Source organism: Microcebus murinus, chromosome 14, assembly GCF_040939455.1.
Source record: "Microcebus murinus isolate Inina chromosome 14, M.murinus_Inina_mat1.0, whole genome shotgun sequence".
NCBI classification, from domain to species: domain Eukaryota; kingdom Metazoa; phylum Chordata; class Mammalia; order Primates; family Cheirogaleidae; genus Microcebus; species Microcebus murinus.
The window spans coordinates 77,849,730-77,971,625 of record NC_134117.1 but is presented as its reverse complement, the minus strand read 5'-3'; the positions used below and the strand labels follow the sequence as shown (position 1 = coordinate 77,971,625).

Here is a 121,896-nt window from a genome sequence, read left to right as displayed (position 1 = left end):
CTCGCTGGGAGCACCACGGGCGGGGAGGGCGCCAACACCCCTCACCAGCGGGGGAGGGGCACTCCCCGCACAGGCCAAAGCACAGCCGCGCTTTGTTCCCGCCTCCACCTCCGGTCGGTCGCTGTGCAGACGCTCCGTGAATGGCACTGTTGTGGTGTTTTAAGAAGATTCTACAAATAGCACTAACTTAGAATGGGCCTCAGAGCCAGGCTTAGAATGCGGCAACCCGAGGGCCCGCCAGCCAGGAGCACCAGCCAGGACAGGGGGGCCTCGCAGGGGAGGCAGGGCAGGATGTCGGGTGACCCTGGCCTCTTCCGGGGCTCGGCGACCTCATTTCCCCCAGACCAGCCAGGCCCTCCCAGCACGGCCCCATCCATCAGTGGCTTCCCGGCATTTATTGGGACGGAGCAGCTCCCCGGCCTCTCTGAATAAAGGAGGGGACCTGTGACACCCTGCCTGCTGCTCCGGGTGATTTCCAGGCTCTGAAGATGTCCTTCTGGTCATGGGGGAGGGGCAAAAGAAGGAACGATGTCCCTAGGCTTTCATCAGAAGTCGCTTTATTAGGTAGCCAGAGAAGCTGCACAGGCCCCAGTCCTGGCAGTCAAGGATTAACTGGACTCTTCCCAGGAGGGTGCAGCCTGCAGACTTGGAGGATGGCTGAGGGAAGAGAAAAGAACACGGATTTTGGAGTTAGCGAAGGCTGGGCTCAAACACAGCTCCAGCAGGACGTCTGGGCGGGGCAGCCATGTGCCTCTCAGAACCTGACACCCTCATCCTGCAGCCAGGGCGCCACGCCCTCGTGGGGACGCGCAGAGAGAGCAGGGGCACAGGAAGCGCTCGGCGCGCGTGGCCTCCCTTCCTCCCCAGTGAAAGGCCGTCGGTTTAAGGCACGAGAGCGTTCCCCCCCCAGAACGTTCCTGAAGCACGGCGGAGAAACATGGCAGGCGTCGAAGGGGCCCCTCCTGAACCCGCAAACATCAGGGCTGCGGAGTTGCAAAGCCTGGCAGGCGGTGGAGACGGCCGGCCGGCAGCAGCGAGGGGCAGAGGTGAGTCTCAGAGCCCTCTGTCCCACTGGGCACTTGGGAGGCGCCTGAAGCCAACAGAAGAAAGATCAGTGAAGAAAGAGGTGAGCCAGGGCCACGGCCATGGGGCTGAGCGTGCCGTGCAGCGCCGGGCGGCTCGGCAGGTTGGCCGCCACCTGCTCAGCCCCCAACCCGCCCCTCCCCCGAACAACTCTCGTGGCACTGCCCTGCCCCGCCCTTCCGTGGTCGGGAGACAGGAGGCCGCCGGTGAGTGGCCCAGCGCTGCTCTCTGCGCAAGCTCGCACTCAACTCGCGTGGGCCCGGCCAGCTGAAGTCAGGGCCTTGCTCAGAGCCCAGGGCAAGGGGTCCCCAGACTCGGGGGCTGCAGGTGAAGGCTCAGCCAGGCCACTGACATGCTGTGTGGTCTTAAGCAAGTCATTTCCTCTCTTTGGGCTTTTAAAAAACTCATCTGGAAAACGCTAAGACTGGGCAAGGCGGTCCCCGAGCACTGCCCAGCCCCCGCCTCCGAGGCTGTGTGTCGTTTCATGCATCTAAAAGCAGCCATGGTGCCTCACTGGTGGGAGTGAAGTCTGGGTGGCGGGCGCCCTCACTAGTGGGAGTGAAGTCTGGGTGGTGGGCGCCCTCCGGAGCCCTCCTGGGAGCTCGGCACTGGAAGAGCGCCTGTTTGTTCCTCGAAGTGGACTGGGGCATGGTAGGGAGTGGCCTGCTGGCGGGCAGTGGACTCTGGGCATGGCAGCCGAGACTTCGCTAAGTTAGAAGGTGCTGGTGTCAACAGAGGACCTCAGTCACCCTGGCTTTCTGGGGAAGACAGTGTTTGGTATCAGTGGACACTCCTCACACTCAAGCCCTCTCCTCCGTGCCCGCAGGACATCACGGCAGCCCCGAGAGGCGCTGCTCGCCCCGCCAGCATGAGACCTGGGCCCGGGGAGCCCAGGCGCAGGCCCAGAGGGACAGGAGGTCAAAGTGGCTGAGTCAGGACTTGAGCCGAGGCTGGCCTGACTCCAAGTACATTCACGCTGTCCCTGATTCTGCACCCTCAGCTCACAGGGAGCTAGTCCAGTGCTCCGTCCAGATGAGCCGTGTGCCCTGGGAGGGTGCCCCAGGTCTCTAGGGCTGACTCTCCTCATCAGCAAATAGAGGAAGTGCAAGTGACCTCATCTCAAAGGTCTCTCCTTGCTCCGAGGTTCAGGAGCCCTCTGCCCCCAGAAGTCGTGTTGCAGACTGGGTGCTGTTCGAACCCTCACCAAGGGCTCTGCAGGGCCCGTCAGGATGGAAGTGGGCCATGAGCCCCTCCCGGGTCCCCGGTGGCCCTGCAGAACCAGGTATAGACACTCCAGGTGCTAGCGAGTAGGGAGGCCTGAGGAGCCCAGGAAATCTGGGGCAGAGACGGCTTACTGACTGGCACCTATGTATTTCAGCCTTTTTCGAACCTCCTTGTTGTCCGGGTGAGCACGTGTACGGTGGCCACGGCTGCAGTGCTGCCGGGCAGGAAGGGATCTGAGCCTTGCCCCGGGGTGGGGCCTCCCTGGGAAGGTCTGAGGAGGTGGACCCCATGTGCACCTTGTGCTCTACACTTGCAGAGACAGTCCCACACGGCAGTGGCCATGTGACATCACTGATGGCGACTTGCTCAAGTTATAAAAGACTGAGTGGGACCCAGGGTGGGGGCACCTACTCCTGTAGGCCTGGCGTGTCGGGATGAGCGCTGGGTTGAAACCCCCCCACTCCCGGGCGGCTGCTGTGGGTGGGGCTCTGGGGCTGTCTACGAGGGGCTGAAACGCAGCACCCCCTTACTCTTCGGTCTGAGCAGCAGCCTCAGCAGACCTGGGTGTGGCGGGGAGGCAGGGAGGAGGCTGCGCCAGGGACAGGCTGCACCCCCAGCCTCAGGAGGAACTGGAGCAGGGGCAGGCCCCATGCATGACTGATTCTCGGAGAGGAACCGGCCTGCAGAAGCCACAAAGGAGAAGTCTGTGTCAGACCTGTGACGCCTTCCAAACTGGATGTGACCAGAGGCTGTCCCAGTCGCTCTGATTCCAGTTTCAGCAGTTACAGGCGCATGCTGCTTTTCTTATCACACTTCGGTGCTGTCGGTTTCTATCTGCCAAAGTGCCCCCTGCCTTTGAGCTGCGTAGCATTCAACCAAAACCAACACAGAGGAGCAGGGGAGGGTGGGGCTCTGGTGCCAGACAGCCAGGTGGGGCTCCAGCTCTGAGTGGCTTTGGGCAGGAAACTCTGCACCTCAATTTCCTCATCTCTAGAACAGGACTAATAACAGAATCTATGTGAGGGTTACTGTGAGGATTATGTGAACTCACATATATATACATATAAATGCTTAGGACAGGGCTTGACACATAGTAAGTGCTTATGAGTTATAAATGCTTTCATTTCAGCAAAACAACACTGGTCTCATCATGTTTTAAGGTCTTACCCTAAGCCCCAAGCCAAATAATAATTTCCATTTGGGGGCATTTTCTGTGTGCCAGCACACAGCCTTACATACAGAGGCCAATTTAATTCTTCCCTGAACGCAACCTAGTGAGGTTGCTGGCATCCAATTTACAGAGGCATCTCTCTTTGGCTCAGAGAATTAACCTGTCCCCAAGGCTGACAAACAAGTAGGTGGTAAAGCCAGAATTCAGAACCAGGGCTGCCCAACTCCAAGCTTCAGGAACTTTCCACATCTCACACTGCCTCCTTGAGACCAAGCCCTCAGGTATCTTAACCCACCTCCAAGTCACCACTTAGCATCTAGGCAAAGATAAATAAGGGAGACAAACCACACCCAGGGAAGCTCTGAGTACTTGCTCACATACCTTCATAAAAATTAGTTTCTGAAAATATCCCATCCTTAGAGCACTGTCACAATTTGACTCGCTTTGCCACTTCCTGAAAAAAGCCACTTTTATAGATCATTGTCATTATTTGACCTGACTCTGAGCTTGCGCTGCAGGAAAAGCCCTGTCTCCAGGGCATTGGTCAAAAACAGTCAGCAGCACGGCTTCGGCATCTGCCTAAAGCTCGGACACCAACTGGGCAAACAAGACACGGCCAAAGCAACAAGGAAGATTTGGGAAAGGAGATATCCACTGGGCGCTTTGAAAACCTCTGACATTCATGAGATCTAGAAGGTCACAGACATGGGCAGGGCTGTGCCCGTGTGCAGGAAGACCTGAGAGGCTGCAGTCTCATCTCTGGCTGACTTAGGGAAGGCTAAAGCAGAGTCACAAACTACCTACGCACTGGACATGTGCCCCAACACACACCACACACTCTCGGCAAAGGGTAGAAGACTTGTTGGCTTAAGGCATTTAAGAGTATCTCTGATAAATCATTAGCTGGCCACTAAATTAACAAGAAGAGACTTTGGTAGCCGCATACTATGGAGAACACAGATTTTATATATTCAGTTCAGGAAATTCACTAAACAAACAGCTACAACAACCACCTGGGGAGGGAAGGTAAATCTGATTTGCAGAGTTACACACATTACAGAGTGCAGAGTTTGCCACGTTACATTATCTTCAATGTCCAGTTTGCAACAAAAGATTACAAGACACCCCCCCCAAAGAAAGTATAGCCCATACACAGAAAAAAAGTAATCAGTAGAAACTGTCCTTGAGACAGGTATCATACTTATTAGAGATTTCAAATCAGCTACTGTAATTATGTTCAAAGAACTAAAGGAAAACATTTCTAAAGAATTAAAGGTAAGTATGACAATGATGTCTTACTAATTAGACAATGTCAATAAAGAAATAGAAATTATAAAAACAACCAAATACAAATTCTGTAGTTTAAAAGTACAATAACGGAAATGAATAACTCAGTATAGGGGTTCAAGAGCAGATTTGAGTTAACAGAAGAAAATAATCAAGAAACTTGAGGACAGGTTAATTGAGGATGTCCAATCTGAGGTGCAGAAAAAAAAATAATGAAAAATGAACAGAACCTCAGTTACTGATGGGACACCATCAAGCGCACCAACATACACATAATGGGTGTCCTAGAAAGACGGGAAGAAAAAGAGGTGGGAAGAATATTGACAAAAATGATGTGAAAACTTCCCAAATTTGCTGAAAAGCATTATCCAAGAATCTCAACTCCAAATATGATAACCTCAACACAGATTCACACCTAGACATATCATAGTCAAGTTGTCCAAAGACCAAGAATCTTGAAAGAAGCAAAGAAAATGACTCACCATATATAAGGGCTCTCAATGAAATTAACAGTTGGCTTCTTATTGGAAACCATGGAATCCAGAGAGCAGCAGAATGACATTTTCAAAATACTGACAGGAACAAAAAGACTATCAATCAAGAATCCTATTTCCAGCAAAATCATCCTTTAAACAAAGGAAAACACGTTCCCATTTAAACAAAAACTAATAGTATTTGGTTCTCTGTTCTAGCAGATCTGTCTTACAAGAAATCCTAAAAGGAGTCCCTTAGGTGACATAAAAGGACATTAGATGTTCACTGAAATCTATGTTAAGAAATAACACTTATACAGCTAAATATAAAAGACAGTGTAAGGCCGGGCGCTGTGGCTCACGCCTGTAATCCTAGCTCTTGGGAGGCCGAGGCGGGCGGATTGCTCAAGGTCAGGAGTTCAAAACCAGCCTGAGCAAGAGCGAGACCCCGTCTCTACTATAAATAGAAAGAAATTAATTGGCCAATTGATATATATATAAAAAATTAGCCGGGCATGGTGGCGCAAGCCTGTAGTCCCAGCTACCCGGGAGGCTGAGGCAGAAGGATCACTCGAGCCCAGGAGTTTGAGGTTGCTGTGAGCTAGGCTGACGCCACGGCACTCACTCTAGCCTGGGCAACAAAGCGAGACTCTGTCTAAAAAAAAAAAGACAGTGTAGATGTATTTTGCAGCTCTTTTCTTCTATTTTAAAAATAACTGTATAAACTAATACTTGTAAAACTGTGAAAAGGCATAAAGATGTAATTAGATATATAGAAAACAAATAGCAAAATGTCTAACATAAATCAACCTTATCAGTAATTATACTAAGATAAATGGATTAAGTTCTACAATAAAAAGGCAAAGACTGACCAATCGACTTTTAAAATAGTCAAACTATTACCATCTACAAAAGACACATGTAAATTAAAAAATGCAAGTAGGTTGAAAGTGAAATGATGGAAAAGAATACACTATGAAAAAAATACCTAAAAGAGAGCTAGGGTGGCTACACAAATAACAAACACAACAGACTTTATTTTCTATTTCAAAATATTAAGGTGGTATAAATGTTTTTGTTACATGGATATCCTGTATAATGCTTAAGTCAGGGTTTTTGGTATGCTAGTCACCAGAATGGTATTCATTGTACCTGACAGGTAAGTATTTTAGCCCTTACCTCTTCTCCAATTCTTCTTTCTTGGTTTCCAATGTCCTTTATATCTCTTTGTGCCTGTGTATACATCATTTAGCTCCAATTTATTAGTGAGAACATATACTGTTTGGTTTTCCAATCCTGAGATAACTGTACTTAGGATAATAGTTTCCAGCTCCATCCAAGTTGCTGCAAATGACATTACTTTATTCCTTTTTGTGGCTGAGTAGTACTCCACAAGACACACGCACATGCATGCAAAAACACAAACACAAACACACACACACACACCACATTTTCTTTATCCACTTGTGAACTGATGGGCACTTAAGTTGATTCCATATCTTTGCAATTGTGCTGCAATAAACATTTGAGCACAGATGTCTTTTTGATAAAATGACTTATTTTACTTAGGGTAGAAACCCAGCAGTGGGATTGCTGGATTAAGTGGTAGGTCTACATTTATTTCTTTGAAGAATTTCCATAGAGGTTGTACTAATTTTCAGTCTTATCAACGGTGTATAAACAGCATTCCTTTCTCTTTGCATCCGTGCCAGCATCTATTGTTTTTAACTTTTTAATAATGGCCATTCTGATACAGGTAAGATAGTAGTATCTTATTGTAATTTTGCATTTCCCTGATGATTAGTGATGTTGAACATCTTTTCATATGTTTCTTGGCCATTTGTCTATCTTCTTTTGAAAAACATCTGTTCATACCATTCGCAAAAGCTACAAAGAAAATAAAATACCTAGGAATATACTTAATCAAGGAGGTAAAAATCTCTACAAGGAGAACTACAAAACACTGATGAAAGAAATCACAGAGGACACAAACAAATGGAAAAATATCTTTTGATCATGGATTGGCAGAATCAACACCAATAAAATGTCCATAGTGCCCCAAATAGTTTACAAATTCAATGTAATCCCCATCAAAATACCAACATCATATTTCACAGATTTAGAAAAAAATAATCATAAGCTTCATTTGGAACCAAAAAAAAGAGCCTGAATAGCCAAAGCACCTTTAAGTAAAAAGAACAAATCTAGAGACATTGCATTACCTGACTTCAAGTTATACTACAAGGCTATAGTAACCAGAACGGCATAGTATTGGTATAAAGGTAAAGACATAGATGGATGGAAAAGACTAGAGAAGCCAGAAATAAAACCATATAGCTATGGCCAACTGATTTTGACAAAGCAGACAAAAACATACACTGGGGAAAGGATGCCCTATTCAATAAATGGTGCTGGAAAAATTGGATAGCCACATGCAGAAGAATGACACCCATCTCTTGCCATATACAAAAATTAATTCATGATAGATACAATATTTAAATATAAAGCATGAAATCATAATAATTGTAGACGGAAATGTAGGAAAACTCTTCAAGATATTGCATAGGCAAAGAATTTATGATTAAGACCCCAAAGGCAAATGTAGCAACCACAAAAATAAATAAATGGGACTTAAATTAAAAAACTTCTGCATAGCAAAGGAAATAATCAACAGAGTAAATAGACAATCTATAGAATGAGAGAAAATATTTGCAAACTATACATCTCACAAAGAATCTATAAAGAACTCAAACAAATCAGCAAGAAAAAAACAAACAACCCCATCAAAAAGTGGGCAAAAGACACAAATGGGAGTTTTTCAAAATAGATTTCAAAACAAAAAGGTTACTGGAAATAAGCAAGATGAACATTTTATAATGATAAAAGGGTAGATCCAGAAGGAAGATAAAACAATTATAAACATATAGGTCCCTAAGAACAGAGCCCCATAATTCATGATGTAAAAATGGACAGGATTAAAGAAAGATTCAATAATCTTTGGAGAGTTCAATACTTCATTTTCAATAATAGAAATAGGCAGAATGTCAATAAGGAAACAGAAGATTTGAACAAAACAAGGAATCAAGTAGACCTAACATACATCTATAGAATGCTCCAGCCAACAATAACATGGTAAACTTTCTTCTTAAGTACACATGGACTGTATTCCAGAATAGACCAATACTAAATCATACAGCAGGCCTTAAAATCTTTAAAAATTTTTAATGATTAAAACAAAGTATGAGATTGTGTTCACTCACTAATGAGGAATGAAATTAGAAATCAATTTATAAAAGAGGAAATTTGGGAAATTCACAAATATGTAGAAACTAGTCAACTCACTCCTAACTACCCAAAGATGCCAGGAGCAATGAATGGCAAGCACTTGTAGTTCCAGCTGCTTGAGAAGCTGAGGGAGGAGGATGGCTTGAGCCCAGAAGTTTGAGGATATAGTTCCTTATGACTATGTCTGTGAATAACCACTGCCCTCCAGCCTGGGCAACACAGTAAGACCCTATCTCTAACTAACTAAATAAATAAATATCCAAAGAATAAGTCACAACAGAAAATTTGGAAACATTTTGAGATAGGCCAGGCATGGTGGCTCACGTCTGTAATCCTAGCACTCTGGGAGGCCAGGGCAGGAGGACTGTTTGAGCTCAGGAGTTCGGGACCAGCCTGAGCGAGAGTGAGACCCTGTCTCTACTAAAAATAGAAAGAAATTAGCCAGACAACTAAAAATATATAGAAAAAATTAGGCCAGATGGTAGAGCATGCCTGTAGTCCCAACTCCTCAGGAGGCTGAGGCAGGAGGATTGCTTGAGCCCAGGAGTTTGAGGTTGCTGTGAGCCAGGCTGACGCCATGCCACTCTAGCCCGGGCAACAGAGTGAAACTGTCTCAAAACAAAACAAAACAAAACAAAAAACACTCTGAGATAAATGAAAATGAAAATACAATATACTAAAACGTATGGAATGCAGTAAAAGTATGCTTAGAGGAATCTTTATGGTTATAAATGCCTATTTTATAAAAGAATAAAGATCCCAAATTAATAACCTAACTTAACACTTTAAGAAACCAGACAAAGAACATACCAAATACAACTTAAACAGATGGAAGGAAATAAGATTAAAGTAGAAATAAATAAAATAAAGAATAGAAAAATAGAGAAAATCAGCAAAAAAGCTGATTCTTTGAAAAGATCACCAAATTTGACAAATTTAGTTAGACTAAACAAGATAAAAAAGAATATTCAAATTATTAAAATCAGGAATGAAAGAGGGAACATCACTACCAATCTTACAGAATAAAAATGATTATAAGGGAATGATATGTCAACAAATTAGATGACTTAGATGAAACAAATTCCTAGAAAGACACAAACTACCAAAACCAACTCTAAACTATCAAACATTTAAAGAAGAATTAATACCAAATGTTCAATCTTCCAAAAGACAAGAGTGAACAGTTCCCAATGCCTCCTATGCAGCCAGTATTCCTCTGATATCAAAAGCAAAGACATAGAAAGAAAACCAATACCCCTTATAATACAGACACAAAAGTCTTCAAGAAAACTAGCAAAATACAATCCAAATCAACTGATGAATACATAAATAAAATGTGGTATATTCGTGCTATGGAATACTATTCAGCCACAAAAAGGAATAAAGTAGTCATATATCGATGAACTTATGCTAAGCGAAAGAAGTCAATCACAAAACTACAATATATGTATCAATACGATATGCGAATGGTTTAGTGGTTGCCTGAGGCAGTACAAGTGGGGTGGGGAGGCTGTCTCAGGAATGGGAAGTGACTGCTAATGGACATGGGGTTTCTTTTTGAGGTAATGAAAATGCTCCAAAATTAGATTTTGGTGATGGTTGCATAACTCTGTGAATACATTAAAAAATGCTGAATTGTATGAATTCTATGGTATATGAAATATATCTCAATACAGCTGTTTAGAAAAAGAGTCCAGTGATAGGTGTTTGAGGGAAGAGCCCAGGAAAAGACACAATTCAAACAAGATGTGCAATAACTACATAGCCAGGTGGGGTTTGGGGGATAAGGGGACTATTTTAGGGGTTCACTTTATTTGGATGCTCTGTGTTTTGGTCCCAGGATTCCTGAAGGAGTGTCCCTACAGGGGCACAGACTGACAGGATGAGACAACACACCTAGGCGTTTCCTTCTGCACTCTCAGGAGCTCAGAACTCTGAACTCCCTGAGAGACTTGAGGCCCAGATGGCCAAGATCAGGGACTCTGAGCTTCCGCAGGACTGGCTCCTCTCTGAGGCCATGAGTGCCCCCCAGTCCTGGGGCCGGCCGTGTGGACCGTGGCTATGTGCTATTAAAGAGACCTGCTCATAAACTTGGCCAAAGGGGGCTGCTGCCCCGTGCTTGCTCCCTCACTCCCCTCCCCCAAGCTGGACAACGGCTAAGTCATCTCCAGGCAGGTAGGAGAAAGCTCGGGACTGCTGCTAGGGGCACAGGGCAGTCCTGAGTCTCCTCAGAGCATCATCCGAGGTTCCCACTGCCAGAGGCCTCAGAGACCTCCAGTCTTGCCTGTTTGCTTCTTTCTAGATAAAGAAACTGAGGTTCCAAGTGTAAACCCAGCTAGTAAGGGGTGGAGCTGGGACTCTGGCTGGGCTTTCTGACCACTCGTGAGGTCAGCACGCTTGTCCCCATACCCAGGTGGGAATGCAGGGGCTCAGGGAGGTGAGGCTGACCTGGCTAGGAAAAGAAACCAGTTCTCTGCCTGGTGCTGGTTCCCTTTTTGAAAAAACCCACAGGGCTGCTGCCCAGGACCCTAGAGCGGGGCAGAGGTAACGAAGAGGGCGCTTCTCAGAAACTGAGCGGGATGCGGAGGGCTGAGGGCTGCGCCCGAGCCCAATCCCTGAGCAGCGCAGAGGGCTGAGTCTACTGCTTTCAAAGCTGAGTCGCCCCGAGGGCGGCACACTGCCTGGCCCTTGGCGGCACCCAGCAAGACACAGAGCCTGCCCTTGTCTTCAGGGCGCTTCTGGCTCCCTTGGCGAGAGAGCAGATCTTGCAAAATGGTGACACGTGTATTTGTGCATTGTGGTAAGTGTTTTAAAGGAAAAATGTGAGATGGAGAGTGGGCAAATAACAGGGGCCAGAGAAGGCCTCTCAGGAAATAGTGACACTGAGGCCCAGACAAACACTGGGGTCCCCAGGTCAAGAGCAGGGGCAAGGCAACTTCTGGCAGAGAGAACTGAGGGACACAAAAGCAGTGGGATATAAGAGGAGGATGGGGACATGGGGAGCTGGGGCCACGCTGGGCCCCAACAGTGAATGGGACGCTGAGAGACGACTGTAAATGCCACTGGGGCCACCGGGCATTTGCAAGCAGGGAGCAGTGAGAGCAGCAGATGCCCTGCCCAGGCCACTCTGACTGCTGGAGGGCTCGGAGGACTCGGGGGCGTTGGTGTGTGCCGGTCCCCGGGGGCAGGAGCAAAGCAGGAGTGGCCAGGCAGGGGCAGCTGCTCGCTGGCCTGAGGGGGACAGCTCCCTGAACGCCTCAGCCCTGGACACGGCTGCGTGCCTGGAAAGCCTTCCTTATTTTTCTCATGGGCTGCTGCCGCCTCCCATAAGACCCAGTCGGCCACCGCCTGGTCCGGGCATTCCCTGATCCCTCGGGCTGGGTGCTCAAGGCTCAGGCTGCATTCTTCTCAGCCTGCAACAGCATGTCTGCTACCTGGGTCTCAGGCAGGCCATGGGCACGGTGGGAGCAGATTCTCTTTGTGCCCAGTTCCCGGCACGAGGCCTGCCGTGGACTGGGTGTCCAACACACGACTGTGAGATAAACAGGTAGAAGCCTGTATGGCAGCTGCCTACCAGCAATCTTGATGGCGTTGTGAAAAATGGAACCTTCTCAAGAAGGTGGGCTCAGAGGTTATGCAGGATTTTATACAGCAGAACCAGTCCTGACAGCCATGCCTCCCTATGCCCCCCCCCCAGCACGGGGACGGGCACCTCTGCCTGCCCGTCCTGCACTGGCCCTGCAGCAGCGTTCCTGCCCGGCCATGGCCTCTGCGGCCTGGCTGCTGGGTGCCCAGTGGGCCCATGCCCAGCAGAACCTACACTTTGTCCATCAGCAAAGGGACACGGGTCCACAGGAATCCATCCCCAGTGCACACTGTTGGGGCACAGTGACACTCCCAGAGGGCTGGACTCTCCTGATGGGCTGCCACCAGGATCCAGTGGGTGTCAGGTGACACCGACAGGCTGAGCCTGGCCAACAGGTGGGCACAATGGTCTCCCCATCTCTGCGCACATTCTACTCCCCTGCCAGTGTTCACAGAGCGCAGATTCTGTGCTGCTGTGGTGCCAGATCACAAAGGTGACAAGATAATGACCAGCCAGTGGCAGCAGACACAGACCAACCACCGTGCAGGGGAGAATGAAATGAACTGGGCCTGAGGGCCGGGACCTCAGAGATGGCTCCAGGCACAGGCCACGTGCCTGGGGCTTGACCGCCCCGGGTCCTGGCCGAAAGGCACCTTGAGAGGGCCTGGTGAAGGCAGAGGTCTGGGCTGTGTACAGGGGAGACTGGGAGGGTGCTGGGGAACATGATACAGCCGGGCTAAGACGCTAGGCCTCTTCCGTGGGCAACACGGGGCCAGGGTGGGGTTGAGGAGGGACCCAGTGTGACTGGAGCCATGGACGGGATGCTGGCTTGGGCAGGGGAGTAGAGGGGCGCAGATGATCTCAGGATGGCCTGTCAGGAAGCAGTGCAGTCCTGGGGCAGGGCCACGGGTGTGTCAGCCTTTGTGGAAAATGAAGAGCAGGGCAGGGCAGAGTCCCGGTGCCCGAGAAAAGGGGCAGTGGGGCGTAGACTCCAGCGGGAGGGCTGGCCTGGCGTCTGGGCTGGCAGGCTGGGGATGAGGGCAATGCGCGGGCCGGGCCGTTTTCTTAGAGGCAATCAGACTACCGGGCCCTGGGGAGCTGGTTCAGTAGCTGACAGAGGTCACAGCAAAAAGGGGGTGGGGGAGGGTCCCAGAGGCAGGAGAAGGGCTGGGGGCGGACGGAAGGGGGCAGGCTCTGGGCCACTCCGCGCTGGGTGGAGGGAGGAACAAAGGTCCGGGCTCATGGAGCAGAGGGGGCAGAGACTGGTCTTGTGGTGGTTTCAGGTTTTTCCTTTCCTGATGAGGAACTCAGCAAGTCTGCGAGCTGACAGGAGGAGGGGACAGAATGTAGGACGCTGGGCAGGGAAGGGGGCCTGCCAGTGGGCAAGACCCTGGAAGGCTGCAGAGGGCTGCTGCGGAGACCAGCAGGAAGGTGCGGGCAAAGGGCGGGGGCATCTGGGGAGCGGCACGGCGGCCGAGAGCACGTGCACGCGGTGGTGTGCGAAGGGCTCGGCCGCCAGTGCTCTCTCTCCCTCACTCCCTCTCCGCCTTGAACAGAGCTGGGCTCCAGTGCCACCTTCCTCCTCCACGTCTCGCCCATGGGCAACGTGCACAGTTGGGGAAAATACAATTTGCCCACAAAGGAAGAGATCCACCCACCACAGAAGCATCTGGAACATGCCCCAGGTACAATGAAGCCAGACTGCTGCCCTCAGAGTTCAGATCAAGTTCCTTAGCTCTGCTCCCCTGATCCTTCCCTACAAATCAGCTCCTGCTCGCCTGCCTTCCAGCTTCTTGGGGAGCACCTGGGACCAGGATTGCTCTGTCTGCAACAGTCTGCCTTGCACTGATAGTAAGTGTGACTAACATCACAGCGTCTCACGCCCCCTCGCTGAGAAGAGCCTGCAGCAATTCCCCAGGCCCTGTGCCCACCTCCAGCTCTGCGGCCACCAGGAGAGTGGGGCTCCCAGGCACCGGCCCAGGCTCTAGGTTTCAAAGGCATGATGATGACATGTCCTGACGTGGTTCTGGCACTTGATGTATTGCTGCTGTTCTGAGATTACAGATGATATGAGCCTTTCTACTTCCTCAAGCACGCTTTTACACAGAAACAACAAGCTCAAGTATTCTGCTGTAAAAGTTTGATTCAGAAACATCCAAGAATGAAATCAATAAGAACAGCTGTTGCCTTAGCAGTTGCCTTAATTGAAATGCTATCAATGACTAATGGACTCTCTTTGGACCTTTTCTAAAAACAAATACACACATTTCTAGGCTAGAGATGCAGGTATCTCCTTAGGCAGCTGCAACGGCTAAACACACACACAGCCCTTGGGAACGGACATCCTGTGCTTCTGCTATGACAACTGAATGAGTTTAATGTCCAAAGCAGCATTTCTCAAAATGTGTCCGAAAATCTGTGTGTCCTGAGACGCTCCATGAAGTGCAGGTTGCCTGGGAGAGACTGTGCCTACAATCGCCCCGACCTGGCGAGGAACCGCTGCACCGGTGTGACAAAGGCTCTGAGAAGGCTTGCAGCGAAAAGCTTTCAAGCTTTAATAACTCTTGATGTCTAAGGTTATTTGACCAAAGAACAACTCCCCTGTTTATTGTAGAACTCATGAACAATGGTCCAGACTGTGCGCCACCCAACCTAACCAGCCACATGGGTTCAAATTTGTTAAATGAGTCCACTGCACTTAAACATTTGCAAATTTTACATTAAAAAACCAAACATCTGTCTTGCTTGTACCACAGACTCTCCAGCTGCACGGGTTCTCTCCTCCCCACCTGGCAGTGGCTGGCAGCCCGCTCTGGCACCGCCCCCTCTCACCCCAGACGTGGCCAGCTTTGTTAATTTCCATGAGCTGCAGAACCTTGCACACACTTCAGACTTGTTCCCCGCTCCCAAGCTGCGGTGGCCAGCTGTCCTATGGGATGGGTGGGAGGGCAGGGGCAAGTTGGGGAACATTCCCAGACCAGGCTGTTCCTCACCTGGATCGGCATAGCCAGCAGCTGGCCCTGGGGGGCCCCAGCCCCAGAAGACAAAGCTAGCAGGAGATACCTCTGGCTCCCTTCTGGGGCTGCTTATTGAGTACATATCCTCTCTTAGCAAGGCCTTGCAAATCCACACTGGCTTCTGGAACACAGGCTCCATCTCCTGCCTCGCTGACTGAGAAGGGGTCAGGAAAGACCCAAGCTGCTCACCCATGTGAATTCCCTCCTGCGCTGGGAGCACAGAAGACCCTGCTCTGAATGCTACTGGTGCTCTAGCTACTGTAACGGTGAAGACCCCGCACATGGCCCGCAGCCCCACTCTCCAAGCATGAGGGCCCACACGCAGAATTCTTTTCTCCTTTCTTAAAATTCAAATGCTAAGAAAACTTACTCTGGGGCAATGAGAACCTTGCAGCTACAGTATTCACATTTCACACTTGGTCTTGGCTGCAGTGGCTCAACAGGTACTATATATATGGCCAGATTAACTGGGCTCTATTTGCCCTTGAACTCTATACATCCTGTCTAAATGTAGGGTCCAGTTTAGGTTTTTCATATTTAATTATTATACATGTTATTATAAGCTACCTTAAACCCTTTGTGAAACCAACCTGCACACTTAGGGCATCACTTGTCACCTGGCCAAGAGCACTGCAGGCTGCGACACATTCACACCTTCTCTTTACCTGGATCCACAATACTATCTGGAGGGACAGGCTCTGCTGTGCATTCTGGGGGGCCTGCCTGACCTCAGGCCTCAAAAGCAAGGTTTCCCAGACTCACAGGATCACTCAGTCACTTGGGGGAGCTTCTCAAACACAGTTTAGCATGGCCTGCCCCACAGCTATCCAGCAGGTCAGGGGGCGCCCAGGAATCTGCTTTTTAATAAGCAAGGAAGGTGGATGTTAGGGCCACGTGAGTTCGGCGAGCGCTGCAGTAAAGGGACGCACCTCTGTTCCCCTCCACCTACATGGGCCATTTCAGTCAATCAAGGGTTAAGTCGTGCGGGCCACTGCCGGAGAGGCCGGACCTCAGGCGGCCGCCGCTGTCCCAAGCATGTTTCTTGGCTTCGGGCCCTCTCCAAGCCTGCTGCATTCCACAAGCAGCTCCGCTCGCAGGTTCCGCCGCGACTTTCGGAAAACTCTGAGTCAGGGCCGCTCTGTCCAAGTCTGTGACAGGCGGGCCAGAATGAATGGTCCCTCTCCGGGCGGTTAAGCCGCAGAGGCGGCGCCGGCACCGGCCGAGCTCGCTCGGACAAAACCTGCGGGCAGGTTCGGGACGCCGGGCGCCCTCCGCCCCGCGCGGACTTGGCGGACCCTCAGCCCGCGCCGCAGTCCACTCCTGGCCCTGGGGCGAACCCTCCCTGGGTCTCCCTCCTCCCGCCGCGGGGGCGGGCCCCAACCGCAGCCAGGCTCCGCGGAGCGAGAGCAACCCCTGGACGCGCCCCAGCCCCGCGATGGGAAGACGCCCCTCCAAAGTTAGAAGACTGTGGGGCGCAGCAGCCACACCTGAGCCCTCTCTGAAGCCGGAGCGGGCCTGGGGTCCTGGAAAACCAGCGCAGGTCCCCGGGCGGGAGCGCAGCCCTCCGCGGCAGCCGGCGGGAGCGGGGAGCGGGGAGCGGGGCTCGGGAGCCCGGCGCACGTGCGCCCGAGAGTTACCTTTGGGCGCTCGCAGGTGTCCCCTCCAGTCCTTGCAGCAGCACAGTCCCATGGCAGCCGCCGCCGCCGCTCGGCTCCGCTGCGCCTGCTGCCGGCACGCGCGGCCGCCGAGGTCCGGCGCGGGGCAGTGCCCGCCGGCCCGGGTGCGCGGGGCCGCCCGCCGCGCCCTCAGCCTCGCGCTCCGCCGCCGGGCGCCGCGGCCTCGGGCAGACCCTGCTAATCAATGGGAGAACGCGCAGATCGCGCCGCAGCCCGCTTTTATCTCCGCGCGGGCGGCCCGCGCCGGCCCCCCGCCCGCGCCCGCGCCCGCGCCCGCGCCCGCCCCGCGGCCCGTTACTCTCGGGCGCCGCGGCCGCCAGGGGGCGCTGCGGGGCCGCCCGCGCGGACGGGAAGAGGCGCCTCGCCGCGCCAGGCGGCGCCCCTCCTCCGGCGCCCTCGGAGCAGCGCCTCGTGGGCGACTGGGGCGGGTCCCAGGGGCCACTGGCTCTCAAGTTTCCCGGCTCGTCTGAGCCAGCAGTAGCAGGAAAGGGGGTGTTTGCCCAGGCCACCCCAAACCTGGCCGGCCTACCCACGGACTGCGTGGCTTTGAGTAAATCACCTCCCCTCCGAGACATGAGGGCCGTCGTATTGGTTCAGATGTCACTTAGCACAAATTGAAGTTGTGGTGGAATTAAGTTAAACTCTCTGCTCAGTTCCCCATCTATTTAACAGAGAGAATAATAGAAACTGCTTCATTGGGTCATTGTGGCGATTAAATGAGTTGATACATACAAGGACCCTAGAACCAAGTGGCGCGAACTCTCATCATCATCAAGTGTTGGTGAGGATTGGGCAAATGGCACTTTTACCCTGAGATTGTGTTTTGTGCAATCACTTTGGAAGGTAACATGGGAGCTGCTTATTAAAACTAAAAATGCTAATACCCTGGGAGCAAGCAACCCCTCTCTCAGCATGCACCCCACAGGAATGCTGATCCACGTGCCCAGGGAAAACTATACAGAGCTATTCATTGCAGCCTTGCTTGTAACTTCAAAAAACTGGAACCACCAAAGTGTTCATCAGTAAAAGGATTACCAAATACAGTGGCATTTTCATAAAATGGAACACAATACAAAAGAAGGGAGCTAGGGCTCAATGTTGTAAGATTTATGGATTCGTAGCTCTTATGTGAAACACACACCCACACCCACAAAAATATTACTGCAGTGCTCACTGTATGCCAGGCTCTGTTCTAGGCACTTGGATCTGCAAAATACCTGGGAGAAAAACAGGAAACCAAGGATGGTTCCCTGTGGAGACAGGGTGCCTGACAAGAATGAAGTCAAGTGGGTGTCAAGAGCCTTTTTTTTTTTTTTACAGTGGTGTCATTTTGCAAGTACATGCATATTTATGTCTTATTGTATAATTAAAGTAAATAAACAAGTAACAGAAATTGTATTTTTAAGTGTCTGGCACAGAGTGAGGTTCTTAAAGCAAAGTTCTTTCTCACCCCTCCAATTCCAAGGAGCTGTTCCTGACCCTGAAGCAGGGCTGTGGTCAACCGCTGGTGGCCTTGGCTTGACCAAGATTTTCTCCCTTCCTCCCCGCCCCCATCCCATCTTCGGAGGACAAAGGTGGTCCCAGAGTCCCAGGGGAGGCTGGGGAAAGCCAGGCTAGAAGGCAGAGGCTGCCTGAGGCTGCCAGAGACACGGAGCAGAAGAGTTAAACAGTGGCGGTTTGGGGGGTGGTGACTTAGAGCAGGGAAGAGGTTTTCCCAGGAGTTAAGTCTTCATTCAAAGGAGAGATTAACTACAGTGTGCAGATTTCTGCCTCCCTCCTCCTCCTTTAGCTCCTCTGAAAGACCAGAGTGAGGCTTTAGGGAGAGAGGAGGGTTGTCCTGCACTAGATCCAGAAAGAAAGATGTTTTCACTTCCTGACATATAAGCAGGGTTATGAAGAGAGAGGGACTGAGAAAAAGCAGAGAGACCTGACTTCTGGTTGCTGCCAAGTCATTTTAAACAGTGTTAGCACCAGGCAAGATCACTTAGTCACAGCGGGCTTAATGAGGCCCCAGGAATTCCAAGCTAGAGCTCCCTGCATTCAGGGAGCGCATCTGCAGGGAGCGAGCCCCCGTGATTGTCCAACCGCCAAGTTCTACATTTGGAAAGCAAGATTTAAAAGAAAACATCACAGCAGCCATTGTGGGCTGCTTGTTTATCTTACTAAGAGGAAGTAGCAAAGCAGGATAGTTTCAAATGAGCCTATTATAGAGGGTCAACCTCCCCATTGAACCGTTTAAATATATTTTGGGATACTCGATTTTTCAAAGTGGCTTTAAATATCAACTCCCAGGGCACCTCAGCAGACAAATAGGAAGGCAAGAGCTTCGAGTGTCATTCCCTTTGGTTTCATACGCCTTAATTCCTAATTACACATCGTCTTTTTAAGTTTTCTAGTTGTATGTTCTTCCTTAAGGGGGAAGGAAAATAACATTCACTATGTGCTTTTACCATGTGCCAAGCAACTTGCAAAGGTGATTATCTCAATCAACCACAGGACAACCCCATGAGGCAGACACCATTAGATTCAATTTACAGAGGGAGAAACTAAAGTCAAGGGAGGTAAAAACACTTGCCTAAGACCAATAACATGGTAAGTGGCAGAGCCATGATGAATGGGGGGTAGATGGATGGAGGGGTTGATGATTGATAAGTGCATACATAGATGGGTGGGTGGGTGGTTGGATGGGTGGATAGGTAATTAGGTGGATAGATAGTAGATGATTGAATGGTTGACAGATAGATGAATGGATAGCTTTCCCCAGTTAGGCCTAGAGTCATGGCTGCAATTGGCAAAACACACACTGAGCATACAATTTGCCTGAAAAATCAAATTCCCTGAACATAGCTCTGTCCCCCAAATTGATCATGACCCCAAACTAAATTTGAATTGAACCACAATGTCAGAATCATTCAATGCTGCAAAGCTCTAGCTAAGTTCAAGCTTCCTAACTCCAGAAGAGGAACCAGGAAGATGGGGGCCTCTGGGACACCTTCCTGAGTGAGAAGGTTGACCTCCCGCACACTATAGGCACAGGACAGCAGAGCTAGGACAGGTGGTGGGTGTGCAGTGAGCAGCAGTGGGCTTGGATACCAGCTTTGGAGGACAAAGGCTCCATGGGGTGGGGGCTGCCCCTAGCATCCTGAGCTCCACCTCCTGCTGCTTTGTTTTGTGTCTGCAGAGAAGCTCAGCTCGCCGCAGGTGGTGAGGATGCAGCTGTTTCTAGGCTGCTGCTGCTGCTGGGATCCTGGAGCCGGCGCAGCCAGAGCTGCTGGTTCCACATGTGCCCCAGACCTCTCAGGGTTCTCTCAGGAGACTCAGGACTAGGCTTCCGAAGTCCTTCTGCAGGGTCTGGGCCCCCCTGAAATCCAAGGCACCCTCATGGCACCATCACATGGTGTGAGTTCAGCCCTGGGTAGCACTGAGGAAGGGCAGAAAGGGGGACATACCATCTTAGCACAGGTAGCTTAGGGGGGCTATGATGATCATTCACTCATTCCTTCATTCATTTATTCATCCATGTATAAACAATGACTACCAGAACTGAACACCTGACAAAAAGACAGCCCAGGGGTTCTGCTGGGGGCGGGGGGTTGGGAGAGTGCCCTGGGAGCTGTCGGGGCCAGAAAGCCAGTCTGCTGAGGTGGCAGAGAAAGCTCTGCAGTGGGGGGCTCCTTGGGGTGGGACCTGAGACGTGAGGAGGAGTCCACTGCCTTAGGGACAGCACAGAAATGCTCCCCAGGGGCAGCGGAGATACCGCGCTAAGAACCTGGTCTTCATTCTGGGGTAGGGAGGAGCTGCAGCATAGCGTCCAGGGCCAGGGACACGGTGTGGCCTGTGATTCTGACTGGTCAGCCTGGTGGCTGGAGTGCAGCAGGGATGGGAAGCGGGAGATGGGAGCAGGGAGAAAGCTCAGGTGCACGAGGCACAAGCCAGGGCAGGTGGCAGGCGAGAGGAGCTGGAGACAAGGTGAGCAGTGTGCCAGCAGGAGGCCTGGCCAAGCACACCTCCCTGCGCTCCTGCCTTATATAGTCCTCTCCCTCAGGGCTGGGCTGCCCTGTGACCTTCTTTAACTGACAGAAGGTGGCAGAAGTGACTCTAAGCCAGTTCTGGACCTAAGTCCTAAGGAGGCTTGGTAGCTTCTGCATTTGTCTTCATGCCCCACCTTATGAGCAGTGGGACTGTCCCGAGACCACTGCACTGCAAGAAGCCCACCCCCGCGCTGTGGGGGTGCCTTATGGAGAACTGAGGTCCTAGCCAGTAACTGCACTGACCCTGTGAGTGAGGCTGTCCTGGAAGTGGAACCTCCAGGTGATACCATGTGGGGCAGAGGGAGCTGGCCCGGCCACACCATGCCCCCATTGCAGAACAGTGAGCAAATAAAGGAAGGGCGTGTTATCTTCAGTCACTCTACTTTGGGATGGTTTGTTATGCAGTTACGGATAACTGAGACATAGGAAGCATTAGATACTATGACAAACACTGCCTAGCCCAAGGCTAAGAGCTTGACATATGCACACTCACTTAGAATCTGGAGCAACCCTATGCATTTGATGTCATCATTATTTCCACTTTAAAGAGGATGGCACTGAAGCACAGAGAAGTGAAGTAATTTGTACAAGGTCACATAGCTCATTAGTGCCTGAGCTCAGATTGGCACCCAGCCCACCTTGCTTTCCAGCCTGCAATCTTAAGGACGCTATGACAAATATTTTGGAGGGAAAAGGACAGAACATGGTGATGAATTAGATGCCCCATGGGTCTAAGGCACATATAACTGTAGTTGAGACTCAAAAAAAGGCAGCCCCTGTGAAGTGCTGGGTGGGGCCTGGCAGGAAGGCCACATGCGGCTCTGCTCGGCACTCTCAGCTTGTCAGGTAATGTCTGTGTCCCCAGCCTCTGGAGCAGGGAGCTCATTGGAGAAGAGAGTGACGGAGAGCTCATTACAAACCACACCTCATACTGGCACTAGTAACTCACAGGCACTGTCTTGCTTAACTTTCACAACCTCCCTGAACTGAACCAGTGACGCGCCATCATGTCCATTCTAAAGGTGAGACACGGGTACCCGCCAGCTCTCAGGATCGCATGGCTGGCAGGCAGGGTGTAGAGGCTGTGCTTGAATCTGGATGGTCTGAACACCGTGGGCCACCTTCTCAATGACCACCCACTGCCTCTAGCTGTGAGGGTCTACCCTGGGCTGCCTCTCCCTCCCTCCTCCCCTTCTCCCGTCACAGTTCTCACCTGTGTTCCTCCAGCGGAAACCCAGTGCACATCCGCACACAGCCGCACACACGGACGTTCTGGAATTGGAAGGGATTCTGTATATTAACACAACATTCTCATTTTTCAAAATCTGAGGTCCAGAGAAGCTGGATCCAGCCACATCGGGCATTTCTTAAGGGCCTACTATGTGCCAGGCACTGCAAACTTAGTGAGTGACAAGTTGGGGCCATCCCCAGCCAACTCCAGTTTTTGCTCTGAAACAAATAGATCTACAGAAATGATAAGCAAAAGGAGGCCTCTTACACCTCTCAAAATGTTCTGTGCACAGAAGCCAAGTGATCTGCATTTCGATATCTAGCTTGACATTTGGCTAAACATGTTAACTAAGCCCCTCTTCCCTTAGTAGCTCATCAACAGCACTGCAGTTATTCACTTCGCAGACTCTACTGGTATCTTGTGTGTTTTTAAGTTAAGTATATGATTCTGAGGAAGATAGGTATTACTTTTTTCTATTTGAAGCAAGCCCCACATAGCTTTGTGCTAGAAAAAGCTATGGATCCCATAAGGACTGGGAGGCTTTTTCCTTTCTCTTAATGAGACTTAAGTCTCATTTCTCTTTTTCCTTGGGCTTCCAGGAAGCTCAGGGGAAATTTAAAGTTTGGCTTTGGCAAGTATGCAGGTCCTAATGGCCTTCACATATGTGTTTTGTTCTTGATTTTGCTTTGCTACTTTTATTTGCATTTTCTCAGGCTCTCAATTTTATTTTTAACTCTTGTGTTTTCATTATTTTATTCTAAGTATTCTCATTAGAAGCCATTTCAAATCCTTTGTGGAATAATATAGGAGTAAAGCAGAAGTCAATAAATGTTTTCTAAGGGGCAGACAGTAAACATATTCAAGCTTTGCAGGATATATGGTTTCTGTAGCAACTACAGAAACTACTCTGCTGATGTAGTGTGAAATCAACCACAGACAATACATAAAAGAATGGACGTGGCTGTATTCCAATAAAACTTTATGCACAAAAACAGGTGGCAAGCAAGATTTGGCCTTTGGACTGTAGTTTACAGTGTTTTAAAATAATGTTAGAGCATTTGGGAAATAATTTCCTCTTAAGTTGGGAAGTACTTGGCTTAGAAAAAAAGCGAATACATGGGAATTCTGGCCACGATGTCTAGTCTCCACCTCTGGGTGACAGATTGCAGAAAAGCACTGTGGAAGCTGCCTGGGCAGTTTGGCTCGGGAGAGGGGCAGGCAGTGCCCAGGAGGGGTCAGTCCCTGACAGAGCAGGCTGTGAGGTCTGCCAGCAAGAGCGAGCTCCCCGCACACTGGCAGTGCCCACTCCTTGGGGAGGAGGCACTGGGAGCAGAGCTCCAGAGGTGCCCCGCCAGCCAGGTCCCCCAGCTCCGGCCAGTGGCTCTTCAGCCGCAGTGGATGCTGTTCATGGAAGGAATGTGTCTGCAGCTCCAAATTCCCACAGAGAAAGACAAGGGGAATCGTTGGGGAGAAATTCCTGGGCCACATTTTTCTTGCTGTTCATGTGGCCTGAAGCCATTGAACTTGGCCAGACTGCCCAGGGAGGGATTTTACAAAGCCCATTGTCCTTTCCCTGAAGTCTCACCCCCACCCTGCCCCCACCTGCTCTTTCCGCCTTTTTTTCTTTCCTCCCCCAGCCCAGGAGAAGTGCAGCATGGGAAAGAGCAGCGGCCACAGCAACTGCTGAGAGTGCCTGATACAGACAGGGCACTTCCGGGCGCAGCATCAGGGCCTTCCCTGCGCCCAGGGGCGGGCTGTCTCAGTTGCCTGAGCATTTGTCACCTAGTGGCACACAGGCTTCAGTCCTAACAGGAACACACATTAAACACTTACTATATGCCAAGCACTGTTCTGAGATTTCTACTTATGTTAACTCATTAATTCTGGAAGGAACCTTATTACAATCTCCATTTTACAGATGGGGAAACTGAGGCACAGAGTGGTTAAGTGACTTACTGGGCTCCCACAGATAGTAAGTGGAAGAGACAAGATTTGAACAGAGGTGCCTGGCTCCAGGGTGACTCTTAACCTCTTCAGTTTTAGTACGTGTGACCCCTCAGCTCAGTGTTCTATTTGTAGATATCACCCTAATGGTGTGTCTCTTCAGTTACAGCAAAAATTCGTTTTACAAAGCATCTGCAATAGATAGGGCCTGCGCACCCTTTACGGCTCCCAGCACAACTACTCCCCAGGAGATGAGACCCTTTATCATGAACTAGACCAACCTGGTCTGGTCCACTTAGCTGGTAGCATAGTACTGAGGACTAGGGGTTAACTAGTCTCTTTGTGGTTGTCACTTTTGCTGCTGCAGCTGCTGTTGACACTGCAAGGAGGAACCTCAGTTACCAAGTGAGTCTTTGCAATGTGCTAGACCCTAGGCTTGGTGTTTTACCTGCATTACACATCATTGACACACAGCCCCGAGCCTGATGCTAATAACACATTTTACAGATAAGGAAACTGGGCACATTAATCAGGTAATTAATGTACTGCTATAACAACTCCAAAATCGCAGTGGCTTAATCCTATAAAGATTCTTTCTGTGGGTCTCCTGCAGGTCAGTATGAAAAGTGGGGAGGGAGGGGGCTGCTCCACGTGGTCACTCAGGGCCCACACTCCTCCTAGGGCCTCAGTATCCTCCTCTGGGTCCTCGCCACCTGCTGTCAGACGCAGGGAGAGGGAGCAGGAGGATCTCAGGGGATTTTAGGGGCTCGTGCTGCCGGTGGCGGTGGCCGACAGCACACACGGGCACCGTCACTCCTACCCACTTTCTGTTGACCAAGCTTTAGGCACGTGCCCCATCGCACTGCAGAGGGGCTGGGACGCGGGGTCGTCTGCACGGCCATAAGAAAACGGAAAGGGAAAGGCCGCCACGCGGGTTCAGCAGGGCGGGTGAAGCGGGCTCAGCCGGGCCACTTGCAGCCCACGCTCGTGCTTTGCCGCCAAGGCGCGGCGCCGTCTGAACCGAGTTCCAGCCCCGCCGCGTGAACGCCGCTGCGTGCTTCGTCCGGACGGAGAGCGGGCTGCGGGTCCTGAGCCCGGAGGCGCTGGCTGTGGCGCGGGCAGAGGAAGGCGCGGCGTGGGAGCCCGGGGCCTTCCCTCTCTCAGCGGCCGGGCCAGGCAGGTGGAGGGCGGCGGGGCGGGGCGGGGCGGGGCGGGGCGGGCAGGTGGAGGGCGGCGGGGCGGGGCGGGGCGGGGCGGGCCGGTGGAGGGCGGCGGGGCGGGGCGGGGCGGGGCGGGCAGGTGGAGGGCGGCGGGGCGGGGCGGGGCGGGGCGGGGCGGGGCGGGCAGGTGGAGGGCGGCGGGGCGGGGCGGGGCGGGGCGGGCAGGTGGAGGGCCGGCGGGGCGGGGCGGGGCGGGGCGGGCCGGGCCGGGCAGGTGGAGGGCCGGAGGGGCGGGGCGGGGCGGGCAGGTGGAGGGCGGCGGGGCGGGGCGGGGCGGGGCGGGCAGGTGGAGGGCCGGCGGGGCGGGGCGGGGCGGGCCGGGCCGGGCAGGTGTAGGGCCGGAGGGGCGGGGCGGGCCGGGCTGGGCCGGGCAGGTGGAGGGCGGCGGGGCGGGGCGGGGCGGGGCGGGGCGGGCCGGGCCGGGCCGGGCAGGTGGAGGGCCGGAGGGGCGGGGCGGGCCGGGCTGGGCCGGGCAGGTGGAGGGCCGGCGGGGCGGGCGCGCTGCTGCCACCTGGCGGGGACGCGGACGGGCGCAGGCTAATTCCATCCATCCCGAGTCTAGGCAGATCCCATCCTGGCCCGAGTCTGGGCCCATTCTGTCGCCTCCTGATGCCAGGCAGGCAGCCCAGCGGAGCTGGCCTTGGCTGCCTGTCCAAAGCATAGATGCTGGGGTGGCGAAAAGTCCCAGCTGCGGCTCCTCCAGGGTGCTCTGCCTTGTGGGAACCCTCCGCGATCTGCTCTAGCTGGAGGAGGCCGTGCCGGATGAGGCCCCAGGGTGGTGGGCATGGACAGGGCCCTCCCCAGCTGGCCTTGGTGGTGGCAGTGAGATGACAGCTGCATGGAGGTGGGGACAGCACCGGTAGCTGCCTGCAGGGAGGAGAGGGCTGCGAGACTCTCCAGGGCCTCTGGCACAGGACTTCCGTGCTGGGGAGGCCTGCGAGCCTCTTTGCTGCTGTTTCCAGAGGCAAGCTGGCCTCAGATGGCTGTCAGATAGCTCCTGAAGGCCACCACCCCACACCCCTTCTGACTCAGCGCCAGGCTGGCTCTCTCAACCCCAGTGCCTCGGTTTCCTCCTTCCTGCAGCCAGGCCTCAGCCCACCCCTCAGACTTCCTGCATGCCACACCCGAGAAGCACCTTGCAGACCATGCACACCGACCGCGGAGGGGCTCATGAAATCAATTCTTAGGTCTTGACCAGAACGTTTAAAAATGAGATAGAATCACATAGAATGGAACAAGCCAGAGAGGCTCTAGGTAGGAATAGTGCTATTTTGTGAAACCCTTGGTTTGGTGTGCGTCTGGGCCTTGGGGGCCACCTAATGTTTACTTCTCATCAAAAACATCTGAAAACACGATTATTGTATCCTCATTCCTTCCAAACTACATGGGTTCTTTGTGGAAATTAGTCTACACATTTCTCCTCCTCTACCAATTCTCCCAACCAATCGCCCTCTTCCACGGGCACAGTCATTGCCAAACCACTCAAAAATAAAAAATAAAACCAATTACCAAGAACCACAAAAGCTCCTGGTACACACTAATCCCAGGAGTCTGCAGCTTATTAGTCTGGTGTTTGCATATCCAAGAGGGCCACTTAAGTGACCCTTCACAGGACAAAGAAGATCAGCTTCTCTCAATGTAAGACAAAGAAAAGAGAAGAACCCTGGGCCTCTGCATTCCTTCAGGGCAGGCCCGGCAGGCTGGGCTGGTCTGACAGTGCTCTGACACATCTGGTGGATTGTCCCTTGCTTCTCTGACATTCCTTCCACAGTTACTTGTGGAGTGCCACTCTGCACCTGACATGGGAACCGCAGGCGACAGCGGCCTTCTCATCCCAGGCTGTGTGCAAGTGAGGACAGGCGGGGAGGTCTGGCTCTCCCTGATGCTGGGCTTCTCATCTTTCCTGCACTGGGGCCAGGGCAGGTCCGCATGCTTACTGAGCACCTGCTATGTCCCAGGCTCTGCTATATCCTGCAATTCCGGCCAAGGGCTGTCAGAAGTCATTATTGTCATCATCCAGTGAGACTCGAGATGAGCTGGTGCACACAGCCAGGAAGTAGCAGGTCCTCGCCTGGATCTCACAGACTCCTGCGGCTCTGTTCTTCCCACCTGACCACAGGCCTCCAGGTAGCAGCACCTGAAGTCCCAGGGCTGTGCTGCCAAATGACACAGCACGACAGGAGCAGCACACTGCCCGTGTGGAAGTGCAGGGGACTGGCCAGGGCCTAGAGCAGGAACAGAAAGGAGCTTGGGCTTCTGGGTTTCAGACCCTGAGAGTGTGGACTGGATTCCACGGTCAGCGATAGTGGACCCTGCTGCAAAGGGCCAGTGGCCGGGCCACGCCACTCCCCACTCCATGATGGTACGAGTTGCTCGGGCTGCCAGGACAAACCTCCACAAACCAGATGGCTTAAAACAACAGAAACTTATTCCTGCAGGGTTCCGGAGGCCGAAAGCCCAGAATCAAGGCTTCTGCTGGGTCTCGATCCCTCTGAAGGATGCGGGGAGAACCTTTCTTCCCTCTTCCTGCTTCTGGCAGCTTCCGTTGCTCCCCAGCGTTCCTCGGCTGGTCGACGCGTCCCCACCTCTGCCTCCGTCTTCACCTGGCCTTCTCCCTCTGTGTGCATCCACGTGACCTCTCCTCTTTCTTCTTTTGCTTTTTCTTTGTTTTTAGAGATGGGGTCTTTCTCTGTCTCCAGGCTGTCGATCCACCCCCCTCAGCTTCCCAAGTAGCTGGGACTATACCGCACCTGGCTAATTTTTAAAAATTGGTTTTAGATATAGGTTCCTGCTATGTTGTCCAGGCTGGCCTCAAACTCCTGGTCTCAAGTGATCTTCCTGCTCCCTCCTCTCATAAGGACATCAGTCATTGGATTTAGGGCCCACCCTAATCCAGGATGACCTCATTTTAGCTAATTGTATCTGTAAACACCCTATTTCCAAATAAGGTCACAGTCTGAGGTTCCTGGTGGACATGAACTTTTGGGGAACACTATTCAGCCCAGGACAACCACTTCCCTCTCTGTCCAGCCTCTGCCTCCCAAACTGTGTCCACTCCACCTCGGGCAACAGAAGAGCACGGGTGTGTGCTTGGAACCCAGGAAGGCCACCAACCTGCAGAAGGACTTCCAGACCTGGCGTTTTCAGTGATGGTAACTCTAGTTTCTGCCATGCTGGTATTACAGAGTAGAGTGCTTTTTAAAAATGCTGAACTACTAGTATCTTTGTGATATGTTTTCTAAAAATAGGAATCATTTATGCCTGGGGATAACTGAAGTAGAAGTTTGGATCTATTAATAGTAAAGGAAACCTTCTTTAGAAAGTGGCTTTCTGTTGCTCCGTCATCCGTGGGCCTCTGTCGTAACACAAATCCTCATTCTGGTTCAGAGACTTCCTAGACTAGTGGCATTCGAATACAGCAGCCCAGCCGGAAATTGCTCCAGGTGACTCACTGTGGTCTCTACCTACATGTAACCACGTTGTAGGAGATGAAGACAAATTGGAAACTCTCTTTTTGAAATCTTTGAAATAAAACTAGAGTTCATGATCAGTAAAAAAAGGTAGTCCCTGCCAACAACAAAGAAAGGAGTTTTATAAAAAAGAAAATATCATCTAAAGCTGCGGTCCTCAACCCCCGGGCCATGCACTGCAGGTGTGAGGCCTGCTAGGGACCAGGCTGTGGAGCCCCACTGTCGCCCCCCCCCCCAGACCCTGGCTCTGTGTAAAAATTGTCTTCCATGAACCAGTCCCTGGTGCCAAAAAGTTGGCGACCATAGATCTAAAGTATGGGAGATGAAATGGAATTATTTGAAAACAAAAACTCAAAATTTGAAATTTGGCTGGAATCTCTCTCCTCACCATTGCCTCAACCAGTCTAGAGTGAAAAACAGTTATAACAGCCGGAAAAAATGAGCACAAAAATATGCTCACAATTCACATAACACCAGATAATATATTTTCTTTGTGTTCATTATTATTACTTTCAAATAATATTTTTCATGTCATTTTCTAATAATTTGAGAAAGCTGCATTTTTAGTATTTATATTTCAGTTTTATGTTTTACTTATGTTTCTAACATTTACCTATTTTTTATTTGCTATATCTAATGTTTTAGCTGAATTTAAAAATTTTATGTACTCTGAATACCTTTTTATAGAAAATATTGATAATTAACATTGACATTTTAGAAATATAGGGAATAAATACCTGTATTCCTTCATGCTGTTCTGCTCTGCAGCTGCAATTATTGATGCTGTGCTAGTTAGCCATGGCGATAGCTAACTCCGAGCCAGCCAACGTGCTCAGCCCTCTCTGGGGAGCTGCTCTTGCCGTGGCCATTTTCCAGATGAGGAGCCTGAACTTTGAGGGGTTCCATGACTCACTCTGGACCCCAGACCTGGGGGGAGGGTGAGCCAGGATTGAAACACACAGTGTGACTAAGTTCCTCACCCTTTGCCACAACTCCACATGACAAATGACTGGGGGTGTCAAATAATTCAGCCAATACACAATCCCCATCATTTCCTAGCTATCTTCGCTTTGAGTTTTTATGATCCACACCAGGGTTCCCAGACTCAAGTGCCTACTGGATTAGGCAGGTCAGGCGAATGGACAAGGCAGGGTGGAGGGGTCAGGGTTCTGGCCAACTGGACGGCTCTGCCTAAAGCGGGCAGCTCTTACCTGGCTTCTGCCAACAGAGAAAGCAGGCCAACATTTGCTCTAGAGAAATCTATATTTTTTTATAGGTAAAATCTTTTGCTTTTAAAAATATTTCATGAGCCAAAAAATATATGTCCATGGCCAGAACCAGCCTCTGGGGAGTCAGCTGTGGTCTGAAGCTCAGTTTGCAGCCTGAGAACCAGACTCAATTTCTTGTCACTGTTGGCCTCTCCCTGCCATCACGGTTGGCACTCTTCCTGCTTTTGACTGATTGCTCTTCACTGGTTTAATTTATGAGGCGCCTTGGAAGGGCCAAGCACTGGGAGCTCCGAGTGTGGGGCTGGGCAGCCCACTGGTGCTTGCTCTAGAGCACCCTTTCCAGACGGTGATATGCACAGTCACCCGGCGCTGCTGTGACACAGCTTCCGCCTCAGCTACCCGGTGGGCCCTGGAGGCTGCATTTCCCACAGGCTCCCAGGTGGTGCTGATGCCGCTGGCCCACGCGCCACTCCGAGTGGGAAGGACCTGGTGTCTAAGAGAGTTCCTGAGCCGACGCTTTGCGATTAGAGGAGCCTCTGTACTTGGGCTCGGTTTCCCAGAGGTGACCTGGGTCATTCAACCCCCACCTACTAATCCCCTGCCACATTCCTCCCCACATCCTAATTTATCTAGGGATTTAGTCTAGCTGAGATCACTCGTAAAGAATTTTATCTGCATCTTTGTTCTGGGCTGGCACCGGGCAGGCTCCTCCTGCACATCACCCCTTCCTATCCGGCGGCTATCGCTGTGTGAGGACCGCTGGCTGCCTGCCAAGAGCGAGACCCTGCTGAGAGCAAGCCCGAGTCTGGATCCACGCACCTCCCCTCTGCAGGGCAGGATATGTCCTGGGGTCCCTGAAGGCCACGAAGTGCTCCCTGTGCGGGCGGGCTGTGGGGGGGGGCAGGCAGCGCACTGCAGTGGGGACCCTGTCGTGCACGCAGCGAGCGCTTGCTGGGGCATGAGGGTTGCGCTTGCTCAGCCCTTGAGAAGTCAATCCCCCTTGCTGGGTGTCAAGTTTATGAATGGCATGAGGACCTTGATCAGATGTGGGCCGAGCTCATTCATGATTGAGGCTCTGAGGGCCAGGGCATTTGCAGGGAGAGATCAACAAGGAATGTTAGGGGCAGCACCCACAGGATGGAGCCCAGCAGGACAGAGCAGGGAACCGTGTCGTGCATTTAAATCCAGAAGCCCACAGTCAGGGCCGGTTTCGTGGCCTTCAACCAGGGCGGGTGCACAATGCCACCCCACCCTCCCAGGGCCCTGTACTTCAAATGTAATGCCCTGTGTTGCTGTGTTAAAATTCTTAATAATTTTATCTTTAAATTTGTGTTTTGTGAGTGAAGTCAAATAGGCCAGTGGAGCGTGTGCTGAGGGATTCCTGTGAGTGGGTTTTCTCTGCCACCTCCTGCCTCCTGGTTTCCGGGCTGCCACCCCACATCCCCCAGCCCTGCTCGGTGACTGTTGCCACCTTCCCTTCATGCCTGGTGGAGGTCTGGGCACAGACATGACGAGGGCGGGAGGAGGACTGGTGGTGGCTGCAGGTACCCCTAGCGTCTTGGGGAGGGGAGGGTGTCCCTGCAGGGCTGGCAGCACCAGTGCACAGGGTAGATGCCCTGGTGGAGGCGGGTCTGTCGTGCACCCCCAATCCAGGTGCCTAGTGCATTGTAGAGGTTTAATAACCTTAGTGGCCGCCTGTCCACTGCAGGTAGGGGCAGTAGGTTGTGAGAAGAGGAGAGGCCTGGCTGGACTTCATCACCAGGGTGGGCATAGCCCCTGAATCTGGCAGCTGGTGGGAGTGTATGCAGCAACTCTGGGCCCCCGGGTGCCTGTGAAGATCTGCTCTCATACCACGAGTATCCCCGTGCCCAAGGGGATGCACCAGTTAAAGATCAACTACCTTTTCGAGTCTGTCCCCAGGCCCATGCAATCAATGCACAGCCATGCCTGCTTCCGCACCGCAGCCCCTCACATCTGTGTGCATGGCCACTCAGCCCTCAGCGTCCTCTTTCCTCTGCAGTGGAGCAGCTCAGAGCTGCAGGTAAGTGTGGTGGCCTCCAGACTCCTCACTGCCTTGGGGACGGCCCTCCTGAGCACAGTGCCTGGAATCAAGCACAACCTGGGACTGTCACCTTCTGCATTCCAGATGCAGTCGCCCTGAACACAGCCATGGGCTCCCCTGCTGCGGTCGCTCACCCACTTGCTCAGGGCCTGCTTCACAGCTTTTGGGTTCAGTGCAAAGTGAAAATGCCCGTGTTCAAAAAGCAGGAGAATAGTGCCATTAAAGGCACTAAATATGACGAGCTTTCCTTTCTTCTGCATCTCTCCACCTGTAAGAGGGTGGAGCGGAGCAGCATCAGTACTATCCTGAGCTCGTGAGAAATGCAGACTCCCGGACCGCAGCCCCGACCTCGGGAGTCAGGGGCCAGGGTGGGCCAGCAGTCTGAGTCTTCACACCAGCAAGTTTGAGAACCGCTTCTCTAGAGGTATGATTCCTTTTTTTTCATTTTATTTTTAGGCAACAGAACTAAAGAAATTTGAAGTTGCATTTGAAGCTTGTTTGTATATGGCAGATAAAGGAAGAGCTGAAAGGAAAAGAAAGAACTGGGTGGAGGGTGGGTGAGAGGGAAGGGAGGCAGGGGCAGAAACTGCCCTGCCCTCTGTCCTTCCAGGCATCACACCTCACATGACGGGCCCAGCTGTCTGGCCAAGGAGATGGTTTCATTTCCAGCATCAAATGATGAAGATGAGACAGAGAGAACTGAAGCCATTGGTCCACATTCTCTTAATTAGTGAGTGGCAGAGCTCAAATGTGAATCTGGGCCTGTCTGACTGCAAACTCCAGCTCCCTGCCCTCTCCCTGCCCCGCTTTTTTTTCTGATTCCTGCTTCCTCCCCCTCCTTTTGTTTGGGGGCACTATTCCAGGTTATTCTCATCCAGGCCTGTGCTGCCTCAGTGGCACCACCTGACACACGTGGCTGGTGAGCCCTTGAGTGTGACAGGTAGGACTGAGCAACTGAATCATTAATTTAATTTTAATTAATTTACATTTACAGTGAAAAATGGATATTCAATTCCTTTTTTGAAAAACCTTTAAGTATGTCTGGAATAACTTTGGTATGTGAATCTACTTTTCAACCATAAATTTTATAAATGCAGACCAAGGATGACTATAGTTAACAGTAATACATAGTTTCAAACAGCTAGAAGAGGACATTGAATATTCCCAACACAAAGGAATGATCCATGTTTGAGGCGATGGATATGCTAATTACCCTGATCTGAGCACTATACATAGTATGTATCAAAATATCACTATAGGCCAGGCGCGGTGGCTCACGCCTGTCATCCTAGCACTCTGGGAGGCCGAAGTGGAAGGATGGCTCAAAGTCAGGAGTTCAAAACCAGCCTGAGCAAGAGCAAGACCCCGTCTCTCTAAAAATAGAAAGAAATTAATTGGCCAACTAATGTATACGTATAAAATTAGCCGGGCATGGTGGCACGTGCCTATAGTCTCAGCTACTCAGGAGGCTGAGGCAGGCAGGAGGATCGCTTGAGCCCAGGAGTTTGAGGTTGCTGTGAACTAGGCTGATGCCACGGCATTCTAGCCCGGGCAACAGAGTGAGACTCTGTCTCAAAAAAAAAAAATCACTATGTACCCCATAAATATGTACAACTATGTGTCAATTAAAACATTGAAAAATTAAAAAGCTAAAAAAAAGTAAATATAGATCAAGTACTTCCCATGAAAATTTAGTGTCTCCATTGAGTTGTGCTCTGAGTGTAAAATACTCAAAATACTCATTTGGATGTGGAAGAAATAAAGAATGTAAAATAGTTCACTCATGTTTATTTTGATTACATGTTGAAATGATAATATTTTAGATCTAGTAGATTAAATAAAATGCATTATTAAAATTAATTTCATGGGGGGAGGGGATGGGAGTATACATACATAATGAGTGCGATGCCCACCAACTGGGGGATGGACACGCCTGAAGCTCTGACTCAAGGGGGGGAGGGGGCAAGGGCAATATATGTAACCTTAACATTTGTACCCCGATAATATGCTGAGAAAATAAATAAATAAAAATAAAAATAATTAATTTCATCCATTTTGTTTTCTTTTTTTAAAATGTAGCTACTTATTAGAAAATTTAAAATTACAAACGTGGCTTGCATTATATTTCTGTTAAAGGGAGCTGCTCTGGAACATGATTTTGGCCCAAGAAATGAGCTGCAGGCTCCTCCTCCATGGCCTCTCTTTCCAGGGACGCCGGCAGGAGTTTCCCACACCTGGTCCTGTGTCTAGCTGAGAGAAGTGCAGTGAAGCCAGGAGGGCCAGGCAACCGGGGCGCGGAGGCAGCCACTCTCGATTTGCTGACCCTCCCGTGCCGGGGCGGGCAGCGCCTGCGAACTCCGCGCCTGGCTCCATCTCTCTCGTGGCCCATCTTCTGGCGCTCGCGCTCTGCAGGCAAACGCAGCGGGGCCACGTGCGCGGCCGGGTGTGGGCTGGCTGGCACCGGTGTCGAGACGGGCGCTATCAGCGACCCTCCCGCTCAGGCGGCGCTAATGCAATCAGGGATGCTCAGGGCACGTCAGGCACTGGGTATCGGTCTCCTTCGACGGAGTAATCTGTGCATGCTGGCTGCCTTTCAAGGTCAGGCCTCCACGGCAGCAGGCAGCAGTCCCCCATCTGCTCCCAGGCAGGCTGGATAAGGACAGGCAGCTGCAAGCTCAGTGCCCGAGGGTGGCTTCGACCACCTAGTGCAGCCATAAGGCACGCCTGGAACCGCTGTCTCTGGGCACCCTTGGCAGTAGAATGCCTGCTGGTGCCTTTCTACTAGGGCAGGCACTAGAAGGGGAGCCTCCCACCCCTGGTGACACCTGGAGGTCACCAGACCAGTCCTCTTATCATACACATGGGGAAACCGAGACCCAGAGAAGGGCAGAAACCTGATCTGGGTGCTGCAGAGAGCTGGGTCTAGAACCCACGTGCGCAGGCCCCAAGGCGGAGAAGCTGTGAGCTGTCAGGGCTGCAAATGCACAGCAAGAATCAGGGCTCAGCTTTGAGTGGCCTGGCTTCTGCGCTGCCTCCCAGGGGCCCTGCTCCCCTGGGCAGAGTGGTCTTCTCCGTCTACACTCCAGGGTGAGGGTGGAGGACACGGCCCAGACGGTGGTGGAGAAGAGCGTCAGCTCACCCTCCTCATCCCCTCGGCCACGCTACCCCGCGTGTTCTTCCCGACACGTGGTGTGGTTTTAGACACCCTTCCGCCGGCTGAAGACTTTCGGAGACGGAAGTCCAAGCCCCTCTGCGCAGCACCCAGGCCCCTGGGTGGGCTGGGTTCGCCCCCTTCCACTTCAGCCCCCACTCCCTGGGGCTCCCCAACCCCAGGCCTCTCCTGGCCCCTGTGCCTTGCGTGCCCTGGCCCCTCCTGGGACGGCCGCCTCCTCTTGGCCCCTGGGTAATGTCTGCTCATCTGCTAGGCTCAGCCGAGTGCAGCCTCCTCACCCCGCAGGCCGCGCCCCGCTGCTCTGGGCTGGGGCCGGCGCCTCTGTCAGGGCGTCGTCACACGGTGTGGGGACTGTTGCCGTGCAGCGGATAAGCTGTAACTGTTGTAATCCTGACAATCCACAGCCAGAGAGTGCAGGAGGGAACCTGCCATAGGCCAGGCACGTGGCTCCCACCAAATCCTCACCACAACCTACCCAAGGTGACAAATAACCGCACAGGGCCACGGGGCTTTGTCCAAAACCACGCAGGTCCTGAGTGATAAGGCCATGCTTCCATCCAACTCTCCCTGGCGCTGGCTCTGAGCAATGGGTGGTCTGGAAGACCACTGACTCACCTAGACACTAGACGCGGCGGGGACCTCCAGGGCCTGCTGAGAGTGTGCAGAAAAGGCGCAGACAGGGAGACGGTGCCCAGATTCAGCCTCCTGGCCCTCCCCCTGGAACCTTCCTTTCTGCATGTAGACACCAGCCTGCCTTGGCTGCAACTGCCCTGTGTGTGGCACGCCTGGCCACAACTGACCTTGTGACCCTGATTTGCATGGGGCATGGTGCTCGCCTTGCTGGTACCTGGCTCCCAACGCCGGATGGAGCCAAGAACCCAAGACCTCAGTGGCATCTCCACGCACGCCTACTGCCTGCAGGGCGCCCACCATTGTTCAGGGAGTGGGTGGCAGGCCCGAGAGCCTGTGGGAGGGAGGGAGCCTGGGCTTGGTGGGTGAGCAGAGAGCCTGCCAGGCCTGTGAATGGGGCAGCTTCCACCGGAGCCTCGACACCTGGCCTCCAGAAATATGGTCCACCCAGCCTGAAGCAGGCAGGCGCTCCACCATGGGAACCAGACCCAGACTTCAGAGCAGCCGTTATGCCCTCCACCTCTTCCTTCTGCCCCAGGAAACAGAGCACTCTCCTCCTGCTCATTTTTCCCAGGCCCAGGGTAGCCGCTCATGCCTCCATCCATGGCCCTGCACACTGGCCCCTTCCCCCCGCAGGAATGCGCCTGAGCCGCGGTGGCCATGGGCTCAGAGCACCGTTGTTGGCAGGCACCTCGTCCTGGCCCCAGTGTGGCTCTGCTGAAAGGGCCAAGGCCGGTGATGTGATAGCTCTGCAGAGATACGGCTGGGGACAGAGTCTGGAGCAGTGGACATCTGCCAGACACCGGCTGCCTGCCATCTACTCTCCCAAAGGCACCCAAGTGCCTTTAGAGTCTCCTTGCTCCTCCCCCCTGCCCCCCTCCCACCCCAGAAGCCTTGGGAGGGTCGGGCCAGACATAGGTGTGGACAAACCTTTCCTCACCACACCCCTGTTTCCAGGGGGCACTTGGCCCAGACACGTATGCTGAGACTCTGGGCCTCAGGAGAGTGGGTGAGCCACGCTGGGCTGTGGAGTCAGGCGGTTCCACCTCCCAGCGTGGAAAGGCCACCGGCTCGCGGCTCCTGGCCATGCACCTCAGCAGCCCTGCCGCCCGCCTTCCACACAGCTTCCTGCTGACTCTGGGTGGCCCTGTCACTGGAGTTGGCCAGGGCTGGCTTCTGCAACCTGCCCTTGGGGACTCTTGGACCACATGCCCAGGACCAGAGGAGCTGTGATGGCCCAGCCAGTTACTTGTTACCCGCCAGAAAGACTTAGGGCTCAGACTGAATCCTGCAGCCAATGCTTTGCTTCCTCACACTAGGATATGTGAACGCCAGAGGAGGGGTATTGGCAATGCATTACGGAGTTTTATTGGTCACCTATTTGCCTCACCAAACACAAGTGTCTTGTGGGGACTGGCCACCGGGTCTTCGGGCTCTTGGGCCCAGAGTGTCAGAGTAGGCCCTCCACCCCTTGCCTCCTCTGTGCCGGTTTAGAGGCAGGTCTGAACTCGGCCTGAGGCTGATGGCCCGCATTGCCGAGCTCAGGTCTGGGAGGCCCACAGGTTCCAGTCTGCAAGGGACAGGGATCACAGGCAACTGCTTTGGCAAGAGACGAGTCCTAGGTGGGTGGGACCCCTTTGTGGGGGGCAGCCAGGCTTATTGCTGACCAAGAGCCAGCTCCAGCTGCAGCCCCACTGCCCACTAGCCGTGGGACCCCAGAAATGTACTAAGCTTGTCAGAGTCCCAGGTGCCTCCTCCAGGTGTTAAATGGGTAAGTAAAGCTTAGTCCTAGGGTTTGATGAGGATGCATGTGGCATGTTCAGCCACATTCCTTACAAGGAACCCTAGGAGTGTTTAGCCCACTAGCACCCATATACATCTTGGCCAACCACCTCAGGAACTCAACCGATGTGGCATTTATTAGAAAGAAATCATGTCTGAGCCTTATTCTTCTAAGCCAGCAGGGAGTTTAGTCCTAACCACTGCTGGGATAGAGTGAAGACTTTTCTGTAGTCAGGCCTGTGTGGGGCCTGGAAAAGGAGGGTGGGCTATTCGTGGTCCTTTGTGGTCACCTGACATCTTCACTTGCAGTCACCTAGGGCTGGTGGCTCATCAGCTCCCTTGCTTGCTTGGCCACAGAGTGTCTGCCTGAGGCTGGACTCTGGTGCCTGGAGCCAGCTTCCCTGGTGCCACCACATGGCCTATGCCCTGGGATTTGTCACCTTCCTGGGGCATTGCTGTGGATGGGTGACCAGTCTAGGAAATGCCTTTCTCCCCTCTGCTTCATATCGTGATTATCTGGGGTGGGGGTGGGAGCAGGGATTTCTGCTCCCTTGAAGTAAGGGGCCAAAGCTTGGCTTCCCTTCTAACATGGAGGAACAGAAGGGCTTGGAGATCAAAGCACAAATCAACACCATACATCATCCTGCCTTCCTTCTCCTCTTGCAATAGTAATGATTATGTTATTAAGACATTGGTTATAGCTTTGCCTTCCCCCACTAACCCAGACCTCCTCTCACCACCCCCTTTGCAGCCCCCTGCTGTCTGTGCCAGGGGCCGTCTCTCCCCTCAGAACCAACCCAGCCGTCAGTGTTTTAATAAGCCCTCCAGGTGACTCTGAGGCTTGCTAAAGTTTGAGAACCACAGCCCTACCCATCCTGCCGCCACAGAGGGCCACTTTTCACCAAGCTTATTGCCCTGTTGCATTGATGCTTACTTTAAATTCAAGTACCTATTTATCGAGCATCTTGGAGTGAAGGTGTGAAGGACACACATGGCCCCTGTCCTCACAGGGCTGACACGTCGCTGCTTCTGCCCAGATGCTACCCTCTCCCTGCACCCTCCTCTTTACCTGCTGACTCCCACTTTACCTGCAAAGAGCAGACTCTCTGCCACTGCATCCTGGAAGTCTGCACGGTCTCTGAGTGCATTAGCGTCCCTTTCTCTGGTTCACACAGCCGCCTGTCTTTTTACACTGCTTCTAGCACTGCTCATCCTGTGGGCCAATGTCTGCCTTCCCGTCTGTCTCCTTGACCTTGACAATTCCTCAAGGGCAGAAATGTGTCTCTATTATTCTTGGGTAGCCAGCTCACTGAGAAGTTCGGCAGAACTACCCAGTGTTCATCAAATCAGCCTTGCCTTCCTCCTGGGAAGAGCTGGACCACATTTCACGATGCCCTCCTCTTGGGTATGGCCACGTGACTAAGTTCTGGCCAAGGCCTGTGAGATGATGATGCAGCCACTTCCAGGCCTGGACCAGCGTGCCTCCCAGGCTGCCTAGCATGGAAACAACCAGGATGCTCTTGCAAGCCACAGGTTTCAGACAGCAAGGCCACAAGACAGGAAGAAGCCAGGAGACCAACTGCCTGCCAGTAGGAGGCATTCATTTTTGACTTGATATGAAAGACAGATAGGGTCTATTGTGTCAAGATACTGAGAGTTGCAGGTCGTTACAGCAGTTCACTTGTCCTAATACAAATTCTCATTGGAGAATAAACACGAAATGGTTTTATTTTCCCAATAACTGTGCCTACCACTCCCCACCTTCCCTTTGAGCAGCAGCTTGCTTGATTTTGTGCAGGGTTCACTCTTAGTTATCAAATAGTCTCATTTAGGTTTCCAACCCTTAATTCTGCTTCCTCATATCTGGTTCAAAGCTCTTTTTGTGTCCCCTGACCTGTACCGTGGCCCTTGGAGCATGGGGGGGGTGGAGCTGATGGGGCTGCTTCCCCCAGACTCTTCCTTAACCCCAGGCACTGGGGTGGGAAGGAGCAGAGGGAAAAACAAACGTCCCCTTGCTTGCCCAGGCCAGCTGCAGTGTCCTCCCTAGGTGAGGGTGGTGGGTGGGGGTGGGTACTTCCTCCCAACCAGCTCCTCTGGGTGCCAGAAGCACAACTGGGTATTCGTTTGTGAGTTCTGGCCCCAGATCTCAACCAACTGCCTGCTGGTAGCATCTCGCCTCTTTGCCCCGCACCTGAGAACTCCGGCAGTTCTGCAGCGCCATATCCACCTGTCTGCTCCCTGCGTGCGTAGGCCTCTGGGCCTGCAGGGGCTGCACATTCTGTTGCTATAGGGTGCTGATGCTGGGCAGAGGGTGTGTGCCTGGCCCCTCCTCTGCCTGGCAAAACTGCATTTGCCATCTCCCCAGTTTAATTTTCCCTGCCTGGTAACTGTGAACAGCAAATCCTGTGTGTGAGCAATTTTCCAAGCAAGACACAACACGCCAATCACCCCTTCTTTCAGCCTCCCTTAAACCTCCTGGGTGTTCCCGTGCTGCAGGGAGCAGAGCTTCACCTGCGCCCAAAGCAGTAGCTCCCACTTCTTAGTACTCTTCGTACACTGTGGGGGGCGGCAGTGGGCCACAGCCACGGGACAACAGAAGTCCTGCCGGCACTAACACCCCTTATAACACTGCTCTCCCCGCGTCTGCTCTGTGGCTGGACATGCGGGTTCTCAGAAACTGCTGGAATCTGAGGTGCAGCCTGGCTGACCTGCGGGAGGTGCGCAGGACAGCTTGCACCATCAGTCCTGGAATTGGCAGGTCTGTCCACTAGATGGCACTCACAGCATAACTTTTCTCATAGTTTTAATTCTATTTGAGACGTGTCACTTTTTATATGGTTTAAAGAGTGCAAACAGGGCTATGACTTCAATGTATGTAGTTGGTGCTATGCATGCTCATCCTTGGAGTTCTATCACATTCCCAAGAGTTGTCAAGTTTTCCCTCCTCTTGGGGGGGCGGAGGTCCCGGTGCGGATCGAGGGACCCACTGCCCACTGCAGTGTGGCCAGCGCTTGGGCTTCCTTCTCCCACCTTGCCCTGAATTCCCAGCCCGAGGCCTGGCCCCAGGCCTTGGCCGTTAGGGCTTTTCCCACTCCCATTAGCTCACTGTTCCCAGTGCTCAGCACCAAGCCCCTGGGGGACTGTGGAAGCTCTTGGGTGTCCCTAGCTGCAGTGACCCCCACTCCTGCGCAGCCTGCAGCTCGCCTTTGCACATTCCCCCGCCAGAGGCTTGCTCAATGCAAGGGGACACAGTGTGGCCCCCCGGGTGGGTGACACTCCTGCTCCTGCCCCCAGGTTCTTAGCCTAGCCAATAAGCCTCTCACCTTGTCTTGAGCTCAGGAAAAAACGTCCCCAGACTCCTCAAGGACAGAGACCGTGCCATGCTCATCTCTGAGGCCCTCACGGCCAGCTCAAGGCAGGGGCCACACTAGAGGTTTGCTGAGCTGGAAATGAGTAGCTTCCTCGGCCTTCGTGACACTGCACTTTGCTGTGGCTTCAGGTGGGGCTAGTCCAACGTTATTATCATTATCGTTGTCACTCAGTTTTAGCCCCAACAAGGCCTATCGTTGGAGCCTTGGTCAGAGACTGCCGCAACAGAAAGCCCACTGTCCTGGGACCAGGCAGACAGGGGAGGGTCCAGGGTCCCCTGCCTGCCAGCGGACCTACCCTGACCTCCCTGTGCCTGCCATACCTTCCCGGGCCATGCAGCCTCCCGGGTCCCATCTGACCAGGCCGATAGTGACATCCAAAATCAGGAGGCCGTGGAAGGAGGGGAGGGAGTCACCTAGGGCCCTGGGCAGCGTTCTGCTCTGCAGACGGCTCGAGCACTCCCCACAGGCTGACAGGCCCCCACCGCCCGCACCACCCAGCTTTCCCCAGCGGCCTCTGCAGCTGCCGGCCTCCGCCCCAAGGCCTTTGGGGGGCCGTGTACACAGCAGCAGGAGCGCAGTGGAGGGTGGCTCCGGGCACCTGTGTGAATCTGGCGCTCGGCCAGGCCACGGTTACTGAGCTTGGGAGAAAGGGGGTCGGAGTGTTTTGTCCTGTAAGAAGTCCTTGTAGCTGCCCGGCCCGCGTGGGGAGAAGCGCCAGCTTCCGTGGCAGCGCCAGGCGGCCGGCCCGAGTGGGGAGGCCGAGCGCGAGGCTCTGGGGCCTGGCGCCACTCCATCTAGCCGTGTGTCACTGGGCCAGCTGCTTATTCTTCCTAAACCCCTGTGTCTGTTTTTGTAAAATAGGTGTGAAAGTGCCCGCTAGCTTAGAGGGACGTTTTGAGTGTTGTGGGAGCCAGAAGAGTGGTCCACAAAGAGGTTCGTGTTGGGCCTTGGAATCTGTGACTGCGTGACCACATTATGTGGCAGAGGGTCGTCTTCTCCTCCCCTTCCCGCAGAGTCGAGCAAATCCTTGTAAACAGCTCTGCCCCAGACAGTGAGCACACACACAGGTGCGTCCCCTCTGGCTTCTGGGCGCGTGCTCAGTGCCTTGCTGTATTGGTGGTTGGAGGTGTTGACTCCACCCTCAGGTTCTGGCTGTGCCTCCCGCCAACAGGCCCAGCCCCCACTCCCAGATGGGAGGGCCCTGCGGCCTCACTGCCCGCACGTCCTCTCTGTTCATTACAGAGACTACCCCTGTCCCACAGGCGACCCGGCCTCTGTTTCCTACACCGCCCCGGGCTCCCTCTGCTCCCACCTCTAGCGTGCGGTTCCACCACCAAGTGAAACCACAGGCAACTACAGTATGGACAGGGCCCAGGGGACATGCCCCGTCCCGGGCGTGGGTCTGTTCACTCCTGCTCCCAGTGGGCTGCTGCTTGTGGCCTGAGCCTGGGCTGGCCCATCCCCTGTGGACAGCCAACAGCCAGGCCGTTTCTTGGAGTGGTTGGGGTGGCCAAACTGCTCTGCGTCCAGCCATAGCCTCCTGGCTCACAGACCCCAGTGAGGCCCTAGAACACCCGGTGCACGGCTGCCACTCCCCTCGACATGTCTAAATCTAGCTGAGGCCCTTGGTGCCCTTCCCAGAACTGCTCCGCACTCACTGCTCCCGTCATGCTGGTGGCTCCTTCCTCAAGCATCGCGCCAGCCCTGACCCTGCAGGCCTTCTCCGTCTGCGGGGAGCTGGGTCCACGAGCAGGACAGGCCAGAAAGGCCAGTTAACTCCCCAGGGAGCAGCTGTTGGTGGCTGAAGGGTGGGAGTCGCGGGACCCCCACTCCCTGGGCGAGGCCCCTGGGGCCTGTCCTGCACCGGCTCCAGAAGCCCTCCTGGGGACTGACGCCTTCCCCATGGTTCCTGGGAGCACCTTCCGAAGAAACTGCTCAGATCCTCGTCCCAGGCTCTGCTCTCGTGGGGCTCAAACCGCAGAAAACACTGCGGACTGCAGAGCTGGGCCCGCCCAGCGCACAGGGCTCATCTGCAGGCACTTTCCCTTGTAGTGGAGTTCATTAACAACCACGCTGTCAAATGTGAGACTTTAAAACATTGTTTTATAGCTGCTAACATGATAGCACTTCTTTTTTTTTTTTTTTTTTTGAGACAGAGTCTCGCTTTCTTGCCCAGGCTAGAGTGAGTGCCATGGCGTCAGCCTAGCTCACAGCAACCTCAGACTCCTGGGCTCAAGCAATCCTACTGCCTCAGCCTCCCGAGTAGCTGGGACTACAGGCACGAGCCACCATGCCCGGCTGATTTTTATATTATATATATTAGTTGGCCAATTAAATTCTTTCTATTTTTATGGTAGAGACGGGGTCTCGCTCAGGCTGGTTTTGAACTCCTGACCTTGAGCAATCCGCCCGCCTCGGCCTCCCAGAGTGCTAGGATTACAGGCGTGAGCCACCGCGCCCGGCCATGATAGCACTTCTTTAGGCAAAATTATTTCTCTTCCTTCCACCACATTCCAAGTCTCTGTCTGGACTTCATGACAGCCTTGTTCAAGCATGCTGAATCCGTGCTGCATTCTCTCTGGCCTTATTTCCAGGTATTGTGTTTGGACCTTCATGCTAAGATGTCCCCATTAACTGGCTTCTTCCTTTGTGTTCATCGTGAATTTAAAAATCCATATTTTCCTCTCACCCAAAAGCTAAGTGTCCAGATAATTGATTGGATTTTCTAATTTCTTCCCCCACATGCAGCATCCTGTAGATGTGGCCCACAGTTCTGGGCTGTGCTTGGGTGACACAGTGCTGCGGGACCGCCCTTCCCAGGCCAGGGGTGCGGCCACACTCCCACCAGCGCCCCCAGGGCACCCCAGCACAGGGCTGAGAGGTGCTCAGGCCTACCTGGGCTGATCTCAAAGAGGTGCTTCCCTGGGTCCTCAGGGCCAGGAAGAAGTTCAGTCACTTGGGTCCCTTGCAGAGCAATATATCCCTAAAGTGGAGACACACACAGGGAGCATGAGACGGCGGGAAAGGGCCGCTGGCAGGGCCTGGAGAGCAGAGGGTGGCCAGGGCGGGGCCGCGCCCTCCAGGCCATGGCTGGGTGGGCTTGGCCCCAGGAAGGAGTGAATAGGGGACCAGGACCCATGGGTTCCCAGGCAGAGTGGACGGGCGCTGTGGTCTGCACAGGCACTGGGAGGAGCTCTGCCCTCAGGCAGGGCCCACCCTGGAGCAGGGAGGAAGGCGCCGTCACTGGGGCGCAGTTCCAGCGTGCCCATCTGCAGCCTCTCTGGCCAGCAGGGTTCTCAGCTGCAGGGAAGGCTGGCACATTGGGGCTAGGCCCCTAAGGTGACATGGGGCTTTGGGTCCCAGCCTTGCCCTTCCAGGCTGTGTGACCTCGGGTAAACCACTTAATTTCTCTGAACCTCGGTCCCCATGTCTATACAATGGGACAATAACTCACTTCTCGGGGGGCTGAGATGCCGGATTCCTGTTCGGTGAGTCTTCCGCAAGGGGGCGAGGTGCTGCCATAACACCTCGCCCTTGCCTGGCCGCCAAGCCCGGCAGGGCCTCCTTCATCCTCCTGTGTGTTGGTGAGTTTGGCCTCTGCCGAAGCCTTTTCCTGTCCCATTCTGCTCAACTTAGACTGCTTATGGCTTGACTACATAGTTTTGGTTCTCTCCATGGGAAAACCACTGCTCTATCCCTGCAGCCAAAGACCTGGGTCCAAACCTAGATCAGCCACAATAAATCAATTAACCTCTCTGTGCCCCAGTTTCCTTATCTGTGAAACAGGAACAATAACAGCAGTCTGTGGGGCTGTTTTGAGCATTGAATGAATTGGAATTTGGGAAGTTCTTGGAGCAGTGCCTGGCGCACAGTGAGACCCGTGTGTCTGCCGTCACGTGTTTCGGGCCTGTGTGCCCCCTATGCTTGCACTTGCCCGGGGAGGGGCGGCATCGCCTGCTGCATCCAGGCCGCCTCAGCCCCAGCCCAGGCATGTTCCCAGAGTGGTCCTCTCCCCACCCCCACGATGCGGCACACGCCGGCTTTACCAGGCGGCTGCAGCCTTCCACGTGCTGCCGGCGTCTTGCGGCAGGGACGCCCGGAGAGGCCTTTTCTCACTTAAGCAGAGTAAAGGCAGGACGACGCCTCTCCTCTCAGATGCTCGCTTTAGGGAAATCACAGCAATAAACCAGAGGACCAGCTGGTGATCGTTGTGACTGAATGAATGGTTACATTTTTGCTGGGGAACCTGGAGCTACTGGAAGGAGGCCCACAGCCGCGGGATGGGGAAACGCACTTGGTAGAGGGCGTGGGTGAGGTCAGCGCCCGCGAGGGGCTGCGTCTCAGGCACTGCTGTGTCAGTAACCGAGTCTCTGTAAAATTCTCTGTACTTCGCTTTTTATTTTTTTCTGTGCCCCAATATCTGTCATCCATAAAATGGGAATAAAAGTATTGACATTGACATTACTTTCTACTCCAGCTGACTGGAAAACAGTAATAGTTTCTGTTTGCGAAGCTTCTGCTATCTGTATTTCTGGCTCTTTGCCTAAGTTATTGGATTTAATCTAGAGGCCCCAGAGGGTAGGTACTTCTACTTCCATCTCCCCAGACAAGCAGACAGGTCAGAGAGGTGCAGTGACCAGCCCCTGTGACCCACGTTGGCAAAGGGGTGCTGGGATGTCACCCCAGGGGGTGCCCCATTCCTCCCACTTTGCTCTCCTACATTTGTGATAGCAGCCAATGGTGGACTTTGTTTGCAAGAAGCTGCATGGAGAGCCAGGCTGCAACTTTGGGTCCGGTGCTCACCTCACAGGTAAATCCCAGTGCGGTCCCCACCACCGCAGGAGCCCTCGCACTGGCCCCTGGCGCCCACATCCCTCCACCCCCCACGGTCAAAGACGTGGCTCTGGCGCCAGGGGCCGGCGCTGGGGGTGAGGGCAGAGGGCGTGGTAGCAGAAGGAGGATGCGCTCCCACTCCTGGTGTGATGTTGGCTAGGACTTTGATGAAGGGTGGGTATGGAGTCAGCAGGAAGCAGCCAGCTGAAACATCTGGGGCGGGACTCAGCCTTTCGCTTGCCTTGGTATCACCCCAGAGCTTGTTAAAACACAGAGAGCTGGGCCTGGCGTGAAGGGGGTGTTTAACACGGCTCCCTGCAAAATATTAGAGCACCCTGCACTGCAGTATGTGCCAGCCCCTGTCTAGAAACACTGCCCTCCTCCAGGCCATGCAGTCAATAACCTCAAAAGCACGGGGCATAGCACATGAAGCCAGACAATTAGAAAGTGATACATTTGGAATACTTATTGTTTTTACTATAATTTATTTAATTGTAGGTTTTTGTGATTTAATTTCTAATAAAGGAAATATTCCACCAGGATAGCACTAGACCCTACCCTGGAATTTCTGATTCTGTAGGTCTGGGGAAACTAGGAGAATTTGCATTTCTAACCAGTTTTCCAATGTTGCTGGCCTTGGGGGACGCACTTTGAGAACCACTGGTCTGAGGACAAGGAAGCCAGAGGATGGTGCCTTTGTCATGAGCTTACTCAGTGCCTCGGTGTCCTCACCTGGAGAGCAAGGGTGACAATAGCACCTACTTCATGAGGCTGCCATGAGGGTGAACTGATCTGATGTCTGCAGTGGCCTTGGGCAGCCGAGTTTCGGCTGAGATCCTGTGCCGTGGACAGGCAGGTCGCTACTTGCCTCTAGCCCCTGGACAGTGCCCTGGACCACAGGGGTCCTGGCATTCCCCTGAGGAGCCCAAAGTGAGTGTTAACTCCTTTCTTTAGTGCCAGGTCTGGGCTTGAATGTTTGCCCTTGGGAAGGGACCAGGCACGCAGTTTGCACCTAAAACTGCACTGTTTGCAGATGGGCACCTGGGCACAGGAAGAGAGTGTGCAAACGCCAGGCACGTGGCAGGTTCCCACAGAAGTTGGGCCCTTTCCTCCTCCGTGGGTGTCTGAGCTTATGTACATTTGCTCTGTTTGGGGAATTGTTCAGCCTACATATCTAAATTTATCTGGAGAGGTTGCAGCTGACTTAATTTCTCTCTAGCTCCAAGTGATACAGTCCATTGATACAGGTGACTAATGAACAAAGAATGTGCCATCCTGTCTGCGTCTCCACTACAGCTCCCTGCCCTGTCTGTGTGAGGTGCTGCCTCGGGGGCCTGTGGGCAGCGGGTGGAGCCCAGACCACAAACTCTAGAAACTCCTCTGCTCAGAAAGCCAACCTCGGGGAAATGGGTAGGGGATGCCCAGCACAGAAGCCTTGGGAGAGAGTATATTTCCTAGATTAGTGACAATTTAAAGGTTTCTTCAAAATTCATAATTTCTATGGCATATTAAATACAAACTCAGGGAAAACTGAAGCCGGAGGGGAAGTAGCTTAGAGATTAGTAGAGATCAGAACTTGCTGCACATCATTTGTCTACAACTGTCAACTGGGCCCAGGATGTGGAGCAGCTTGCAGGCGCTGGTGAAGATGCCCAGAATCCAGTGCCTGTGTCGCATTCCATACGGCCTGCTGTCTGTTACCGCATCCCACATTGCCCCAAACTTAGTAGCTTAAAACAGCAATGAACACTCATTCTCTCAGAGTTTCTGTAGCTCAGGAATTTGGGAGTGGCTTAGCTGAGTGGTTCTAGCTTGAGCTGTTTTATGAGGTGACAGTCAAGATGCTGGGTGGGGCTGAAGACACCCAGAAACTTGAATGACACCAGAAAATGTGTTTCTGAGATGGCTCGCTCGGTGGAAGCCAGAAAGAAGACTTAAACTTCTAGAGGTGAAAATACAATTTATGAATGAAAACACAGTGGCTGGATTAACAGCAGATTTGAAATTATAGATGAAACATTAGTGATCTTAAAAATATAGCAATAGAAACTATCCAAAATGAGACACAGAAAGAAAATGTGATCTAAAAAAGTGAGCAGAGCATCAGTGACATGTGGGGCAACTTTAAGAATCTAATATATGTGTAACTGGAGTCCCTGAAAAATGGGGAACTGAAAGATATTTGAAGAAGTAACAGCCAAAACTTCTCTAAAATTATGAACACTGTAGACCCACAGGTCCAAGAAGTTCAATGAACCTCACATACAAGACACATGAAGAAAAAGTACATGAAGGCATAGCACAGTCAAATGGCTCAAACCCAATTATGAAAAGAAACCCTTAAAAGTAGCCAGAAGAAGATGATGCAGTACGTACAGAGGAATAAAGACCAGGAGTACAGCAGACTTCTTGTCAGGAACACTGCAAGTGAGAAGTCAGTGGGGCGACATCTGTGAAGCACTGAAAGGAAAAGCTATCAACCCAGTATGTGGAATGCAGTAGAAATAGCCTTCAAAAATGAAGGCCCAATAAAGACCTTTTAAGATATACAAAAGCAGAAAGAATTCATCCCAGCAAAGAATTGTTAGACAATCAGGCAGAAGGAAGATGATACATGGAAATAACGATCTACCCAAAGGAATGAAGATTATTGGAAATGACAACCATACAAATAAACAGATAAGATTTTTCTTATTATTTGTCTATTAAAAATTGACTGTTTACCTGAAAAGGAATATGTTGTGAGCCTTATAAAACATGTAAGAGGCAAGGTGTGTAATAACAGTAGCACAAGTGACAGGCAGGGAGAATGGGGGTATGCTGTTCTAAGTTTCTCATACTTCACATGAGATGCATAATATCTTTGGAAGGCAGACCAAAAAAAGTTAAAGTTGTATACTATAAACCCTAAAGTGACAACTAAAATGACAAAACAAAATGTCAAAGCTGATATGTCATCAAATTAGATGAAATGGAATCCTAAGAAATTTCAATTATTCCAAAGAAGGCAAAAAAAAAAAAAAAAGAGGGTAAAAATGGTAACAGATGGAACAGATAGTACCCAAATAGCAAGATGATGACACATTTAAACTTAACCATGCCAGTGAGCACATTGGGTGAAAATGGTCACACACACCCAATTAAAAGACAGATTAAAAATAATCCATATTGGATTAAGAAAGCAGAAAGTTCACTTTAAGTGTAAAGACAAGTAGAATAAAAGAATGGAAAAAGATATCTCATGCTAACTCTAATCAGCTAACGTTGAAGTGGCTATACTAATAGCAAAGGGTGTTTCAGGCTGAAGAATATTACCAGTGATAAACAAGATAATTTCATAAAAACAAAAGGGTCGATTCATCAAAAAAAATCACAACAATCTTAAAAGTCTAGCCACCTCATAAGAAAGCTTCAAAATACATAAAACCGAAACTGATGGAACTTCAAGGAGACATAGAAAATGTATAATTATAGTAAAAATATTCAATATATCTTTCTCAATAATTGCTACAAGTAGACAAAAAAATCAGTAAGTATCTAGGTGACTTCAGAGAACACCATCAACCTACCAGACCTGATTGCTCAACAGGAGAACACACATTCTTTTCAAATGCACGTGGAATGTTTGTGAAGATGGCCGTAAATAAGTCTCAACAAATATAAGAGAATTCAAACACAACTCATGTTCTCTGAGCCCAACAGAATTAAATCAGACATCAATAATCAAAAGATTTCTGGGAAAATCATCAAATATTTGGAGACTAATTAATGGACTTGTAAATAATTCATGAGTCAAAGAAGAATTCAAAAAGAAAAACTAGAAAGTACTTTAAACTGAATAAAAATGAAAACACATACAAAACTTTGTGAGATGCCACTTAAGGGGTAAATTATAGCATCAAATACCTATATTAGTAAAGACGAAAGTTTTCAAATCAATGATCTCAGCTTCCATACAGAAACTAAATACTGAAGAGCAAATTAAACCTAAAGTAAGTAAAAGAAAGAAAAATAAAGATCAGTGGCTATAAATATAAGATAGAAAAATAATGGAAAAAAACCCAATGAAACAAAAAGCTGTTTTTTTGAGGAGATCAATAAAATTGATCAGCCTTTAGCCAAACTAATAAAAAAAAGTGAGAAAAGAAAATAAATCACAAATATTCAGAATGAAAGAGGTGATGTCATTACAAATTCTTCAGATAGTAAAATCATAATAAGATAATATTAAGAACAACATTATGCTAGTAAATTTGGCAACCTAGATGAAATGGACACAAACTTAAAAGATACAAAACTACACTTAAAAGACAAACTACCAAAAGTCACTCAAGGAAAATAGCCCTGTATCTAGTAACGAAATTGAATTTGTAGCTAAAAGCTTTCCCACAAGGAAATCTTCAGACTTCACTGGTAAAATTTACCAAATATTTTAGGAAGAAGTAATACCAATACTACACACACTCTTCTAGAAAAATTTTAAAAAGAACATACTTTTCAATGCATTTTATGAGGCTAGCATTACCCTATATAAAACTAACCAAAGACATTACAAGAACACTATCGACCAATATTCTTCATGAAGATAGATGCAAAAATTCTCCATAAAATTTTAGCAAATTGAATCCAACAATATGTAAAAAGGAAAATACATAATGGCCAAGGTGGAGCTCATCCCCAAAATGCAACCATGGTTTAATATTTGAAATTTATCAATGTAGTTCGCATATTATTACACTAAAAAGAGAAAGGATATAATCATCTCATAGATTCAGAAAAACCATTTGACAAAATTCAATATGGATTCCTGATAAAAATTCTCAACAAACTAAGGACAGAAGGGGCTTCTTCAACGTGGTAAAGGGCATCTATAAAAACTGAAAGCTAATATCATACATAATGGTGAAAGACTAAAAGCTTTTCCATGAAGACCAGGATAAGGCAATGATGTCTGTTCTCACCACTGCTATTAAACATTGTAATGGAGTCCTAGCTGGTGCAATAAGGCAAGAAAAAGCAATAAAAATTGTCCAGATTGGAAAGAAAGAAGTAAAACTGTAACCACACACAATATAATTGTCTATGTCAAAAATCTGATGAAACCTACCAAAAAAGCTACTAGAAATAATAAATGAATTCAGCAAGGTTACAAGGTATAAGACAAATCCACAGAACTAAACCATATTTCTGTATACTGGCAACAAACAACTGAAAATTGAAAATCAAAACCATTTTTAATTGCATCCAAAAATATGAAATACTTAGGGATAGGTATGACAAAATATGGTCATGACCTGTGCACTGAAATCTACAAATCATTGTAGGGAAAAATGAAAGAATATCTAAATAAATGGGGAGTTACGCTGTGTTCACTGGTGATAAGACTTATTATTGTTAAGATGTTAATCCTCAACCCCAAATTGATCTGCACAATCCCAATCAAAGTCCCTGTAGGCATTTTGCAGAAATTGACCAGCTGAGTCTAAATGTTGTGTAGACATCTAAAGGACCTAGAATAGCCAGACAACTTTGAAACAGAATAACAAAGTTGGAGGTCTAATACTACCTGATTTCAAGATTTATTCTAAAGCTACAGTAATGGGAATAATGGGTTACTAGTAGTGTAGACAAACAGATTATTGAAATAGAACAGAAACAGACCTATACATATATGGATAGCTGTTTTTGACAAAGGTGCAAAGGTGTCAATTCAGGGGAGGAAAGGTAGTGTTTCAACAAATCATGGTGGAATAACTGCATATTTGTGTGCAAAAAAAAAAAAGTGAACCTCAATTCACACCCCACATTACATATAAAGATATACTTGAAATAAGTGAGATATCTAAATGTAAAACCCAAGACCATAAAACTTCTAGTAGAAAACATTTATGACATTGGACTAGGCAAATAATTCTGGGATACAACATGAGAAACATGACTCAAAAAAAAGAACTGATTGATGAATATAACTTATTTAAATCAAAATATACTGCTTTTCAAAAAACATTGTTAAGAGAATGAAAAGACAAACTGTTTACTGGGAGAAAATATTTGAATATCATATAGCTGATAAAGGACTTGTACCCAAAATACATAAAGCACTCTCAAAATTCTATAATAAAGAAACAAACAACTGAATTTAAAAAAATAGGCAAAATATTTTAACAAATATTTACCATAGAAAATATAGGGATGGCAAATAAGGTCATGAAAAGATCCTTAACATCATTTGTCATTAGGGAAATGTAAATTAAAACCACCATGTGATACCACTACCTATCAATTAGGATGGGTGAAAACAAAAACAGAAAAAAACAAACAAAAGAATACGGACATATCAACTGTCAGTGTGGCTGCAGAGGATCGGAATTTTCGTGCACTGCTGGTGGGAATGTAAAATGGTAACTACTTGGGAAAACAGTTTAGCAGTTTCTTAAATATACACCTGGGATATGATCCAGCCATTCCTCTCCTAGGTATTTACCCAAGAGAAATGGAAGCATATGTCTACACAGAGATTTTTATATGGGTGTTCACAGAAGTTTTACTTATAATATCCCAAAACTGAATACAACCCAAATGGCCATCACCAAGTGAATGAATGAACTATACATACAGTGGAATACTACTCAGCAATAAAAATGAATGAACTCTTAATGCTACAACACAGATGCACTTCTAAATAATTCTACCGAGTGAAAGAAGCCAGACAAGCTAGAATACATACTGTATGATCCCGTTTATGTAAATTCTTAGAAATATTAAATTGACCAGTGGGTGCCGGGGCTCAGAGGGCAGTGGCAAAGGGAGTGGGGGATGGGAGGGATTACAAAAGGATACAAGGAAACGTTTGGGTATGTTTATTGTCTCGATTGTAGTGATGGTTTCACAGATGTACAAATACATCAAAACTTATCAAACTACGTGTGTTCAATATGTGTAGTTTATTGTATATCAATTATATCTCAATAAAGAAGTTAGAAAAAATGATACCTGATTCAGTTATCGGAAAAGCTTTTGAGTATCTGTATTAGTCTCCTAACAGACTAGCATAAACTTAGTGGCTCAGAACAACACGTATTTATTTGCTTACTCTTCTGGGGGTCCCAAGTCTGAAATGGGCCTCCCCGGGCTACAGCGAGGGGTTGGGAGGGCTGCGTTCCTTGCGAGGGTGCTGGGAAGGTCTGCTCCCCACTCTGCCCAGCTGCTAGGGGCTCCGGGCCCTTTTCCGACTTCAAAGCCAGCAGCATCGCGTCTTGAAGTTGCCCTGAGTCTGACCTCCTCTTCTGCCTCTTTTTCTACTATAAAGAACTCTTGTAACTATATTGGTTCCACCTGGATAATCCAGGGTAATTTCTTTATGTTAAGGTCACCTGGTTAGCAACCTGATTCCATCTGCAACCTTAACCCTTTGCCATCTAACGTATATAGTCACAGGTTCCAGGGATTAAGGGCCACGATCCTGCCTACTACAGCTGTGGGGCTCCCAACCCCCAGGCTGCGGAGCTCCACCGACCCCTCTAGCCGTTGCCCCCTACGGACAAATTGTCTTCTGCAAAACCTAGGAAGGCGCGGTGCAGAGCAGGAGGTGAGCATACAGGATCTAGGGAAGCTTCACCACAGCACCGCCCATCACACGCCTGGCGCCCAGCCGCCTGCCCCTCGCCCCGCCCCACACCCGCCTGCGGAAAAGTTGTCTCCACGAATTGTCTCCGTGAAACCGGTCCCTGGTGCCAAAATACAAGGTTGGGGACTGCTGTACTACAGTGTATTTGAAACAATTTGGGTATGTGAATCTACTTCAAAGGTAATTTTATGAAACCTAAATACAGATGAAATATTTCTGATGAAAACTTAGTGTTCAAATGGAGATATGCTGTAAGTAGATTCCAAAGACCTAGCATAACAAAAAATGTAAACTATTTCATCAATACTTTTATATTGATTACATATTGAAATGTTAATTTTTGGACATGTTGGGTTAAATAAAATATGATATATTGCTAAAAGACAACTCAATAGAAAAATGGATACTGTGTATTAACAAGAAGAAATACAAATGATCCAGAAACATGTCACAAGACTCTCAGTGTGAAAGGACTGCTAGTGCCCAATATTTGGGACAGCATGCCGAAATGGCCATTCTCAGACATTCCTGATGGAACATAATTTGATATACACTTTTTGAAAGCAATTTTGCAGTGTCTAAAAGAATTTATTATAGAAATAAAATTTCCTTTAATCTGGTATTGAATTCTAAGAATTTGTTCCAAGGAAAAACAAATGCACAAAAATATATGTATAATGATCCTCAATGAGCAACCAGGCTACCGGGTAGCCTGGAAGCCTCAGCTCCGCCCAGGGCAACAAGCGGGATCCACAACAGCAACAGCGACCAGGATCTCTGCTCTCATGCCTCTCTAGCCACACGTCTCACACACAGAACTCACTCAAATCATGAGAAGATAAGCAAGGATTCCATTTGAAATCTGAAATGGTGTGGGACTGTCACGGAGACCTCCCAGGTCAGCCTCAGACAGATGGGGGTTCAACCTTGACATCACTTCCCATTGACAGTAACTGCTGGGACAGGCTCGCTTCCCCCAGCCTCAGTTTCTCTCTCTGTTAGAAGAGGTGGTGGCGTCTTCCTCACAGGTCTCTGAAGTAAGGGGTTCGAGTGAGCAGAGGGCCGGGCGGGGCTGGGCGCAGGGTCCCAGCGTGGCACCCTCCAGAAAGGCAGCAGTGCAGAGGCACCTCCGTGCGACTCGCGTCTGGGGCCCAGGGCCGCCGGGCCTCGACACTCGCCTGTGGGAATCAGGCGGGCCATGGGGTGTCTGGGTGCTGTTGTGATCGTGCGATGTGTTAGCCCGTATGAGTGAAGATATTGACCTTTGTCTTTCTTCCTCGCTGGGCTGTCTGGGCGTGGGTGCGCGTGAGTGTTGTCGTGTTGCGATTTCAAGCCTGTCCTGGCCACTGTGTTGCTTATTGGGTGTTTTCTAGGAGCGTCCTTCTGTCATGATACTGTTTGCTGCTGGTGCCAGAAATACGGGCGGACGTCAGGAGTCCCAGGACGGCGAAGGGCGGGTCCTGCACGGACTGCCACATCAGCCCTGCGGGCCCAGGTGTCTGCCACCCTCCCGCCAGCTGGGTTTGGGGTTCACGATAGTCTGAGGTCTTCACCGTCCGAGGCTGGCTCTCCAGGCAGCCTTCCTTTCTCACCTTGGCTAGGAGACTGTCTGAAGAAGCAACTGTTTTTTTCAGTGCTTCCTACCAGCCGCATGAGAGGCCCTCCACCGGCAGCACCCTGGGCAGCCGCGCCGCGTGGCCACGCCTTGCGCGGGGAAGCCCTGGTGGGGAAGCCCTGCGCGGGGAAGCCCTGCACGGGGAAGCCCTGCACGGGGAAGCCCTGCACGGGGAAGCTCTGGTGGGGAAGCCCTGCGTGGCCAAGCCCTGCGCGGGGGAGCCCTGCGCGGCCGAGCCCTGCGTGGCCGAGCCCTGCGTGGGGGAGCCCTGCGTGGGGGAGCCCTGCGCGGGGGAGCCCTGCGCGGCCGAGCCCTGCGTGGCCGAGCCCTGCGTGGGGGAGCCCTGCGCGGCGTCCCGGCGCTCTGGCTGGGGCCTCAGGTCCACCTCAGGAAGCTGCGGCTCTCTGGCGCCCACGGAACCGAACCGCTCGCATTTTACATGAATAACACAGATCAGAAGTTCAGTGCCAGGCAGGGGCCGCGTCCCCTCTTCCTTATCACGCGGGCCTGTGGCTGGCTCCACTGTCGTCACGCAGAGATTAAAGCAGCAATGGGAGAGTTGGAGACAAATGAGTTCTTGGTTAGGGCACTTTCCCTCTCTGAAGAGTTGAGCCAAATTATTCTTATGCAGCCTCCTCCTTTGCTAATGACTTTGTCCTGGACAGATTCCACGGCGATGCTGCTGCCCCTGGACCCCACATGCACTTGAGTTCCTTCCGGGAGCCTGCAGCCAGCAAAGCCATCCCAGGAATGCCCTGTCTCACTGCTGTGTGCTTGGGCCACACCCGGTCTCTCTAGAAAACTTTTGGCATGTGAGGTGTGCCCCAGGGGTACATGTTTTGCAGAGAGCAGGGCCTTTGGGGTCAGAGCACCGGCTCCCTTCACCTTCCTGCACCTCCCCAGCTGGCCACAGCCCCCAGAGCTGTCACGCCAGAGCCTCCCAGCTCAGGCCCTGAGCCTGCGGAAGTCCAGCTGGGAGCCAGGGCTGAGCCTAGGGCCTGGGGCCTGGGACAGGCTCGCAGCCTGGGGCTGGGGCCGCTGGCGCCCTCAAGAACCGTCAGGTTTCAGAGCTAACAGCCTCTCCCAACCCCCGGCGTGGGCAGGTCCTCTTCCCGAGGTGCTGGTTGCTCTGTAGTCAGTTCCACGGTAAGCCGGGACCCTAAGCTAGAGTCCAGTCCCTGAGTTAGATGCCACGACAAAGTGTGTGCCCCTGACATGCCCTGAGTCGTTCCAGGGAACCACCCCTCAGGCAGCCTCATCTCACTGGATTCCCGAGCCTTGTAGGACGCCCAGGGTTGAGGCTGCACTAGCGGCCCTAACACGGTGGCCTGGGCTCAGCTTCTCTTCCCTCGGTCCTGTCATGCGCGTGGCTGTTCCAGTGCCGAGGACTACCCTCCTGAGACTGCGGCGCCGTCCGCGTCGGGAGGAGTCTGAGTGTGTGCGGGGCGGCGCTCGTGAGCGCCCGTGCCCTGGCCTCGGTGGCAGCCTGGCGTTGGGGTGCTGCTGAGCGGTGCCCTAGGGACCCAGGGGAAGTAACGCTGAAGTGACCCAGGGGACAGAATGTGTGCCCCAGGGACTTCCTGAATCCTCTAGTGCAGGGGTCCCCAAACTATGGTGAGTTGTATAATTATTTTATTATATCTTACACTGTAATAATAATAATAGAAATAAACTGCACAATAAATGTCATGCACTTGCATCATCCCGAAACCATCCCCGCCCCCACCTCGGTGCGTGGAAAAATTGTCTTCCATGCAAACAGTCCCTGGAGGCAAATGCGTGGGGTGGTTGGGCTAGTGTCTATCTTGCCCGGGAGCTGGGAAGAGAGGCAAAGGTGCCTCTCTGTGATTTTGTCACAGATTTTGGACTGGTCGCCAGTCTCCACAGGCTTCTCTTGTGTCTGAGCGTCCTTCACACTTTAGGTTGGGGCCACGAGGCAGGGCTCTGGCCAGTGGGCCTGGGCAAGCGCGAGACGTCCACTTCCAGGCCTGGTCCTTTGAAAACGGCCAGGGGCCTCCAGCTTCCCTCCCCAGCAGGTCAGCCTTGGCGGCCACAGAGGCAGGTGAGGCCGACACCTGACCTGACACCTGACCCAGCGCGGACATTGCCGCAGAGACGCAAACTTTTGTTGCCTTTAGCTGCTGGGATTCAGGGGACATTTAACATTGTTCATTTTACTAATTAGATGTTATTTTGGGAAAATAAATGTTAGATAATTTTGTCCTGAGCAAGTCGCCTGGCCACATGCACAAAGAAGTTATAAAATTGTAGCACTAACTAAATTTTGTATTTCCCTGCTAGTAAAGCTATTTAACTCATAACGATTATTTCCTTGCTCCTTGGATTGGATGCTGGGAAGGAAAAAGCAAGGAGAGGGCAGACTCATCTGGCCGACGGAGGGCTGTCTGCCCTGGGGCTGGGAGCACTGAGACGGCAGGTCTGGCCCGGCCTTGAGTGGTGACAGCCATGTAGCGTCCACTCCCTGCCTGACCTTGGCCACTGCAGTACTGGAAGCATCTCCACGAAGCCTCACTGAGGCCACTATCCAAGAGGGGTTGTGGCCCCACACCCACTCCCAGCGGCGTGTCCAGTCTGTGCAGGGCTTGGCCTGGGCACGTGAGGTGCTGGGAGCATAAAGTGACCCTGCTTCCTCCTCGGCTCTCTGGACCACATGGTAGGCCTCTAGGCCCCCCTGAAATGCCTGGTGCTCCTATGGCGGGGTTAACGGGGAGACTGAGGTAAGCCGATTCCTCTGGCCACCGTGGCATTTGGTTGCTGCGTCAGACACTGCAACCCAGGCGGACGCGTTCAAGGGGCCTGGCCATCAGAGGGCATACACGCTGAGCTTCTCTAGCGGGAATGGCTGCCCTCTTCTTTCCAGGATTTTCTCTGATCCAGGACTCAAGTGGCTGTGGGCACTGATTCCTGCCCACCGTGATGCTCATCCTGCCCTCGGCTCCTTTAGCATGGGGGGCCCTTGGTAGGTGCCGCCCAGCCCCTGCCCACATCACAGGGAGCCCACAGGGACACGGGCCTCTCCACTACCCAGGCCTGCAGCACTGAACCACAGGCTGCCCTTCCATGCCGTCCTCCCTGCCACGTTTTCTGGGGCTGCCTGGTGTTTCCAGCCTTCTTCCTCCAGGATGAACAGACTCCCCAGGGACCCGCTCAACGGGGAGCACTGCTGCTGTCCGGAGTTCTGCCCCGAGCCTCGGAGTACGCCGACTCGGAAGGTGTTTCTGCTCAGAATACAACTGGGGGGCATGAGTCAAGTGGCCCTCATCTGGCTGGAAATCGGTCGATACTGTCTTACTTTCTGGGAGGGCCTGCAACTGGTGCCGTGCTCTGGGGCACACGGTGCCTCTGGGAGAGAGGCCGCTGTGCTGCTTGGCTGAGAACAGGCCAGCCTGAGGAGCACGGCATGACACTTTTCCTGGACCTGCCCTGGCTGTGCCAGGCTGAGCTGCTGGCAAGGGACACCCGCTGCACTTTGCCGAGGAAGGCACGCCTCGTCCCCACCCTCTGCCAAGCCGCGGTCCATTCAGGAAACACGCACGTCGTCCCCCAGCCCTTCCAGGTCGCGCCGTCATGCTGACAAGCTGTCACGCAGCAGGCCACCAGGCATTAAGCAGCCGGAATGCCCAACGGACAATGAAAAGTAAGTCATGCTCCTCTAAACAATGAACAAGATGTTTCCCATCCTGCCTCAGTGTCACTTGATTCATTTTTCTGCCTAGTAATTTGACAAAACTGGTAATGTAACAGTCAGTCTTCCAGCTATTACTGTAAATTAGACGGGTTCAGTTGAAAGCCAGAAGACTGATCTGCCGTGAGTCGAGGCAGCTAGGCGCTGCCAGCCCGCGTCTGTGCCGCCCAGATTAGCAGAGCCGGGACGCTACCACGTCCACGCCGCGGCCAGCGGCGAGGGGAGGAGCACAGGAGTCGTTTGGGGAGGTGAAGACGCATCTCACGGGTGGGGCGCTCTGGGTGCAAAAGGGTCGGGGCACCCAAGACGCTGCCACCTGTGACCTATTTACTCTCGAGGTGTCACCAGGCCTCTTCGGGACTTGATCCCCTTTCTCTCGAGTGACAGAACACTGCCATGCCATCGTTAGTGGCAGCTGCCCCAGGAATGGCTGCCGCAGCCGTTTCAGCCGCCTGCTTTCAGTGCCACTGGGGCGTGGTGTAAGGTGAACTTTAGAGCATGTTTTTGGATGATTACTTCAATCATATATTATTCCTTGACATGCAGAAAAATTGTTTTAATTAAATATTGTTCAAAAACAAGTTGGCCACTGCTGTCAATTTAAATTTAGTAAGTAAATTTCTATTTGGCTTAAAATGACTTGTTTGACTATAATTTTTTTTTTTTTTTTTTTTTTGAGACAGAGTCTCGCTTTTGTTGCCCAGGCTAGAGTGAGTGCCGTGGCGTCAGCCTAGCTCACAGCAACCTCAAACTCCTGGGCTCGAGTGATCCTTCTGCCTCAGCCTCCCAAGTAGCTGGGACTACAGGCATGCGCCACCATGCCCGGCTAATTTTTTATATATATATATATATCAGTTGGCCAATTGATTTCTTTCTATTTATAGTAGAGACGGGGTCTCGCTCTTGCTCAGGCTGGTTTTGAACTCCTGACCTTGAGCAATCCGCCCGCCTCGGCCTCCCAAGAGCTAGGATTACAGGCGTGAGCCACAGCGCCGGGCCTATAATTTTTATTTCGATCTGTTTAGTAGTGGTGAGGCATGGCTCTCAACTAGCTGCCCAAATATAAGGCATCCCTTTTAAAACAACCACAGAATCTCGTATTCGAACCTAAATAAATGATACCCCTGTCTCTTTTTATAAGACTCCAGTGAATAATTGTTGACAAAAGAAGCATTTGGAGTTGTCCACAACAGCATTTTAAACAAGAAAATATTTATTGTTTAATTTTTCTTTTGCAGCACTAATGGAAGCGTGTCAGTCCCTAGTTAACCCATGGTGACTTCCAAGGTGCTGCGGAGGACACTGCAGCAACAGCCGCTGCGTCACCCTGAGGTGGGGGGCGGCGTGACGTGTCAGCCTTCCTTTCCGCGCAGGCGTGCCCCTTCTGCGTGCAGCTAGAGCAGCTGCAACTCGCGGTGGCGAGATCTGTGCTAGCAGTTTGGGAGGCAATTAATTGCTTGTGCTACGGACAGCGATCTGCAGATGGAAAGTAGGAAGGAAGAAGTGAAGTCGGACTCTTCAGAGCTTCTTAGAAGGTCAAGGGCAGGCCCAGTTGGAGAGGCCGTCTGCAAGGGCCTCACGGCACCAAGGTCTGTGTCCCTCAGCTCTCTTGTCACCAACTGTGTCTCCTCAGAAGCCCAGCAGTGGAGCCAGGGTGCTTTTTACACTGCCCTTGCCAAGATTGCTTTTCCCCAGGTGATTATTCAGTTGTTCCTCCTATGGACAAGAGTCCTCCCGGCTGCCCTCCCTGTTCATGCCACGCTGACGACACGATGCCTTGAGGAGCCGTTGCTCTCCAGGTGTGACCTGGTCTGATCACACAAGAGCTCAGCAGGGCTTTGCCTCCCTTATTCTCATTCCTGTGCATCCCAGGAAAGTCACTTAACATCTCTGTGCCTCTGTTTCCTTATCTGAAAAGTGCTGCTAACGCTCCTTCCTATGCTGGTTTCATCATCTATTGCTGCCCAACGAAATGCCGGAACCTAGTGCTTACAAAGCAGTGACCTGTCATTCCACGTGACTCTGTGGCAGGACCCAGTGGGCAGCGCAGTCTGGAGTCACTCACACAGCTGCACTCAGCTGGCAGCTGGGCTGAGCTAGAAGGTCCAGAGGGCCTAACTCATCTGTCTGGGCCACGTGTCTCCCCGCCCGGGGCTCCTCACGCCAGGGCTGGCCGAGGCACTCCCACAGCCCGCCAGCACTTTCCAGAGCACGAGCAGAAACTGCTGCCTCGGGGCCAAACCTAAGAAGTGACTGCACAGCATCACTTCTGTTGCATTCTATTGCTGAATAGTCACGAAGACAGCTCAGATTCAAGAGGGAGGGAAATAGACTTCACTTGTTGTTGGGAGAAGGGGCATTTGTGTAGGGAAGGGAGGAATGGGTGGTGGCCATCGGTGGAGATTATCTGCCCCTTATCTTGCAGGGTTGTTGTGAGAATTAAAGCAAGTTATTAATAATACATGCAAAGCACTTAGCACAGAGCTGGCTTAGTGCACATGTAAGAGTCAGCTTTTACTTCGATCCAAGCTGTCAATCACACCATGAAGGAAGGCAGAGCGAGGTCAGAGCCATTCTGCTACCCCTAGACTTCTCTGATCAAGTTGGATGACTTGCTAAACCTTCACTGGGTACAGTTCCACCCAGGGGAGAGGGCCACCACCTGCATGTTTAACCTTACTCTCATGGTAGTCCTATAAGGTAGGTGTGAAGGGGAAATTGAGGCTCAGGAGTGAAATATCTTCTCTGGTTACTAGCTAATAAGCAGTGAAGCCCAAGTCCACCTGGGATCTGTCAAATGACTTGCTGAAGTTCAGACTCCAGGTGTTCGTGTCAGGCTCCCCACCCCCTGGTCTGGTCTCTGATCAAGAGAGGCAACGAGGACGGCCCACAGGGCTGGTCGCAGGCAGCCCCACGCGTTGGGTGACCTTTGCTTTCTCACTCTGCAACCTGCTCTTACATTTCATGTTGGAAGCCTTCTCACGCTTCTCGGAGGTCTTCTACTTCAGAGCCCAGAAGAACTTCTAAGGATTATAGGAATCTCATCTCTGAGTGTCCAGGCAGCACTGACTACACTCCAACCTCAACAACGCCCACTTGTCCAGTGCTTAATGCGGCCGGAGCCCCAGAGCACCACAGCAAAAGCTGGAGCAAGAGTGCTTCGATGATCTGCCCAAATCTACAGCTAGTAGGAGGTATAAATGAGACGCAAACCCAAATATTCTAGTTGAAAGCAAAAGTATTATTTTTTTCCCATTATAGTATGTAAGCTGCCAGTCCACCCTTCTCAGCCTCACTTTCTCCACCGTACAATGGAAATTAACTGTGCTTGTCCTTGTGGAGTTGCTATGAGGCGCAAAAAATCATGAATGTTTATTCAACAAGTGTTTATTGAGCTTCTCCTATGTGTCAGGACACTGTGACACAGAGGTGAACAAAGCAGACAAAATTCTGACCTCAATGAGTGGACATTCTTGTAGGGCAGGCAGTCAGTCAGCTCCTTGACCACCCTCAGGCACTTTATAAAAGTGAGGACCTAACACAAGGCTGGGTCAGAGTATTTAATTTATTCCATTTATTTATTTCTTCATTCATTCAATAAGTGAGTATCTATTAGTGTAGGCTTGATGCCTGCCTCCAGTTCCCATATTTGAAAAGTGGAGACAACCCAGCCACTTTCTCTAGGGCAAGGACCCAAGGAACGAACTTATGACAGCACCATTTGTTTGCTTTTTGTTTGTTTGTTTGTTGTTTTTTATGTGCAAGTTTGGCAAACAGTAGGCTGGGGAAAGAAAGGATTGGCTGCAGGCCAGAACATTCCTGTGATCTCAGCTATGGGATTGGATGGCCTGGCCCCTCTTTCTTCTCCTGGGGTTTTCTCTTTCTTAAAGATTTCTGGTTTCTGATTGTCCAATATTGTTGTTCTCTCAGAAGTACATGTGCTTTCCCATATATCTTGTCTTGCACCTCCTGATCCCAAGCTTTTACTCTAAATTAAATCAAACTTTAGATCAATCTTCTGCTTCTTATTGCTGAGCTTCTCATCACTTATTTGCCTGGTGGGGATAAAACAAACCTCCAAACCTAGCCTGTTCTCAAAGTGATTTTTAAATTGCTTCTGTAGAACCTACAGCTGCATCAGCCATAGTGGGTGAGTGAGAAGCGGGGCAGATGTCAAACACCACCTCCCATGCTCCCTCTCCTGCTTCCTCCAAGGCCCCCAGCCCCTTGTTCTAGCACAGTGGGGACTTTTGTGGCCTCACCTGATACTAGGACAATGGTTCCATTTAAATGGTCTCTCTGCCCGCAGCCTGGCCCCCACGCCCGGCCCCTGCCTGTGTGGTGCAGGATGACCTCCCTCCTGGAGCTCTGAAGGCCAGGTGTTAGCTCCCCAAACTTCACTGACCCCAACACTGCCAGCAGAGTGTGGATCCAGCTGCAAGCACGGCACCCAAGCCCCTGCGCATCTGGCTTCTGGCCCCGCGTGTGCGGTTTGTGTTCCTGCCATGGCGGCGCAGGGCGGGCTCCTGGCCTGTGCTCCGCAGGCTCCAGGCTCCCCTGCCAGACGCACACCACCACGGGCCTGCCACCTGTCCCTGCAGGGGCCAAGGTGGGCTCAGCTGCCCGTCTAGACGGGGGAGTCCTTGCCTGGCCCCCCACCCCTTTTTGGTTATCTGAAGAAACTTCCAGGGCTGTGGCTCTGTCACTTTCCTTTTTTGGTTTTAGTTTTTCATTTCCTGTTTAGATTTTAAAACTATTTTAAAATATGGACTTGAGTGAATGTAGACTCACCACGAGAAACTGCTAGGACATACGGAACTCAAGTTGACTTTACCACCACCTGGCTCTCCACCCCACCCCACCCGTGGCTTTGATCTGTCTAACTTGTATTCTCCAATCTCAAAGTAAATCCCTTCACCTGTTGCAAAGATTAAGTTATACCTGCACACAGTCTAAAGAATCAAATAGTTCTGCACAGCTTGCTGTGAGACAGCCACTTCTCCCATCGGCTGAACCTGTCACCCACTCTCTGCTCTCTTACACGAGGTTTTTTCCTTCCTTTTTCTCTTCTGGTATTTATTCCTAAATAGCATGCCATCATTACTATGTCTTGATTTTGCATCTTAGGCCTTATCTATGGAACTCTCAGCAAGGAAGGTGAGACAGGCTTTTTGCCCCTCCGCCCCAGCCCACCCACACACCTTCCCGAAGCTCCGAGGCAATTTTGGTTACATCAGTTAGTGCTCAGTTTATACTCCCGTCCGGAGGTTATTTGAGGTATTTCTCTAAAGACTCCTTCCCTTGAGTCCTCTCTTCTTGATTTCTTCCATTCAGACATTGGGTTCTCTCTCCTATTTCCTCCTCTGTTATTTTTCTCTTCTTCCTGGGAGTGTCAGGTTTTTCATCCAAGCCTTCTTTTAAAGTTTTTCTCTCCTGATAGCTTAATTATGACTTCTTGGAGTTGGCTTGTCCTCTGACTATGCCATATTTATAGTCTCTCTTTGAGGATGTTAGAGTAGTTTCGTATAGAAGTGTTCTTCCCCCTGCATAGTTTCTGCTTCCCCCCACTTGCTTTTGTGTTATTCATGTTTTTGTCTCTGTCCTTTGGATGAGATTCTTTCCTTAAATCTCTGGCGACCCAGGCCCTTTCCTCCTGCTTGGGAACGGTTCCTGACGGGGTCACGGCAGGGCGTGTGGGGGGGACCTGTTTCCCTGCTGGGCGTACGGAGGAGGGTTCGCCTGGGCCATTCCACTGGGGCCCTAGAAAATTCTTCAGTTTCCTTCCTGAGGGCTGCTCCTGACTGCTGAGCCCTAATGTGGGCGAAGCCAAGGGCTAAGCAACTGGCCTGCACGTGGACTCCGCCTTGCCCCCTGTTCTCTGCGTGGGGCTCCCCGCAAGAGCGGGCCAGTGCCCCGGTCGGAGGCGCCTGCCTGCTGGCCTTCCCGGAGCACGGACCTCCAGCCTCACACCCAAGCAGGGTGGCCGTCACTTCTGGGCACGAGGTTGTTCAGATCCGAGATCTAACTGCTTTCTAAACTGACTTTCACCCAGTGCTCCTGTGTTTAGGTCGTCTCTGTCTGCATTTCCAGAGACCAGGCCCTGCCGAGTCCTGAGGCTTTGGAGTTCTGCCTTGCAAGCCAGATGGCAGTGTGCTCTTCTTGGTCCAGGCTTGGCCTCTGGCTTTCTTGGGCCGGTAAGCGGCCACTCCCTCTCTGCTGCCTGCTCTGCAGCGGCCAGATGCTGCCTCCCCGTGCTCCGCCCGTCCGGCGTGCTTGCACTTTCAAAACTGTCCCTTTAGTGTTGTTTCCTGGTGTTTGGGGACATGGAGGGGCCAAATGTGATTTTTAAATCTGGCATCCTTAACTGGAAGTTTGGATTTGAGTTTTGTTGCTCTCATTTACCAGGAACATGTTACAAAGTGTGTGTGTTTGGTTCCCACGCTATGGCTCTTACTCTGTCTTGCACCACACCCTCGCTTGATGCCACTGTGTTATTCATTTCTGTTGTTTTTTTCTTTTGCATTATTATCAGCGATTGTGTCTCTATGATTTCATTTTTTGAACAAAATTTTTTTAAAAAAGGAAACAGTATTCTTTGTTTCCTTGTTTATATATTCTTCCAAGCTATGTCATTAGGAGTATAAAAGTTCATGGGTGCTGTATTTTCTCAAGAGGTTATCTATAATATGTTATCATAAAACATATCTCTGTTTCCTTCTGTTCTTATCACCTTAAATTCTATTTTATTTGATGTTGTTAAATTTGCTTTTTCTTCACATTTACTGGCTTATCTTTTTGTTCATCCTTCTGTTTTTCAGTCTTTTTGTTTATCCTGCTCTCTTTTTAGACCCCGTCTCCCTCTTTGCCTTTTCAGAGACAGATGAACCTCGCCTGTTCCTCTCTGTTGTGACAGCGGAAATGTTGGTGCCTCTTTTCCTTCCCCCATTTTCTCCGTTTGTTGATTGGTCACATATAATTTGTTATATTTTGTTCTGTCCTTTTTGGAAGTTATACTTTCTTTCTATCCTTTCCATTTCTGTTCAAAACCAACCAGCCCACAAATAAAGGGCTGAGACAACTGAACTGACAGCGAGTCCGCAACCCTGGACATGGACCAGCCTGACCAGCAAAGGACGTGGCAGGAGTGTTCATGCCTCAACATTTCAAGGTTTCAAATCACTAAGGTTCGAAAACCCTGCAACCCTTTATTCGTGACCCTTTACTAGTCTAACTGCGGGAGCCCCTCGGGGACGTGTCCTGGGAGACTGGGGGACACGGCACGCGGGCGTGCTGCACGGCGCCTTCGCTTGCTCTCCGCGCCTGCACTGCGCAGCCGCGGCCTCCTTCTCCGTCCGGGTTCGCTCATCTGGCGCTCTCGCCTTCTGCCAGCCTGCTGCCAGTGGGAAGGGGAGAGGGCGAGATGCGGGCTTTGGGGGAGCAGCAGGAATGTGGCAGAGTGCCCTCATCCCGTGCTGTGGGTCTGGGCAGCGTCGGGCGGCTGGGTGCCTCTCTCCCTGACAGTGGCTCCTGTGGGCTTCCAGCAGGAGGGTGCTGGCCGCCGGGGCGCTCGGTCACTGTGGACAGTGAGCAGGGCACATTCTTACAGGAACCAGATATCGAGGGTTAGCCCATTACCTGCAGTTCACGCAACTCAGTAGAAATTTGTGGGGCTTTTCTGCCAACAGCCGTGCAAGTTTGAGATCATACTGTATAAGCTGAATGAATCAAAATTGACCAATGGTTCCCTTGAGATTGGGAACCTGTGCCATGGGGCTGCCATAGCAGTCAGGCTTTGCTGGGAAGGGGAATTTAGGGGAATTATAATGTCCAAGAGGCTTTGGGAGTGAGTGCCAGCCAGGCTCAGAGAGGCCACAAGGGCCTGGCGCAGAGGCTGGCATCGGCTGGGAGATGCTGGCTCCCTTCTGAGAGCCGCCCTGCTCCCCGGCAGCAAGTACCCTGTTCTGGTTTAGGTTGGGCCTGAGGGTGCTCTGTGTCCAATCCAGTGGCTGGGGATATTGATGCCTCTGTCTTATTAGCTGCTCCAACCAGAAACCCCTGGGGGCTGGAAAATGTCGTAGGTGAGGGAGAGGAGTGTCTGGTTCAGGAATTCTGGGGGTGGAGGCTCCTCATGGAGACAGCTGAGGGGAGAGGGCCCCCTGGGCCCCTCAGGCTCACCAGAGGAGTATGTGGGGACGCTGCAGTGCAAGAGGCTCTGTCCATGTGCAGTCTGGGTGTCCTCAGGGTCATTGCACCTGGGCTCACCCGGCACCTGGATACAGTGCCCCCAGCAGGCAGCACAGTGGCCTGGGCCAGGAGGAGGGTGGTAGCAGGGCCCCAGGCAGGGCTCGGACAGGTTGGGACCTCAGCAACTCTGGTCACAGTCATCAGAATGACAGGTCACCACAGGTCAGCCAGGACAGCCAGGACACTGTTGATGGGCCGAGGCTGGTCTGCAACACAAAATGCAGAGGCCAGAGGAAAGGGGAGTTGGCACCCAGGGCATGGCGCCTGGCCCGGCTGGGCTGGGGGCAGGGCTGGTGCAGGGCAGGGCTGGGGGAGCTGTGGGCTCGGATTTAAGTGCCCGGTGTGCTCGGCTTTGCACGCAGCTATGTATGCGCTGGACAGTTTAACTCCTAGTGCCTCCCTGTGATGGAAGCAACACCGTCTCCACCTGACAAATGACAAAGCCTACGATAAAGTTTCTAAGCGACTGGCCCAAACCACACAGCTAGTGCGCCAGGTCGACTTCAGGCCTCTCTGACTCAAAGTTCCTCTCTGTTTAACTTGATCTCTCTTCTTTCCTTACAAAACCAAGGAGCCCACGCAGCAGCAGCGCTTTTTAAACCCTAGCTTAGCCCCACTTTCGTGGTTTTGGTCTTACCCACCTTTCATCTGTGCTTTATCTGTGTGAAAGTTTTTCTTAAGCAGTTTCGCTTCTTATTTATTTTTATCGTTGTAAAATGTGAATGACACAAAGTCCACTATTTTAACCATTTTTCAGCGTATGGTTCAGTGGCACTAAACAAACTGATATCACTGCGCAACACCCCGTTTTTAACGGCAATGGACAGTGTTTTAGAAAGAGAAAGCAAGGCCGGGCGTGGTGGCTCACGCCTGTAATCCTAGCACTCTGGGAGGCCGAGGTGGGCGGATTGTTCGAGGTCAGGAGTTCGAAACCACCCTGAGCAAGAGCGAGACCCCGTCTCTACTACAAATAGAAAGAAATTAATTGGCCAACTAATACGTATAGAAAAAATTAGCCAGGCATGTACCATGCCTGTAGTCCCAGCTACTCGGGAGGCTGAGGCAGGAGGATCGCTTGAGCCCAGGAGTTTGAGGTTGCTTTGAGCTAGGCTGCCGCCACGGCACTCACTCTAGCCTGGGCAACAAAGTGAGACTCTGTCTCAAAAAAAAAAAAAAAGAAAGAAAGAAAGAAAGAGAAAGCAAGGCTGGAGCCCCCTCTGCCGGGGCCACTGTCATGAGTGGGAGCAGAGTGACTTCCCACGCACTGAGGTGGCTTTGGCGGGACAGGTGGGGGCGGAAGGGCGTCACCGCGCAGCCGGGCCTGTCGCACGGAAGGCTCTGGGAGGAGGCCAGCCCCCTCTCTGCCCTGTCTCCATCGCGCCTTTAAAAGAAGGGTCACAAGTGCGGGAGGTGCACTAAAGACATGCTCGCAGGGCTGACGGTTCCTCCTTGACGTGCTCAGAAGAAAGGAAAGGGGAGAAAGGGGCCTTTCCTCAAGCCCAAGTACCTCCTCACACCTTCCCCGCTTCCGCGCCCCTCTGGGCCCGCACCGCCGCACACCTGCCACGCACACAGGCCCTGCCCACCACGGCGCCACCCCTTTCTGACTCAGAGCCTGGACCAAGAGCCGCCTTTGGAGCCAGCCCTTTAAGGGCCTTTCTCCATTTTCCCCCCGGAGGTGTCCCTTCTCTCCCTGAAGCCCATTCCAAGGACTGGATTGCCAGGTGCTGCCAGGCAGCTGTCTGGGGCCGCGTGCAGGGCACGTCAGCACAGCACCTGCATGGCGCAGCGAGACCGCCCTGCGTGGGGGTGGGCGCTGGTTCTCTGAGAGTGTGCACTGGGGCCGTCTGGGTGGGAAGGAAGGCAGTGTTCGAGGCACCCGGGGTGGGCCTTCCTGGGCCGGCGGGAAACAGCCCGTGCGAGCCCTGCTGCAGAGGCAGCAGACACGGGCTTCGCGATCTGAGGCTGGATTCGCCCGGGGACCTGTTTTTCTGCACAGTGAAAGTGATGAAATGTGTGCGTGTGTGTCCTTGGAAGCACCAAGGAGCTGACAAGGCCTGGGAAGAGCCGTTTCCGTAAGCTGTGCGGGAACGCTCTCTGCTGGCATACAAGGAAGGCCCTCACGGGAGCTGCGGGAGTGTTTCGGCAAGTCGAGCTGTGACACCGGGGACATGGGCACGGTCCCCCTTCCCTTGGGGCCCACGGGACACAGCACACGCGACTCTCACCTGGGGCTTGGTCTCATCTTTGTCCTTGTAGTAGAGAAGATGCTCCCCGCGCAGCACGACCAGCGCTGCTGCCAGTGTTTCATGACGCTCCTCTGCTTCCTCAGCCAGCCCGCCTTCAGCACCGGGCCGGCGCCCGGGGGGCACGGCCGCCTGGGGCTCCGGCTCTGCTCCCCCATCGCCAGGCTCTTGGAGTGAGCTGCAAGCCAAGACACACACCGTGAGCGTGAAGGCGGGCACGCCTGCTGGCGTCCTTGCCTGGCCTGCTGCGCCGGCTGCCCTGCAACTGAGGCAGGAGCCTAAGCCGCTGGGCCTATGGCCCCCTGGCCGTGAAGGGGCGTGGGCTGGAGCGCCTCAGCAGCAGCAGTGAGGTGGCCCACCCAAGGTGGGGACACAGCCTGCCTACCTGAGGGGTTTCTGCTCTGTCTCTGGCTCCTGGGATCCATTTCTCCAGGTTTTTCCATCCATGCAGCCATCCATGGATCCAACCATCACCCATCCAGCTGTTCAATGACGTGTTTATTTACTCATCCAGGCACTATTTATTGAGTACCTACTCTATACCAGGAACTGTTCCCATTTTCCAGGGGATAAAGCAGTTAAATAAGAAACAGGTAAAAATCTGGGTCCTCCTGGAAGCCACATTCTAGCAGGTTCTGTTCCTCGGGTCCAGAGGAAGCTGGTCCCATCAGACCCCTCCCTGGTTTCCGCTCGGCCCCTGTCCTCTGGAGGAGTCAGACCCCCCAACGCCTCCCTCTTGCTGCCCTGGGACCATCCTGCAGTGTGTGCCTGGACAGCAGGGCCTCTGCTTCAGCTGTTTGCTGTGACTGTCAGTGGCTCCCTGACGGGGCGCGGGGCCAGCAGTCCTACCTCTGAGTGTCCTGAGCCCTGCTGGGTCCTTCTCCCTCCAGCCGACGTTGCTGAGCAACACCCTGCCAGGGCTGGCACGGCCCTCCACAGAGGTGACTGAGTTCTTGTCCCTCTGCCCCTACCCTTCCCTTCTGTGCTCCCTTCCTTCTCTCTCCTTCATCCCTGGGGAGGCGCCTCTCCCCCTCATGGCCAGTTACAAGGACGTCGCTGCAGTGGGCACTAGGAGGGGTTATCTGGGACTCTGGAGGAACAATTTGGAGTTTAAATGTGATCATATTTGCAATTCTTAGACCATAAAGCCTAACTTCTGATTGGAATGCACGGTCCCTGTGACCCATGGTTCTTGCACTATACCTGTGATTCTGTGTGTGTATACGCGTGTAAGCGTCAACTGTCACACCAGTGACTGCAGTTCCTAAGCCTGGCCTCCCCTCTTCCCACACTGTCCTGCTAGGCTGGACCTTTCTTCCATTCTCACCCAGCCAACCCCTGGCCCTGGCTTCATGGCAAGCTCCTACTCATCCTTCAAGATCCAGCTCAAGTGACACCTCCTCCATGAGACCTTCCTTCTGAATCTCCTCCAGACAGTCATTCTCTCACCCCCTAGGACACAGGGCCCAAGGCCCGTAATCGTCTGTGTGGTCGCCTTTCTGCCCTCTAGACTGAGAGGTGGGGATGGGAGGGAGTGACGTCTCACCAGCTCTGCACGTGTGGCCCTCATCAGTGTTCGGGCAGGGAATGGATGTTGGGCATGGCAGCCAAACATCTTTGGGTACTTAAGGATACCTTACATTAGGCATGTCTGTATCTTAATGTGACATTAAATGTTACATGACACTCAGATGGCATGTGGGGACACCTTATAGCCTGGTGATTCCCAGCTCTGCCTCAAGTATCGTGAGGCCCAGAGTATAATCCTGAATCTGCCCTTCTCACTTGGGCCCTTACTCTGGAAGGGTCTGCTCATGGACAGCAGCAAGGCTCAGTGGCGTCGTCTCTCTTCTCTGGCACCCAGGTAGCTGTGACGGCTCTGTGGGTACCACCAGCCACACAGGTGGAGCCATCAGGTCCTCGCCCGATGGCCTTGATTCCCTGCGGCCAGCCTCTGCTGTTGGTGAGGCTGGTGTGGAGCCTGCCGGCCTCGCCTCGGCTGTGTTTCGGCCCGGAGAGGAAGTGGGCCGTTTCCACACTCGCCCCGGCACACGGACGCAGGCCTGGAGATCCCTGAGGGCAGTGGGTTTGTTTCAGAGACTAAAGGGAAGCAAACCAGGGAGTCATGTGGGTTGCACGGCCAGCTTCCTCCAGGCAGGCCGGCACACCCTGGACCCGGGGTTGAGCTTCACTCTCTTGTGTTCCCATCTCTCTGCTGGGCCTGGTCCCCGTGCCCACATTTAGAGTGTGTGTCCCTCCTTTATTTCTGTGGCTGTTTATCCCCATGGCTGATATACTGCCCCTTACCTAGACAGTCCCACGTTGCTGGGCATTTGCATTCTTTCCGATGTAGTTAGTTAAAGAGGAAATGGGGCCCAGTGGAAGAAATATAGGCTTTGGGCTAAGGCTTGGGTTGGGATCATTGCCAGCTCTGTGAACTCTCTGGGCTTCAGTCTGCCAATCAGCAAACTGGGCCCATACAGGACAGCAATACCTCACCCTGCAGGGTGAGCTGGAGGAAGGCAGACAGCCATGCTTGGCAGAGTGCTCGGCACACGCGAGTGCTCGGCAACTGGCTACCGTGGTGATGATGGTTGGGATGATGGAAATGGTGCAGTGGACATCTCCATGCAGAATTTGTTTCCTGAAGCTGGGCTCCTAGCAGTGGGCTCGTGGGGCAGAAGGAATGGACAGATCTGCGGCCCCTGTCTCTTTAGCTGCCGTTACACATTGCCTTCTAAAGATGGTTGTGGCGGTGTCACACGGCACAGTTACACTAGTGTATCTGTCTCCACAGCCACCAGCACTAAATATTATAATCTGCATATTCCTTCCTGCACAATTCACTAGGTATAAAATGACATGTAGCTATTGTCTTAGCTCACCCTTTTTGTATTTGGATTATTAATCAGGTGAGCACCTCTGATTAGGCTTCCATCCACTGTGTGAAAGGTCTGCTCACCCCTTTGCCCATTTGGTGATCGCTCCCTGGCGGGGGGAGTGGCTGGAGTCCCGGAGGCCCACAGTCACTCGGGCCCTCTTCCCCTCGCCACGGCAGCCTCCGTCCTTCCCTGCGAGTCTTCCTGCAGACCCAGAAAGGCTGCCCTTCCATTTCCAGGCACTGAAGCACCTCGTCCCGGGCCTGTGCTGCACAGACCTGGCCCCTCTGCCCACTCCGCAGCCCTGTGTGCAGGACACAGACTTGGAAGAAACGCCCTGCCGGGCAAGGCAGGTGGGAATCATGCCCAGTGGGACCCAGTGGCATCAGGGGCCTTTCTGCTGCCAGAACTGCCCCTCCCCGGCCCCTCTGTCCCTCCTCGTGTCTCAAGCCATCCGGAGGCTGGAGCAAGGCTGGACTCAGCAGGCACTTGCTGACCCTTTCCAGTCTGGGCTGTGGCCGGCCCCGGGGACGTGCAGATGGTGCCCATGATGATGAAGGGTTAGCAGGACCTCAGTGTTCTGCTGGAATCTGGCATAGGATTGAGGGGATTGAGGGGACTGAGTTTTCTTCTCTGGGTCTCAATTTGCTCATCTCTAAAATTCCTGTACTGGGTTAAGAATCTCTGGTAAAACGAAGTCACCAGTGTCTGGGCTTTTGTTTTATAATTGGCTGAGACTGCTAACATGGGACTTGGCCGACAGCGGTGACCCTCTGGGTGAGGGTTCTCTGGAGCTTTGGGTGAGCGCAGGTCTCCACGGCCTGTTCCCGAATTCTCCTTTTCCTCTTCTCAGGGAGTCTGCAAGGGCTACTAAGAACCCTCTGTCCTTCTGCAGATGTTTGTGGAGCGTCCTCTGAGGTCTTCAGTGGGGAATGAAGTCACGGAATGTTCCGGGGCTACATCCCTTGTTCCGTCTCTCATCTTCTAGTACAACAGCGCCTGAAGCTGGCTCATTTCATGAGTCATGAGTGCTGCTAGCACCAAGAATGCACCCACCCTCCTTCCACACCTCCACAGCATCCGCGTGGGGCTGACATGCTAGCGGCTCAAAGACCTTTGGTGACTCGTCAGTGCAGCTGGACTCACCTGAGCACCGCTGAGCCTTTTGCCCTGGGGCTGGGCACCGTCTGCAGAGGTGCTCACTTTCCGGGTGTGGCCGCCCCAGGAAGGCTGAGCTCCCTGGGCACGGGACGGTGGCTGCTGAGCCCAGCAGAGGGCAGGAGCCTGCATACTTGTCCAGTCAGTGACTGTGTGGCTGCCTGTGGGACTGGCCTCAATGTGGCAAGACAAAGAAGGTGGGTGCATTCTGTGCCCTGATGCCCTGGACATGAGCCCTCCTGCGAGCAGCAGGTGAGGAGAGAGCTGTCAGGGTAGCGCGTCCCTGGGGCGAGGGTGCTGGGCTCCTCCTCGGGCAGGAAGCTGAGGCTGGTCTCTATCTCAGCAAATGCAGGCAGCCCCAAGGGCCCACCTGCCCGGGAGGAGAGGAAAGGCCCCTCCAGCCCCTCCCCCGGGAGTCACTTCCTGCAAATGCTGCTTAAGCTGCCAAAGTAGCCCCAGATTCTCCCCAGCTGATCAATCGCACAGATATTACTTATGAGGCCAATTGGTTCTTGAAAGGAAAATAATCATTGCTATGACTTATTAATAACCACTGTTGCACTTCCTTTAATCAATGTATTAGGTTCCATAAATATTTAAACCAGGCTTCAAGTCACACAGCCCTGGCATCCGCAGCCTCCAGAACGGATTCCAGTTTCTGGAGCAGCCCCAGGGGCAGGCCCAGGGCAAGGGAGGGTGCCCCACACCCTCTAAAGTCAGGGCTCTTCTGCTCAGGAGCATGGCCATTCATTCCATCCTTCCAAATCTGTGGCACTCCTCCAGGGACAGAGCAGGGCTGAGGATGCTCCCGCTAGGAGCTCCAGTCTGGTGGGGAAATACTCATCAGGGATGAAGAGCCACAGGCCACGTGAGATAGGCAGAGGTGCGGACGCCGAGACGCGGGCAGACCTTTCCGCTGTAGACCTCCGCAGGGCCGCCCAGGGGAGGGCGCGCCCAGCCGGGCCCTGAAGGATGACCAGACGCGGGTTGACCTCAGGGAGGTGGGGCTCGGACTTGGGAGGGAGGAAGCAGCGTGGCATTTGCCATCTCTCGGCTCACTTTAGTGCATGTGCTGCGTGGAGGCTGCCACCTCTCGTCGCTGGTAAGCGAGTCTCGAGAGGGCCCATGCACCCACCTCTCGGTCCTCACCCCCAGTCCCTACCAAGCCTTGCATTGGGAGACCTGGGCTTTTCCTGATATTGCTCTGACCAAATCCAACAGCCTGGTTCTGGTTCTCAGCCTTCGAGACCCTTTGTGGCTCAGACACTACTACTCACCTATCCTCCTGGAAGCCCACCCCACTGCCCACCTCCACTGCCGTGTGTGCCCGCGTCTCACTGCCGGCCCAGCCTGCTCTGGCCTTGACTTCCTCCATCCTCCCAACATCCTGCTGCCACCTGCAGCTGTCCCACACACTTCCATTCCATCATGAATCCCAGGTCCTTATTTCTGCCTGGATCTTGCTCAGGAACGTCAGACTCACGTATCAAACCATCTGTAGGACAGTCCGGAGGGATGTCTCATGGTTCTCTGGGCCAGTGTCCAAGTTCAACGTGTGCTCGTCTCTCCCAAACCTGCTCCTTCTCACCCTCCGCCAGGGCTCCAAGACCAGCCAGTCTGCACAGCTTGGAGCTGCTCTGACAAATCTCTCCCTCTCAAGCCCTAGAGTCAATTAGTTTGCAAATCTGATGGTTCGCGGTCTGCACTCTACTTCCTTTTCATCTCCCCTTTATGGAGTCAATTCCCATAGAACCGTCCCTGGCCTGGGCCACTTCCGCACGCGCAGCTCCTGGCCTCCCCCAGATTTTCCAGAATCAATATGCAGCTGCCAGGGGATCGTCCTGCACACACATCTGAAAATCTTACTCCTTTCTCACAGTAGGGATAGTATTTATCGTGCCCAGAATAAAGTCCAGCCCCAGCCTGGCAGTCACAGCCTCTCACAGCACAGCGCCATCCAGCGTGACCACAGCCGCGCCCTCTGCCCAGGCGTCTCGGCCAGTGGAAAGCCCATCCTGAGGCTGCCCTGTTCCCAGCCGCCACTTCTGTCCTGACTTGCAGCTGCAGCCTCTTCTCCACGCAGCAGCCAGTGAGCGCTCTCTCACGCGGCAGGTAGGGCACGCTGTGCCGGGAAAACCCCGCAGGACGCCTGGGATCCTGCAGAGTAGGAGTCGCAGACATCACTACGGCCCACGGGGGTTCTGAGGACCCCCCCCCCCCGTCCTCCCCTGTCTCGGCCACACCGGCCTCTGTTGTCCCTGCCTGCTGCCCTCTGCCCGCTGTGCCCTTCTGACCCCTTAGGGCCACCCCCTCGGCCCTTTGCTCTTTACTCAAACGGCATCTCCCAACACCGCCGCTCATAACCACGCTTCAAGAAACGTATTCCCTGCCCCTGCCATCTCCCGCTCTGCAAAGCTACAGGCGGCACCCTCATTCGCACCGGCCACGCTGCAAGAGCCCCGGCTGTGCCTGAAACAGGGAGAGCGCTGACCTCACATGCACTGCTGTGTCCCGCAGGAGCGTAGCTGTGATGAGCTTTAATTTGTAAATTGAGCACAGTACTCTTGTGCCTTGAGGCCATTGTTAAGTAAAATAAGGATTACTTGAACACATGCTGTGATACCGAGGCAGGGCTACCGAGTGACTAACAGGTAGGGCGTAGACCTCGTGGAGATCCTGGACAGAGGGACGATTAACGTCCTAGGTGGACGAAAAGGTGGACATGAGATTTCATCCTGCTACTCAGCACAGCGTGCAATTTAAAACTTATGAATTATTTATTTCTGGAATTTTCCATTCGATATTTTCCAACTAGGGTTGATCAAAATAACCGAAACCAAGGAAAGTGAAGTCCTGGATATGGGGGACTACTGTGTATCGAAGGGAAGAAAAACATGCATCCCAAACAAAAGATATCACAACGCACTGTCTTTCCCGTGGGCGCAGGCATTGGTGCAGAGCGGGGAGTGGGAAGGCACACCACCTGTAGCAGTGGCTACGTCCTGAAAGAGAGAGTGGAGCTGCGATAGTGTACATCTCATAAAGGGAATGAATTTGTGTTGCTTATGTAAATTACAGTTAAAAATTTTAAATGAAAGAGCTTATTTGGAATGCAGCTGGATCCCCTTATGGAGAGAGCAGTTAAAGGATCACTAATTTGATAAAAGTTTATGAGTATTTATCCGTCGAGCACCACGCTGGGTTCTGGACCAGAGCACCAGGGAGGAAGGACAGCTCTGGCTGCGGGCAGCTGCCAGGCCAGCGGGAGAGGCTAGCAACATACAAAGCAGCACTCAGCAAACAGGTGAGAGGCAAAGATATAAAATGTAACCAAAATGTTTGTACTCTCATATTTTCCTGAAATAAATAAATAAATAAGCAAACCAGGTGATGGTGCTCTGGCGGAAGCTGGTCCACTCCCATTTGCCCATTGCCGTGGGACCACTTCAGGGCTGTGATGAGCACACCGGCTCCCTCTGTGCGGGGAGCCTGGGGCGACTCCAGCCTGTGTCCCATGCCATCTCGCACTGACCATGGGCCCAGCGAGCATGTGCAGGTCACTCATGCCCTCAGCAGTGCAGCCACAAAGCACCTGGCAGCTGCCGAAGCTTAGAATGGCTCTCGGAATGCAGCAAGGACACTTACATAGGGGGTCACCTGAGAGCTCTTGGGTCCCTTCTGTTGTTACACCTTCTGTCCCTTCATGGTGCTTGACTTCCCACAGTCTACCTACTAGCAGGTTTGGGGTGACGGCCTTTGGGCTACTGGAGCCTGTTGTGCCCACACTGGGAGAACTGGGATGCCTAGAACTTCTGAGTGTGGAAGCCTGAAATGTCCCCCAACTTGGTTTCTAGTTGGGTGAAGAGGTGGGCTCCGGCTGAGATGCCCCTTTGCTGGGCTCTGCACCCTGCTTGGCTCCCCTCCCTTCCCTGTCCTGCTCCCCGAGTTGCCGCATGTGAATCCTCATCTCAGGAGCTACTTTGGAGATGCCGCTGAACACGTTTGGTTGTTTCTAGGACGTTCTCCAGCAGCTGCAGGGGCGAGCTCTGGGGCCGCTCAGCGGGGTGGGTGCCCTGCAGGGCTGCGTGTTTCCCGCCTGCCGCTCTGTGAGCGCAGCCCCAGAGCCCTTGGAGTGGCTGCAGGGCCACAGCACGGTTCATTTGTACAAGTCAATGGGATTTAAGTAGGGCTGGGGACAGAGAAAGATGGATCTCAGAGCCGAATTGACTTCAAGGGTGTGTACTGTGGCTGAAAGATTGGTTGAGAAGAGAGAGGCGAGGTAATGGAAGAAGCACTCCGGAGGGTGTGGCAAGGTGGTTTCATGAAGTTAATGCAATTTGTAGCCAGGGGCAAAAGGGGGGTCTGTGAGGGTCCCACACTGTCCTGGGGGTGCTGCAGAGCCTCCGATGAGTTACTGCTCCATGGGTCCCAAGTGCCCTGCATTATTTTTTCTTGAACTTTGCTTAGCATTCTTCCTGGGCTCCATTTGGCCGTCCGTTCTTCCCTGTATCCCCGTCTGAGGGTCTGGAGAACCAGCAAGCCCTCTTAATGGGGTCACTTTAGGGGCTGTAGGATTAAAGAAGACAAGGCCACAACTCACCCCCACCCCACAGCGGCGAGGAAGCCTAGAGAGCCTTTTTCATAATGATTAATTTGATGATTTAAAAAAATCAATATAAAAGATTGCATTCTTAAAAGTTACTTTAATCAACTATTCCTGGGTCTGCCTCCTGCTCAGTTGGGGCTGGTTTTGGCCACACGGTGAGGGAGGCTGAGAGACACCGGAGTGTTTGTTCTTTACTTCCACGCAGGGTGCACCCCAGATTGCACTGGGCCTGCTGTCCGTGTGCCCATTCTTTGAGTCTGTGGGGCCTCGCGCGTGCCCACCGCGAGAGCTGCTGGGTGTGGGGATGGAGGGCGTGCACCTGCCCAGCAGAGATACAGGAAACAGGTCCCCAAACCCCACGTCTCGCAGCCTTCCTGGTGTCTGCAAAGGGCAGGGAGCATGGGGCAGCAGTGTGCAGTGAGGCTGGGAGGCTGGGTGGGGAGGCTGGGCGCATGGATGCAGCCAGCCCGCAGGCCAGCAGGGCATGGCAGACACTGAGGGTGAGAGTGCAGGCGTCCGACCCAGGAAGTCTGGCTCCGCTCCCAGGGCCATACCCCTGCCCTAGAAGAGAGCGGCCCTGAGCCCCACCAGGGAAAGGGCCTGCTAGCCCTCCTCTCTCTTCTGCCGTCATCCCACTCTGTGGTTCCTCTTACCGCGGCTCCTTGGAAGAGGCTGTGACCCCTTCTCAGGACGGAGAGAGCTTTCCCCACACCCTTGGCCATCAGTGACACGGGTCTGAGGCTGACATGCGGTGGAAGGCCTCTGTGAGCCACGTCCCACCGCCCTCTAACACCACACAAACCATGGGTCCTGTAGGAGCTGTCTGTGCCACGCCTCTGCACCCGAGTGTCCCTTCCCTGCGCCTGGACCGCCTTCCTGCCTGCCAAGGACCCCCGACTCACCCTCGCAGCATCCGAGCAGGTGCCTCCCAAGGCCTGCTCTCGAAGCGCAGCGACTGACTTCCGCCCCTCTCCCCGCCCGGACCTGCATGTGCCTCTGGCTGGAAACACGCCTGTCTCACCACGCTGGCTGTGAGCTCGGGCCGGGGAGGGCGCCTTGCTCTGTTCATGAACATGAGACAGGAATCCTCAAGATCAGAGAAGGTGGAAAATGATCAAATCTAGGAGACCTGTGCCTCTGTAGGTGATCCTCTTGGTTTGGAAGAAATATGCCCACATGGTTTCTCCCGCCCTGCCGTGTTTCCACACACGGCAAAGTTAAAGCGCACACGATCGCAGATTCTGTGCCTGTGACCACAGAAGCAGCCAACGGGAGGGTCGAAACACCAAACTGCGTTTTCCTACTTTCCCTGCTTGGCGGGGGCTGGGGAGAGGCTGCGTGAGGCCCCGGAAGGTGCCCAGGATCTGAAGTCCCGAGGCCGGTCAGCCCCTTGGGGCCCTAGGTGTCCACCTGTCAGTGGGCAAGTGCGTGTCCTGCTGCTCCCGACCGTGGGGGGGTGCGAACGCACAGCTCGCAGGTGCTGTGCGGGGGGAGACGCGTGGTGGACGGTGCTTACTACCGTCCCCCGTTCCCGCAGGCTGCGCCCCTCCAAGACTCTGTCCTCTCTCCTGGATCTTCTTCGGGAGCCACTGGGCCAGGACCTCTGGTGCGCGCTGCTTCAGCGTCTGCTGGGACCGGCAGGCCATTCACCAGGAGCCTGCGATCGGTGGAGTCGATGTAATTCAATGTCGATCATAAATTTCATTTTCTGCCTGCCTATGGCCATTAGTTTAGATCGATACATTCTCTGCCCTTGGTTAAGTAACCACTGGGGCTGCCGATGATTTCAGCAATCAGGCCAGGGGCCCTGGCTGCCTTGGAGGAGAGATTCAAGGCCACCTGCTAACTCAGTTCAGGCCTGTCTTGCAAATAAATAGTTTATTCCCAGCTCCGAACAGTAAGGCCAACTTCTTCAGTTGCCTGGGGCTGTGAGGACAGCCTGGAGCTGCTCCAGCCCCACTTGTGGCAGCCCCTGTGCGCTGAATGTCCAAGCATGTGGCCTCATGGCATCCAGCGTCTGCCACGGGAGAGACATTCGGTTTTCCCAACAGCTAGTCAAAGGAATCTGGGAGGAAGAGGCAGGAGCAGGGGGAGGCTTGAGTTTGCAGTGCTCCTCTCCTGGGCACAAATGGCCCCCTCCCTCTCCTGGCACGGGGCCTCAGGCAGCAGCAGATGGACGGGCGGTCTGGGGGCTGGGGGTGGTGGCAGCAGCAGCTAGGAGTGTTTAATTTCAGCCTGTGTTCTTGAAATACCTTTGTACTTACAAACTATGGTGTGGGGAGGGTGCCAGCCATTGCCCAGCCTGAGGCTGGTGCCAGGGACAGAGTGTCCAGCAGCAGAGGAACCCAGCCGGCAGCAGCAGAGTGCTCCCAGTGCATCTGCTCGGACGGTGGCTCCTCGTGCTCTCTGCAGATGGTGGGGGCGGGGGGCACCGTTGCTCCCACAGGCGTGTCCCTCTCTCCCTGCCCTCAGTGCCACTCCTTGCAGACCTGCTGCCCACACTGCAGCCTGTGGCATTGCCTAATACTTGGCCATGTCACTCCACTATTTGAACTCTGCTGCACGTGGGGTGGCCCACTCCCCTCCTGCGTCACCTTGTCCCCCACGGCCTCCTGCATTGCAGCCACCCAGGGGCTCACAGCCTGCCCCAGGCCCCTGCCCCTGGGCCTAGGCGTGGAGGGTTTCTCCAGCGGGTACAGCTCTCCTCTTTTGCTGCCTGGACCCAGGCCTGTGCATAAATGCGTAAGTGCATACTGTCATGTTCAAAGCCTTTTGGGTTTGAATCCCAGCACTCCCCGTTTCTGGCTGGCAAGTTCTTTATCCTCTCTGAGACTCGGTTTCCTTCTCTGAAAAATGAGGTAACAGTGGTCTCTTTCTGAATAGGAGTCTTTTAAGGATGAAAGGAGATTATGCATGCGCCTGCATGTAGTAGGTGCAACAGGACTTCAAAATGGAAATTCCAACCAAGACATACTACACGCGGTATTCTAAGTGAGGGCCAGACCAAGAAGCCTGCTTTCAGAGAGGTGGTCAGAGCCAGCTACACAGCCCGGACGGAAGTGGGAATATCGACCTCTGTGTTGCCAATAAAAGTGACTCTAAGGCTTGTCATTATCCGGGAGTGCCCAGAGTTGAGCTGGGTCCTGCCAGACGGGGACAGGAGAAAGCCTGGCCGCCTGGGACAGTGAAGGGCACGAGTGCAGTCCTGCACGAGCTGTGCTTGCTCTACAGCATGCTGTATGAGCTCAGCAGACAGCAGTGATCACCGGCGATCACTACTGCCAAATACTCGGAAAGCACATGAATAGTTAAATACGTGTCTGTCTCCCAGTGCAAATGGGGAGGGGACAATATCTGAGTCTGCATTTGAACTAGCTAATTTTTTCCCCCAGAAATATGAACAGCTGAAGTGAAATAAGAGCCAAATCTGGGATTCTTCAACATCACCAGGCAGATGGGGTCAGGCCGGCATGAGCCTGCCACCCGTGTTTGCACCCACAGCCAACACTGCTGGCACCCCTAGTGAGTGCCATCTCCACAGGATGTCCCCCTCCATGTCCCATTGAATCCAACCCCCTCTCCTCTCCCGCCAGCCTGCCCCACGGCCAGGCTGCCTTTTGGCTGAACAAATCTGAGACGGGCTGGGACAGAGTGGGTGGCATGACCCCACCTTTAGTTTGGCCCTGCATCTAGCGATGGCATTATGAATACCTGCCCGTGAAGGCAGGTGTTCGTGAGGGTTAGCCCGAATCGGACAGCCTGGCATTGCTGGGGCGCAAGCGCTTGGGTGCAAGAGGCCTGCACCGGCCTCCGGGCAGGGATGTGTTTGGGAGGGAGGCTTCTCAGACACGGAGTCCGGTCTTCAAGCTGCCTCTGATCTTATTGGTGGTGCAGTTTTGAGCATAGAAAAATGCTCAAATCATTAAATCCTTCTACGTCTACTTCTTCCTTGTGTTACAGGGTTGATGCAGAGAGGAAAGTGGGACGATTGAACATCGCCGGAAGGCCATGCACACGTTCGGCACATTGTGAACACTCCATAGAAAATTTCCCACTTTTCTCCCTTCCTTAAACAGGAAAACAGAATGACTGTGTGCGGCCTTTAATGTTGTAACAGCAGAGACTTAGGCCCTCGGTTCTGTTCGTACGCAGTGTAAGAACAGGCATGAACACTGCAGTGGTGGAAACCGGAAAAGTGTCACTCGGGCTGGGGGGGGCTGGGCGCGACTGGGGGCACAGAAGCCAGGGAAACGCTCCAGGTCTGGAGCTGGTGCTGTTGCTGAGTGGACCCGTAATTTGTATAGTTTGCTGGTCGCGAATTGTGCCTCAATAAAAAAATAAAATATTTTGCAAGTGAACGATGAAAATCCTAGAATAAACAGTATTCAACAGAATCAATGTGATTTGAGGCCACTGTGATTCAAAGATCCCCAAATTGGGAATTTTCATTCCCTCCAATCAGGGTCCCCAGGACTTGTCTCGGACCCTTTGCTGATTGAGGGGCTATGCTATGCAATTTCATCTCAGTTCTGGGCAGGCTTTGAGAAGGGACAGACAAGAGGGAGCCTGGCCCGCTCCATGGTGTAAGGGCCCGGCCGGTGGGGAGGATGTCGGGCGAGGGCACCTCCTCGGTCGGGAAAGCACCAGCTACAAGCAGCCCAGGGCCCGGGCTGGAAGCAGGGAAAGCGCTGGGCGCATCTCACCCAGCCCTTATTCCCCAGCACAGCTTCCTGCTTGTGGTGCCTCCAGGCCTGGGCTGAGCTCGGGCCAGGCCCCGGTGCCAGCCTCGTGAACAATTCTCATACCCTCCTCCTTGACAAGCCACACTGACCCCTCTGCCAACCAGGCAAAGCCTGATGCTGCATCACCTAACCAGGTTACGGTCCCTCAGCTGCCCTGCTCCCAGGGCCATGAAGGCGGTCTCCTGCAGGGAACCCTTGGCGTACCTGATGAGCCTGGGCAGGGGCAGCATGGAGCCACCATGGCCACATCCCAGGAAGCCATGCCACCTAGAAGCAAGCAATCAGAGGTGGCCTGTGAACCCCATTTGCCCCTTAAGAGCAGGATCCTACAGGGCTCTGAGAAATCCCCAAGCTGAGCTGGTGTGAGGCCAGGCTGTCATTTCCCGCCACTTCTCAGGTAGTCCTACACACCTTGTGGTGCAACTCAGCAGTCTCTTGTCCTTTTACTGCCACCCTGCACACACCCTGGGGCAGCCACTTTCAACTTTATAACTGGTTCTTTTGGCGCTTACCTCTACATTTCTAAATAGTATTCATTTATTGCCACTTCTTGATTTTTCCCTTTAAGGTGTTACCTACCTACTTCTCACTTTGAAAGATGAGGATGTGGCTTCTTTCACTCCCGTGCCCCCTGCCTCCACATAAAAAGCACCCACCCCATCCTCCGAGTATAGTTACATTGTAATTTTGGTCAGATCAGTAACAGCGCTGTGCACCATTTTAGTGCTATGCAATTGCTAGTTTCACTTGAGCTATGTCATATACAATAATAATTTTTTTGTGAATAAATTTTTGTTTTCCTTGGAATTCATAATTGCCTTGCTTTTTCATTTGCGTAGTTTTGTACTAGGTATCAATAACCCAATTTTAAATGTTCTATCAGTTATCTAAATCTAACCTCCATGTGTTCAGGTGCAATGGGGGAACCTTCTTAAAAATATTATTGCATTTTACCATTCAAAGAATCTATTGCTCCCCTGGAGCTATGCAGGGCCACTTGCAGCAGTCTTTAGATAGCGCTGGGTTAGGGAGAAGGTGGAGGCCTTAGCATTGGACAGACATAAATATAAATTCTCCTTCCGCGTCTGTCAAAATGGTAAAAATGATACTACATCATAGTGTAGTCAAGAGGATTAAGTGAGGTAAGTACAACGAAGATGTCAGGAGCATGGACACACAATAAATGTTGGTTTACTTTCTGGTGGGGAAAATCGCAAGAACAAGGCCACTGAAAGTGCTTCATCACACTCAGAGACCTTTCCCCAGCCCGGCAGCGTTGAGCAGGCTCCGAACATTCATCAAATTCCCAAGCACTGACACTCCTGCCAAGGAAGAAGCTAAAGCTGCTGTAACTTTGCTCATCAGTCTAATGATTTCCTCTAAAAGAAGGAGCCTCTTTCATTTTTTTCTTTTTTAAATAGACAGAGTCTCACTCTGATGCCCAGGCTGGAGTGCAGTGGTTTGATCATAGCTCACTACAGGCTTGAACTCCTGGGCTCAAGTTATCCTCCTGCCTCAGCTTCCTGAGTAGCTGGGACCATAGGTGTACACTACCATGCCTAGCTAATTTTTAAACTTTTTTTTTTTTCGTAGAGACAGGGACTCTCTGTGATGCCCAGGCTGGTCTCCAACTCCTAGCCTCAAGAGATCCTCTGGCCTTGACCTCCCAAACTGCTAAGATTACAGGCATGCACTGCTACTCCTGGCCAAGCTTCCTTCATAGCAATACCAATTGTATTCTGAAATATTCCAAACAAAGGCAGAAATTCTAAAACGAAAATATTGATAGATTGATGATATAAGAATTAAAAAAATATGTAAATCTGGGGGAGAAAAAAACCCTTCTAGTATAAAAATAAAGGGCAAGCAACAGATTGAGAAAATATTTGCAACATATATACCAGCCAAGGGAGGGGTTGACTTCCCTAAGGACCTGGACCAATTAGGGTAAAGACAGTGTCCCATCCTCCCAGGTAACCCTTTGCACTTGGATGGCGAGTGTGGATAATGTCAAGTGGATAATGAGCAAAAGCAAGTGAGTGCAAAGGTTAATGCTTTCCCTACTACTCAACTATTCATTCAAAATATATATGCTGAGTGCCCACCAGGTACCTGGCATTGGGGGTATAATGATGTTCGCCTGCCCTCGAGGAGCTCACAGTGCAGTGCAGGTGACAAATATTAATCAAACAGTCACACTCAGGAGTGTACAACTACAACCAGAGCCAAGCGCTGTGAAGGAAGGGAGAGCACGCCGCGAGGCCCGGCTTAGACTGGGGTGCGTGGGAAGCCTTCCCTGGCTGGCAACACACGAGCTGAGAGCTGGAGGGAGAGTGGCAATTGAGGAGTGTGTGCTGTGTGAGCACACGTGTGAGTGTGGGAGGCATTCCAGGGGAAACAGGGTGTGCAAAGGCCCTGTGGTAGGAGGCCCATGGAACCCTAAGGAATAGGAAGAAAGCCAGTGTGGCTGGCCTATACCCACTAGATGCCAGTAGCACCCCTCAGTTGGAACAACCAAAACTGTCTCCAGACATTGCCAAATCTTCCCTGGGGGGCCAAAGTGATCCTTGATGAGAATTACTGACTTAAGACTAATGTTTACAAGAAGTTTGATATTTCTAAGGCAGACTGCTTCAGCCACTTTGCTGAAGCACTGGTCTCTTCCCAGAGCTGCACCATTCAATAGAAATATAAAAATATGAGCCACATACATAACTGTAAATGTCCTAGTAGATACATTAAAAGAAAGTAAAGGAAAAACAGGTGAAATTAATTTTAATAATAGATTTTATTTAACCAAATATATCCAAAATATTGTCATTTCAGCATGTCATCAATATAAAATAATTATTGAGATATTTTACATTCTTTTCTGTACTAAGTCATTTGTTATATATTTTTCTCAATTTGGACTAGTCACATGTCAAATGCTTAATAGCCACATGTGGCCAGTGGCTACCTCGCTAAGACAGGAGCGGTGGGGGGTTCTGAGCTCACTTGGAGGGGTCTAGTGCTGCCCACTCCCTGGGCCATCACCAGACTGTGCCCCCACACCTCAGCAGAGCCACGCATCGTCCTCCTTTGCCTACTGGGACCCACAACCTGCCCCAAGGCACGCACTGCGGGGGCCTGGCGGCTGCGCACACACTGGAAGGCTGGTGTCATCCAGGAAGGTCGTCCCAGTGCTTGCTAATGAGAGGGACGTGTTCCCCATGAGTCTACAGGAGACGGGAGGCCCCTGCCACCAATACCTGGGGAGCCCCACGCTGTTCCCAAGCTCTCCAGGCGAGCTTCACCCACCCCCAAAGACCCATCCTCATCCTCTCAGCCCTGCCCAAACACTGGCCATCTGAAAAGACACATTCTATTTTCATAAAACACAGATGTTCTCATCTGAAACAATACTTCCCTGGCCAAGAAGTTGCTGTCCAGGGAGACGCTGTGCCTAGCTCCATCCAGTGGCAAGTCTCCAGGCCACTCTGCTGGGACACATGCTGGCTGGACACAGGCTGACTAGCCAGTCCTGGACTCATCTCCCACTTGCCTCTGCGTTTGGTCCCCACCACCTGCTCCTGGCACCAGGCCCTGCCTCGCTCCCCGGGTTCTCCTGGCAGGAATGCCTGCGGCCTGCCTGAGGAAAGGCTTCTTGCAGCTCGAGCTGGGCGCGGGAAGGATGACCCTTGCCTGGAGCCTGCTACCTCTAGAAGCCAGGGCACTGCCCTCCGTGGTAAGGGCCACTCCTGTGTTGGCCACAGGGCAAATCTTGGGGCATTTTTCTTTTTATTAAAGAAGCAAAGTTTCCCCAGAGTTGCCACCTGATCACCTGGAGCAAAAGAGAGACTCCATAAAACAGGGGATGTGGGGTGAAGTCTCAGCACTCAGGCGCTAAGACGGTCACGGCCCGTCTGCAATCTCAGGCCTGCCCCACACAGCCCAGGAGCCTGGCTAGGGGGGCGCGGCAGTCACGAAGATGCGCTCCATTTAGGGGTGACATCCCAGAACGCCCGCCCCACCTGATGCCCGGCGTGACAGCTGCCGGAGTTTCCCCGCGGTTTGCCAGAAGGCTCACGCCGCGCCCAGAGAAACCCCAGAAAGTTGGACTTACCCCTCCCGGCCTGCCTGATCTTTGGGCTCAGCATGTTCCTGCAGGTGCCCGGCCAGGCCCGCTGGGCGGATCATGCTGTCATCCACTTCCCTTTGCTCTGCCTGGAGCCCCGTCGTCCCTCGCCCCTCATGCCTCGCTGGCTCGCCCCTCACCCCGCCCCCGGGGCCGCTGGCCTCACTGGCTGGCTCCCTTGGCTGCCTCTGCTGGCTCTGCAGGGACGGCGCGCCTCGCGCGACATAAACCTCGATGCATTATTTATCCACCGCGGAATAAATTCCCGTGCAGGTGGACCATTAGAGCATCAGCAATCACTGCCGATCCATCACTGCCGATCCATCACTGGGCCAGGGTGGGGCCCGCCCGGCAGTCCCGCCACCCGCGGGCGCAGGCGTGGTCTCGGTTCCAGCAGGGCGGGGCGCGTGGGGGCGGGGGCGCAGGCGTGGTCTCGGTTCCAGCAGGGCGGGGCGCGTGGGGGCGGGGCGCAGGCGTGGTCTCGGTTCCAGCAGGGCGGGGCGCGTGGGGGCGGGGCGCAGGCGTGGTCTCGGTTCCAGCAGGGCGGGGCGCGTGGGGGCGGGGCGCAGGCGTGGTCTGGGTTCGAGCACGGGGGCGCGTGGCCGCGGGGCGCGTGGCCGCGGGGCGCGTGGCCGCGGGGCGCGTGGCCGCGGGGCGCGTGGCCGCGGGGCGCGTGGCCGCGGGGCGCGTGGGGGCGGGTGCGGCCCGGGGGCGGGGCCCGCAGAGCCGGGCGCCGCGGTCAAGGTGGCGGCTGCGTTCCTGTAGGGGTGTGAGCCTGCAGGCCCGAGGCCACCTAGAGGCTGTCGGCACTGTAGGGGACTGCAGCCGCCTGGCCCAAACACCCTGGCAAGGCCAGGTGGGAGAGTGCTCTTGGTGAGAGAGGCTGAGACCCCTCCGGGCCAAAGACCCCTCCAGGGCCCAGCCCTATGGGAAGCTTTTGAGCTCACAGTTGTACCTGTTGAAAGACAGGTGTGTTTTGGAGCTAGCAGCCCAGCATGTTCAGATCCTCTGGGACTTGACCAGCAGGAAGATACCTGTTAGGAATATTAACTATTCATGCCTCTTTTTAGTAAGGTGATAGGAGTAAGAGAGCCCAAGAAGCACTTAGTTGAGGGCTTTGCACATGGTAGGATCTCAAAAACTTCACTGAATGGAAGAGTGAATCTCTGCTAATGGCCATGTTTCTGTTTAATCCTAGCATAATTCTAAGGGGTATGTCTTGGCGCTTTTGGGGAGGTCCAGCCTCAATATCCTCCAAACTGCCCAAGAAATGCAATCACAATAATAGCTATCATTTACTAGGCACTTACTATGTGGCACCATAACAGCTATCACTTATTAGGCACCAACCTCAGTTGGTGCTTTATTTTAAATATCTCATTTAATTCTCAAACTCTGGAGGCAGGTGTTTTACTTATGGCTTTTCAAAGGAGGAAAATAAGGCACAGCAATGTTAAACACCTTGCCCAAAGTCCATGTTACTGAGTGGCAGGTGGGCATCTGAACCCAGGGCTGTGTCTCTACAGCTCCCGCTTTTCAGCGATGCCAGTCTCTCTACCCCAATTCCTACCTTTCACGTTACCATATAGTTCATAGCTTGAGAGCACTCGATGAACTTGGTGGACAGTGACCTTAATTTCTGCACTTCATAATCACCCATGTAGCTTCTTAGGTACCTGCACCTGGGTCCTGGTTATTTGGGCCTGCGTGCTGGGCGCGACCCCTTAGCAGCTAGAAAGGAGGGATTCAAACAATGACCTCCCTCCTTTGAATGACCACGCTCTCCCTTTGACCCTCCGCAACCCTCCAAGTGCCCCAGGTCCACTGATCCCCAGATGTCTTATTGATGCACCATGGACTCTAGCAGCTGGAGGGGGCCCTCGGGGACATCGCTGCAGCAGCCCACACCAGGGAGAGAAAGTCTGCACTGTGGAGAGGAGGGGACTGGAGAGGAAGGAGGGAGACTCCGCAGGATGTGGTGAGACCATGGCCCAGCGCGTGGGAGATGCAGAGACATGGAGACAGAGCTGTCTTACTCAGCATCGAGTCACCTGTGCCGGCCCTCCGCTACTCCTCAGGAGGATGAATAGGCACCTTGACGTAACATTCAAGGCCTTTCATGGTACTGTCCATGGCTTCTGCTTCAACCCCTCTCTTCTAATGCTCCACACAGCCGTCTGCACACACAGCCCCTGCTCCTGGCTGTCCCTGTGCCTTCGCACGTGCAGCTCCCTCTCCTTCTCCACGTTGATTTAGCTGCACAGGCCTTGTCATACTTTGAGCATGTGAAATTTGGGAAGCTATCCTGATTTTACCAGCACAAGGAGCCACTAAGCACTTCTCCTGGGCCTTATCTGAGTCCCCTAGACAGTCCCTCTTGTACTCCCTCCCTGAGCCCTGGGTGGACTCAGGCCAGGAGCCCATATGAAATAACGGCTTGATGGGCAGATCCAAGAAACACCAGCGAATGACAAAGTTGATCTCCTTTTCCTTTAGGGCCAGGTACAAGCCTGGTCAGGCTGGGACAGAGGCCACCCAGAGGGAGCAGGGAGACTATCAACCTGGAAAATCTCATGTTGAGTCCTGTGACCCGTGACAATATCTTGAGCAATCAGGAAGCCATCTGTGAGTAATGCAGCCTGGACCACTTTCTCCAAGTCAGAAGCAAGAGTATGCCCTGAGACTTAGTCTGGGTCCACTCACACTTGTTTTGGTGAAAAGCCACCTCCGGGTACATTTCCTGTGCAGCTGTTTCCCCTGATGACATTAAGTCACTGTGTTTACTTGACTGCTTTTCTGGGGAACACAGTTAGAATTGGATGAACCCACAGGCTCTGGGCTCAAATCCAGAAGGCAGCTGGGGAAAGGGCAGGAGCTAATCCACGTTCTGCATGGGAGAAGGGTCGGGGGACTGAAGTGGGTGGAGACAGCAGTTCTCTCCTGCTGTCCACTCTCAGGCTGTGCTCCCAGAATTTCCCTGGATGGAGGATCCACGGGTTGAGCTGGAAGGGAAAGCAGTGCTCAGGGGCCCTGGGAGCCTCCCCATCTTGCTGGGGCTGTAGGTGGCAGGGTGGGGTGGGCAAGAGCAGGCCAGGGGCATCTGTTGAACATGCTGACTTCCTGCATAAGTTTTTATTTGAAGAAAGAACCCCTCTCCCTTCACTTATAAGCAGGACACCATGACCAAGGAGGGGAGATACAGGTCTAGGTTAGCACCTAGAGAGACTGCCCCCTTCCCCACTCTGGGGCAGCGGTCCTGCATCTACTTTCACTGGTTTCCTGCCTCGAATCATTCAGCATGTTCTCAGGGCTGCTCCGGGGAAGGTGCTGCAGGGTGTGCAGAGAGGACCAAGAGATCAGAACTCTCCAGGAGGCGTCTGCTGGAACGCACACCTGTTGGCGGGATGGTCACCCACCCATATCGGTTGGCCCAGAGCCAGGGTGCCTCAGAACAGTGGTTCAGCCTTGGCTGCACACGGAGGAGCTTTGACAGCCGGCCCCCAGTGGCTCTGGTTTAACTGGTCTGGTGTGGTCACTGGGAGTTGTAAAAGCTCCCCTGGTGATCCAACACGCAGCCAGGGTTGAGACCATGGTTTTAGAGACAAATGCACGTCTGTGGGTGTGGGCCCATCAGAGGGGCTCTTTTCCTGCCTGCTGCCATCCTGAGGAGGATTCTTCTCAGGGAGAGGCACATCTGCCAATCAGTCTCCCAGTCTGAAAGAGGAAAGGGGTATCTGCTCAAAGCCCAACTGGAGACGACTTGTGCTGTTGTACAGTCTGTGCACTGCACAAAGCTGTCTGGTAGAGGGAGGTGGAGAGCTGAGCTTGGGTTATACTGGCAAAGCCATGTGTTCTAGCAAGAGGGGCGGGGAGCTGCAGCTAGGTGGGGGTGGGGGGGTTGCCTTTCTCTAATTTGCACAGAGGTGGCATGTAGACAGCAGAGCCCTGCTTCCTTGGTCCAGGAGCTTCAGGGAGGACCAGAGTAAGCTCTTCTGCAGGCAGAGGCAGAAACATTGCTACTGGTCCTGCGATGCCTGCCCGGTGGTCACCAGCACCTGTGTCCTCTGCCTGCCTGCTTGGAGTGCTCTCTGTCTGCTGCTGGAGGCTGATGGCCCAGCTCCCTCGCATGTCACTCGAGGTCTTCATGGACTGCTCCCAGCCTCACGCTCCAACGTCTCCTTCTGTCCATCCCAGTGGTGTGTTGGGCCAGTCTGGGCAGTACCCACTGGCAAGAGAGCTGAACGTTAAATTTTCAGGAATCTTGTAAGCCAGTTTTTTTTTTTTTAACGAGGACATCATTAGAAATTAAAATACAAGCCGGGCATGGTGGCTCACGCCTGTAATCCTAGCACTCTGGGAGGCCGAGGCGGGCGGATTGCTCGAGGTTGGGAGTTCGAAACCAGCTTGAGCAAGACCCCAACTCTACCAAAAATAGAAATAAATTAATTGACTAACTAAAATACATATATACAAAAAATTAGCCGGGCATGGTGGTGCATGCCTGTAGTCCCAGCTACTTGGGAGGCTGAGGCAGGAGGATCGCTCGAGCCCAGGAGTTTGAGGTTGCTGTGAGCTAGGCTGACGCCACAGCACTCTAGCCAAGGCAACAAAAGTGAGACTCTGTCTCAAAAAAAAAAAAAAAAAAAAAGAAAAGAAAAAGAAAAAGAAAAAGAAATTAAATTACAATTAAATATATTCAAAACAAAAGTATCAAATACTCAAAACTCATTATTTCCTAATCATTGCACTACCTTTTATTGTTCTCAAGGCCATTGACGCCTACCGTATCCATGTGGCGCACACCGTATACTGGGCTGCTACTGAGCTGCCCTCTCGACTCGTGTTCAGTGGCATCATGCTGGCAGCTTGAAATCAACTGTGCCGAGAGTGTTTCTACCAAGGAAATCCGTAAATTCTGTATAGGCCTTATTTTTTTCTTCTGGAGAGCTGGTTGTCAGACACTTGCCAGCACGCTGCCGGCCCGTCCTCACCATGTTGCCCGTGCGTGCCCCAGCCACCATGGGCTACCTGCTCTGGGCAGCGGACGCCGCCTGGCCACCTGGGTCTGCTCTCCCCTTCGTCCTGGGGACATGCAGGAGTCTGCATTTCCTGTGTCTTGGCAGCTAGGTGTGACTGCGCCCTGGCCATCGCATGTGAGCACAAGTGATGTGGCCGCTTCTAGGCCAAGCCCACAGGACTCCTCCCCTGCACCCCTCCAAGCACATTCCCCTTTTCTGGTCGACTGGGATGGGGCCGGCTCGGAATTCCCGTGTAGAAGATGGTAGAGAGCCTGCGGTCTGGGTGCCTAAATGACTGCGTGGACCCGAGGCCCGTCTGACAACTGGGAAATATCTTGGACAGTCGAGAGAAATGAACTTCCACTCTGTAGAGCCCGCATGCAGTTGGTCCTCTTTGTTCCTACAGCCAACCTGCCCACCAGACACACACTCTGCTCCCTCTTCTCTGCCTGCCGGACTTCAACAAATCCTCCAGAGCCTGTTCCCGCGGGGCCTCCCTGCTCGGTGCCCCATGGTTAGACAGAGTCCCACACTTCTGACACGCCCGTGTCGGCACGCCCGAGGCCACAGGAACCTTCTACAAGTCCTGTTGCCAGACCTGTAGGGGAGTGGAGCTCCTCCTGCCCCCTCACCCATACTTTAAATATAAACTACCATACACAACACTTACATTATCTCGGGTTTAAAATATTCTTTCTAGATTTTTAAGTTGCAAAGCTGTGTAGGGTCCATCAAAGTGGAACACTGTTGTCTTGCTGGTACTCTGAGCATTTCTTGGCCTGTCTCACAATTGGGCACTTGGGCACTGCAAGTTGCTCTGCCCGAAAGGGCAAACCCTTCCCTTTGCTACTGTCCCTGGGCTTAAAGTCTATCTCTGCCCTTTGATCCTATGTCTTCATTTGATGCTTGGCTTGGCTTTTAATTTCAGTTTTGCCCATGCCCTGCAGTCCACAGAACACCCTCACACTTGTGGCCCAGGGCCCAGAAGTGGCCTAGAGCCCCAAACTCCACTTTTCTGAGGTCTTAGTGTCTTGGGATCCTGTGCAGAAGGATAAATATGCAGAATCCAGAATGAGGCATTGAAAAACCACCCAGGCATACCAAGCCAGAGCAAGAGGGTTGAGACCAGAGCTTAGAGGAAAGAGGCCTGTATCCTTGGGCACGTTTTCTGGAGTCCAGGGAGACGTGGCTCAGGGGCGCGGAGCTGGTCAGGCGCCATGACCAAGCCTTTGTCCCAGCCTCTGCTGTGGCATTTGTCACACATCACCTTCAACTGCAGCAGCTAAGACCAGGGTGCCTGCTGTGAGCTGGGAGGGCGAACGAGGCGAGGCGCGGGTCCCGGTGGCAGATGCTGCGATGGGGGCTTTATCGGGGATCGACACTTGCTCAGGAAATGGGGGAGCTGGGCGGGCGGGGAAGTGTCAGAGAGCCCCGCAGACCAGCAGCAATACCTGCCAGCCCGCCCGGGCTTGAGCAGATGGCCCATGTGAGGGGCCTGGCTTTGGGTGGAGGTGGCCAGGCCTGTGTTCTGTGTCCTTGCACAGTCACCGGCTGCGGGCCGCCCAAAAGGAGAGTGAGTTGGTTGGGAAGCTGAGGCTTACCCTAAAAGAGCTGTCAGCTGTCAGCTGACGGGTCCTGCAGGGGCAGTGAGCCCTTCGAAGGGCGCTCACGCAGCTCTTGGGTTCTGTGGAGCTTGCAGACCACAGGGCCGGGCCTCTGTGAGTGCTGGGTTCAGATCAGCACTGCCCACTAAGAATCTTTGCTCCACTGGGCAACTGTCGGGCTCCCCGTAGATTTGAACGGCTCTCATAAAGATTTTGCTCAGTGGCAAAGTTTGGTTGTGGGTTTCTCAAAAGGGGAGGCTGGCATTAGTGTGTGTGGGACTGACACGTAGCACAGACCCTGCCCGTGAGTGCTGGCTTCCTTCTGGGCACCTCAGAGGTGGCTGCAGGAAGGACCCCAGCCAGGGGACCTGGCACCTGGGCAGAGAGGGAAGAGGGAAAGCTGAGCTCACTGGTAGGGCAGTCCTGCTCCTGGGTCCTGGGACGGATCCCCGGAGCTGTCACCCTTGCCCTGGAGCGGGCTGGGGGAGGGGTTTCTGCAGCATCGCTGCCGGCCCTAAGCAGCCGCCGCACACCACAGGGTCCGGCGAGGAAGTGGGTCTGATTCCCCGCCCTGAAACCTAGGTAAAGAGTCCGATTTTAGGACATGATGAATCACCATTTTGGTCAGTTTTGCATTATTGAACAAAAAGCCTTCTCCCTCGTGAAAACGCCTGCTTGCGGCGCTGGAACGGACGAGAGAACGGAAACCTGCAGGGGCAGCTGCGGCCTCTCCCCAGGGCCTCCCGCGGCAGGTGGCCTCTGCCTGCCCTTCTACCTTTGCCTCCCTGCCTGATTCTTTTCTCCAAGGTGACAAACTCACTCAAGTCCCCTACGCTCCAGATGCCCGTGGCACCTCATCCGGTGGAGCGCTTGTTCTGAGGCTGCACCCGCCCGCCAGAGGAATCCCGTCTCCCTCCCACGCCCCCGGGCTTGGGGCCTCATCAGAGTGTGACAGAGAGGAACAGTCGCGTCACCTGCTGTGCCATGGTGCCCTCCAGCACAGCAGGGTCCTGCCCAGGCTCTTCCTGTGGGAAGATGGTCTGTGTCCTTCTCGCTTTTAGGCCCTGCAGAGCCTCTGTCATTTCTGTCCATTTTCCAGTTCCCAAAGGATTTTGTGAACTTCCAAATAATTCCCTTTTCTGGCCTGAGCTGGTTTGAGTTGCCTTTCTGTGACTCGCAGCTCACAGAATTCTAACTGGTGCCCACATCATGCCTCCCTGCTCATGTTCCCGCATTCCTCTTGTCCGCTCTCCTCCCAGCATCCCTCGGTCAGCACAGGTGGCGCAGCGCCAGCTTGCCCATTCCCTTGCTCATGGCATTTCCTCCTCATTTCCCCAGTGATGCTGTCAACCTCATCCCTGTGCATCTCAGACCTGCAACCACGGCCATCCTTCCAGACTCTGGCTCTAGCCTCTGTAGCCTGCCACCACACTTCCTGAGGAAGGCTCTCGTCGGGACTCACAGCAACCTCAGCTCACCCAGAGGTGCTGCTGGAGGAGGCCCTCCTTCCTCTGACCAACACTTCTTTCCTTCCAACCTTCATCTCATCCTCATCGTTTTAGAACCTGCTCCTGTCTGGGTGTCTACCTCCGGCCTTTCTGAGTGTCTCATGCACACATCCCACCCTGCTCATCCAGGCCTTAGCAACCCTTCCTTGAAGGGTCCCTGCCCAATATGGTCAGGTCTCTCAGCGACCACTGTCACCATCGTGTGACTGAAACTGTCGTCTTACAGGTCACCAAGGAACTTCCGGTTGCAAAATACCCTCAGTACTCATCTATCCCTGTTAACAAAATAGACAATCATGGACTTTATAGTTCATTGAACTTAGGAAAATGGTAAGTTCAGGGAACCCCAGCTCTGCACTTCTCAATCTAAGCACAATTCTCATGGACTTACCCACTCATTGCATCAGTTGCTCTTCTTATTTTCTAGGCCATTAGTGGGACCAAAAGGAAGGCAACGGAAGCCAGATAAAGTTGTCAGACTTGCTGGTCCTTAGACCCAGGCTAGACAACATGGTGGTCTGGTCTTGTCCACAGAGGGACAGCTAAGTGGAAATGTCCAGAAGATAGCCAGATATAAGGCTATGTTGTTTCATAGCCTTACCTGGGGATGTATCTTGGTTGGGTATAGATCTTCAATAGCACACTAAGAAGAATGTAAAAAAGAAAAAGAAAAATAGAGAAGCTAGGACCAAACTCTGAGAACCTCCAACATGTCAGGATTGTTAAGAGGGAGAAGAGTATTTATTTAAGGGAGTGCTATGGTTTTAATCTGTCTTCCAAAACTCACACTGAAGTTTAACTGTGATGGTACTAAGAAGTAGGACTTTAAGAGGTTATTAGGCCATGAGGACTCTGCCCTCCTAAATGAATTAATGTCATTATCATGGGAGTGGGTTATTATAAAAATGAGTTCATCCCTTGCTTGTCCTTCTACTTTCTGCCATGGGATGATGTAGTGCAAAGGCCCTCAGCAGATGCTGGTGCCATGATCTTCCCACCCTCCAGAACTATGAGCCCAATAAATTTCTGTTCATTATAAATCACTTAGTCTGTGGTATTCAGTTATAACAGCATAAGATGTACTAAGACAAGGAGCTAACAAAATATGGGCAGAGAGGTGGCAGAAAACTCTGGAGAACGTGGTATCATGGAAGTCATGACAGGTTAGTGTTTTCACAAGGTGGTGGTTTATTTGTCAAATGCTGATAAGAAGGTTAGACAGTTGAGAATAGGATAGTAATCACTAGATTTGGCAAATAGAAGTCATTTATGACCTCAACAAGAGTAAATTTATTGCAGGAGTGGAGTAGGATGCCAAACTGGAGTGGATGGGAAATGACTGGTAAATTACAATTCCAAAAACATTATGGGCTACATATTCCCCAAATCCCCTCATGAAAAAAACTCACAAAATAAAAAATGCTGAATATAACATAGAATGCCCATCTTTTAAAATACATAGCTAAACAATGATGTCAGTGAAAATGGCAGAGTAAATAATTTCAAAACTCTATCCCCCCAGAACAGTAATAAAAACCATGGCAAATTAATGTTTTGAGACTCTGGAAACTAACCAATAGCTTGCATCAATCAGGAGAATGCTTAATCAGAAAACCCAGTGGAGTCTCAGTAAGAACAACAAGCTTTTGGGATTTTAACTGACTCTAGTCCCATTCCAATTCTCTAGCTTAGCAACAGCCTTGCAAATGACAGTCCTGGTGGGGCTATATCATTACTATAGGAAGCACAGTGAATCTCATTTGGAAAGGACTAAAATTATGTGTTTTGACCTGACTGGTCATTCTCTGAAAGATTATCTCAAAGGCTTGCATTTATCTCATGTAACCCAGAACTCCTCCAGTGATAAAACAAATACCTGGGGAATATTTTCAAAACATCTAAAGGAAAATGTTTTACTTACTGCTGCCTTAGGCAGTGGAAAATAGTTGTGGCAAAAAGCAGACTAACTTACATCTTTGGAGAAAAGGCAGAGGAATGAGATGCTTTAATGAATAAGGATGTGGAAAAGCTCCAACATATCCATACACATGCCAGAACTGGGTGCATGCTCAAGAGAGACCTCAGAAGGCCCTAAGTTTCCACCTAACGTTAACTTTAGGCTCTTCTCCCCTAGGAAGTGAAGGCTAAGACAGAGTTGTAAACTTCTGGACTGAGTCTTGAATGTGTTCTCCAACACATACACAGAGCAAAGAGTTGGAGACTTTTCCCCTCAAGTGTTCAAGGAAGCCTCTCTCCAATCACTAACTGACCATCAGGCTAATGGAACAGAGACATAAATAACCACACATTACAAAGAATATATACTTCATAAAATTATTTCAGAAAAGTCATTATACAAATAAAGAACAGAAACTACAATAAGCAGCAATAAAATATCCTAGAAAGGACAGAGAATATGATTCCAAGAGTTTCCACATTATATTATCCAAAATGTCTAGTTTTTAACAAAAATTTTGAAGCATGAAAAGAAGCAAAAAAATATGACTCATAAACAAAAATACACAAAGTATGGTGCTGTTTTTTTGAGGGGAAAAAATCAATCAATAGAACTATCCCTGATGAAGTTCAGATATTGGCCTTACTAGATAGACTTTGAATCAGCTATTTCAAATATGTTAAAAGTGTTAAAGGAAACCATGTCCAAAGAACTAAAGAAAATCAAGAGAATGATGTCTCATCAAATACAAAGCATCAATAAAGAGAAAGACATTGTAAGAAGGAACCGAATAAAAATTCAAGAGTTGGAAAGTATAAGTGAAATAAAAAAATTCACTAGAGGGACTCAAGAAAAGATGTGAACTGGCAAAAGAAAGAATCCGTGAATGCAAAGACAGGTCCATTGAAGTTTTCTAGTCTGAGGAATAGAAAGAAAAGAAGAAAAAGATAAACAAAGCCTAAGATAGCTGTGGGATGTTATCAAGTAAAAGTACACCTCATTTTATTGTGCTTCACTTCATTATGTTTCATTTTATTGCACTTCACAAATATTCCATTTTTTTTTTTTGCAAATTGGAGGTTTGTGGCAAACCTGTGTAGTACAAGTCTATTGGTGCCATTTTTCCCCAACAGCATGTGCTTAATTTATGTCTCTGTGTCAGAATTTCTAAGCAATAAAATATTTTTAAATTAAGGTATGTATTTTTTAGACAAAATGCATACTTAATAGACTAAAGCACAATGTAAATATAACTTCTATATGCATTGGGAAACCAAAAAAATTTATGTGACTATCTTTATGGCAATATTCACTTTATTGTGGTAGTCTGGAACTGAACACTAAATATTTCCAGGATGTGACTATATATGGATAATGAAAGCCCAAGATGGAGAAGAAAGAGAAAATTGGAGCAGAAGGAATATTTGAAGAAATAAAGACAATTTTCTAGATTTGATCAAAGTCATGAAACCACATATCCAAGAAGCTTAATGAATCCCAAGTAGACTCAGAGAGCCACACTGAGACATACTATATTCAAACTGTTAAAAGCCAATGTCAAAGAGAGAATCCTGAAAACCCAGCAAGAGATAAGTGACTTATCACACAAGTGATCCTCAATAAGGTTAACAGCTGATTTTTCATCAGAAACCATGGAGACTAGAATGCAGTGGAGTGACATATTCAAAATGCTGAAAGAAATAAGTGTCAACCAAGAATTCAATATTTGACAAAACTATCCATCAAAAATAAAGGAACAATCAAGACATTTCCAGATAAACAAAACTTGTGAAAGTTAATTGCTAAAAGATTTGCCCTACAAAATATGTTAAAGTGAGTCTTTGAGGCTAAAATGAAAGGACACTAGATAATAACTCAAATCCACATTAAGAAATTAAAAATAGTATATAAGGAAATAATGAGTTAATATATGACAGTATTATTGTATTTTCTTTTGCAACTTTTCTTTTTTCTTTTGTGATTTAAAAGACAGGTACATAAAGCAATTTTAAATCTATATTGATAGGCCCACAATGTATAAATATATTACTGGTTATAATAATAATGTAAGTTTGGCAGGGGAAATAAAAGTATATGAAAAAGTTTTTCTATATCATGAATATTAAGTTGGTATTAATCAAAATAGATTATTATAAACCAAAATATTATCCCCTATGCACTTAACATCAGAACATACAGATAAATAAAGTAAATATTATTAGAGCTAAAGAGAGAAATACTCTTCAATACAATAATAGTTGGGGACTTTAACACCCCACTCTCAGCATTGGAAAGATGACCTAGACAGAAAATCAACAAAGAAACATTAGATTTATGCTGCACTTTAGACCAAATGGACCAAGTACACGTTGCAGAACATTTCATCCAAGAGTTGCAGAATACACATTTTCTTCATCAGCACATAGAAAATTTTCCAGGATAGATCATGTGTTAGGCTACAAAACAAGTCCCCAAAAGTTTAAAAGGATTGCAATGATATCACATATCTTTTATGACCACACTGGAATAAAACTAGAAATCAATAACAATGGGGACATTCAAAATTGTACAAATACATAGAAATTAAATGACATGCTCCTGAAAGACCAATGGATCAACAAAAAAAAATTATGAAGAAAATTAAAACATTTCTTGAAACAAATGAAAATAGAAACATGACATATCAAAACCTATGAGATACAGAAAAAGCAGTATTAAGAGGGAAGTTTATAGTAATAAATACATACATCAACAAAGTAGAAAGATTTCTATAATAATAAACCAGCTAAAAGTATACCTCAGAAACTTGAAAAGCAAAAATCAAGCCAAACCCAAAATTAGCAGAGGGAAAGAAATAATAAAGATCAGGACAGAAATAAACAAAATTGAGAATAAAAAAGCTACAAAAGATCAACAAAATGAAAAGTTGGTTTTCTGAAAAGATAAATAAAACTGACAAACCATTAGCCAGACTAACCAAGAAAAAAAGAAAGAAGGCCCAAATAAATATAATCAAAAACAAAAGAGAAGACATTATAACTGATAGCACAGGCATACAAAGGCTCATTAGAGACTAATACAAACAATGATATGCCAACAAATTAGAAAACCCGAGGGAAATGGATAACTTTCTAGACAAATTCAACCTACCAAGATTGAACCTGGAAGAAAATAGAAAACCTGAACAGGCCAATTACTAGTAATATGATTGAATCTGTAATTAAAAATCTCCCATCTACGAAAAGTCCAGTACCTGATGCCTTTACTGTGGAATTATACCAAACATTTAAAAAAGAACTAATACCAAATTTTCTCAGAACTAATACCAAACTCTTACAGAACACTTAAGAGGAGGGCATTCTCCCAAACTCATTCTACAAGGCCAGCATTACCCTGATACCAAAACCAGAGAGGGAAACAACAACAACAACAATAAAACCATAGGCCAATATCCCTGATGAACATAGATGTAAAAATACTCAACAAAATAATAGCAAGTCAAATCCAGCAGCACATTAAAAAGAACATCATCATGATCAAGTGGGATTTATCCCAGGGATGCAAGGATGGTCCAACATACAAATCAATAAATGTGATACCTCATATCAAAAGAATGAAGGACAAAAACCATATGATCATCTCAAGAGTCACAGAAAAAGCATTTGATAAAATTTAGCATGCCTTGGTGATAAAATATCTAAACAAGTTAGGAATAGAAGGAATATGCTCCAACACAATAAAGTCAATATATCATAAACAGAAATAGAAAAATAATTCTAAAATTTGTATGGAACCACAAAATACCTCAAATAGCCAAAGCAATCCTGAGCAGAAAGAACAAGCTACAGGCATCACACTACAGAGTTCAAAATATACTCAAAGCTATAGTAACCAAAATAGCACGATACTGGCATAAATACAGACATATAGACCAATGGAACAGAATAGAGAACCCAGAAATAAATCCACATACTCACAGCCAACTGATTTTCAACAAAGTGACCAAGAACATTCATCGGGGAATGAATGTTCTTCAATAAATGGTGCTGGGAAAACTGGATATCTATATGTAGCAAAATGAAACTAGACCCCTGTATCATAAACAAAATCAATTCAAAGTGGATTCGAAACTTAAATGTATAACCTGAAACTATGAAACTACTACAAGAAAACATAGGGGAAATGCTTCAGAATGTTGGTCTGTGCAAAGTTTATGGAGAAGACTTCAAAAGCATAGCAACAACAGCAAAAATAGACAAATGGGATTATATCAAACTAAAATGCTTCTGCACAGCAAAGGAAACTATCAACAGAGTGATAAGTCAAACTGCAGAATGGGAGAAAATATTTGCAAGCTATTCATCTGACTAGGGATTAATATACAAATACATAAGGAACTTAGCCTCAACAACAGAACAAAAGTGGTTAAAAAATGGGTAACTGAGCTGAATAGACATCTCTCAAAAGAAGATATACAAATGGCCAACAGGTATATGAAAAAATGCTCAACATTACTAATCATAAGGGAAATGCAAATCAAAACCACAGTGAGATATCATCTCACCCTACTTAGAGGTTATCATCAAAAAGACAAAAAATAACAAATGCTGGCAAAGACGTGGAGAAAAAGGAATGCCCATACACTGTTGGTAGGAATTTCATTATGGATAATAGTATGGAGATTCCTCAAAAAAGTGAAAATAGAACTACTATATGATGTAGCAATCCCATTACTGGGTATATGTCCAAAGGAAAGGAAATCAGTATGTTGAAGAGATATATATGCAATAAACTCCTATGTTTATTGCAGCTCTATTTATAATAGTCAAGATATGGAATCAACCTAAATGTCCATCAACAGATAAATGGATAAAGAAAATGTGGTATATATAAACAATGGTATATATAAACTAGCCATAAAAAGAATACAATTCTGTCATTCATGGTGAGAACTAAAAAATAAAATCCTAAGCCCCCCAATCAACTGAACAGACCCCCTCTTGGCCAAGAGTATCCCAGAGAAACCTTAAAAACTGAGTTCCTGGCCAGAACAGGATGGGAGGTCAGACATGTCTCATTATGCCCCCTCCATATTGAGAGATGCAAAAACTGACCAGCATTAATGTTAGAGATCATAGACTGATAGAATAGACTTTTTATGTCAATAAGATACCAAATTGTAAATAAGACCTAAGGCCATGCCAGGTGTGGGTTAAGCCACACACCCCCACGCTTAAAGAATAAACTATCTTCTCACTTCTGCAAGTTTTTTCTTTTTCTCTAGCAGCTAAACAAGCACTGGCCTCAAGATGAGCAATGTTAAACCCATTGCCGCTCATCCACTGCCATTCACTGACTAACTGAATGCCTGTTTCACAAGTCATTAACTACAGCTTTGATTGGATAAAAGACTGGTTTCTGCAACTTTCTCCTGATAGGCCACCAACCACAGCCATGGACTGGTTCTGGTCAGTTTACAGAGGCTATATACACTTGGGGCTTTGTGACCCTGCTTCGCCTTTTGATGTATAGGGCCTAACTGTAATACATTTAAATGTTAAGTCTCCACATCAAAGTCAACATGGGACATATGTAACATACACTTTATTCAACCCCCTCATGAATGTTCAGAGCTCCTCATGCAACCTGTTGAACATGTATGTTCAGCCAACCCAGTCAGTGTAAAGCTTCTCTCCCGACCCGACCTCCTCCGAAGCACCTGCGTTTCAGGCTGTGCGGGAGGCTGTGCTTCCCAGTCTGTGGGACGCCCATCTGCAGGCTGTAGCCCTTTACAAGGAATAAAGTCTCTTCTCCAAAATTATAGATTGTGTAATTTTTTCAGTTGACAATGGCAACATGGGGGAGCTTGGAGGACATTGTTAAGCAAAGTAAGCAAGGCAAAGAAAGATAAATACCACGTGTTCTCATTCAGATGTGGAACCTAGAAAAATTTATCTCATAGAAGTAAAGCGGTTACTAGTGGTTACTAGTGGTTATTAGTGGTTACTAGAGGCAGGAAAAGGTTGAGGGGAGGGTAACAGAGGCACGAAAATACAGCTATATCAGAGGAATAAGTTCTAGTGTCCTACAGCACTATAACTTGACTATAATCAACAATTTCCTGTATATTTTGAAATAGCTATTAATAGAAGAATAGATTTTGAATGTTCCCAACACAAAAAACTGATAAATATTTTAGGTGATGGATATTCTAATTACCCTGATTTGATCATTATACACATTGTATACGTGAATCAAAACATCACACTGTACCCCACAAATACGTATAGTTATTATGTGTTAATTAAAATAATAAAAGCAGAAAAGTTAAAAGATGCTCAACCTCATTAGTAATCAAGCAAATGAAAAATTAAAAGGAAATCAAAAAACAAATAAAGAAACAAAAAAATATATAATCCTCAAGGCAACCACAAAGAAAATAACCTAAATACATACATTAAAAGAACAAACCAGGGTCTTAAAAGGGTATGTAGAAAAATATCTATTTACCACAAAAGAAGGCAATAGTTGAGGAACAAAAAAAGATATATCACACATAGAAAATAATTAGCAAAATAGCAGAAATAAGTCCTTTTTATTAGTAATTACATTAAATGTAAATGTATTAAACTCTCCAATTAAAAGGTAGAGATGGGCAGAATGGATGATTACAAAACTCACAGGATCCAACAATATGCTGTCTAGGAAGACTTTAGATTAAAAAATACAAATAGACTGAATAGTGAATGGAAGGATAAAGACATTCCATGCAAACAATAACCAAAAGAGAGCTGAAGTGGCTACACTAAAATCAGACAAAATAGACTTTAAGACAAAAATTATTATAAGAGAGAAAGAAGAAAAATAAATAGTAAAAATAGTAATAAAAATAGTAATAAGAGGATTAATAGTAATAAAAGGGTTAATAGTAATAAAAGGGTTAATTATTAATAGTAATAAAAGAGTTAATAGTAATAAAAATAGTAATAAAAGGGTTAATCCTTCAAGAAGACATAGCAATTATAAACATATATTCACCCAACAATAGAGCACCAAAGGCCATGAAGCAAAAAAAGATAGACTTGAAGACAGAAATAGATGACGCAACAGTAATAACTGTAAACTTCAATATCCCGCTTCTGATAATGGATAGGATAACTATACAGAAGACCAGAAGAGAAATAAAAGACCTCAACAACAGGACAAACCAACTAGACCCTCCCTCTACAGACTCTGAGGTCCCGAGACAGCCATGTTGCGCCCCAACTTGCCCTGAGTTTGGAGGCTGAGTGGCATCCAGGGATAGCTTTAGTGTCTGGGGAATGAGTGGATTTCAGTGGGGGTTAAATGGAGGATGTTAGGGTAAGCAATAGTATGATTTATACTTTTCTTTTAACAAATCTACCACATTTAAATCCTTCACCATTTAGAGTACAGAATAGTTACCATTCACATAAATCATTTTCTGAATAAGAATCCAGTCTAGAAAATTCAGTATGTAACTGAGTAATTATCACAATTTGAATTGCATAGGAAGCTGGGTCTATAGTGTAAGATTATAAATGGATCTGAAAAGTGTTATGGTCAAACTCACAGAGATGACAACGACAACAGTGGTCTAGAAACAAACATTCTTTCTTGAGGCAGGTTTAAACCAACCCAAAGAAATAAGGCAAAAAATGTAAAAAAATAAGAAAGGCAACTTATTGCAAAAGTAAAGAAATATAAAGCCATAATAAGGAAATACATTCCTTTAAAAAGGTAATTTACAAAGAATGCCAGCATAACATACTGACATGCACAGTGGAAGAATCTTGAAAGAGGAGTGTGGGAACAGCCTGGATGGCCGTGCGAAGGCAGCCTGGTACTGGGCTTTCTGGGAAGAGCAGTCAGCAGGAGCTGTGAGTAACCCACCATCCTTACTAGAGGGCTCAGCATGTTTTGCTCTTCACCCTTGAAGTATGCTCCCCACTTTTGGTCAGTGACAGTGAAGGCCACAGTGTCTGTCACCTGCAGCCTGTGCCCCTCCCTCTGAGGGAGGCGAGGCAGCGAGGCGCGGAGCCCGGGCTTCAGGACCCAGGCAGAGGTGACATTGACCAGAGGGTGGGGAGCAGCCTTGTCCCTGACGTCGGCTTCAACAGGGCACTCTGTCCCAAATGTCTCTGTGAGCAGAGGGATGGCTCCCTACTCTGCACCCCACGTACTTTGCTCACTGCCTCTGCGAGGGAACTAACACCCCCTCTCTGGGCTCGTTCATCTACCCACCCCAGATTCCAGCCGACACCCCAGCACGGCTCCTGAGGAGTACAAGATGGCTCTGTGGGGGTATCGGGAGGCTGGGAATCGAGCAGGAGGGTTGGATAGTCTAGGCCACAGGCGGTCAGTGCCCCAACTAAAGCAATATAGAAATGGTTTCCATGTGAGAAGAGCCAGTGGCACTGCACAGCGGGAAGCCATGGAGATAAAGAGCCGGAAGATGTGAGTGTGGCTCCTGGCTCTGTCTCTCAGCTCAAGAGCCTGCTATTTGAGATGGGTGATATTGAGACTGGAAGGCTGTGTATGGGAAAACTCTTTGCAAATTCCAAATATTATGTAAGAACGTGTACTACAGTGCGTATAAACATATAGCTGCACAGTTCATGACGAGCAAGAACCGGCTGTTCCACTCCCTGACAACCCACTTCACTCTGGGATGAGCCATATTGGTTCGCTGTTCACTTTGGCCTAGAAAGCTGCATTTACAGAGCTCCAATGAAATCTAAGTTCTTACTGATCAAAGGTGACACGCTTAATTGCGTCTCTGCATTAGAATAGTCCGCTCCTTAGCTTTTCAGTTTGCTCTGACTTCTTCAGCATGGGAGTCGTGCTTTTGCTAATAACATCATGCTCTTGAACATCGCTCCTCTGTTTTCAGCTCCGCACAGCTCACCAGGCAGTGCCTCGGCGTGAATGCACTGAGGAGCAGGAAAGGGGCAGGTGCCTTCAGCGGCAGTGAGACCACGAGCACGCTCATGTGCCCTCTGGGGAAAGGACAGCATTTATAGTTTCACACACACCAAACACCAGTGCCAAGGTCTCCCAGCTCCCGTCAACTCTCTACAGACCCAAATGCTCTTAGCTTATAGTATCTGATTGTTTTTCCGTCATTTCTATTTGCTGTATTGTGGGAGGCAGTGCAGCGTCACAGGCAGAGCCTGGGTTTGGAATCAGACAGTCCTGGGATCAAGATCTGGCACCATCATACACTGGCTGAATGGACTGACCAGGCCATTTTATCTCTTGGGGCCTCAGCTATCTCAGCCGTAAAAAGGGGATTAGTCACCTCCAAGGGTTTTTATGAGATCAGGCATTTAAAGCACGTAGCATGATGCTTGGTTCCTATCTGGCACTCCACAAAGCACAGGTGTGTGGCTCCCTTCACAACGGCTACCAAGCAGATAACTGCAGAAGCAGGTCTGCTGTCCCTAAAGCACCTCTAACGCATGGGGACGGGAGGCAGACACTGGGGCTGTGCAGACTGGGTGGCGAGCCCTCGTCACTCACCGGGTGGATGCAGCCCTCTCACCCTCCCCATCCTCAATGCTCGTTCTCAGAATATTTTACTTCAGTCAATAAGAAAGTCTAGTCAACTTTTCAGCCCCTTCTCTAAAAACCCAAAAGCCTCCGGTTCTTGGGAGGACTACTTGCAACATGTGCCTCTGTGGCAGCTAGAGGCTGCCAGCCTGCTGACCTAGCCAGGTCACCTCTGGGGACTGTCCTGTTGGGTTCTCTGCCTGTGAGCTCGGCATTCTCCTGCTTAAACCAGCCTGCCGTAGACCATCCGGATGGCCTCTGAGGTCACCTGACCTTAGATGCGCCCACTGCTCTCTGCTGCCCCCAGCTGGTAGGCCAGCCTGGCTAGCGCAGCCTGGGGTCTCTGAGCGGCAGTGTGGGAGGGCTGCAGGGCAGCAGTTTCGACTCTTGCTCTGTGTGGTTTAACTCTCCTACTGCATTCCTCAAGCAAAGACTGCATCCCCTGTCCAGCTTTGGGTCTCCAGAGACCTTAATAACTCTGTTGATTGAAAGATGGAGCCGTCTAGGGCAAACCTGCAATGGTGCCTTGGCTGAAGGCTGGGACGGGGAGACGTCGCAGGGCGGATGAGATGTTCTCCCCACGCGTAGCAAGCAGTGTGACTGCATGACAGCCCACCGGCACCCAGGCTGTCTGAGTCACGGACCCCTCTATCCCTTCAGAGCCCTTGGAAGTACAGGGGTGACCTGGATGCCAAAGACACCTGGAATCATCACCAAGCTCTTGGCTCAGAGGAGCTGCTGCCCAATCTCCAGGTGGGCATGGGATTGATACCGCAGCGCTCAGCGAGAAGGGGTTGGGAGCGTTTCCCGAAAGTGGAAATGGCATGGGGGTCACTGTGACTCATTTGTTCTCACATTTCCCAAGAGCAAGTCAAGTCAATGCCAAAATACCACTCCCAAAAATGACTAGAAAAACAAAACAGTTTTCTCTCCATATGAAATAAAATTCCTTAAAATTGGGGTGTATTTGTTAGCTGCTCTTCTCGAATCAGCCTCTAGAGCCACACTGGCTTCCAACACCAGCCCTGCCACTGAAGAGCTCAGAATGATCCTGGACAAATCAATTAATCTGACCATGTCTCTGTTTCCTCTTCTTTCAGATGGGCCACAAATGCCACCTGGCAAGGATTGTTGGGAGGATCAGAAGAGAGGACATATGCATTTTCCAGGAACATGTAGGCATTAAACCCCTGGTCTCTGAACCTTAGGCTCCACCCCAATGCTTCAAGCCCCATTCAGCCCAAGTCAGTCCCTCCCATGGATCCATTTTCTCTTTTGGGAGTTGCAGGAATTGGACTAGACAACTTCCGTAGCATCTGTCAGGTCTGAAAGGACACAACGGGGTCCAGAAAGACAGCTATTTTGAGCCAACTCTGATGAAAGTAGGTTCTCATGTCACTGAGAAAGAAGCAAGGCTTAGAGATGAGGTTGCTGAGGATGAAGTGTTCCCCTAGGTTCCAGCCCTAAGCGGAGGGTCTGCTCCTAATGACAGCTGTAGCTTCTCTGGAAACCATGGTGATTTTCTAGGTGAGGACACCTAAGCCACAGAGATGAGGGAAGAGCAGATGACAGATCTACAGAAGGCACACGGTGATGGCTTGTGACAACTGTGCTGCTCTAGTATCTGGTGGCAGGAGGCCTTTCAGAAAGGGGCACTCCAGGGAGCCCAGTGGAGTCATGGAAGGTACTTGGATTTTGAGGGCCAGGAGACCTGAGCTCAAATCTCTCACTGCCTATGACAGCTCTGTGGACCTGGGCCAGCTTCTTGTCTTCTCTGAGCCTCAGCTTCCCCATATCAGAAAAGGGATAACAATACCTACCTCGAAGGACTGCAAGATCACAGAGGAAATTCCAGACAATGAGCTCTTGACTCACACATTTACTTGTTATTAAATCACATTTATGGACCAGGTGCTGTGTACCAGGGAACTCTCGGGGTTAGATGAGATCATGGCCCGTTGTCTAGCTGAGAGGCTGGGGCGCAGCTAAGGGAGGTCATGCCAGGTGTCAGGGCGAGGCCAGGATTAATCCAGGCCTGTCTCTGAGACTTACATCCTAATCGTGACCTGGCACTGTCTCCATATGCTATGCTGCATTCACGACGAGCTGCGGCCATGTGCGCTCGCCACTGGCAGCGCGCTCAGCTTAAAGGGGTGCTTCCCAGCGCTGTTATTCTGCAGTTCCACTGTGAAGCCCTTTCCGAACCTTCCTTCAGTTTAAGGATGGCTGAGTCTAGTGGGAACTAGCCCAGATGGTGCTCACGTTACTCCTTTTTCATAAAAGAGGGGTCTCCTAAAACACTCACGTGCACACCTGCCTTGCTGGGCTTTCCTTCTGGCTGGGGTCAAACTTGGGCAAGGAAAGATCTGATGGTGCCTCCACTTCAAGGCCCCCAGAGGAGGTCTCTACTCCACACTCGGCCAACCTGGGATTCTAGCAAAGGAGTATGTAACCCTATGATGCCATTGCCACCTACGCCAGAAAGTGCTTCTCCAGATGGTTAAATGTCCACCAGGACATCTGGCTCCAACAGCCATTTGGGCAAACAAGCCTCCAATCTTAACAGCAGCCATGTCCCTCCTTTGGTAGGTTGATTGTAAAAGTGTCCCACATTGTTGACTCCTCTCTGCATCCATGAGAGACAATGTAGTCTCATCAAACCCTTGGTTGCCCTGGCCGACAGCCAGCAATGGTCACAGATGTCAGCAAGGCCACCCTTACCAGCACCGCCCCCACGGCTGCGCCAGTTGTGAGCTCAGGAGAACCTGGCTGCTGGTTATTCTTGCCTCAGCGGCAAGAATAATTGCTTACTATTCGAAACCCTGGGTTTTATGCTGGTTTGTTAGACTGCAGTAGCTAACCCTATCTCACCCCTACACTGGATCCAATTATAACAGGCTCACTCGGTAAAACCTTCTTGGTTTTGCCTTTTTCTTGTGCTGATTCCAGACTGGAAGCCCAGCATGGGGACTGCACCTGGAGTTTGAAACAGGCTGGGTGTGAATTCCGATGCTCCCAGGGTCTTAACCTCCTGGAGCCTCATTAAGACTAAGGATATCTACCCCTCTTTGTGGGTCATTGTGAAGACTTGTGAAAAATAGATGGTGCATCTTAGGCGGTCCTGAAAGGGGCCAGTAGGCCGTCAACACATGGTGGCTGCTAGGGGGTGTTACATTGCCATTGGGATGTTCACCTTCAGAAGTGCCGTTCCAAACCCATGGCAACGCCATCAGAGCTTGCTAGGGCATAGCAGACATTCAGTCCCTTGTCTCCGTGCGTGCATGGTATAACCAGCGCTGCACAGAGCCCGGGCGAGAGCACTGAGGAGGTGCCGCGTAGGAGAGACACAGTGCTTCCCGTCCTAGCACACTCAGGTGGAGGTTGTGGCATAATTCAAAATAGATATCTGGTCTTTGTACCTGGTTCCTGGCACAGAGCTCCTACGATGCTTGGAATTTCCTGAGTGAAGGGATGAGGAGAGCACCTCTCGTTATTCATAACAAGTCCCTCTCAAAGGCACCTGAGTACATGCCAATGGGGTGACTCTGGGAGGATGGGAGCTGGTTGCCAGGGGAACAAGCCTGTGATCAGAGGTTTGGAAATTTCAGTCCCACCCTTGACCTCCAAGGAAGAGAGGGGGCCTGGAGGCTGAGTTCAATCACCAATGATTTGTTGTATCACGCCTGGAGAGTGAAACCTCCATAAAAACCACTAAAAGGTGGGGTCCAGGGAGCTTCCAGGTTGGTGGGCACATGGGCGTTCTGGGGCTGTGTGCCCTGAGAGGGCACCCACCTGTCCCTGGCCGTGGGTATCTCTTTCGTCTGGCTGCTCCTGAGTTGTATCTGCTACAATCAGCTGTGCATTTAAGTACAGTGTTTTCCAGAATTTGTGAGTTGTTCTAGTGAATTAGCAAATCCGAGGTTGGGGCATGAGAATCCCTGAAAGTAAGCCAAAGTAGGACACAGTGGGGCAGCCTAGTGGGACTGAGCCCTAGCCAGTGGGGTCTGCACTGGCTTGCATAGTGTCAGAATTGAGTTGGATCGAGCTGTTGGACACCCGGTGTGTTGGAGAATGAGAGGGTCTAAGAACCATATGTCCAAGGGTGTCTGCCCTCCCTCTAGGTTTGAGCCCTCAAGGGCACAGGCTGTCACATTCCCTTGCGGGCCAGTGCCGAGGCAGGTGTGGGAGAGCGCGGTGCTCTGTGGCGAACAGGGCACGCAGAACTGCGGGCACGGGGTGCTCAGCAGAGGCTCAGGCCTGTGCCCACGGCATCTTGTTCCTCTTGCCAAATTTTCAATTTTGAATTTCAGTTTCCACTGATATTCCAAGAGGTTTATGAAAGCTTCTAACCTGATAATTCCTGGCATGTGCGGTCAGGGGCCCTGGGTGGGACTGGGCACTTTGGCCCTGCCTCCATGCGCTGGCCGAGGAGGCACTGGGCGGTTAGTTCACTCGGGTCTCCAGTGCTCTACTGGACAAGCCCTGGGGGCCGGCACGGGGCTGGCTCGGCCTGGACGAAGGAGCACCTTTGCCATTGCCGAAAGGCACTGTCTAGACTCGGGGCCCCAGCCCCGCATGTGAGTTGCCTGAAGAATCGGTCCCAAGGAATAGGTATGAACACAGAGTGCTCTGGGACCCAAAGAAAGGAGGGCAACGGCCACAGCTGGCAGCATAGGGATGGACATCTGGCTTCCTTCTCTCCTTGCAGTGGGCAAGCGAATCAGTCTCGGGAGTCCCTGTGGTGTCTGACTGGCCACTCTCTGTTCAGGATGACCCTGCCTTCCCAGTTCTGCACGCACACATTCTCAGAACCAGACCCGATGTGGGCAGAAGCATGCTGGTGGCAGAGTCTACCCTTAGTGCCGGTGGTACAGTCGTTAATTTAGCAGTTATCATTTGCTGAGCGCCCACCATGGGCTGGACCCCATTATCCTAGTTCACACACATGGCCGCCCAAAGATGTTTCATTAATTCCTGTTTTAAGAGGAAAATGGCTCAGAGGTGGTGAGTAATGTATGCAAGATCACCAGCTAGTAGGTGGCCATGCTGGCATCTCAACCCCAGCCTGCCGGGTTCAGTAACACCAGGTGGCCCTGTGAGTTTCCACAGTGAGGACGTGGGCACAGGTGTCCACCGTATGGTACCGTGTGACAGAGCTGACTGCGTGTTCTGTTGGCTCCACCCCTCCACCCTGAGGTCCAGAAATCTGCTTTCAAGGCATTTGATTCCTCCTATTGATCTCTGTTAGCAAATTTAAAAGATAAGGACTTCTTGAAAGTCACTGAGTCATGGCTTCAATAAATATTTGTTAAAACACATTCATAACTGACAGGACTTCATCACAAAACTGGACCTTCCTTCTTCCCATTCTCCATGGAGTCATCAACACAGGTGCAGGTGGGACATGGGTCCACAATGACGTGTCTCACAGTAAGAGAGCAAAGCTTGCCTTCCATCCACTCACCTAGAGTCTGACCTGAGAGGCTGCCACCAGAAGCAGCCGTGGCTTGATGGCCGGGTGGCCACTGCTGCAACTAAGGATGGAACACTACACACACCCGACCCATGAGTCTGCTTCTTGGAGTTCACCCTTCAGGAAAAAGTACACTTGCAGCATTGTGCATAACAGTAAAAACCTAGAGACACCTGGAATGGGCCCTGCTGTGCTGCCCAGGTGTCCCCAGGACTAGCTTCCAGCTGCTGACACATAGCCCCCAGCCTCTGCTCCACTGGGAATGTGGCGTCTAAGGTATACTCTCTTCATGCCACCACCGATGCCTGGCCATTGTGTTGGCATAAAGGCCTGGCCTTCCTGCCCCAGCTTAGGACATCCCTGAAAGCCCAGCCCAGAGCCAGAGCTAAGTATGGAGTCGACTGAGGCTGCTGCTGTGCCTGTATCAAAGTCCAGCTCCTCTCTTTGCTCAGTCCTGCTTCCTGCTTTCTCCACAGGTGTCAGTCCCAGGGTTACCTGGATTTTCTCCTGATTTCTTCTAGAAATTTTATATTTTGTATTTTGCATTTAGGACTATCATCCATTTGAAGTTAATTTTTGTAAAAGATATAAGGTCATCCTTTCTCCACTGATTTGTCTTTGCTTCTTTATCTCAAAGGTCAGTTGACTATATTTGTGTGGGTCTATTTCTGGCCTCTCCGTTTGATTCTGTTCATCCATGTGTCTGTCCTTTTGCTAATACCACACTGTCTTGCTTACCATAACTTCAGAGCACTGGGTAATTTCTCTGAATTTGGGTAATGTAATTCCTCCAATTTTATTGTTATTCTTCATTCTGTGTTGGTTATTCTAAGTCCTTTGTCTTTCCATATAGATTTTAGAATTAGTATGCTAAAATCTATAAAATAGCTCACCAGGATTTTGATTGAGAATTCATTATATCTACATAGATCAAATTGGGAATAATTGACATTTGAATGATATACAGCCTTTCAATCCAAAAACATATAATATCTTTCCCTTTATTTTAATCTGACTTTTTTTCATCAATGTTTTGTGGTTTTCAGCATATAGATCCTTACCTGTCTTGTTAGATTTATACTTAAATATTTCATTCTTTTGGTGCTATTTTAAATGACATATTTTAAAAATTTGATTTCTAGTTTCAATTGTTCATTGCTGACATATGGAAAAGCACACAATAGCTTGCTAGGAGTTTGATTGGGATTGTGTTGAGCATATATATCAAGTCGGAAAGAACCGACATCAATATCTTAACAATATTGATTCTTCCAATCCATGAAAGTGGAATATGTCTCCATTTATTTAGATCTTCTTTGATTTCATCAGAGTTTGACATTTTTCTGCATATAGATTCTATATATATTTCATTAGATATACAGGTAATTCCATTTTTATGCTAATGTAAATCATATCATGTTTTTATTTTAAAATTCCAAATCTTCATTGCTGGTTTCAAAAAAAGCAATTGACTTTTGTACATTAATCTTGTTCTCTGTGACACTGCTTTAATATAATTCCTTTTAAGTTGCAAAAGTACTTTTTCATCAATTTTATAGGATTTTTTATGTAGACAATACTGTCATCTGTGAACAAGGGCAGTTTTATTTCTTCCTTCGCATTCTGTATACATGTTTCCTTTTCTTGTCTTATTGCATTAGCTAGGACTTCCAATACAATGTTGAATAGGAGTGGTCAGAGGGGACATCTTTACCTTGTTCCCAACACAGGGTAAAAACATTCAGTTTCTCACAATTATGTATGATGTTTGCTGTAGGGTTTTTGAGGATTTTTTTTTATCAAGTTGAGGAAATTCCCTTTATTACAAGTTTGCTGAAAGTTTTTTATGATGAATAAGTGTTAGATTTTGTCAAATGTATTTTATGCATCAATTCATGTGATCATATTTTCTTCTTTAGCCTGTTGATGTGGTGAGTTTTCACATGGGTTTACCACATATAAAGTATCACATAATAGTTTTTGAATGTTCAACCAGTGGTAGATAGTTCTTTTCATACACTGTTGGATTCAATTTGATAATATTTTGTTGAGGATTTTTACATCTGGATTCAATTTGATACTATTTTGTTGGGGACTTTTGCATCTGGATTCAATTTGCTACTATTTTGTTGGGGACTTTTCCATCTATGTTCATGAAAGATATTTACTGCAGCTTCCTTTCTTGTCTTTATCTGGTTTTGGTATTACAGTAATTCTAGGCTCATAGAATGAGTTAGAAAGTGTTTCCTCTAATTTTATATTCTGGAAGATGTTATAAGGAATTGGTTTAATTTTTTTCCTGAATGTTTGGTAGAATACAGCAGTGAAACCATTTAGGCTTGGTGCTTTCCTTTTTGGAAAATTATTAATTATTGATTCATTAGGCTTAAGCCTATTCGAATTATTTATTTCTCTTTGGCATATCAATTATTTTTATTAATAAATATTTTGTGTTGCCCTGGATTTTGCAATATACTACTGCTTCAAAAATAGTATATGTTCCTAAGAATAGTATTTCCAATTCTTCTCTCTGGTGCTTTATAACATTGCTACCATTCATTTTAGTTATTCACATATTATTTAATATAATTACATAATGCATTGTTACTATTATTACTTTGGACAGTTATCTATTAGATCAATTAAGAATAAAAGATAAAGATTTTATTTTACCTTCATTTATTCCTTCTCTGAGGCTCTTTTGTATGTAGATATAGATTTTTCAGCTCTCATTTTCTTTCTCTCTGAGGAGTTTCTTTTAACGTTTCTTGTAGAATAGGTCTACTGGGCAATGAATAGCCTCAATTTTTGTTTGAGAAAGTTGTAAACTAAAAATAAAATTCTAATCCCCTCACTGACTAAATGAACCTCTTCTTGGCCAAGGTGACCCACAAAAACCTTAAAACTAAGCTCCCAGCAGTGATGGGAAGGGTGGTCTGACATACCCCCTTATACTTCACCCTCTTGGAGTTTAGATACAACAACTGACCAGCACTTATGGTCGCTATTTTAACATAGCGACCATAAGACTTGCAAAACAGACTCTTTGTGGCAATAAGATACTAAATTATAAATAGGACCTAAAGCCATGAAAGGCAAAGATTAAGTTACAACTGCACCCATCAATTTGCTTAATCACTTTGAGCCTGTATATTGGGGCTTGCTCTATGGTCAACAGACTTACTTAACTTAAAACATTCCTTTCTACTGACTCCAAGTCTTTAAACAAAGCTTTATTCCTTTAACCAATTGCCAATTAAAGAATCTCTGAATTCACCTATAACCTGTAGGACTCCTCTTCGCGATGGACTGGTTTTCAGGCCAAACCAATGTGTACCTTCCATGTTTGTTTATGACTTTACCTGCAATTCCTGACTCCCTGAAATGTATAAAACCAAACTGTAATTGGACTGCGTTGGGAGCACTTTCTCAGGAACTCCTGAGATGGTATAGCCCCACTTGAGATGGTAGGCCATAGTCACTCATATTGGTTCAGAATAAACCTCTTTAAATTATTTTACAGAGTTTTTTCCCTTAAATAAATAAAGTCTTTATTTAGCTTTTACTTTTGAAGAATAATTTCACTGCATATAGAATCCTATATTGTGGATATTTTTATTTCAACACTTTAAATATTTCACTTCAATCTTTTCTTGCTTGCATGGTTTCTGATGAGAAGTCTGATGTAATTCTTATTCTTGTTCCTCCAAAGGTAAGGTGGTACCCCATACCCCGGCTTCTTTCAAGATTTTCTCTTTGTCTTTTGTTTTCTGCATTGTGAATATGATATGCTTAAAATATATATATATATGTATATATATATGCGCAAGTGTGTGTATTTTTGTGTGTGCATGTGTGTGTGTGTGTGCTGCTTGGATCTGTGGTTTGTTGTCTGTGACTGCCTGGAGTTGGACAAACTGCAAAGCTGAGTGAGCCATCAAGCCATCAAGGGCACAAAGGCCTTCACAGGATCACCCTCACTTCTGACACCAACTACAAATTTGGGAGTATTACCAAAACCACCTTCAATAATTCACTAATTTGCTCTAAGTACTCACAATACTCACTGAAAGCTAATATGCTTACAGTTCATTATAGGGAAAAAATAAAAATAAAAATTAGCCAAAGGAAGAGATGCATAAAGCCAAGACTGGGAGGGTTCCAAATTCAAAGCTTCTTTTGCTCTCTCCTGTGGAGTGAGAACATATTACCTACCCAGAAGCAATATGTGACAGTATGCATGGAGCAACGCCAACCAGGGACGCTTGATAGAGCCTCAGTGTTCAGAGTTTTTATTTGGGTTATATTACATAGGCGTGCTTGATTGAATGTCCACATAGTTGATTTCAGCCTTTAAGCTGACTGATACAGCATGACCCAAAGCTCTCACCCTAAATCACATGGTTGTTCTCTCTGGCATAAGCAACCTATACCATAAAACTACTGGGTGTGGTTGCACTAGCCTAGGATCTGGTATGGACAGCCCTTGCCCTAAATCAAGATACTCCTATCAGGTCTGACAGACATTAACTCCTAGAAGTCAAGGGAAAAGGTCAGAACTCTTTTAGGGTAAGGTGCCTTAGTCTGTTGAGGCTGTTATAACAAAATACCCAAATAGGGTAGCTTATAAATAATAGAAACTTATTTCTCACAGTTCTGGAGCCTGGGAAGTCCAAGATCAAGGTGCTGGCAGACTCGGTATCTTTTGAGAGCCAACGTGCTCCACAGTTTTCTTACTGTGTCCTTACATGGTGGAAGGGACAAGACAGATCCCTTGGGCCTTTTTAACAAGGGCACTAATCTCATTTATGAGGGCTCTGTCCTCATGACCTAATCACCTCTCAAAAGACCCTATCTCTTAATACTATCACTTGGGGGAATCAGGATTTCAAAATATGAATTTTGGGGGCACATAAACATTCATACCATAGCAGAAAGTTAAATTCTCTACTACATGGCCATTAATTTTGGAAAATTCTCAGGCAGCCAATTATCACTTCAAATATTTCTTCTTTTCTCTCTTTTTCTTTTCCTTCTGGTATTCTAATTGCCCACTTAATTATCCATTTACGGAAAGAACCCCATAACACTTGGGCATTCTGTTCTTTTTTGTTGGAGTTGTTCTTTTCAGTTTGAAACTTTCTACTGACAAATCTTTAAGCTCAGGGATTCTTTGCTCAGCTATGTCCAGTCTACTGATTAGTCCATCAAAGTCATTCTTCATTTCTATTGTAGTGGTTTTGATTTCTAATATTTTCTTTTGATTCTTTTTAAGTTTTCTATATTTCTTCTTACATTACCCACCTGTTCTTTTCATGTCATACTATTTTTTAGTATGTTTAGACCCTTACCATACTAATCATAGTTAACTAAATATTTACTTATTTATTTATTTTAGTTATTTTAAATTCTTTATTTGATAATCCCAAAATCTCTGCCATATTTGAATCTGGTTCTGATGCTTAATTTATCCATTCAGAGTATGTTTTTTCTTGCCTTTTGACATGTCTTATAATTTTTGTTGGAAGTCAGACATAATGTACTGGGTAACAGGAACTGAGGCAGACCGGCATTAGTTTGAGGTTTTATGTTAAGCTGGTTAGGGGTTGTGCTGTGTTTAATGTTTGCTCTATCTTTAGGTGCTAAAGACCTCAGTTTTCTCTAATATCCTTGTTTGTTTTCTTTTTGGTTTTTTTCCCCTGTTGTCTTTAGGTTTCTCTAAGGACTCCTTCTCAAGTGGAGTCTGTGCCTTGTGGCTCCTCCAGTTATAATCTGCTATTAGGCTAAAGCCCTGCAGATGTGGTGGCCAGTGAGGAGGGGAAGCTTTCTATCATATTATGATTAAATTTCATGTTTTGTATGGGCTTGATTCCCTGGGCTGTGACTTTCCTAAATGTTACTCAGTCTTTTTCCCCCCTAACTATCTCTCCACCAAGCAGATAAATTATGCCACATCACATCTCTTGGAGGGCAGTCCTTTGCTGTAGAGAACATCCGGGAACATTTCCAAATGGTTACATTCCCTCCTGCCTGAAACCCAAGGGGTGGCTCCTGGTTCTTCATCTTGAGAACCTGATGGGATTCCTGGAAGTAAAATCCATGAAATGTGAGGGGCCTTGAAAGACCATAGTGCCCAGGGCTTTCTCACCCTTAATCTAATCTACAATTGGCCCCCAGCAACTCACCAAAATGGCCCTAATGTGGTCTTACCAGTTCATGGCTCTGCTGGCACATGCTTTAGCAGCGGGTCTTAGCGGTGACGTTCTGTATGGCCCGGCTCTCCAGACTGGGGGCGGTGGTTTGTCCTGTGACCTCAGCTATCCGATAGGTTTCAGTGTGAGAGTTTTTAAGCTAATCTGTCTAGGAGCGGTACAGTCTTTAATGTTTGCTGTATCTGTAGGTGCCAGAGGCTAAGGAAGTCATTGATTTTAAGTTTATTAATATTTAGCCTTTTCCTTGTTGTAAGGATGAGAGTAAAAATTTCTAAGGTTTTTACACGTCAAAGATGAAACCAGAGGTCAGGGTCTCTAAATGTTTATGATTGCTGCGTAATGCTGACTTCTTCTTCAAGCAACTCCTACTGTGCCTCTTGCCCCTACCCCTGGGAGATGCTGGTTCACCTGCCATAAGCCCATGACTCACATTAGGGACTTCAGCGGACAGCGTCCTCCAGGCCCTTCCACTGGGTGAGAAGGAGAGGTGAGCGTGAGCCCCAGGAGCAAGGGTTTTTGTCAGTTCTGTTGCCTGCCCTACCCAGGGGCCGGAGCAGTGCCTGGCGCAGCGCACACATGCTGAGTGATGGAGTGAATTGGCAGCCCTGCGGCAGGAAGCCTCTGAGACAGTCCCCCAGGCCTGTCCACCGTGAACGGCCCTGGCTAGCTCTCATTTCTGCTGACAGGCTACCTTTTCCGGAGACCCTCAGGTGACCAGTCTGTGGTTTGCACTGACCACACATGGGAGGAGTGAGACTGGGTGTTAGGCCCCAAGGGCCGGGTCCCTGTGTCCAGAGACTTCACCATTCTACTTTGTTTGAAAAAAATTCCCGAAGGCAACAATGCACAGCCGGAGGCTAACAGTAGCGACCAGCTGTATGGAAGGAATTCCTACATATTCAGGGTTTACCGTATGCCCTTCCTTGAACTCACTGCCTTTTATTGGATGTTTGATTCTTACCACAGCCCTGTGGGGTGCAGCCTACTATGATCTCCCTTTTACAAGGAGCCCAAGTGGAGACATCATATCGCTTGAATAAGATCACAGAGTAAGCAGGTGGTGGAACCAGGGTCCACACTCAGGCCTGGATTTCCCTGTGCACTGTCCACAAGGAGACCCTGGTATGTGTGCACCTGCAGAGGGAGACCGGCATTTTAACAGCGCCTGCAGAGGGCTGAGCTGGGGAGGGTGGGCGGTCCTTCCTGACCGAACATCTGCAGGCTGGTCTGTGGGACGCCCTGACTCTTGGGAGCACCCAGGGCAGGTGTCTGAAAGTCAACACCATGGGTGCCCATGTCCCCACGTTCACCCTCCTCTTCTTCCCCAGCCACCAAAATGCTGCTTCCTCCCGCCTTTGTTCCTATGGTAACTGGCTGGAGGTATTACCTGCCAGCCAGCTCACCTGTTGCATGAGCTCAGGCGTACTGTGGGCAGCTAAATGGGTGCATTCACTTCCAGGAGGGAGATGTGATGGCTGTGCCAAGGGGTGCAGTCCATGTCCCCAAAGCAGGGGTGCTGCTGCGAGTCAGCTCTAGAGATGGGCCAGCTCCAGTCTGGTGAGTCCCCCTGTCACTCACTAGCCATGAGCCCTTGGGAAGCCTGAGCTTCCTGACCTGGCCAGAGGGAGAAGCGCTCTGCCCCGTGGATCAGGGCCTCGGGGGCAGGGAGGCCGTTCCAGGGTCCAGTCATTTCTCCAGACGGGCAGCGGACGCAGGCTCGCTGAGGAGAGCCAGCAATCACCTTACTTGCTTCCGTGAGCCTGGCTTCCGCTCGGCTGCTGGGGGCAGCGTGTCTGGCAGAGCCTGCCGCAGGGCCGCGCCCGCGCCTGCGGAAGTGAGCGGCTGAAGTGTGTCCCCCCAGTCCCACGCTGGAGCCCCACCTGGCACCACACAGAGCGTGACTGTGTGTGGACACGGGGTCTTTAAACAGGTGACGAAGCTAAAACGAAGCCACTAGGGCGGCCCCAATCCACTACGACTGCTTAGAAGAGATTAGGACGCAGACGTGAGGGCTGGGGAGGAGACGGCCCCCTGCCAGCCAAGGAGAGAAGCCTCAGCAGAAACCAGCGCCACTGACACCTTGATCTTGGACTTCCAGAATTGTGAGAAAGTAGTGTCCATGGCTAAAGCCCCCCAGCCTGAGGGACTCTGTTGCAGTCACCCCAGCACACTAGCCTACTGCCTCTCCTCTTCACTGGGAACAGGGATGCCAGTGCCCCAGGGCTCTTGGAGGCAGGGCCTTGTTTCTGGATCCTTCCATCTCCGCACTGGGGCTAGTGTCTCCCTGGCGACGAGTCTGCGCCCCCAGGCCTGTTCAGCTCACTCACTCTCCCATGTTTGGCAAGAGAAAGAGGCCCGGAGGCCTGGGGCATAGCTTGCAGCACAGCTCTGGGTGTCTGCCTGTGTCCCATCCCAACCCCTCTGCAGCCACGGCCGGGACATGAGGTCTCTGCGGTGGGCCCACTGACGGCTTCCTGCTACCAGGTATCATCCTCAGGCTTTCCCTGAAGTCGCCAGACCCTGGAGCCCATGCACACGAACGCATCCACACCCCTGGGGACGGCCTTCAGCTGAAGGAGCAGGGAAGCCCCAGCCTCTCTCTGCCCAGGCCCGCCAGGAGGCGGAATGCACTCTTTCCCGAGTCCCTGTGGAAGCGAGTCGTGTGAGACGGCAGCAGCCTCAGTTAGGCCCTTACTCTCGCCTGTCTGCCTTCCCTGGGTCACTCTTGGGACCCGGAAGTCCTGCTTCCTGGCATCGCCTCCCAAATAAACCATCTGTGCCCGAGCCCTTGTCCTCCGCTCCGCTTCTGGGGAGTACAAGCTCAGCCCGCTGCCTGGTGCGGAGCGGGCGGAAAGACTGCGGAGCTTCCGTTCCGCATCTGTGAGTAGGAACACTAATGCCTCACGGGCTGGCAACAAGGGTCAAATGAGACGAGTCTGTTGAAGTGAGCTGTAAACTGTCCAAGGTGGTCTCAATGCTATCGTTATTTATTATTGTTTTGAGTTTGGTGGCAGCATCGGGTCCTTCCTCTCTCTTTTCTTTAATAAAAAAAGAACAGATGAAGGGAAAAACCTACCTTCAAACTCATGTCTTAGGGGCCCTGCGCTGCCAGGTGCAGGGAGCGTCCTGGAGAGGAAGGGCCAGCGGTCGGGGGCAATGCTACTCCCTCCCCTCTGCCACGCCAGTTTCAGCACTGAGATAGCCAGTCGGCATCTGCAGAGGCATGCTTGTGGAGGGGCACTGTGCGGAGGAGAACCTCGGGGTGGCTGGATTTTTCTAGCCCAGCCGTGTGTCCCTGCTGTCTGTGTGCCTGGGAGTCCAGGCTTGGTGCCTGGATAGGGAGTCAGGGATGAACAGGATGGAGCCTTCAGAGCTCCTGGTGTGGCTTTGGCCCCTTTCAGGAATGCCCGCTCCAGTCTTCCCACTGCCTGCTGGGCTGCGCCCTGCTCTAGGACCCTTCCTGAGCCCCTGAGGTTCATGGGGGTCCCCTGGTTCTTGCTGCTTCTGTGCCAGAGCCCTGCCCTTCTGCAGACCAAGATCTTGAGAGGAGGTGCTATATGTCTACACATGTGTCCAAGTATTTAGGACAGTGACTGGTGGTAATAAACAGTACAGGCTCAAGACCTACGGCTACAGTCACCCCTGGTGGGACAGCGGGAGGCAAGCACTGAGTCCTCACTCAAGGTAACCAAGAGGTCACAGAGTGGGCAGGCAAAGCCCAGAATGCTGGAAGGGAAGTCAGAAGGGGCAGAACAAAAGGTCCAGGAAGAAGAGGCACTCATAGAATCAGGACGTGAAAGTAAAAGGTAATGAGTAGAATAGAACATTGGGGTG

At 50.6% G+C, this 121,896-nt stretch overlaps 1 long non-coding RNA gene across 1 annotated transcript; it reads right to left on the bottom strand.

Annotated features, from left to right (window-relative positions):
• Positions 1-1,006: 1,006 nt before the first annotated feature.
• Positions 1,007-69,387, bottom strand: LOC109729431 (uncharacterized). The gene is made up of 4 exons (XR_012922922.1): positions 69,198-69,387; positions 43,840-43,927; positions 22,047-22,105; positions 1,007-1,090 (listed from the first exon to the last, which is right to left on the bottom strand). It is a non-coding gene; the product is annotated as an uncharacterized LOC109729431 (long non-coding RNA).
• Positions 69,388-121,896: the final 52,509 nt, after the last annotated feature.